A 144,179-nucleotide genomic window follows, 5' to 3' on the forward strand; every position below is an offset into this window, starting at 1 on the left:
CCGCGCTATCAGTACGCATGCAGAGTGTCCGTATAGCAAGTTTTCATTGCCTTTAATGGCAATCTTGTGTGAAAGGAGGTGGAACAAAGCCCGGAGGAACAAAACCAAGCATGCCAGCCTGCGGGGCATCTCAATCTCCACGCACCACCACCCCATCAGAAGGAATTCACCAAACACATGGCGCTTGGCTCGTCAGCGTGGAAGTAACCTCCTGCGCTCCCACTCGATCAGCGTCAGCCTCGTATGTGTGATACTCCATCACACTCATCAGCAAAGTACTACCACCTTCAAAGGCATTAATTCCATTATCATGAACAAGCATCAAAGTTTTCATTATAAAAGAATGGGTAAGTGCCCTGTTCTCCTCATTGTTATTCGAGTGGGCATTGAGAGTGGTTCTGTTACCAAGTTCAGCTTAAGTCGGGCAAGTCACGAGGGGTTGGCTATGGAAGCTGGAGGTAGTCGCTGCGCTGCTGCAAACCGAGACCTTCAGGAAGCCAGGGGCGGCTACGAGACTAGGACTGCAACCAAAATAAAACGCAAGATGGCAGATTTGGAAGCTCAGGTTAAGCATGAGGAGAATGGCAGAACGGAGATGGAGATTGCTGCTGAGGTCGATTGGCTGACGGACCCCGGCACACCCACGAAGAGGGCTACTCAATTCGTGAGGACCCAGGCGGAGAGCTGGCGTACTAAAACCCTGATAGCAAAGGCGCTGGCGTCCATTGAAAAGGAAAAGCAACATATCGTCACAGAGGTAAATCTTACTGAAGCACAAATGGCTAAGATCATAGACTACAACAGCGTTCTGGACAGCAAAATCACCTCTGTGAAGGAGGCAGTCAACACCCACAACCGGATGCTTATGTTGCTCATCCGGCTTCTAAAAGACTCCATCAACACAGCTCCTGCAGCTCAGCCAGCCACCTCGGCTGCGAACCAGCCTGATTCCCTGGAAGCGATGCAGGCGAAGGTTGATCGCCACGTCAAGGAGATAGGCATGGATACCATCGCCCAGATGGGAAAACATCACTAAGGACATACTGGTGGCTCTCCCCGGACCTCTCACTGTCTCGGTTTTTGTTGTCATTTCTCTCTGCTGTCTCGGCTTTAATGTATGTCTGCTGTTACTTCTCTTGTTGTTACCTCTCTTGTTCAGTTTCGGTAATTTCAGTGTTACAGTAATGTTCGGCTCTGTTCCTCGCCACCCTGCGTGGTGGGCGTTCTTTTGGTCCATATGTATAACTTCCTCTGAGCAGGCGATTAGCCTTGGAGTATTGTACATCCCTGCTCGCACTGCTCCGGCAGTTTTTTGTATTATACTTGTTATATAATATAATCTTCTCACTTACACAAAAAAAAAAAAGATTACAGCAATGTCGATAGAAATTACATTAATGATGATGATGGGGATGATAAAAATGACAATGACGATGATAATGGTGGTGATGATGATCATCATCGATCATCTCTTAAAAATAGAGTTGTTATTTCTCTTACGTATATCAATGTGTCCTAAACAACCCTTTTCTAGCACTGATCACATTTTTGGGTTGATGATATTTCTTACAACATCTACAATTATGAACAATTGCAAACAATGTCCATAATGATGATGATGATGGCATGAATGGTGATTATGATGATAATGTAATGATGGCAATAACAATGACAAGGATGTGATGACGATGACAATGATTATGATAATGAGAATGACCTTACAATCTTATGGATTCGTGAACAATTACTAGTTTCAATACCATCTTCTGGATACGTATTACTATCATACTTTTTAGATTTTCTGTCTCTCTTGAGGTATCTTACTATAATGGTGTTGTCAACACTAGAAAGATATCTTGTTGTAATGGTGGTTCTAATGTTAGCACTAGCAAAGTTTTTGTTAAATTTTGGTTAAAAAAAACTGATTTATGCAATTATTTTGACAATTTATGTAAAAAAGTAAATAACATCCAATTATTTTGACTGTAGTCCCATTGATTATCATGAATTCACCAGTCTGAAGACCATCTTCTACATACATATTATTATTAAACTTTTTGCATTATATCCCTCTTATATCTTGTTTTAATGGCAGTATTAGCACTAGAAAAATATCTTGTTGTAATGGTGATGTTAGTATTAGCACCAAAAAAATCACTAAATATAATTCCCTAAGTCCTATATATAAGAAAAATCAAAAGAAAGAAAAATAATGCCCAATGAATGTTAACTCATGTATTCACACCCTCTTTGGAAAACATATGAATATATACACTCCTAGTCACACTTGATCACATGTTTGTGATGGTTAAATCATGAAGTCCTCTTTTCCCCTTTCATTTTCACTTCATCATTTAAGCACCTAATTGAGGATCTAGGGAATTTTTCTTGCCTAAGGGTTTCATGTCTACTCTTGGTTTACTTATGTCACACTACGGTCAATCATGTGACGGAGTGAAATACTTAAGTTTGTGGAGTTATTAGAACAGTGTATTAAGTTAGTCACCACACACACATGTATTACATGTCATTGATCCACATGTGTGGGTTGGAGACTCATTGCTTGAGAACTTTAATGGATACTACTTTAGGGCCTTGATGGTATATCTTACAAAATTGCTTGGTAAACATTGTGATTCATCCTTTCTTTTCCTCGAGACACTTGATAATATTGAAGTCACTCCCAATAATCCACGGAGATGGGGAGTATAAATTACTTGTGCTGGAAATAGAATTGAGAAATAGAGGTTTTCCATTTGCGATATTGGAGTCATAGACATTGGATACATTGGAGTCTATGATTTGGATATTGGAGTCTATGATTTGGATATTGGAGTCATAGACATTGGATATTATTGGAGTCATAATGCGAAAATAGGTAAACATATTGGTAACCTTGATGTCTTGATCATTCCAAATAATAACCATTCCACCCAAGTATATCTAATCATCAATCACTACTATTTTGAAATTCCTCCCCCATTTTCTAATTATATGAGGTAGAACCTCACTTAATATTTTTATTTCTTATATCAACATTATTGATGGGTGCTTTGCATACCATTTTTCTTTTATGAGTATTTGTTTTCCTTTACTATTGAGGTCCCTCATGTTCCATGAGACTATTTTCATGGATAATTTACACCGAAAGGAAGTATAATGTGACTAAAAAAAACATGTTCCAAGATTTATGTTATTGGACAATGTCACTTCATGACTCCTATATTTCCTTAACCTGGGACTGAATGGTGAACTTGATAGCCTTAAGGGAAATTAACTAATGAAAATCTCAAAAAGAGGTGACTTTTGACTTTATCACATATAAGTTAATATACTAAAAAAAATATCCATAAAAATTTCATCAATCAATGAATCTTTAAAAAAAATATCCAAAACAATTTCATCAAGCAATGAAGCATTACATTATAAATTACAATCTATAAACCTTTTGGGAACTTTTTGCTAAACCATGTTCAAAACCAACATATTTAATATTAATATTTAACAATAATATGGAAAATAACACATTTTCATAAATTAAATAACATGTTATCAATCCTAAGATATAGACTATGTTTAGATATAGACTATGATATAGACTATGTTTAGATTACATCATATATCAGAGATGATGATGATTAGGATGGCGATGGCATTGGTGATGATTATGTGGATGATATTATCAGGATGATCAGGATGATGATCATGGAAATGATCATGAGTATGAGCTTGACTATGATTTTCGTGGTGCTAGCTAGCCATGCGTTATTTTTTATATTTAGTTGGATGTCTTAATATGGTAATCGTACATTTGAATTTTAGTTTATTTGAATAATGATGATGATACTATCGGCACTATCTTGTTACCTTATGAATATGTTGAAAATTGTTTACAATTTTTTTATGAAGAATTATCATGTATGACGAGATTCCTATTTTTTTATGGATGTTGTGAATTTACCTTAGCATAATGATATCTATGAAACATTTTTAGTTGGTAATCTTACATTGACTTTTAGTTGATTTCATTAAATATGATTATGATATTATCATTTTTATCTTGTTATTTTATGTATATATTGAAAATTATCAACATTATTTTGATGGAGAATTATTATGTATGATGATATTACTATCTTTTGATGGATGTTGTGATTTACCTTAGAATAATGGTGTTCATGAAATATTTTGATATGATAATCACACATTTCAATCTTAGTTGATTTGATTAAAGATGATGAGGATATTATTAGTATTACCTTGTTACTTTATATATGTGTTGAAGCCTATCAATGCTTTTTTATGGAGAATGATTATGTATGATGATATTACTATTTTTGGATGTAATGTTGTGAATTTACCTTGGAATAATGATATCTACGATAAATGTTGATTTAGTAGTAATATATGTATATTGAAAATTGTCAATGATTTTTTGATGGAGAATTGTTTTATATGAGGATACTGCTATATTTTTTATGAATGTTGTCAATTACCCTTAAATTTGTTTACAAATAATAAGTTATGAATTTGAATTGTGATATATTCTTAAATGTGTTATACATGAAAATACCTCCTCATCATCTTGGAGGAGAATACTATGCTGTTGGTTGAAATACCCCTTTCTCCTAAACTATATAAGCCTATAATATAAGTTATGTACGATGAGGACCACGATATCCTAGTCTATAACAAGTTGTCCCCTTCATCTAACTTTTGTTATCAAAATTCTCACATTAGAGGAATTTTCAACTCAAAAAATAACCACTTAAGAAAAAATTAAGAAACTAATAAAATAATGCCATGTAGACAATTTTTTAATATATCATTTTTATTATTCTTTTACCAAAATTACCCAAATAAATGTCACATTTATCAAAATAATTGTATATGTATTTTATATTTAAATTAATATATTAGCACAAGATTTAATAAAATTTAAATTACCCAAATAAATGTCACTTTTATCACCATCTACATGTATTTTATATTGAAATTAATTTATTAACACAAGATTTAAGAAAATTTAAATTTCAAAGGAAAATTTAAAACATAAATTTAAGTTAAATTTAAATTTAAGTTACTCAAATAAATGCACTTTTTTCAAAATAACCATATGTTTATATTTTATATTTAAATTAATTTATCAATAGAAGATTTAATAAAATTTAAATTAAGAAATTAAATTTAAAATTTAAATTAAATTTAGGATTTATGATTTTATATTTAAATTTATTTATTTAACACACCATGATTTACTCTTCATTAAAAATATTCTCGATATTCTAATTTGTATAGATTAAGATATTAATTTAATTTTTAATATTTAATATAGGTTTGGGTCACTTGGGCACTATTCACAGTTAAATTAGGTAAGTTATATTATTAAAAAAAAATCCATTGCCTAGTCACACTTGTATGTCTTTTAAATTTTAAAGGATTTTGATTGGATTACACATTATGACATGGAAATTCAAAGTTAACATTTTAAAATGAAAATTCCTCTAATGCGAGGAAAAAAGCTCGAGTTAACTAGAATTTGACACTCTTGTTCACTTTTGGAAACTCATATGGTGGAATGTAATCTCTTTATCCTCATCTTTAGCTTTTTCCTAAAAAATAAAAGCATACAAAAGTGGGAAAGAGCCATAAAGCATGGGGAAGCTTTTTCCTAAGCACAAAAGCTTCTAAAAAGTGGAAAATGCCATTTTTATATGAGGAAACATTATTCATCCAAAAGCTTTTGCCAAAATTGAATTAATGAGGAATTTGGGAAATCTTCATAGCCTTCACTTTCCTATATATTGGAGGCTTGGCCGTTAAGGAAATGATGGGAGTTCATGTATTGTCACGCTGCTGAGATTTATCCTGAAAGGGAGAGTTTTGGAGCTAGGAATTGGGGGAGGTATTGTTGCAACTGCATCTAATGGTTGTAACTTTCCTCCAACTCCTTTATTAATATAGATTAGTTGTTCTTCCTTCCATATGCTACTATTCATTCTTTACTTATCCTATTTAACTAATGAATGTATGGGATTTTGGTTTTTATTTATTTATTCAGTAATATTTATATGTTTATGATAGTTTCAATTATCAAGATATTACGTTGTGAAGTTTTCTTTGTTCTCTCTCTTGTGTGTAGGACTAAGATTTGGAGCTATCTAGGAGCGCTTCCCAGCTACACTAAAAACTCCAACAAGACCTGCATGCGAGGACTCACATGAAATCATTCTTCTTTTCTTAATCTGTACTCTAAATATTGATCTACTAAGAATCCTGAGCCTTAGAACAACCTTTCTCTTAATCAATCTATCTTAGGTTTTTGGGATAAACTGAGAGGGTTTTATGTTCATCTAACTGTGCATTAAATCCTACAGCAAAATGATATTTAGAAACTGTAATATATTTCACTATGTAATAAAATTAGTAAAATGGAAGTAAAAGTAAAACTCTAAACAAGAAGCCAGACGTGGATGTAACCATCGATGCAAAATTGGGAGTAGAATTGGATGTTAAACTAGCCATCAAAACAAGATGAAAACAATGAGACAAAAAGAGATTTAAAGTAGAATTAAAAAAAGGTGCAAAACTAGACACAAAGAAGGGAACAAAATAGGGCATACAAAAATATACCAAATTGGGTGCAAACAAGGATGTAAAAATGGACACCAAAATGAGGATGCATAGAATGGTGTAAAATTAGGATGCAAAATTGGGTGCAAAAAGGATGTAAGAAAAGACACAAAACAAGAAGCAAAATGGGACTAAAAAAGGGTGAAACTAAGGATGCCAAAAATGATGCATAACTAGATGAAAATTCAAACTAAAATCTAGGTGCAAAATGAGATGCAAATGTGGACACAAAATGTGGCAGAAAAAATGATGCAAATTTGGATGCCAAAAAAGGCTGCAAAATTAGACACCAAAAAGGATGCAAAATTGGACATAAAAAATTGTGAAAAATTAGACACAAAAGTAGAAAAAATGGTGCGAAAATGGGCATAAAAATGGCTAAAATTTGAATGCAACATTGGATGCAAAATGAGGTGCAAAAAATGATTCAAAACTTGGTGCAAAACAAATGCAAAAAATAACGAAAAAAATGGCTCAAAATTGAACGTAACATTAGACACAAAATGGGATTCAAAGGTGGACACAACACATGGTCCAACATAGGGTAAAAATTTAGATGCTCAAAAGGATGAAAAATTGGATGCAAGAAATGTTGTTAAAAATGATGCTAAATTGGATGCAACAAATGATGCAAAATTAGGTGCAAAAAAGGATGCAAAAAAGGGAGACAAATGAAACGAAAAAGTGGATGAAAAAAATGGTGCAAAAATGGATGAAAATTTTGGCACTAAATCAGATTCAACATATGGTGTAAAATTAGATGCAAAAAATGGTGTAAAAAAAGGCAGAAAAACTGATGCAAAAACAGATGTAAAAATAAGTACAAAATTAGAAGCCAAAAATGGCATAAGACTAGATGCAAAAAATGGCACAAACTCGATGCAAAAAAAGGCACTAAATCAAATGCAAAAGATGGTGTAAAACTCGATGCAAATTACGACACAAAAATAGAAGCAAAGAATGGCACAAAATATGGAGCAAAAAATGATGCAAAAATAGATGCAAAAAATGGCACAAAACTAGAAGCAAAAACTGTTGTAAAACCAAATGCAAATCTTGGTGCAAAATATGATGCAAAAAAAGATGCAAAATTTGGTGTAGAAAAAAGATGCAAAATTTGGCGCAAAAAAGGACACTTTAAAAATTGTACAATAGAGCCAGATTTAGCGCCAGGCTGCTCATCCCAATGGAGAGAATAATACGCTAAAATCTGGTGCTAAATCTGGCGTAAATTGCCTGTTTTGTTGTAGTGTGCCTTCATTTTCATGTGCAGATTGTTTGGTTGTTCATCCCTCTTACTGCATATTATGCTACTTTGGTTTTACCCATCGATACCTTTAAATTCAAAGTTTGAGAGTAGATTTTATGTTTGCATTGGAAATTTCACTTTACTTAGCCCCGACATTCTAGCCCCTCACTTTAGGTTAGGCCAAGTTGCATTTATTAAGCTTGCATTGCATGTTTCTTTTACATGTTTTGTTTTGAATTTTGTTTCTTTTGTTGTATTTGTCTCCACTCTTCAATAAGACTCTACATGAAGGTTGTTGGTTGGATCTAAGGTAGTGTACCAAGCTTTGAAAAAGTAAATTGTAGTGACGTGAAAATCTTGGCTAACCTGCAACTTTTCTTCTTTGCTTGGGTATGAAAATCATTCAAATTATTGATGTCTAGAAAGAAAATACGATTCATTCCAGACAGAGAGCCTGTATTTCCAATAGAACCTCTATTCTAAGTCGGCCTTGTTTTGAACTGTATTTTCGCTTGTTGACTCAATCGAGTAAGAGAAGGGAAGGAGAAAATTTTATACGAGCATGTTAACTTTGGTTATCTTCCAAATCCTTTAAACAAGTAACTAACTCTCTTAAAAGTAAATAAGATGGGTTCCCTCTTCCACCTTCAAAATAAATAAGTTCCTTTTCACTTCTTTTAGTAACGAAATAAAGAGGTGAATAAGAGAAATGCTCCCTGCACAGAGAGGTAAAGCAAGCAACTTCATCAGGGTACTGAACAAGGATGCTAATAGCGAAGCAATGCTTGTGATTCCTTGAGGTGACTCCACCAAGGTACTAAAAAATCTCATTGGCAGCGGAGCGAAACCAAGGAATGTGCTTTAACTCTGAACATCAAAATCTCATAATACTTATTATCCTTTCACTAATCGAAATAGTTGAGTTACGACATGTCTTTTAAATGTGTTATAAGCCGAGATAAGAATGGAAGGGACTATATCTTTAACCGAGATTAGTGGCAAAGATGATTTTATCCATATGATGAATCAATACTTCCTAAAGCACTGAGATTGTATATGAAATATTGAATCCCAAACAGAGAAGTTGAAGTTCTTCCAGTGTGTCACCAAGTGTTGTTGTTACGACAACAACCCTCAAAAATTTTGTCTCATTCAATTTTGGAGCCTACTTATGTTTTCATGAGTTGTCCCTTCACGTTATCTTATGTCATCTTGTCATATTTTCATCCTTTAACATCTCTAAGTATTACCTTTTCTCCTAGTTCAAAGTTATCCAAGTGTCGCTTTCTTATCTCTTAGAATCTAGCTTGTCGCCTTTATAAAAGATAAGAAAAGACTTATATTTCTCTATGACCTAGCTAACCTTCCTCACTTGACATGCATACCTCACAAAAGCATGAAATCTCATCGTTCTCTCCCAATAAAAGTGCACTTCCCAAATTTAATGATCACACATGCACTGTAAGTGAAAACTACACTCTCTTGGGCAATTGCACACTTCCAGTTCTTATCTTGAGCACAATTCCTACTCACGGTAAGTGTGCACTCATTTTCAACAGCAAGTGTGCACTCTTTGCTTCAACAGGTGCACTCTCCTTATCACTAGCAAGTGTGCACTATCTATGTTTTACACATGTACACTGCTTGCTTCCATGTAGAGCGCACTCCTAGAAAATAGGGATATTCTCCCACTTCACTCACCTAACCCAGTGATCAAGTAACAAGTGGCAAGCATGTGTTGAAACCCTAATCTTAACTTGCATGTAGTTGTCCTTTATAAGGATCCCAACTCATTGTTCATTATCACAATCACTATTCACTTTGAGATGAGTGCATTTTCTAATTGCAAGGAGTCTTTCCTCACTCTTGGTCACAAGTGCATCAATCCTTGGGGAGTTTTGTGAAGTGTTGTTTCTGTTTGTTTTTGTCGTTTTTAGTGTCGCTTTTACTTTCTTTATTGGAATTTTGATTTTCGTTTTACATATTAATTGTTGTTTGTTTTTCTGTTCTTGCTCCTACAAGTGTCTTCTTGTTGTTGCATGTGGAATTTCTACTAACTCTTTGCATTCCATGTCCTTTCACCCTCTAGCCATGATTGTGAGAGGATATACGAACACTTGCAGCTTGTTTCTCTCACTTTTTTTGTGCTCTTTACTTGTTACTAATCATCACATAGACATTTTTTAGATTATCCTTCTCTCAATGTGCATTGTGCACTTGTAGGAAACAAGCATCCACTCCTTACTCATTGTAACTACAACTTGCGCCCATCTAAGAAGAAGCATCTCTCCTATAGCGCATTTTGCATTTCCAATCCATAGTGAGGCATCCCTTACGCACTACAAGTGCGACTTGCACCCTTCTTGAGCCTCCCTAGCGCATTGCGCACTTCCAAACAATAGTGTGCCCCCCATACCTCTTGCGGATGTGACCTACGCACAAGAGAAATATCTCTCCCTCACAAGTGTGCACTGCATAGTTCTAAGCTCCAATCTTGAATCCATTGTGCACTATGATCCTAACTTGCACACCACTTGGCTCTCCCTCCTTGCATTGGCGCAATGCGTACATCCAATGGCTAGTGAAGCCACCCTGTCTCATGTTAGGCCCCTATACTACCAGTGTAACCCCTTATTGTTATTAATACAACCCCCTTATTATATTTTTGTACCCATGTAGTCCCCATATTGTTACTATTGTGCCCCATAGAAGCCCACTATTGTTATTATTATGCCCTTACATTATTATTGTTATGTCGGCTCTAATTATATTATGACCCCTTAGACTCCAATATATAGAAAGGAGGTCTTGTCATTTGTATCATCCAATAATTGTTCATTTGTGTAATGTAAAGGAGATTTCCCCCTCGAAGAGGCTTATTTCTAAGGCGTTGATCTATCTTTTCTATCTTTTTGTGAGCTGGATTCATAACATTTGGTATCAAAGGTTTGGATTCTAGGGTTTCGTTGCTCCAAGCAGGTCATCGTGGCATTTGCACTATAGATTTTTTTTTGCGACGTTTCAGACGCTACAAAAAAAACCCATTTGGGCCAAAATCGTTCTGAATCTCGGGTCCAAATTTCAGAGTATTTTGCGCTATATTTGCGGAGATATGATCTGAGGAAATTGGCCTTTTTGCAGACTCCCGAATTACATTCCAAATAGGTGACCTAGGGAAAATCCTCATAGATTTTGTTTTGAGCATCAGAATAAAATTTCATAAGAAGTTACAGAAATAGGACAGACTGTAGTTTCCTGTATATATTTTTTAGATCCGAAGGTCAAAACAGTGACACGTGGCACTTCATACAAGTTTGTTCTTCTGAAAAGGTATATAATCAAGTCATCTTGGGAGATTGTGCATAACTCTTTCTTAGAGAATCTAAATTTGATCATATTGGTGGCATTGGAAAGAGGAAGTAGACGGCTACTGCAGGTTGTGATTTCATAACTGGAAGATCTTAAATTACAGAGTTACAGTCGTTTCAAGATCGAGCTCCTGAAATCAATAAAAAACGAGATGAGGAAGTTTGATGGCAAGGATCTGGTAAACTGGACACTACAGATGGAGAAATATTTTGGTCTACATGGTGTACCACTGTTACAAAAGGTATGTATTGCATCTAATTATTTAGAGTCGAATCAATTTTTATGGTATAAAGGGATTTTTTCTCGTAAACCACTTGTCACGTGGTATATTTTCACGAAGGAAATGATAGCACATTATGAGGATACAAAGAGAAACACCTTCTTTAGCCAATTGATAAATATCAAACAGAAGTGTTCAATGACAGAGCACATTGAGGACTTTTAAAAATTAAATATAAGGGAAAATGATATTCCAGAGAAGCAGAGGATTGATGTCTCCATAGGGACTTTAAAGGATAACATTCAACTTGAGGTTCATCTTTGGGAACCTGATTCATTGGAGAATGCATTCAGGTTGGAAAGAAAATTGGAAAGCAAAATTATGGTAACAAGGAATTCTACCCCTCACAACTATAAACATGGAAGCATTGTTTCTCCTAGCCTTCCACAACCTACAAGGGTGACACCACAACAATTGAAAGAAAAAGAGAAAAAGGGCTTTGTTACAATTGTGATAACAAATGCACTAAAGGTCATAAGTGTGCTGAGAAGAAATTATTTTACATAGATTATGAAGAGGAGGAAGAAAATGATCAAGAAACATCAAAAGAAGAGGATATACACCAGGAACCAACCCCGAAGAAATAAGAAATGAATCCGACCATATCTTGTAAAGCGTTGGCAAGAATTTCCACCTTTCAAACTCTCAAGATAGAAAGACATATCAAGAAGAAAAAGGTTCAAGAAGTGAAAGATCACATTGAGAAAGAAGAAATGAATCCAACCATATATTGTAATGCATTGGCTGGAATTACTACTCCTCAAACTATCAAGATAAAAGGACATATCAAGAAGAAAAATGTTCAAGAAGTGAAAGATCACATCGAGCATCAAGAAATGAATCCGACCATATCGTGTAAAGCATTGGAAGAAATTACCACACCTCAAACCCTAAAGATAGAAGGACATATCAAGAAGAAAAAGGTTCAAGTAGTGAAATATCACATCGAGCATCAACAACAAGTTCTCCAACTTTTAAAGGATAACACCACTTTGATGTAGAATCGAATGAAACAATAGATAGATCAACATCACAGTGAAAAATCTTTTGATGTAGGTGATCTGGTATTTTTAGGGCTACATCTCAAGCAAGCTATTTATGAGAAGGAAATGTTGGCAATACTACATGCACTTAAGAAATGGCGACCTTACCCAATGGGAAGACACTTCAAGGTAAAAATGGATCATGATAGTCTTAAATACTTTTTAGAACAAATATTATCTTTAGAAGAACAGAAAAAATGGGTCACAAATATGTGGGGTTATGACTTTGACATCATCTATAAAAAAGGGAAGAAAAATTTTGTTGCAGATGCACTCTCAAGAAAGGATGAGGATGTGGAAGCATTGTTTTCTGTTATTTCTATTATCCAACCAGATTGGATAAACGAAGCAAGGGATGAATGGAAGAAGGACGAAGAAGTGTGGCCACTCATTCAAAAGTTGCAGAAGATCCCAATTCAAACAATATTGCCAGAACTTGAAGAGGAAGGAAAAATCATATTGGAACCTGGAACAATCACAGAAACAAGAACCTGAAAACTACGAAATCGATCAATTTCAGAGTATCTCATCAAGTGGAAGAACTTACCTGTTGAATATTCCACATGGGAGGACAATAATTTTATACAGAAGCATCAAGAACTACTCAAGCATTGAGGACAACACTTTTTGAAGGAGAGGGGCATGTTAGGCCCCTATACTACTAGTGTAACCCCTTATTGTTATTAGTACAAAACCCTTATTATATTGTTATACCCATGTAGTCCCCATATTGTTACTATTGTGCCCCATGGAAGCACACTATTGTTATTATTGTGCCCTTACATTATTATTGTTATGTCGGCTCTGATTATATTATGACCCTTTAGACTCAAATATATGTAGAAATTTTGAATAATATGACACATATTGACAGAGATTATCCTAATTATACACTTATAAGTGGAACATGCATAATACATAACCTCCTCTACGTTTATCATCAATTTATAGAAGCAGAAACATTCACAGGCGTACATAGAAGCATCAATCACACATATCAACACAGTATTTTCCCGCGGAAAGCATCTCGCTAAAAACCCCAACTATCTGTATATTATAGTGATTGAATCATGTAACAATACATAGTACAATACTCCTCACAAGTACTCAGTACTATCTCCACATGCTACACACAATACAGCTCAGATCTGATCTCCAAATCTCCCCCGCTACTTGCCTGCCTCCACAGCTCAATACCTGCTCAAGAATGAATAAGAATGGTTTACCAAACTCATATTTAACCTCCAAAGAATCACTCACACTAGGAAAGACGTGAGCAGAGGCTATAATACTTGGTATTGGCCAATTCATTGGCATACTCAATCCCTTTGATTGTGCAAATCATCATGCACAACTATAGTCACAACTGATAGCAATCTGATCCTCTAACACCTGTCCCTGCTGAACTGAACATGCACTGACATGCAACTGAGTTAACTGATGTATTCTATAGTTTCATTATGAGTTAATAATTAGTTTAACAACTCATCATTAGTCTATTTTCAGTTAGACTAATTACAACTAGTTTAACCAAGTCAAACTGAACACAACTCCATCAACTCCACAATCAACTCCACCAAACTCAACTGATTGAGTTCTAACTGAAGTCATGCATGCAACAACTCAACTGACCCACAAAGAAAGCGTACTTCCTTCTGACAGCTGCATGTGCCACCTCTGTAGCTCAAACTGAAGTGCTCCAAGAGAATAAGATCAAGTTTATAGTCCAAATATTATTATGAGACAATAATATTTGACTTTTCTATTTTGGACAGCCAGTCTAAAAATAGACTTTGATCACTCCTGCTGTGATCACTCCTGCTGTGATCACTCCTACTGTGATCATCCCTGCTGTGGTCACTCCTGTTGTGATCATCCCTGTTGTGGTCACTCCTGCTATGATCATCCCTGCTAGGATCCAAAAATAGAACTTGCGCCATAATTTTCCTGCGGGCCCACTTAGTGAAGGTGACTCTTTTCACTAAGCTCCATCATCTTGTTGCATTCTCAACAAGCATTTCTTGTTGCACACATTTCAACAATATATAGAAAGGAGGTCTTGTCATTTGTATCATCCAAGAATTGTTCATTTGTGTAATGTAAAGGAGGTTGCCCCTCGAAGAAGATTATTTCTAAGGCGTTGATCTATCTTTTCTATCATTTTGTGAGCTGGATTCATAACATCTCACTTCTCTAAGATTGTGCCCCCAACTTGCATAATCCTTTCCTATTCATTATCTTTTGCATAGTTTGCATGTGATAGGTAGGAGATTTCAGGCACTACTCTATGTCCACCATGAGAGATCTTCAACTTGCAGGTGCTGCAGATACAGAACACAATAGCCTTTCATCTTCTGCAGAGACAATGCCTCCCACCACTCGACAGGGTCCATCAAGAGAAACTTCAAAAAACAATACTGAATAGGTAGTAGAATGTTCCAAACCAAGTGTACCAATCTTATCAGATACATAATGCTTCATCAATAAATCTATCAAAGTATCATGGGTGGATATAAAAGATGCATTTTATTCAAAAGGAATTCCTAGAGAACCTAGAGGACAGGCAGGTATACATTAACATAAAGAGGTCCAGAATTCATAAAGTAGCATGCAGATTTCCAGTGCTACCTTGTTTAGAAGCTATTGGATGGATTTTACAACAAAGGGATAGCAAGAATCTAATTCTCAACAGTGTAAGTGGAAAGGAGATTGTCACCTACCATCCACATGATATACATTCCTATTATAATCTGGTAACCCATGGACAGTACTTGAACTCACAATTCTATGCAACTTGGGCTAACTTGAACACCAAGGAGGTTATCAAGTCATGGTGGCAAGAGCCTACAAAGTTTCACCAAAATCCAAGTGCAGTTTATAAGATTAAATCCTTGAGAAAATTCTATCAATACCTTATGGCAATGTGTTGCATATTGTATGGGCGAAAGAACACAAAATATTTTGAAGAAATATGGATCTATTTACTCAGCATGATTGTTTCTAGAGGTAGGATCTTTAGTTGGGTTGACACCCTTTCTCAACCACTGCGGACCAATGTACAAGATGCAAAGAAAGCTTTAGAAGCCAATCAGTGACCAAAATTTTATATGTTTGTCTATCTGTTGGATGGAATATGCACTCACTATGCATTCGAAAGATTGAAATGGAACTAGACCCGTAAAGAGAAATTTCTCATTCATCTCCATCGCAAACTAATGTCAAAAGTCATTTTCCGAGGAGTCTATAAGAAACTAGCTGAGCACTTCTTCGCAGTATTATATCATATGCACTTCTTCGTGGTATTATATCAGATGATATTTGAGGTGGAACAACCCTGCATGATAGATCAGGTGAAAGAGGCACTTAGTGTGATTGCAAATTGCTTTGCACATACATCAGAGTTTTCGGGTGCTACACTCCCCCCCACCATATTTTGCCAAGGTATGTGACCAACAAGGTGGTTGTGTAGGAAGTTGCTTACCAACTGAATACAAGTTTGTTTGCACAGCTCCAAAGGAAGAATAAGTCTCCCTAGCCCTCTTTATCTTTACAAATTGGATCATATGAGCTCAAAATCCTTAAGGCAATTGAAGCTGACATTAAAGAACTTAAATTCCTTCATTTTGGAGAAATGAGCTTTCACAAATACAACCCCAATCATTTTTGAAAACAAAACTATACAAAGTTGCATTACACTTGATCATATGTATCCATGACATTTCCATAATATGAGAAGATAAAAAAATTGGTACAATACATTAAGGTAGAATCGGCCAAGTGATGAGGTAGGCCATTCTCATGTTACACATGTATCGGATACATATATGAAAGAGACTCAACAAGAAGTGGCCACCCCATATAATACCGTATCACCGAAGAAGGGGCCAAAGCATGCTCCAGTAGCGGAGAGAAATAGAAATTTTAAGGAATATCCTCTTTGCAAAGGTGCAATAAAGGCAGAGCAATAAATAAAGAAAAGGGAGGAAGAAAGGAGAAGGCAAGAAGAAGAAAAGCAGCAAGAGGAAGAACGCAAAAAGGAGGAAGAGTGTAAACAAAAGGAGGAACAAGAGAAGAAGAAGCAGGATGAATTTCTTAAGAAGAAATAAGAGTTAAAGAAGAGAAAAGAAGAGGAGTTGCAAAAGAAACAACAAGAAGAAGACCTAAAGAAGCAGAGAGCAGAGGAAGAGGAATAGCGAAAGCGGTTGGAAGAAGAGGAGATGAAGAATAAATAGGAAGAAGAAGTTGCATAGAGAATGGAAGAAGAGCTTATGGGTCGTGACATAGATGTAGATCTAGAAGAGGAGGAAGATATCGAACCTATTGCAGATGAGCCAAACATTATTCAGTACCTCCTCTCACTGATGGCCATCTCCCATTCAATGAGATGGGAATTGTTCCTTCACCTGATGACAGGGTCATGGATATATCAAACTTTACCTTCAACTGGCTGAAAAAGAGGATTGTACAGGAGAGGGGAAGGTACTATCCCGATGACCTTGTTCACCCTGTTACCATAGACACAGAAAGTATTATAGCATCCAACACCAAGAAGAATCCTCAAGTAGTTATTGCACCAAATGTGGCCTTTGCGACAACAGCATAGGATAATATAGAATATCTTTTGAGTCAGAATGAAAAACTACAAAAGGATTTCACTGCCATAAAATAGCAAGTTGATCATTTTGTTGCAAAGAATCATAAGTTGTCCTCTACTAGTACCAGCATGGAAGAACTGCGGTCAACCATACTTGAAGAACTGAAACCAATGGAAGATACTATGAAGTAGCTTTAAAATGAGATGGTCATCTTACATGAATTGATGGCACCCAAGCCCCAAGGGTTAGCTCAGTTGGTCAAAAATCAGTGCCTCGCCATCGAGAGGTCACAGGGTTCATTCTGCCCGAAGCCCTTGGGGTCAGGCCTTGTTAGTAGGCCGTGGGGCGTCAGCCCAGATTTGCCGTGGACGTAGCGCCACCCGTTGACCAAGGTGTCTGTGAACTACACTCATTAAAAAAAAAATTGATGGCGCCCCTAGTTGAAATCCAGAAAATATCTCAATAAATCCTGAAGGATTTGAAGGTTGCATGCACAGTTGTGGATCTAATGTAGGATTGGGGCACCAAGTATATAAATATTCTTGAATTATTGGTCAATAAGGATAAATTAGCAGTCAATATGGAAGGAGAAAATTTGAGGCTACACACTCAGAATTATAACCAACTTGGTGAGAAAGTGACCAACACTATAGTCGCTTATGTCTGATTGCACAACAGTTTAGAGTCACTAGCATGAAATCATAAAATACCTTCTGTGGGCCCACTTGGAGAAATAAGGAATAAATATGTCATCATACGAGAGTTGCAAGAGCTTATTGAACAGATCAAACAAGCAGCAAATCAATCTTGGCAATGACCAAATTGTGACTGAGCCAGCCAAAGTTCATGAGGCTATCTATGTCATGTAGTATACAAACAAACTCCAAATGCATACTATTAGATGCATTGGAGGTGAATGATATATAAAAAATAATCAAGTCTGTAATTAGTAATTAATTAGGCAAAGGGCGTGATCAAATATCATGCCCATTGACCAAGAGGCACCCAAGGCAGTATTTAAGCCAGGCCTCCCACATATGTTATCATCTTTCAATTTATCAATAATATATGTATTTATTCAAAGTGATTCGCTCCATTTGGTACCAAAGCAAGTTCGCTACTCGAGACTTTGTTGTTGCTCGATCCGCTGCCATCGTTTTCCTTTCGTTTCCCTTGTCCATGTACTCTCTTATCCGTCATGTTCATGTCTATCCGCTGGCTCCGAACGCTACTCGTTGCGTAGACCCCCCACCTCACCATATCGCTCGTAACTTTTCGTTGTTTCCTTATTTGTTCCCCGAACATGATTATCTTCAATCACTGCCTCTATTGTCTCCCGACCGTGTCCCAACCTCATTCGACCATCATTCTCCCTGTCATATTTGTCGTTCCATTGTGCTCCCCGTCATATCTTCCTTGTCATATCTATGTTACTTCCGACCAACCTGTCCCCTCTCGACCAACATGCCTTTCCAAACCTGACTATATATAGTTATAAATTTTAATTTATTAACCTATCTAAACCATATATATGCATTTTATTATATAGTTTGTTATATAATTTTATTATATAGTTTTTATAACTAATTAATTAAATCAATTAAAAAAAATAGGATCAAGTTAAGAAAAATGGTTAAGCTGGATAAATATACACCACCACATACCTGAGCAATGACTTCGTCAATGTCGATGGCCGATTTCAATAAAATATTGATAGATCTTGTGACTAAGGTGATCGGACAAGGCGAACAAATTAAGACGCTCTAGGATACATCAAAGAGAATAGAGAGTCAACTCGAGCATAACCATAACGAAATTAAAAAGGATCATGCAATCCTTTCATATACGGTGAATTGAAATCATGATCAAGCAATGGTGATGTTGACCTGTACTTGTGACAAACTGAAGACTACACCCGATCAAATACCCCAGGATAATGAAGCTACTCAACATCTCAATTTCATGGATACATCAAACTCATCAGACTCACATGAGAAACTTAAGTCTCCAAAAGCATCATCCATGTCCCATCAACAAAATAGTAACGCGAATTTTCAAATTATGCAGCGCTGGAATCAATACTCAAATATGCAGCTCGCAAATCAATACCCCTTCTTCACTCCACCAGTTGCTACATGTTAACGAAGAGAAAAGCTTGAGCTCTCCAAATTTGACAGTAACGAGAAGTGAAACATTGCGTGGTTCAATAAAGCAGAAGAATATTTCTAGATTTACGGTATTGACAATGATGATGAAAAGATCACGCATGCATCGATGCAAATGGAAGACCAAGCATATAATTGGTATATGTGGTGGAAAAAACGGCACTTGCTATCATTTGGAGGAAATTCAAAAATGCATTCTTTAAAAGGTTCCAAGGTGTCAAGGAAGAAGATTTCTTCTCGGCACTCACCAGACTACAGCAAAAAGGATATGTGGACAAATATGCTCAAGAATGGAAAAATTTAGCTACACGAGGACCAGAGTTATCAGGAACTCATTGAGCTTGAGCTTCATGACATCACTTCTATAGAAGTAGCAAGATAGAAGGAAAAAGTTGTTGAAAAGAAGCACGAAAAGATTCAATGGCCAAAAGTTGAAAGATTGTATTCGAGATGAATATTTTCCCAAGCTGTGGACACAGATAACACAAAATATGTTCCACCACATCTTTGTGAAGGAGAAAAAACTAACTTGGAAATGAAAAGAATGAAAGAGGGAAAGTGCAAACGTTGTGGAGAAAAATGGGACCCTAAACATAGGTGTGCTAAAGAAAAAGAAACCAAGAACATGTATAAATGTGAAGCAATTAATGATTCAGACAGTGAAGAATCAGACATAGAAGAAATCGAAGATTCTCCAGAATTTATCCAGAATCAGATAACAAAAATATTTTGCAAGTGTCATTATTGGCCATGACAGGTATATCGCAGCCCCGAGCATTAAAGTTAAAAGGACATATCAAGAAGAGCAACGTAATGGTTCTGATCAATACCAGTAGCACCCACAAATTTTTGGACTCAACTATGGTGAAAAGACTCAACATTTTCACATTTCCCATGCCCAACATGAAGGTTATGGTAGTTGACAGTAAGAAACTTGAAAAATTAGGGAAATGCCATAAAGTCAAATTACATGTTCAAGACTATAATCTAGAATCTTTGTTCTACGATGTACCATTAGGAGGAGTGGATGTGGTCCTAGGTGTCTAATGGCTTCAAACCATAGGCACTTACTCTGCCAACCATCAAAATAAATTTATAAAATTTAAATGGGAAGGGCATAAATACAAGCTATATGGGTTCCAAGCCGCTGAGAATCAAATTGTATCATCATCCCAAATGATGAAAATGATTCAGAAGGGAACACCAACGTATTTAGTGCAGTGCCATCAATTAGAAATGCTAACTTCAAAAATGATTAATGAATAGTCAATTGAAGTTCAAGAACTAATTAAAAAGCATGAGAAGGTGTTCCAAGAACTTCCAATGAAGTTGCCTCCTAAAAGAGAAATCGAGCATACAATCGAAGTCAAATCAGGATCAAATCCCATCAACATCAAACCATATCGATATCCACATCATCAAAAAACTCAAATTGAAAGATTAGTCCAGGATATTTTAAAATGTGTCATTATCACAAAAAGTAGAAGTTTGTATGATGCTCCGATTGTATTAGTTCGAAAGAAAGATGGATCGTTCAGATTATGCGTTGATTATTGAGGACTAAACAAAATAACAATTAAAAACAAGTTTCCAATCCCTTTTATCGATGAAATGTTGGATGAACTGTTGGAAATAAACTGAGAGGGGGGCTGAATCAGTATTATCAGATCAAGATTTTTTCTTTTTCATAATCAGATTTATATACGCCACTTCATAGAGGGGAACTAGCATGTACACGCAACTGTCTTTAGGGCAACCAGCGTTTATGCAGTAAACTTATGATTCAGTTAATTCATCATATGTTGATCTTTAATCAGCGCATCAGTATTTCATCAATCATTAAACAGTAACCATGTGCAATATAAACATAATAAACCATCACACATAAGCGACACACATGAACACCAAGATTTAAGGTGGAAACCCAATATGGGTGAAAACCACCTGTTTTTGTCGTCTTGGTCTTCTTTTAATAATAAGAAAATCTATTTACAATCGTGTATTGGTGCAAACTCATACCAGTATGTAGGCTTCTACCTACAGATGGTTACAACCTTCTCTCGTTCTCCAGCTTCTACTGGAAGGGAGCTACAACACCCTAGCTCTTGTACTAGCCAATATGTTTACTAGTACGAAGGTCCCAGCGTACAAAAAACTCCACTCTTCCACCAGGGACCACGTTTCATGAATTTTCAAACTAGATGCTCCTGGGACATATCAAAACATATGAAGACCTTGACTCATCAATAACCCATCAGAATTTTAGAAACTCAAACTTCATCAACCAACATGCAATTAATCTGAAACAATCAGATCATTGTCATCAGAACACTGTGTTGAACCCAAAAACTTGCATCAACATTCAGAACCAACTAAAACCTCAAAAATTCATGTGTCAGACTGTGTACGCTACTTCAATGAAGAAAACCTGTGTGTATATGCTACTTCCTTCAGCCCAACCTGCATATACCTCTAAATATTTTGAATCATAATATCTTTGAATCACAAACTGTACCAACCAGCGGTACACTGAACATCTACTATCAACTTACAGAACTTTACACAGGCAGGGAACAGAAAACACTTCTTCTCACTTATACAATCAATCAAATATCAACCTCCTTATGCATTCAGATTTACATTCAAATCTAAGAAAACTTCATTGATAGACAACAGTAAAATAGCAGCAGCAATAAATCAGCAACACTGATCTGATAGATCAGTCATCTCTGAACATCAAGTCTTTATTTTGTATACGCTACTTTACATAACAGAACCTGTGTGTATGCGCTCTTTGGACGAGACAAACCTGCGTACAGATCTACAAATATTGACTTAGAACTTTGCTACAATTCCAGACTTCAGGCAAACCAGATTATGATAGATAACGAATAAAACAGGTGCAAAATATCAGATCTAGCCTCAACCAATATCAGATCATTCAAGAATAAGTCATTTCAGGGCTCATGATCCTGATCCAATATTGAACTCAAGGTGCACATAAATATTTCAGATCTAGTCTCAAACATAACCCTGCAACATAAAATATACTTCAAATAAAAGTATTCCTTAGAATCTTATTCTCTTGCACACTAGCCTTATGATCCTCTCTTCTTTATATAGTTTTTTACCTTTCACAATACCATGGACTGAATCCACTTAGAACCAATACCTTGGATCAAATACCACGGACCGAATACCTCAGACTAAATAGCTAGGTTCAATACTATGGTCCAAAGATACCTTGGACCAAATACCTCGGACCAAAACCATGGTTTTCAACATGTATGCGCTTAGCCTTTTACGGGAGTGCGTGTGTACATTATACACTTTTCGTGTTCTGAATACCTGCGTGTATATGTTGCTTGGACTAAGTGAACCTGCATCTCTTAAATTGCTCTTACATCATCTTCTTCCTTCAACTTCTTTATTCTGATCAATAGTCCTTAGTTCCATCTTCCTGGTCCTCTGTACCATTGCCCTATTGCCTCTAAATATTCTTGTTAGCCTCTTATCAAGACTGAGTTGACCTGTAGAGTTGCCATCAAGGACAATACTTGTATCATAATGCCAACATGAACTACTTGGAGCTAAATACTTTTCAAAATTGGACTTAAGGTCAGGGTAGTACCAAATCATAATAAGGTTGGAAGACATAGCAAAAATTGTGTTCCGAACACATGAAGGTCATTATGAGTTTAAAGTAATTCCTTTTGGTTTAACCAATGCACCAGCAACCTTCCAAGCTACTATGAACGAGCTATTTCGCACGTATCTAAGTAAGTTTGTGTTAGTGTTCTTTGATGACATTCTAGTTTATAGTAAAACATGGAAGGAGCACCTACAAGAGCATTAGAAGAGCATTAGTTCTATGCCAAGAAGTCCAAATGCACTTTTGAGAAAGAAGTAGAGTATCTCGAACATATAATATCCAAGGAAGGGGTAAAAGTAGATCCTAATAAGATCAAGGTTATAAAGGAATGGCCCAAACCAGTTATTATCTCCAAGCTAAGAGGATTCTTAGGATTGACCCGGTATTATTGAAGATTTATTAAAAACTATTCCCATATAATTGCACCCCTAACGAACCTTCTAAATAAAACTTATAATGGAATGATGAAGTAGAAGTGTTCTGAAGACTTGAAGGAAGTTATGTCTAATGCCCTTGTATTGGAAACTCCATACTTCTCAAAACCGTTTGTAATTGAGTGTGTTGCTTCAGGTTTTGGCATAGGAGCAATACTAATGCAAGATGGTCACCCAATCGTGTTTGAAAGTAGGAAGCTCAATAAGTAAGAACATCTCAAGTCTCGATACAACAAGGAAATGCTTGTTATTATGCACGCATTAGCCAAGTGGAGACAATATCTCTTAGGAAGTAAGTTCTTAATACGAACAGATCATAATAGTCTTCAACATCTCCTCCAACAGAAAACGCTATCTACAGAACAAAAAAAATAGATCGAAAAAATCATTGCCTTCGACATGGATATATTACATAAGAAAGGGAAAGATAACGTAATAGTTGATGCTCTGTCCATGAAAGATGAAGAATCGTCCTTACTTGCAGCTTCAGTTGTTGTTCCCAACTTGATGAATGAGATTCGAAGTGAATATCCAAAAGATCCAAAAACAAGTGCTATAATTGATAACCTTCCTCAAAATTCCAAATTTGAATGGAAAAACGATATTCTATGGTACAAGGGAAGAATTTATCTGAGTTCAAATTCCAATTTAAAGCCAAGGTTCTCAAAAAGTCACATGAATCATTGTCGGTCAGACAGGTAGAATTATTTAAAACCTACTATAATGCACGCCAATCATTTTTTTGGAAGGGAATGAATAATGATATTCAAACATATGTAGCAGAATGTGATACATGCCAAAGGAATAAAAATGAAAATATTGACACCTGGACTACTTCATCCTTTAAATATCTTGAATCAAAAATGGGAGGAAATATCAATGGACTTTGTCGAAGGTTTACCTATATCTGATGGTAAGGATAAAACTATTGTAGTAGTCGATGAACTCACCAAGTATGCTCACTTTATTGGAATGAGGAAATCATACTCGGAAAAACAAATCACTGAGATATTTTGCAAAAAATGTTTACAAATTACATGGATTTCCCAATGTCATTGTGAGCGATAGAGATGCCAAATTCAAGAGTAATTTTTGGAAGAAATTTTTCAAACATATAGGAACCTACCTCAACATGAGTTCAACGTATCATCCTCAAACAGATGGCCAAATAGAGGTTGTCAATAAAATTTTATAAGCCTACCTATGTTGTTATGCCACAGACAAACAAAATAAGTGGGCTTGGTGGTTACATCTCGGTGAATGGTGATACAATTCTACTCACCATGTGTCAGCGAAAATTACTCCATTCAAGTTATGTACTATTACGAACCTCTGAAATGGAAGGAATTTTCTATCATCGAGACGAAACTTCCAGCTATTAAAGACTAGTTAGAAGAAACCCAAAAAGTCGTCCAAACTCTAAAAGAAAATCTAAATAATGCAAGAAATCGTATGAAGCAGCAAGGTGACTGAAACAAAATAGAGATAGAATTTGGAGTTAGAGAATGGGTATTTGTTAAAATTCAGCGTTATAAGCAGTTGTCCTTAAAACAAAAAGGAAAAAACAAATTGGCATCAAGATTTTATGGACTGTACCAGATCAACAAAAAGATCAGCCAAGTATCATATAGTTTAAGCCTTCCTGATAAAAGTCGTGTTCACAACATTTCCCATGTATCCTTCCTTGAAAAGTCACTTGGCAAACATCAATCAGCACAAACAACACTTCTGACTTTAGATGACGAAGGAAGGGTCATTCTGGAACCAGAAGGTATTATCTCCATCAAGGAAAAAATTGTGATCACGAATAATTAAACAATACATGATCAAGCGGAAGGACTTACTAGAGAAAGAAGTTTCTTGGGAGATAGAAGTGTTTCATCAACAGCACCTATCATTACGTATGCTTTGAGGACAAAGCATCTTTTCAAGAGGAAGGCAATGTTATATAAAAATTAATCTATAAAAATTAATCAAGTCAGTAATTAGTAATTAATTAGGCAAAGGGCGTGATCAAAGATCATGCCCATTCACCAAGAGGCACCCAAGACCGTATTTAAGCCAAGAGCCTCCCACATTTGTAATCATCTTTCAATTTATCAATAATATATGTATTTATTCAGAGTGATTCACTCCAGTGAAAATGAAATACAATGCAGTTCTACCATCAAGAGTCAAAGATATTGCAGCAGATTTCAAAGTGTGGCACTCATACATTACAAATGAACTCCACTCTCAAGCTAGTGATTTTTTTTTTCTTCCTACATGAGGAATTTTGTCTTATATAGCCACCATTTTTTAATGTAATTTGTCTTTAATGAGAATAAGAAATTCAAATGTAAAGGAAGTCCAAGAGACACTTGTGGAATGTGAAGGGTCATATAGAAGTTCATAGGTTATAGGAAAGTGAAGGATCGTGAAGAAGCTCAATGGTCACTTTGATTTGTTGTAAATAAGGCCTGATAGCCCAAGAAAGGAGGATTTTTTGGAGAAATAGCCTTGGCTTAATAAGGGAGAAGATCAATCTTTGGAGAAGAAAGTGGTAGCTTCATGTTCCACTATTAGGGTTATTGTTTCATCATTGTAACAGTGTACTTGGATCTTTCATTTAATCATAAAAGTCTCTTAGAGCCAACAGTCTTTCATGCATATATCGTGAATGTTGTAAGATTATTTGCTAAATGTTTTTGGTATATGTTTATGTTATGCATATTAAAGAAGATGAACTATTTCCATGGAAAATTTTAGTGGCTAATATTCATAGATGGACTAATTTTCTTGATTTCCCCATAAAAAAGATTCGCCAATTTCCATTTTTTATAAAAATGATTCGCCCAAATTTTACAATATAAAATTATTTTACCTTAAAAATCACCAACATTATATAGAGAGTATATATAAAATCATTACAAATTTGAATAATTTTACAAACACATCAATAAATATTTTATAGTTTTGCATATTAGGGACTAGTGAGATTCGCCAATGTTTTTAAACTTCAAGATATTTTTTCATCCTTAAAAATATTTTGTTAGCTTTAGACATGAATCTTGTTGAATGGACGTTGTTATGTGTCTTCACAATTGTCGTTATCTTGTGAACTATTTTGCAAGTTAATTAATGATTATTCTTCTATTGCTCTCATGTATCTCTCTTAGGATAGTACTACTACTTTTCTATTAGAGGTTCACCTTTCATTTCTCTCTCGTGAAAGTTCTCTTTACACTTTACAATCAATGTCTCACAAAGCTTATATATGTGTTGTCCTCAAAGTTATGTGCATGATCTCTTGTGTGTTTTGCAGCCAAGGCATACCTCCAAGATCTTTTGCAATGCTGGTCGGGCCTAATATCGGGATGGGGCTCCTATTCCAAATGGTGTGAGGTATAATTGGGACTTCATATCGGGGAGACCCCTGTATGTTGGCAATTTCCAGCATCGTTAACAGGGCTTTTATGTGTCATCCTACTAGACTATTTCCCTATCCAACTCTACAACAAAATTCATTATAATGATTGATCTTTTGATCAAGTTTGGCTCTATAGTGTTTTTGGCATGGCCTTGGCTAACACACACAAGGTCTCAATGTAACCCTCACCTCTACCTTGGTTTGGCTCACTTGCTTCAACCACAACCATTGAGTTACTACTATAAGGCTCTCTATCATTATGTTTTTCATTCAACATTGCTTTTTTAAATACCCCAACCCCTCCAAGAATCAAACTTTTTTTCTTATTTCTCTTTGCACATATTCTGCCATGATTCGGTGGCAATTCATGACTTGATTCTCATCATTTCCATCATGTCAAAAATATGGCATTGTGCACAAGCTCAATGGGTTGCATTGTCATCACCAACTCCCTCTAGCTCTTTAGTGTTTGTCCATCTATCCAAGCTCATTATTCCAAAATTTGCATGGTTCCTACAAGTCGTTAATCACCAAAAATCACAATGTTGGTGGAATCTTGACACAAATCCTTATCAATGTATTTTTCTATGTTGGTGTCATGATAACATGGCATTTGCATACTTTACACATAGTAATGATGTACTATTATGCCTTGCTAACAAGACACCTACATGTTGTACATCTGTAGTGGAGTAGAGGCAATTTGGTGATGGTACCCTATTGGCCTTTGCCCTTAACTCCCATTAAGGTGTGGGAATGCAGGGGTGTGGGGTGTCAGAAGTTCACCTTCTCCCCCAATGTGCTCCACATAAGCCTTTGCATGTGGTCATTCTACATAAATCACATCTTATGAAATATGTGAGGGCTGTAAGGATGTAAAGGTGTTGGGGTTGTTAAGACCCACTCACACACTACCTCCTTGCATAAAGGTCTTATTGCATGTAGGATACAAAGGATGTGAGGCTACGTTGGAAGCCTTGGGTAACCATCCCTCTGCACATAAAGGCCTCTCACATGACAATGCCTTTGCATGACATAATGCACATGCAAGATAAGGAAAGAATGTTAGGGCCATTACAAACAACTCCACTTAACAATCAACCCCAATGCCACATTAAAAAAAAATGAAGGCAAATGATTTTCTCTGCATTTTCTTTACTCAAAGTTTTCCTTCAGCTTTGTCCATTCTTCAATCCAAAATTATGGATAGAGAAAGAACAAACTTGGGACGTCTTAGTGTGACAATTTCATTTTCACTGCCATCACACAAATGGTCTTTTAGGACATCTTAGTGTGACATTTCCATTTTCACTACCATTACCCATATGATCGCAATGGTAGGGACAAAAGTTGGAATTTTAGCACCCATTTCATTCCAACCTCCAGTGTCAACCAGATATTTACCACAATGGGAAAGAGTCTAACCTTGTAAACGGATCCTCTCTATACTACCTTCCCAACTTAAGATCCAATGCCCACCCTTCTTAAGGAATTTATTTCCATCAAACAACTACCAAGCACCTTATAGACTTCTTACTACCACTAACTTCCCTATAGGCTTTTATTTCTCTAAAACACCTACCTCTACCTACTTAAGGCATTTCTTCCCCTCCAACACCTACTTTATTTCTTGAAAGTCATTATGTTTCTCCTCCATTTCTACTACCTTTTGAAGGTCATTTCTTTCCCTTAAACACCTACCTATGCTACCTTCATAAGACCTTTCCTCACCTTGATACACAACAAACCAATAACAAGACCCTAACCTTCTCAAGACCTTTCTTCCCCTCAAACACCTACCCAGTTAGGGATCATATCCACGAAATGGAATGGCCTTGAGTTTTAGCATATGTTGTATAATTGTAATATGGGTCTTTTTTTGCTCCAATATGTACAATGGAGGGATGAACATCCTAATCACTTTGACTATGATCATTAACACTTTAACAAGTTTATGATCTTTTTACCATGCACCATACAACAATGTTTGGCCATGACCTAGATGAGCCTACTTGAACCTCATGATATAATCGCTTCAGATGGAAGGTTTCCAGCTTTTGATTGGATAAACCTACAGAGTCTATAGTCGGTTGAGATATACATGCATGCATTGTACAGAAATTCAATAAAATGGTAGGTGCCAAGTATTTGACACATCATTTGTTCAAGAAATAATTTCAAAAGGAAAAATAGACTAGCACTAACATATGATTCTTGGGGAAAACATTTATTCATACCTTTAACTAAGCCACAACTAAATCAAGATTGTGACAACTCATCACATAAAAAAGGGAAGAACCTAGAGTAAACAAGATAAAAGAAGCTAATCCTAGGTTTTCCAATGTTTCAATGCATCAAATCAGATGTCCATTAACAGTTGATTCTGTTAAGTCATATAGGTGGAGGAATGCTTATCAACATCTATTGATTATAAGCAGTTTTCCATGGGGATGCATCCCCCAAGGTGGGGGGGTATGCCCCCCACATTTCCCACGCTCCATGGATAGGGGGATGCCTAGGGAAATGTTTCCTCACATTCCCCCAAGGGGGAAACTTGGGGAAATGTTCCTGGACGTGAGGGATATGTTTCCCCAAAAGTGGCATGCCTGAGCACCCCAGATGCCTAAGTACTCCCCCCATGATTTGTCTAACAACCCATTGAGATAGAAGAAAAAAAAAAAGAGGGATAGAACTTTAAAGAGTCTAGAGCTTTGGTAATTAATGGCAATTACACCGATAGGCATGGTCTATTTCAGAATAGGGCATCTAAAATTTCCATTCTTTAAAATTTAAAAATTATGGAATGGTCTAGATTTAACAATGTGAAACTATTTTTCATTGTATATGCAATCCAACAGAGAAAATCAATGGTTTCCAAAAAAATTTTCCTTTTCCTACCTCCACTACTATTCTGGCATTACAAATTCTCAATATTACAAATGGCACATAAATATTTTGGTGACTATTGGTATTTATTAGCCATTTAATTTACATGACTATGCTAATATTAAATCTTTAGAGTGAAAGTGACATTACCATTAATTCATTCAAGATGCTTGAAAGTGGTTCGACCTCACCAAACTTCATATGGAGAGAGTATAATTTCATATCCCATTTAGAATTCAGCAGACTTGACAGTTTTCAATATTTCAGTATCAGTTGGATTACAGCATTTCCACTATATTGCACAATGATGAATTTGTATTGTTGGGATTTAATAATTATTATCTTTATAATTTATAATTTTAGAGAGGAGGACCCCAACATCCCCCATCCCCTGAATTTTCCTAAAATTTGGGGTTGCTCCCACAAATCCCCACACACTCCTCCGTCCCAAAAATCTTGCTCATGCCGCTCACACACTACCCTGTCCCAAAAATCTTGCTCATGCAAGCATGGTGTATCAAGTGCTTGTGAACAAAGGCAAGTCTGAAAGTCTTTGAAAGCTTTGACAAAATAAATATTTTCCAATCATGACATTCTAGCCGAAAAGATCATCTCTTTTTTTACATAAATGTAACATTTCCAGAATGGGGAAAGGTGTGTTCAATGCATGGCTATAAGAGGAATGCCCTTGTGAAAACGGATAAAAAATTCTGCATTTGATACGATTTTTTTTCCAATTATAAACCATGAGAATATGAACTCAATTCAGTTAGGAAAGCTGAGAAAAATATATTTGTTAGTAACAGAGAAAATTCCGCATTTGATACGATTTTTTTTTAACCATGAGAATCTGAACTCAATTCAGTGAGTAAAGCTGAGAAAAATATATTTGTTATTAACAGAGATCATCTGATCAACTAAATTGACACAAAGAAGCCAAGAAAAATAGCATATGTAGCACCGGAACCCATCCTCGCCAATGGGGAACCAATACATAAGGAACATGGGGATTTGTACAAAATGTCCTAATTTTTGCTAGAACAACGTTGGGAACGTTCTCATTGTTCCTGACCACTCCATGGTGTTTTTTAAGAAGGTTCCTCTAATGTTTCGACCTGTCTAGGAATGATAGGTGTTCCTTGACACAAGACGGGACATTTGGATGTTCCTTGACTCATGACAGAACATTTGGATGTTACCAGCCTATCAAGGAAAGCCCATACATTCATCCACAGGCTGCAGAGCCTCAGACATCACGCAGCCTGCTAGACCCCAAATACACACTAAAACGGACCTGTAACAAGCCTGTTTCAGTGCCTAGTCAATCAAATATGGACCCAAATGGGTTAAATTTTTTATATTCTTAGGTAGTGTTTATTTTGGGAATTTTTAAATCCTTTCTTTTTGTCGTTCCCTGTAAATTTTCGGTGACCTTCTAGCCGTACCAGACACCCACATTTCCATGTTCTTCCGGTCCCGAAGACTCATAACAAATATGAGTACAAGGATCATCTCTGGTACTTTGATGTTCCAAGCATGGCCCTTGAAATTTTAAAAATCAATCTATAAAGCAGACGAGGATTGAAAGTTTCTACGGATAGCAATTGGAAACGTCTCAAACAGTTCTATGAAAACCGTGTATAAGATCAACTTAGCAACACGAACACCAAGTAAAGTTAAATGTTGTACACTTCAAAAAGATTCCTCCAGACCCTTGCATTCAATGGTAAGATGATAAAAATTATTTGATGGTTTTCCTTCAGATCAATACCTGATATGGTGAGATGGTAAAACTTATTTCAAGCTATGGCCGTGATAGTATTACTCAATTTAGAGCACAGAGAAAAGCAAGACCTTATTTTAAGTTGAACTTTATTAGAACGACTGAAGGAAAGCAGAAGTTAGAACGAAGCCATCAAGTTGTATCACACCCAAAAATGACTAACAAACTTCCCTAAGGGCCATTGTGCACAGAAACTTTATCTCCATATAAACACTTCGAAATAGATTAAAGAGCTGTTAAATGCTTCATGTTAATATTTGATTTCTGTGGAAACGGAAAAGGCACAAGTTGCAATCAAAATTAATTTGATTTTCTGTTCGAGCCGGTTACTCAGCAAAAGATTATATTTAATATAACAAGTAATGAGAAATGAGCCTCAAGCTATTGCAAGTTTTTTCATAGTGAAAGATTTTCTTAGAACCTAGTTGTGCCTGCAAAATAAAAATGCATTGAACCCCTAATATGTTTGAAGTCAAACAATCTCAAATGAACCATCACATTGAAACAGCCCACAAGTGGGCTTACAGTACTTCTTTTACGATGTGACGTTTAACTTCACCAATCAGGAATGATACAGTGGGCAACATATTATTTCTTTATAAAATCAAGGTAGCGCCAGGCCTCATATTAAGAGATGTCATTTGTAAAGCAGACAATGCCAATATCATCCTGAAGCCTTAATTTTCACTGTTTATGAGCCAAGAATACAATCTGCATATGGAAATACTTAAAAGATATCCACCCAATTGAAATACAACAATAATGTACATAGAAGCAATGCTCTCTTACCACTGTACATCAAGTGTCAATGGACTACAAGGAATAAGTACAGATGGAAGGCTAGTAAATGTCACATTAGACATCAAGGCACTCCGTGAGTATGTTTCAACCTTAACAGATGGCTTCAGCCTTTTGATGAGTATCGGTTTCAGTTTCTTCCCCTCCACTCTTGCCAAGACCTCAAAATGAAGCCTCTGCACAGTGGGCCTCGTCCTCCATGCAGGCCATAAATCTGAATCAAAACTGTCATTGCTAAGCTTTTTCTCCAACTCTAACTGAATTCGTACAAACATGGATGCTGTCGCACTGGCTCTAATGATTCTAAAAGAGCCTTCCCTGTAAGCTCGATTACCAAGATATTTTATCAGCAATTTCTCCAGAAACAACAATTTCAGATCTGAACTATACAGAGAAGGCAGAGGCCACATTTGCTGATCAGTTAGTTTGCCAATTCGAGATGGTAAATTGCTTTCTGTTATATTTGTGAACAGTTCTAAAGCACCTGGAGCAAAAAATTTTGCTTCCACGCTACTTTCAGCTGTCTCCTGATTCCCCAATGCATCCACAACCATCAATGTTGGCCCAACAATGCGTAATACCACTAAACGTCTGCCTTCTAACTGCATTGCATGTCTCAAAGATAAAGAAAGAGCCCAAAGGTTGCCTCCAGGGCCACTGACAGGAACACTTGTGTTCAGTGATGATGGGAAATCCACTGGCTCGACAAGACTTACTTCTTGAGCTCCCTCAACAGTCACAACTACACCCACAGCCAAAATTAAGTGTTTGAAACCTCCAATATTGTCATTACCCTGTAAACACAGATTCATATAGTTGAGAAGAAAACACAAAACAAAAGGATCGTTACACTTAAAAGTAAATCAAAAATTGAAAGATAAGAGAGAGTAAAAAACTGACGTTGAACTCGTAGTAGTTTGATCATTCTATGTGGCCTCCTTGATATTTTCTCCCATTTTCCTAATATGTTTTTATGTTTTACTTCTAACATACAATTTAATTTTTATCAAGGGGAAAAAGAAATAATAACTTAGCCATTCATATTCATCACCTTATTCACTTTGTGAAACTGGGTGCGTTTTATTCTATGGAAGTGGATTACTTCATTATTGCTATGATTTAATTTTGTTTCATTTTGACCATAGAATGTCAAAACCCACCATCAACTTTAAAAATCTTCACCCAATATTTGCCAATTTACCCTAGTTCTAAACAAAATGCACTTTAATTCTAGAACACAAGACAGCAAATACAGTTCTATATGGAAAAGATCTTCCCATCCCACTTCTTCCTTTTGAAAGATAACTGTTGACGATAGTAGCATCAGACAAGTACTTCCACAGGTCTAAGTATCAAGACTTGTGGAAGTCATACAAAGAACCCTTTAGCCTTAACAAATTACTCTAGTTAAATGCAAAGGTTATTTGTGTTAGTGAATTAGATGGATCTCAAGTTTCAACCATTGATCTCAAGTGAAGTTGAGATCTAATCTCAACCATCAATCACTTTGAAGATTAGGGTTGTGTATTCGATCAATAACTCAAACTTACAAAAAGAAGGCTAGGTCAAGGGAAAAGATGCATCAATTGAGCACAAGACAATAAGATAGTAAGGATCTCAGTGATTGAGTGGAGAAAGACATTCATCCAAGTGTGCAGATTACAGAAAGTATTTTGAACAAGAGAGTGATAAAGGAATTTTGCTCTCAGCGTTCAAAAGAGAGTGATAAAGGACTTTCACTCTCAAGAATTCAATACAAAGGAGGAGAGTGCAGTAGATTTACAGACAAAGGAGAAAAACCCAGCAGCCAAAAAAATGAGGAGAAAATTCTAGGCATCCGTACAGCAAGATAGGTCAGGTGGCAGGCTGTACAGGCAGTAGTATCTTTGCAAAAGAGCTGCAGAGCCATACAGCACACATGTGGGCCATACAGCAAGGCCGTTTTGCTGTACAGCACACGTGAATTTGTAGACACAGCAGGGAGCAAATTGGGGGCCATACAGGTTGTACAGACAGTGCAGCAGGGGTCTTTTCAGCTGGTAAAATTGCCAGGTTTGCTATGGCTTGTATTTTCTCAATGGGCAAGCCCTTGTATGTTGAATAATTTAATTAATGATATAGCAGATTTGAAGGGAAGAATTTGTGTGGGAATATATATGAGATTGGCTGTTTTGCTTCTGCTGTTTATATTGTAATTACCTGTTAAAAATTCAAGCAGTGTTTTTATTCAGTGGGTCTACAGTAAATTAATTTACAGCATGAGAATTTACTAGATTATAAATTGCCAATTGCTGGGGTTGGTAAAATTCAACAATAGTCACATCATAGTTTTCACGATTTTATTTTGGGCGAAACACAATCCAATAGCCATAAAAGGATATCATCTTTTTTAACAATCCTACTAATTCTCCATTAGTTTCTTGTCATGACCTTGGCCAGTCAGTTCTACCCAACGTTATCAGAACCGGACTGGTCATTGAACCAGTCGACCCCCCTCGACAGGTAACCAGTCAGAACAGGATCGGTCATTGAACTGGTAGACCCCCCTGGACAGGTAACCAGTCAGAACCGGACCGGAACCAATAAAAAAACTGTCAACCAAAAACACACAAAATATTCAAATTTTAAAGAAAAACACATTTATGCATGTGCTTTCATATGAATCCAAACCATTTATACACAAACAAACAAAAGTTATCCTTTATAGAGGATACAAGGGTGCACACAACCAAAATACCACCGAGTACAATCCATTTGTGAACCGAAATACATCAAAAAGCAAAACCTATATGGCCTCTAGAATCCAACAAAAATCATGCTATGACAAGTACCTACATATCAACAAAATCTTAGCCTATATTGGGATCTTTGTCATCAATATCACCCTCTAAGCATTAAAATAAGATAAAAAATCCTTAGCATATCAATTCAAGATTTTGTGTGATGGGTACATTTTTAGTAGGATCATGATAGAGGAGTTCAATAGTCAATGCCACCAACATCAAGATACATATAAGGATTGGTGCTCTTGATTAAATGCTAGTTCAATACCCTCATACATAACAAAATCCAATGGAAAACACTACAATCCCCCCAATCCTAACCTTCAAAACACTGTCAAGTCTGCCGGATTTTGAGTGAGATCTAAAATTCTACTTTCTCCATATGAAATCCAATGGGGACGGAACCACTCTCAAACATCCTAGAGTCATTTCATGGTAATTTTAAAAATTTAAGCAAAAATGACGTCACTTTTACTTTAAGAATTTAACATTATCATGAATTGCATAGCAATATTAGGGCCATAGGCTTGACTATTAGGCACTTAGGCTAAGGAAAAAACTAAAAGAAAAAAGCAAAACAGGCCCCACTTGCTGCATTCTACATGGATTTACTGAACCAGGTAGTTCAGTGAAAATGGACAGTTTGTACCAAACTAGCCAAAACCGGTTCAAGTCACCGATGCAAACAAGTTTTTGCCTCAAAAAGGTCGGACCAGACAGTTCAGACTAGCTCAGTACGCTCCTGATAACACTAGCTCTACCTACAAGCCTCGAACAGTTAAAAAACCCAACATAAAAAATTTCACCCAAAAATCATAGGTCTTCAATCTGGAACACATGTTGATTTGTGGTAGCATCAAATGTGCTCTAGCCATGAAAATTGGTGGAGAGGCTAAGGCACATAAGATCTCCAAGACCCAAAAATGGTTTGGGAAAATTCCACCCGGTTGAAGAGATATTAAAATAATTAACATTTTTAATGGGGTTCCTACGTCTAAACTTAGGAAAATTAAAATATTAATGGGTATTAATATAAAATTAGGTGAGAATGTTCTAAATGACATGGATCAAGCCAATCTATCTTAGCCGTTGATTAGAGACTTAATCTCGGTTGTTGAAGACTCAACAAGAAAAGCATAAGAGGAGGCTTGAGGGTCAGTGGGAGATACACCAAAATAGATCAGTTAGTTCAATTTTCTAGAGCGGGGTTGCTGAGATAATTCGAACAAGTGATCTGTTGCAGCGAGGGGCAGTGAGTACATAGCAGAGAGGCAGAGATAGTGCCAGAAGGTCAGCGCAGTGACCAAAGAGGTTGATGCAGAGGCAGCTAGAGCTACGTAGAGACAGCAGGAGCCACGCAGAGGCAGCGAGAGACTGCGCAAACGCTAAGGGACCTGCGTGGGTGACGCAGAGGGCCAGAGAGATGATGCAAAGAGTCAAAAGGTTGACGCTGAGGGTTCAAAAGCTACGTTGAGGCTAGTAGGGCTAACACAGAGCCTAGGAGAAGCGCCAGAAGGATTTTCGTGGGGGTAGACTAGAGCTGAGAGACTGAATATCTGTCTCTGAGAATAGGTATTACTGTCATGTAACAATCTCTATTGGGTGAGCCATTTTTGGCACCCTAGTTGTACTCAAGAATCTGCATAATAACAAAACCCTCATAACTGTGCACCGGTTCTCTCGCATTGGGATTTTCCGAGGACAATTGTCCAAAAATAATGGTGTCCCTTGTGTGTTTGTCTCAGTATTTCAGTTGTTGATTTGTATGAGTTAAGGCTACATTTGTGTTTATTTCAGTGTTTATATTTATAAATAACTTATTAATGGAATAAACCAAATAATGCAGTAGCGATTTCTAACTTGTCAAACTTAGAAATTTCATCATGGTACCAGAGGGTTGCAGATCACAGGAGAACTGAAGGCATCAGCGATATCGAAAAATTGCAATAGTAGCAGCTGTCCCAAGAGACAGAGTCGCTTCGACGCAGAAGGCAGCGTTGAAGAATTGACGCAGAGGGTTTGCGTCATCATTTCAAGCCAGAGAGAGGGCCAACGTAGAGGTAAAGAAAGGCAGAAGAGGCTCACGAAGAGCCACGTCATCCTACTCAGCGAGATAGGATTGACACAGTTGACCAGAGGAGCGATTCAGCGTTTGCTGAGATTGCGTAGAGCTAGAAGGCTCAGTTTCTTTGGGAAGTTGGTGGGGTGTTCTTTTTGTCGAAGCAGAACAATACTTAACGAGACAAAACCAAGGTAGAGGGAGTCGCTACCTTGACGGATTTCTAGCCAAGAAATCCAAATCCGAGCTACAGTTGCAAAGAGGATTGGAGAGGAGCGGTTCGACATTTGGCGAGCAGATTTCTAGCAGGGAAATCAGGACTTAGAGGGAGATTTCCAAGAGGGAAGTCGAAACTCAAAGGGAGTCCAGAAGAGGAGTGGAAATGGCAATAAACGCACTGAGGGATCAGGACAGGTTGGACAGGGCTTCTAACTTTGTCATTTGGAAGGCCAGGATCCTGGCAGTCCTGGATAGACATCGCATCAAGGGCTTTGCCTTGAGAACTATGGCTATCCCAATCGACCCAGCTGATAATGAGAAGTATGAGGATGCAATGGCAAGGGCAAAGTGCATAATTCTTGACGGGGTCAAGGATCATGTAGTACCACATATTGCTGAAAAGAACACAGCAAAGGAGATGTGGCATACATTAACGACCTTGTATCAGGGCACTTCCGTGCAGCGGAAGATGCTATTGGAGAATCAACTGTGGACATATCAGATGCAGAAGGCTGAGCAGATAGATCCATTCCTACTTAGATTGCAGGAGATTCGTGACCAACTTACTTCCATAAGGGCCACGCCGGATCACGAGTTCATGGTGAGGACAACCCTGAATGCAGTCTCTGAGGAGTGGGAGACATTTGTCCAAGGCAATTTGGGGAAGAGTTACTCTTCCAGGATGGGAAGAGATGTGGGCAGCTCTTCGCCAAGGAGAGATCAGACAGTTGACCAAGGCGAGGAGTAGTGGCAAGGGAAGTCGAATCAAGAAAGAGGAGGATGCAACTCTAGCATCTGCGGGACAGGAGGGGAAGAAGAAGAAGAAGGATATCTCCAAGGTGAAATGCCTCCATTGTGGGGAGCTGGGCCATTATGCATCCCAGTGTCCCAGGAAGAAGAACAAGGGAGAGGCTTCTAACTCCCAGGCAGCTCCAGCGAAGGCGGAAAAAGACGTTGAGGCTGATGACGATTGTGCCATGAGTGCTCATGCACCTCTAGAGAAGAGTTGGGGAGACATCGAGTTGTAGTCAGGAGGACTACATACTAGGGGCAAGATCCTTGAGGTACCCAAACTCTTAGATCATATCCAGCTATGAGAGCCCTTAACGATAGTAGCAGGATGACAGATGTCGGGTAGAAGCAAGATGCGATGGAGCAACAAGGCGGTGCTAGAGTGCAGAGGTCTGTAGCAGCGCAGTGGGGGTTGCCGCAGTGTAAGAGGCACAGAGGTGTTTGCAGTAGCACAGTGGCAGCAAAGGGAGCACAGGATAGCAGCAAAGGCATCTTCAGCATCAGGAGGCTTTCGGACTGACAAGGATGTCAAAATTTGGGTAGATCAGTTACTTACTTCTCGGTAACTAAGTTGCAGTGCAGCAATTAGCAATGGCAGTGCTAGGGGAAGCATGGGCAACATGCTGAGAGGGAGCTGCAGTACAGATGTAGCAGTGGCGGTGGCAGTGTCATGGGCAACAGTACAGGGAATAGCAGTGCAGATGATGTGAGGCAACAAACCGAGCATCATCACAGGTACCGGTGCGAAAGAATCAGTGTGATATTTAGTGGTGGAGCATTACTAGAGCACATTCCTCGCTAAGAGGGAGTGTTGATTTGTGGTAGCATCGGATGTGCTCTAGCCATGAAAATTGGTGAAGAGACTAAGGCACATAAGATCTCCAAGACTCATAAATAGTTTTGGGAAATTCCACCCAATTGGAGAGATATTAAAATAATTAATATTTTTAATGGAGTTCCTAAATCTAAACTTGGGAAAATTAAAATATTAATGGATATTAATATAAAACTAGGTGAGAATGTTCTAAATGACATGGATCAAGCCAAATCTAATCTTAGACGTTGATTAGAGACTTAATCTCGATCGTTGAAGACTCAACAGGAAAAGTACAAGAGGAGGCTTAAGGGTCAGTTGGAGATGCACCAAAATTGATCAGTCAATTTGATTTTCTTGAGCGGGGCTCGCTGAGAAAATTCGAACAAGTGATTTGTTGCAATGAGGGGTAGTGCATACATAGCAGAGAGGCAAAGGTATTGCCAGAGTGTCAACGCAGTGACCAAAGAGGTTGATGCAAAGGCACCTAGAGCTATGCAGACGCTGCAGGAGCCACGCATAGGCAGCTAGAGACTGCATAGAGGCTGAGGGACCTGCATGGGTGACATAGAGGGCCAAAGAGCTGACACAGAGAGTCAGAAGGCTGACGCAGAGGGTTCAGGAGCTACGCTGAGGCTAGCAGGGCTGACGCAGAGCATAGGAGAAGCGTCGGAAGGATTTTCGTGGGGGCAAACTAGAGATGAGAGGCTAAATATCTGTCTCCAAGAAGAGGTATTACTATCGTGTAACAATCTCTGTTGGGTGAGCCATTTCTGGCACCCTAGTTGTACTCAAGAATCTACATAATAACAAAACCCTCAGAACTGCTGCACCGTTTTTCCCATATTGGGTTTTTCCGGGGACGATTGTCCAGATAATGGTGTCCCTTGTGTGTTTGTCTCAGTATTTCAGTTGCTGATCTGTATATGAGTTAAGGCTGCATTTGTGTTTATTTCAGTATTTATATTTATAAATAACTTGTTAATGGAATAAACAAGTAGGAAAAATAAACCAGATAATGCAGTAGGGATTTCTAACATGTCAGACTTAGAAATTTCAACAACACAAACACACTGAAAGAAATTTAGCCAATAAACAACAAAGCCTGATAACCTGTAACAGTAGCATTGAGCTTCTTCGAAAGAGTGAAACATGAGGAGTTGTTTCCAAAGGCAACAATCCCTCTTATTGGCTCCCAAACATCTGTCATGCTTGTTCAGCTAGTTTTTATAACATAAGCAAATGCAGGCTGAGAAGAAAAATCTCAGCCCATGGTCCACTGCAACCACAGGCTTTGAAAAGAAGAAAAAGCAGCTCATGATCTACTACCAGATTTGCCTCAAGATGTTTACTTTTTGAGTGAAATGCACATGCAGAAGAACCATGCAGTCACCTACCTTCAAAGTTCACACAGCCACCCACAGACTGTCCAATGCCAAATGCAACCTTTAAAGACTACTGCAATTGTTGTGGTTACAAGAATCAATCTGCATGAAGGCAAAATGCACCCAAAACAACAGAACTTCAAGGAACAATGCACAAGGTGAACAGTTTTACAAGTTAGTTTTCTGATGTTTGGTGAAATTAAACCAGATAGGAATTTCTCTTGAAGTCCACTCCTCGGTAGTTCATCTCTTTCTTTGATCTCTGACAAAAGACATCTGCATTTGGATGCCTATCTTTTTTTTAAAGTTGTGAAAAGGTGAGACCATGTGGATGATCAAGTGCTTAACCAAAGGGGTTAATCAATTGGAAAAGGGATAAATGCCGGAATTCTGACCATGCTCGTGTTTCAATTAAGTCTCCTATAGGCATTATCCTAACAGATCAAAAGAATTGAACTAATTGGGACTCAGGAGTCCTTGTTGTTGAGTTTTATAGACTCTTCTATATTGATAATTACTTCAAATGATTTAAATCTTTTTCACATTCTTTATCCATTATTCCATCATTAAATAATTACACAGAAGACATCAACAACATGATATTTATGACAGTAGGATCATGAAGAGACAGCCACACAAAGAACACAAGAGTTTACCCTGGGAAAACCCACTTGGGAGAAAAAACCCAGCAACCTTTTCCTTATAGAAATCATCAAGTTCAACAGAGATACATCAGTCAAATACAAGGTCAAACAGACCAACAATTTAGCTAGGTCAAACCCGGTCCAACTCCATCCTAGTCTGGTGAAATTAAACCAGATAGGAATTTCTCTTGACTCCATCCTAGTCTGGTGAAATTAAACCAGATAGGAATTTCTCTTGAAGTCCACTCCTCGGTAGTTCATCTCTTTCTTTGATCTCTGACAAAAGACATCTGCATTTGGATGCCTATCCTTTTTTAAAAGTTGTGAAAAGGTGAGAGCATGTGGATGATCAAGTGCTTAACCAAAGGGGTTAATCAATTGGAAAAGGGATAAAAGCCCGAATTCTGACCATGCTCGTGTTTCAATTAAGTCTCCTATAGGCATTATCCTAACCGATCAAAAGAAATGAACTAATTGGGGCTCAGGAGTCCTTGTTGTTGAGTTTTATCGAGTCTTCTATATTGATAATTACTTCAAATGATTTAAATCTTTTTCACATTCTTATCCATTATTCCATCATTAAGTAATTACACAGAAGACATCAACAATATAATATTTATGACAGTAGGATCATGAAGAGACAGCCACACAAAGAACACAAGAGTTTACCCTGGGAAAACCCACATGGGAGAAAAAACCCAGCAACCTTTTCCTTACAGAAATCATCAAGTTCAACAGAGATACATCAATCAAATACAAGGTCAAACAGACCAACAATTTAGCTAGGTCAAACCTGGTCCAACTCCATCCTAGTCAAGTCATTTGCCCACAGAATTTGTGTCTGATTAGGTCTGCTTGGAATTCTGTCTCCTGCATTCCACCAAACTCGGTCCCTCCACAGAGATTAGGTCTTGTCACAAAGATTTCATTCTAGCACAGAGAATTTGTCCGGCACAGAGAGCTACCACAAAGATTCAATCCTGCACTATAGATAGAGAAATTCATCCTTCACCAAGCCTTGGTTTTCACCCTCCTTTCTTGTCTCCTTCGCATGGCTCAACAGAAGATATTATATCTTGATGATCAGATCTGAATTGATGGTTTAGAAGAGGTCGAATGCCTCATATATATAGAGATCCAATAACAGGCCAAATGGGTGTCTTCTTGACAGAGCTGACTTGAACACTTGAAAGGGCCGACTTGACTTCTTTTGGAGCCAAAAAATCTATTTCTAAAAATTCAAAATTTCTTCTTTTGAAAGGAGCATCAAGAACATGCTTGACAATATTTTTCTTTTCATCCAAGCATGAATAACATCCTTTATAAATTTATTACAAATACATCAGGAGTACAAATATTAATTATGAATGTTGCTTAGTTTCACTTTGGTTGTGTTTCGGCCCTCGTGGATAAGCTTGGTGAACAAGTGGCTCTGGAAGCCCATTCCCATTTCACTCTGATAACAAGGCAGTTGGAAGAGCTGTGCAAGGATATGGAGCGACTCCAGCTACCAGTGGCCAATCTGACAACCAAACTGGACAATTTGAGTTTAAAAGTGGAATATATTTAAATAACAGTGGAAACAGCAACTCTGGGTATTCTTAAAGAGGTGTTTGGAATCCCAAAAAACTCTCCTCCCGATGTGCAGGCTGCTCCTCAGCTCAACAAACCCCTGGAACAGACTACGGCCACGACGCTCACACTGCAGATGGAAGCAGAAAAGGATGGAAAAGATGGAAGCCCCCAAGCCAAAAAGGAAGACAACGATTAGCCGAAACTGTTTGTTTTTTAATGTTTTGTAAGTTTGCCGAATATAATCGAGTCTTCTGGAAGCTCTATAAAATAAATGTTGTTAGAACTATTGCTAGGAAAAGGCAAGGTAGAAATAGGTTGTTTTCTGAACAATTTTGGAATATTTATGAAAAAGAAAAATCTCTGAATGCAAGTGTAGTGCCCTGTTTTCCTATATATATATATATATTATGAAGACCGACTATGGCTACAAAATTCAACACATGTACCTACTATTGGAATTAGTTTGTAAGACAAATTTGTAAATGGGCACATGGTTGTAAGCCCTAAACAGGCATGCATATCCCATATAATTTTTGTTTGCATTCATTTGCAACCATTAAAGGCGTTTGTTATGGTCACACAAAGTCTAGTATAGATTTGTGTGTCTTAAAAGTCTGATTGAAAAAATCGGGTTCTTGTGACATTAATTTTAGCCAAATGCCAGCATTCAATTAACAAACAAAATTACTACCAAAAGACCAGTAAATGGTTATGGATACTTCCATAAGAAAGTATGTGGTTTCTGCACAGGGTAGAGTAAATAGTAAATACTAGTTAAAAGTCATGTGCTAACTTATGACTAGTTTCCCATAAAAAAATTTAATCTATAAAATAGGACCCGCGTTGATGCTTTGAAGTCTTTAAAGACAAGTTTGTAGATACCATGAGCATTCCTTCACATAGCTATCAAGTACTATCAACAGTTGGAGCAATCCTATCACATTTATCTTCTAGGCAAGAAATAGAAAGCAATTTTTTCTTCAAATCTGGCACATAGAGTATATTATTGAGATGAATACTTCCACCGGTCTCTAGCTCCAACGAAGTAGATCCAATCCCTTTCACCGGGTAGCTCGTCTTGTCTCCAAGTTCGACTGAATGAGAAGAGGTTCCTTTTTATGAAGTCTGGAGTTGAATACATTCACCTATCATATGTCTAGAAGCTCCACTATTGATAGCCCATACATTATCATCCTTAAAAGTACTTATGAGAGTGGAGAAGAAACTTCCATCCATCACTTCTTTTGCTAGCTTGGAGATGTATGTATCCTTTGATAGTTACAAGGAGACTACCAAGAGTCTTGAGACTTTTTTTCATAAAGCTTGCCATAGAGAAGAAAGAATAGATGACTGCTTCTAGATTGCTCTTCAACAAAAGTGCCAATAAAGATGTGATCTTCCAAATTCCTTCCTTCACCTTAGCTCTGATACCATGTTGGGAAATCAAAGTATTTGGAGTTGACTTTCCTTACTTGATAATTACTTGTGATATTAATCACAAAGATACAAAGTACACAAGATATAGGCTCCAAGCCATGGCAAAACCCCTCCAAGGGGAAACCCCAGAAAGAATACTTCTATTCTAATAGAATCAAATCAAAATGACACTTTCAAGACCCAAAGACCAAAAGCCAAGATTTCTCCCAAGGACCAAGTCAGCCCTCCAACAAGATCTCTTCCAAACAGGTCAAAGTCCACAAGAGTCAACGAAGATCAAACTATCAAAATTCTGGTCCAAACAAGATTTTATCCCTCTACTTCAGGTCTGAAATTCGAACCTGCAACTTCGGCCCCTAGCAACTGCTAAAACCCTAGATTTTCTTGCATGTGTGAGCAGAAATAGTCAAAATCCTGGTGTCCTTCCTTCGCTCAGTCTTTCTTCTTGTCCTTCACTCTTGTTTTCCTTCTTATCTTGGTGCAGATTGAACTTGTTCAGTGTGTCTCCAAATGAGTCGAAGCTTCATACAATATATACACTCTTCAAGAGGTCGAATAGGCCAACTTCTCCTTCGCAAGGCGGACTTGGTCTTGGAGGACAAATTGACTTTCTAGACTCAAAAATAATGATTTTCTTTTGTTACAACAAGTCCAAATAGGACTACAATACATGACAAAAATTCTTCTTGACTCAACAAGCCCTAGAAGCATGAAGAACATGCTTTGACCTAGACTTTGAGCATGAAACCCATGCTTGAATAAATAAAAATTATTTTTCTCTTTTTATATAAAATATACAATGTCATGATTACAAAAGTCATTATGAAGACCGAATCTAGTTACATTCTCCAACACTCCCTCTTAACTAGGGAGGTATTCATAATCCCATCATATGGTACAAGGATTCTCAAATTGAAGTGTTCTCATGAGAGTCAGATTGATAAGCCATCTTTTCAGCATCAATATTACAACCAACATAGTCAACATAGTAAGGCCTTAACCGACAAGTTCTAGTTATATCAAAGCATAATGCTGGGAGGCTTTACGTGAGACACCACACTACCTCTTAAGGCACATACCCCATCCAGATGTTCACTAGGTATGTCCTTTTAGGACTATTCTTATCTTGGATTCCCAATCCTCAAAGAATATCGGTCCTCTTCAACTACTCTTATCTTAGATGCCCTACCTCATCCTCAAAGAGTATCGGTCTATGAGACTACTTCTATCTTGGATTCCTAATCCTCAAGAAGTACTAGTCTCATATGCTTATCCAATCCTCTAGACCCCATTCTCCCTTCATGGCCTTCACTTAGACGTACGGTTGTTAGTCCTAGCCTAGTGCATGACACATGAATAAGAGAATATAATGTCCATCATCACTCCCTCTCAATCAAGGAGGAGATATCCACCAAACCAAGCTTGCTTCTTAAGTACTCAAGCTTCTTGTTTGGAAGTGCCTTTGTCAGAATATCAACTACCTATTCATCTGTAGAAATATAATGTAGCTTCACGACCCCATCTCGTACCAAGCTTCTAATATAGTGGTACTTATTGTTAATATGCTTTGTCCTAGCATGAAACATTGGGTCCTCGATCAACCTTATGCAACTTTGGTTGTCACAATGTATAATTGTAGGGCTCAATGGTCCTTCAAATAAATCTAATAGCAACTTTCTAAGCCAAACAGCCTCTCTACAAACTTCACTTGTAGCAATGTACTTGGCTTCAGCACTACTCAAAGCAACAGTATCTTGCTCATACTGAAACATCCACCAATAGTGCTTCTACCATCTATATTACTGCCACCCCAATCTGAATTTGTATATCCCAATAAGTGAATCTTATTACTAGCATATCTAAGGCGGTGATGCAATGTCCCATAAAGATATCTTAGAATGTGTTTGGTTGTTATCCAATGGTCATGCTTTGGCTCCATCTGAAATTGACTGAGGACATTTACTGCAAAACAAATGTCAGGTCTAGTATTCACAAGATACATTAAGGAGCCAATCAACTATCTATAGCATGTAGGATCTACCGGACTAGATTTTTAACTCCTCAACTTCTTTAGATTAGTAATCATAGGAGTTGTCATTGGCTTACTATCCATCATGCCAAATTTTTGTAATATCTTGATCACATATTTTCCTTGACCAAGATATATTTCACCAGGTTTCTGCCAAACCTCTAGTCCCAAATAATAGTGCATAAGTCCAAGATCCTTCATATCAAATTCGACTGCCAACTGCCTCTTGCATTCTTGTATCTGATTCTCCACACCTGTGACAAGTAAGTCATCCACATATAAAAGTATGATCATAGGTTCATCCTTGACCACTTTGATGTAGAGGTTAGGATTTGCAAAACTCTTGACAAAACCAAGTCTCAATAGGTATGCATCCATCCTGGCATACCATGTTCTAGGTGCTTTTTTCAAGCCATATAGAGCCTTCTTCAATCTACAAACGTGTGTCTCCCTCTTATGGACTTCGAATCCCTGAGGTTGCTCAATATAAACCTCTTCATCAATGGTCCCATTCAAAAAAGTTGTTTTAACATCCATTTGATGAATGTTCCATCCCATAGTGGCAGCCAAAGAGACAAGCGATCTAATAGTTGTATATCTTGTTGTAGGAGCAAAGGTTTCTTCATAATCAATTCCTTTTGTGAAAAGCCTCTTGCCACAAATATAGCTTTATACTTATCAATGCTCCCATCCATTGCATGTTTGATCTTGTATATCCATTTGGAAGTGACAACAGATTTGTCAATTGGTCTAGGAACAATTTCCTAAATAACATTCTTCATAATCGACTAGTATTCTTCTTGCATTGTGTTGTTCCTCTTAGATGATAATGGTCAACTGATCATGCTAGAGCATCTAAGATATTTGTTTTGGGGGTTTTGGTTTTGGTTTTTATGGAGGACCAATACATAGAACAAACTGTAAGAATGATGTATTAACTCTTTTAGATTGTACTAATAGATAATCAAAGGGTTGTTATTTAACTTCACACAATGATTTGAATTTTTAAGGTGTGTAGAAAGAATAGTAAGGAGGTATGATTAATTTAGATTTCAGACAGAAAGATAAATTATCATAAGTGGGAAAACCTTTGTCCAATGTTCAAAAGTTAAACAAACTATGCTTAAAATTACATAAGACGCTGACAATTTTATGATTTAGAGGGAGCATTTCAGACAGACAATCCAATATCTCAATCTCTTTATGATAATAACTTCATAAGGAATTTCAAAAATAAGTGTAACACATTTATTCTCACCTGATATCTCTGTAAAACTTAAACATATGCAAAATAAACATAATGAATTGAAACACAATGAAAACTTACAGAAGAAAACGAGATTGTATGACACCAAATTCAGAATCCTTTGCTTTATTATCGATGATCTAGAAAAAGCTTGTACATCAATGCTTTACAATATTGCTTATGAAAAGGTACCACACTTTAATAACTCATGGAAGAGAGTTATTTATACAAGTTTAAACAAAATATCCTAAACTGATTACAAAATAGCTTGAAAGAAGATAGGAAAAGAAAAATTGTTGCATGATGTGTCCCTATTAAATAAGAAGTTGTTGATGATTGTTCCTTCAAAATATATTGATGCTATCTTCTTGTTGGAATGAAAAGTTAATCAATTGTTTCACCCAATTGATCCCACCTTTTATCACTAGGTATCTCGAGATTTACCATCCTTCGAAATATCTCATCAACTTCGGTATATCTCTCAAAATTTGGTTTAGTGAGGAAAAGGTGTCCAAATTCATATTTGATGGTGAGGTTAGAGCTCAACGCTTCCACAAACTCTTTGCCAGCAATCTATCTTTTTATCCTTGTAAATTGACTAATGTCCATTGTCTGCTGCAATAGTAAATAGTCTCTCACAGTAATCCTCCAATTTTACTAGCTGATCATTCGATGACACTATCTCTCGTAACCCTTTCTTATGCAACATACTGAATTTGGAATGAAACCTTCTAACTATAGTGTTCAAAGCTTCACATTTTGTTTTCAGCTGAGTTAACAGATTCTTCTTCACTAGGACTTTCTTAATTTCCAAAATAGTAGTTGTCCTATCTGGAATGTTCATCTCTTGTAACTGCTGCCTAGTTTTAGAGTTTAATACCCTGATCATCCCTGATGCTTCTTTGGGTTTTGTGCCCAATGCTGCCTTTTGGGTCTCTATCTCTACCCTGCATTTGGTTAGAGTGGCTAATATCTAACCAAATGTCTTCTTTTGCTTGGGCCAAAGTGTCTGCCATTAGAGTCTTGCTTTCTAACTGTTTAACCTTGAGCTCTAACCTATGTGACTTTTGCATTTCCTCTACATACAAGGTATCATTTTTTACCTTCTGTGACTCTAGGGTTTGGAACTTCTGGAGTAACTTCTCATTTTGTTGTTTTTGTGCTTGTAGCTCTTGTGATAACCTTGTTGTTTCACCTGTTGTTGAAGATGAAGCAATGTCAGTAGGAGATGAGCTTAAATCTACACCTGTCATTGGAATTGCTGTCACTAAGGTCACAGCAAGTTGTGCTGCCTCTTTTTCCTTGAGTAGTTATTCTATCTGCTCCTCCATTTTCTTGATTTGTATGTTTTGCTCAATAATGAGCTTTAACATTTCCTCCCTGTGTTGTTCATTTTCTGCCATTTCTTTGGTCTATGGATCCTCAATTGAAGGCAGCTTCAACTGTTTCTTCAAGGCTGTAATCTCTACATTCTTCTTTTGCAGTATTTCTTCAATTGCTTTACAGTCCTGGGGATCATATCCAATCTTGATAATGATATCTTCTAAAGACTTTAATTTGTTATCTTTAGACAAGGATGACAGCTTTTCAATCTTAAGTTGTGACTATACATTGGACAAAGCAATTCTGAGCTTGGAAAGAGACATGGCAGTTGTAGTCATTGTTGAAAATAACATCTCACCTGATTGCCTATGTAAATCCATTTGATCAATGGGATGTATCTGGTTCACATCAAATGAGAAGATGGTCTTCTTGTAGTCTGTTGTGGATTTGGGAAATGGAATTTGAGCCTGCAAAAATTCCATTTGCATCCTTCCTCTTTCACTGTCAAAGGCAGAGAGAAGTCTATGTTGGGAAGTGGATGTTTGTTTCCAAAACTGACTGTAAACTTGAGATTTAAGACTTTCATTCTTTTGCTTGATTTCCAAAAATGTTGAGAAGATATTTGCATCTCCTGCTGAGCTGGTCTCAGTTGACTGAATAATCTCCATAGGTTCAGTTGAAGGAGTTGAAGAAGTAGAAGGAGGCTTGGGATCAGTGGTCCCTGCTGATGAAACATCTTCCAATTCTCCAAGATCAATTATCTCTGGTGGCTTGCTTCCTGATGACATTGATAGTCCGATTTTCAACTTCTTTTGTAAGATATAGTACTCTTTACCTGGTTTTGTAGCTGACTGAGTTTCCTCTCTGGCTCTTTTATGTTGAGTACTCTATGTAGCTAGAGTCTTTGTCTGTGGAGTTGATATAACCTGTTCATCAGCTTCTGTGAGAGTACCTTCAGACCATTGCTCCTGGTTCATAAATTTTTCCAATTCTGGCCTGGGAGTATGGTTGTAAGGTGTTGCCTTCAACTGCACTCTGAGAGCTGAAATGATCCCAAAAGGATCATAAGACCAAGTAAAGCTTGGCTAGAGGTTCATGTTCTTTAGTAATCTGTTTGCCTCTGTACCTGCAGACCTAGTGTTACAAATGAAATTTCCTACCTTGGCTTTGAGTTTAAACTGTGATTTCTTCTTACCTGAGACAAAATGGACTTCATCCATATTTATCATCTACCTGATGTATTCCAGTGAGAATATTCTCATTGGCACATACTTAGGCAGTTTGTATGGAGCCAACTCACTGCCATAGATCCTAATCTCAGTGTAATTCTGGTATAGGTACCAGTCACCAGTCTTGGTCTGCTCTGATAGGTGCAATGTCTTTTTAATTTCTTCTCCAATTCTGGGCTCTGCCTGACTGTTGAGTAGTTGAAGAACTGGATGTATAAAAGAATCAATGAACTGAGAGAATGTAAAGTTAGATGATCCTGCTCTTACTAACTTTGTCCAGTGAATCACTGATTGATTCACTCCCTGCTCATCTTGTCTGTTCAGCTGAATGGGCAATAGATCTCCCTATTGAAACAAAATTAAATGGATTATGACTGAATTGTACCTGAAAACTCCTTGAGTGGTCAAATTCATAAATTGTTCATGTATATTATCAGCCAAAAAGTGGCTATAATTATACATGAAGGTAGGTTGATATTCTTTGCTAAAAATGGAAAAGAATCCAAGGATGGATTCATCAACAGATTGGTCATTTTCATAACCTAGGAGGTATGATAACAGAGAGATAATGTGTCTAGTAGCTTCAGGGAACATGGAAGATGAATATGGTGGATTTCTCTTAGGTAATTCGACATCTTCTAGTAGGAAAAGTTCAAAGATAAGGGCTCTCTGTGGGAAGGTAAGTTTATTGTAGAGGTCCATGAGAGCTGCAGGTGAGAAATGGTTGAGGGAATCAGATGGAGGTATCATTAACATTTGATTTATGCTCTGAGCAGTAATGGTGATCAGGATTTTTCCATCCTGAGTCATCACAGTTCTTTGCACAGGGTCATACCTAGCTTGACACCAAGAGATTAAATCAGGAAAGTGATGGGTCTTAGGAAAAGAATATAATGGCAGAAGTGTCTCCTAGAAGCGAATGGGGTCCTCTTTATCAGCATATTTCAGTTTTAACCATGAATGTAATTCATAAAAATTGAATTCACATTCACAGTCATTGATATTAAAAAGGGAATCTACAAGGGGCATATGATCCAGATCAAGGGACACTGTGGAGGGATTCCCTTCTTCAGCAATCTTCTATATCTTTGCTTTAGGAGCCATCCTGCTGCAGGGGAAATTCAGAAGCTGTTTTAATCAAAAATGGATAACAATGGCGAAAATACACAGAATGACAAATGGTGTTGTTGATTTATGGATGGAAGTGAAAAGTGGCAAAGATTGGAGCCATGGAGCATTTATAGGTTCAATTGGGCTCAATTGACTGTTTAGATCTAGTCGTAGGCAATCAATTTGCAGAAGGATGCAAATTAATGCTTAATGGATGTTTAAACGGTTAATTAGGTACAGGAACGGCTTTGGAGTGTATAGCAACGGTATTATAACATGGCGGGAGGTGAATGGGTGAATGAAAACGAATCAGTGACATGGAGGTTCGTGATTGGACGGGAGATAACAGATGCATATGGCACGAGAAGAAGTCAACGATCGAATGGAAAGAAACCGGCAATGGGGGGGGCATAATGGTTTGTGGTTTCGAGCTTTGGGGGTCCGAAACAACATTGTGGAAGCGCCACTTCACAAAAAACGGCAGCCATGAAAACTGCTTTTCGGACCCCCCCCTCGCGTTAACGGGAAACAGCCAAAGGGGGGGCGAAAGACTTCCTCCACCATTGATCCGGACGGAGTGAACACTCCTCGTTGAAAAGCGCCCATTGGTTATCAGCGCCTAATGTGTCATTTTGTCGCTTCCTCCAATATGACAAAAGTGTATGATGTGACTTATTTATAAGGTCATCAAGCTTTATCACAACAATTAAATCATAATTAAGGAACTTAAGCATGATTAATTAAAAGAACATTTTCAAAGGTGCATTTTGAGCTAGCAACCTTAATTTTATTTTCTAAAGCAAATATTTTTCTTTTGTTGCTTATCTAACATTTTCATTTTGTCTTCCTTTTTTAGAGCAACTATCCTATCATTTTATTTGATATGGACTTGTAATAATAATGATTCCTAACATTTTTACATTCCAAGTTGTTTTGGGTCCATATCCTAACTTATCATTTTTTGTATGGCATTTTGATTTTTTCATCTAATAGCTAACTTATCAAAAACAAGGATGTTACTACACATTGCATTCCTCCATTCTTGATGTTCAGTTGCATCTTCATAGGAGGAGGGTTCAGCCTCAATGAGCTTAGTCATATAAGTTGCAAAACCAGAATACCTTTTAGGTCTCTTACCTTCTCTAAAAGTTCCCTTAGTTGTTGCATGTCCCTCTGCGTCTTGTACAGTTTGTTGAGAAATCAATAGGGCTTAGATTTAAATGATTCCTCGTTAAATTGATAATTGCTTGTGCTCTATTTTAATTTTCTTTATAATTAGCTTCTTCTCTTATTATTAAGGTGTTCTTATCATCAAACGGTTGCCAAAACATGAAGATCAATAAAACAAGTGGACATAGGATGTAGGCTCCTAGCCAAGGCCAAAACCTCTCTTAGAGAGGAAAACCACACAAAAAAATCTCCTCTTCTTATATAATCTTCAAATGACGAATTCCAAGACCCTTAGACTCAAGACCAAAACCCTTCCAACAACAAGTCAGCCTTCTTGAGGATGTGCTTCTCTTCACCAAGTCAAACCCAGTCAAATGTCTTCCCACTGCACAACTTCGACCCCCAACAACAAATTTCGGCCCTCACTACAAGTCTGCAATTTTCGGCCCGCTGCAACAAGCTGTAACTTCACACGTGTGGATGAATTAGGGATTTTGAGGTTTCCTCCTTCCTTTGCTTGGGCTACCTCTTCTTCAAAGGCCTTGTATGAGATCAAAATTGACTTTCTTTTCTCAGATTTCAACCCTTCTTTTCTTCTTGAGAAACTTTTGTGACCTTGTCGCTACAAAAACCCTATCATCTTTCGCACATGTGAGAGATAGAGAGAAAAATTGAAATTTTTGTCTTCCTTCTTCCTTCTAGACCTTCGCTTGCCTTCTTGCTTCTTGTTCTTGCTTCCTTGATTGAATGAGTGAGTGAGTTCCAAAGGAGGTCAAATGATCTCTTATATATAGGCTTTCCAGAAGGATGAATAGCCATAATTAGGTTGATTTCTTCACTGCCAAGCCAACTTGGTCTTAGAGGGGGACTTTAACACTTTTGACTCAAAATAAATTATTTTGACGTGTTACAAAATGCCCAATGAGGTGTTTTACATATGACAATGACTCTATTGACTTCGTTACTCTATGACAAACCCTAGAAGCACACAATGGATGCTTTGACCTAAAAATAAATTACCTTGAGCATGAAACCCATACTATAAAATAACAATAATAATTTTATTTTCTCTTTTACATCAAATACATAAAATCAAGAGTACATAAGACATTATGAAGACCGAATCTAGTTACATATTTCAACACTCCTGCTTAACTAGGGAGGTATTCATAATTCATAGATGGTACATGGACATTCTCATACTGATGAATTCTCATAAGAAGAGTCGAATTGGTAAGCCATCTTATAAGCTATCTTTTTAGCTTATATCAATGCATCTCATCATATCAACCAACATTGTCATATAGCAAGGCCTTGACTAACAGCTCTATCTCTCCACTAGATTAGAGCACAATGCTTGAGAGACAATGACTTATAGACACCTTCATCATTGTCTCTCAAGGCACATACCCCATCCAGATGTTCACATGGTGTGTCCTTTTAGGACCATTCCTATCTCGGATTTACATATCCTCAAGGAATTTCCTCTTCGACTACTCTTACCTATTGGATGCCCTACCTCATCCTCAAAGAGTATCAAAATTCAAATGCTTACCTAATCCTCCATTCTTTCTTCATAATGTGAAGACAAGAATGATGTGTCTATCTCTCCCTCTCAACTAGGAAGGAGATATCAACCAGTCCAAGCTTGTTTCTCAAATACACAAGCTTCTTATTAGGAAGAGATTTTGTCAAAATATCAGCAACCTGCTCATCGGTGGAGATATACTATACTTGTATCACCCCATCTTACACCAATTTTCATATGTAATGATACTATGTGCTTTGTCTTTGCATGGAATATGAGGTCTTCAAACAACCTTATGCAACTTGTGTTGTCACAATGTATAATTGTAGGGTCCAATAGTCCTTTGAATAAATTAGACAGCAGCTTCATTAACCAAACAGCTTCTCTACCAACCTCATATGCTTCAATGTATTCAGCTTCAGCACTACTTTATGCAACTGATTCTTGCATTCTACTCATATATGAGATCATAGAGGATCCCAAGCTAAAACATCCTCTGATAGTGCTTCTTCCATTTGTCTCACTGCCTCCCCAATCTAAATCGGTATATCCCATTAGATGGATATTGTTCTTTCCATCATACTTCAAGAAGTAATGTATTGTCCCTCGCAGATATCTCAATATATGTTTGGTTGCTATCCAATGGTCATGTCTAGGCTCCATTTGAAACTCACTGAGAATATTCACTGCAAAGCAAATATCTAGATGTGTGTTCACAAGATACATCAGAGAGCCAACCAATTGTCTATAACTTGTAGGATCCACAAGGCTTGATTTTGAACTTCTTAACTTCTTCAAATTTGTGACCATGGGAGTTGTCATCGATTTGTTATCCATCATGCCAAACCTTTGTAGCATCTTAATTACATACCTTCCTTCACCTAGATATATTTTGCCATGTTTCTGCCAAACTTCCAACCCTAAGTAATAGTGCATAAGTCCTAGATCCTTCATATCAAATTTTGCAGCCAATTGTTTCTTACATTCTTGAATACGACTTTCCAAACCTGTTATGAGAAGGTCATCCACATAAAGAAGAATGATCACTGGTTCATCCTTCACTACATTAATATAAAGATTTGGATCAACATAACTCCTTGAAAAACCAATCCTTAGTAGATATGTATCCATCCTAGCATACCAAACCCTTGGGGCTTGTTGAAGGCCATAAAGTGCCTTCTTCAACCTACAGACATGTGTTTCTTTACCATGTACTTTGAATCCCAAGGGTGGTTCAATATATACTTCTTCATCAAAGGTGCCATTCACAAAAGTTGTATTGACATCCATTTGATGGATGTTCCATCCCATAGTTGTTGCCAAAGAAATTAATGATCTTATCATTGTGTATCTTGTTGTAGGATCAAATGTCTCTTCATAGTCAATGCCTTCTTGTGAGAGAAACCCCTAGCCACAAACCTTGCTTTGTACTTGTCAATGCTTCCATCTGTTGCATGCTTAATCTTGTAGAGCCATTTGGAAGTTACAACAGATTTATCATTCGGCCTAGGAACAATTTCCCAAACTCCATTTTTCATTATAGACTGATATTCTTCTTTCATGGCATCTTTCCATTCTTGATGTTTGACAACTTCTTCAAAAGAGGATGGTTATGCTTCAATCAATTTTGTCATATAGGCTGCATACCCTGAATATCTTTTAGGCTTTTTACTTTCCTTGAATGTTCCTTTAGTTGCAACATGTCCTTCTACTTCTTAAAGAGTTGATGTTAACCAAGTGGGTCTCTTACGAGTTTCAGGGATTATGACTTGCTGCACAGGTTCACTGGAACCTTCTTCTTCATGATTCGAAATAGTATCTTCTTCTTCCCTTGGACATTCTTCAAATATAGGTAGTTCTTCGTCATCAGAATCAATAGGGAGATCTTTAGACTTCTTGTAGGCAATGTTTTTTAATCAAAAATTACATCTCTGCTTACTTCAATTTAGTGAGCTTCCTCGATGAAGATTCTATATGCCTTTAATGAGGTACTATAGCCAACAAATATGCCCTTCATGCTTGTAGGATCCAATTTCTTCCTTTTATCTTTTAGAATGTGAATGTAGACATGGCAGCGAATTATTCGAAGATGATCTACCTAGGCTTTCTTCCGGTAAACGCTTCTTCAGGAGTCATGTTGTCAAGTATTTAATGAGGACGTCAATTTTGAATATAGACTATTGTCTTGGATGCTTCACCCCACAAGAATTGAGGTAAGTCTTGATCATGTGACATAGCTCTAAAGCATTCTTCAATTGCACGATTCTTTCTTTCTACTACTCCTTTTTGTTCAAGATTGTATGGAACTATCAGCGCCCACTTATTTCCAACCTCTTTACAGAGAGCAATGATCTTTTTTTATGTGTATTCCCCTCCATTATCATATTTTAGCACTTTTATCTTTCTTTCTGTAAGATTCTCCACTTCTGCCTTGAATTCTTGAAATTTATCAAATACTTGATCCTTGGACTTAAGAAGATAAATCCAAGTTTTTCTTGAGTGATCATCAATGGAAGTTACATAGTACAGATGACCTCCAAGAAATTTTGTAGCCATACGACCACAAACATCAGAGTGAATGAGATCCAAAATTTCCTTAGATCTTGTAGTACTGCTCCCAAAAGGTCTCTTAACATTTTTGCCTAATACACATCCCTTACAAATTCTTGCATGCTCTTCCTTTAGTTCAAGGATGCCATTCACCATAGAATAAGGATGGTAAGATTTTGTAATGAAGGTGTCCAAACCTTCTATGCCAAAGTTCACATGGATTGATTTCAAGGTGAGCTAAGGCTTGAGAGAGAGGTGTAAGTAATCTATGAAGCCTTCCCTCATGAATCCCAATGATTTTTGCATTAATAATACTAGAGCCCTTACCCCATACCATAACTTTTTCATCTACAAAAGAAATTTTATCTCCTTTATCTTCTAGACAAGAAATAGAAAGTATTTTTTCTTCAAACATGGAACATATAAGATGTTGTTGAAATGTTTGTGCCCTCCATCTTCTAGCTGCAACATGGTTGATCCAATTCCTCTAATTGCATAATTCTTCTTGTCTCCAAGCTTAACTGAATGAGAAGATATTCCTTTTGATAGGGTCTTTGTCCATGTCCACTTGTCATATATCTAGAAGCTCCACTATCAAATACCCATATGTTGTCATCTTCAAAGGTACCTGTAAGTGTTGAGAATAATACTTTGTTCTTTGTAGTGAAAGTCTTGGTCATATAGTTCTTGATAGATAATAAGATATCCCTAAATACTTTAATGCCTTGCTTGAGATGACTTGTCATCATAGAAAATTGCTTCAGTGAGAACTTCAATGACTTCTTTAAGGATGTAGTTATCTTCATTATGCCCTCTATCAACCTTAGCTCTGATACCTGTTGAGAAATCAATAGGTCTTAGTAGGGCTTAGATTTAAATGATTTCTCTTTAACTTGATAACTATTTGTCATCTATTTTGCTTTTCTTTATAATTAGCTTCTTCTTCTCTTATTATTAAGGTGTTCTTATCATCCAACAACTACCAAAACATGAAGATCAATTGAACAAGTAGACACATGAAGTAGGTTGGCTAGCCAAGGCCAAAACCTCTCCTAGAGAGGAAAACCCACAAATAATCTCTTCTCTTGTTATAGAATCTTCAAATGATGAATTCCAAGACCCTTAGACTCAAGACCCTTCCAAGACCAAGTCGACCTTCTTGAGGATGTGCTTCTCTTCCAACTGCACAACTTCGACCCCCAGCAACAAATTTCGGCCCTCACTGCAGGTCTGCAATTTTCAGCCCCCTGCAACAAGCTGCAACTTCGCACGTGTATATGAATTAGGGCTTTTTAGGCTTCCCCTTCCTTCGCTTGGGATGCTTCTTCTTCAAAGGCTTTTATGAGATCAAATTGACTTTCTTTTCTCAGATTTCAACCCTTCTTTTCTTCTTGAGAAACTTCGACCTTATAGCAGCAAAAACCCTAGCCTCTTTCACATGTGTGAGAGATAGAGAGAGAAAAATCGAATTTTTTGTCTTCCTTCTTCCTTCTAGACCTTCGCTTGCCTTCTAGCTTCTTGTTCTTGCTTCCTTGATCGAATGAGTGAGTGAGTTCCAAAGGAGGTCGAATGATCTCTTATATATAGGCTTTCAAGGAGGGTGAATGGCCCTAATTAGGCCGACTTCTTCACTGCTAGACCGACTTGGTCTTGGAGGGGTGATCTGACACTTTTGACTCAAAATAGATTATATTGACATGTTACAAGATGCCCAATGGAGTGTTTTACATATGACAATGACTCTATTGACTTCTTTAGTCTATGGAAAACCCTAGAAGCACATAATGGGTGCTTTGACCTAAAAATAAATTGACCTTGAGCATGAAACCTATGCTATAAAATAACAATAATAATTTTCTTTTCTCTTTTACATCAAATACATTATGAAGACCGAACCTAGCTACATATTTCAATAGAGTTGTCTTCAACCAAGCAGGGCTTTTACGAGTTTCTGGAATAATAACATGTTGCACAGGTTCACTAGGTCCTTCAACATCTTCATGAATAGATGTATGATCTTGAACATTGTCATCCTTGAGATTTCCTCAAAAATGGGTACCTCTTCTTCATCAAAATCAACCAAGATATCTTTGGATCTTTTGTAAGCTACATTTTCATCAAAGATGACATCTCTGCTTACTTCAATACGACGATCCTCTTTAATGTAGATTATGTATGCTTTTGATGAAGCACTATAACCAACAAAGATTCCTTTTGTACTTGTAGGATCCAATTTCTTCCTCTTGTCCTTTGGAATGTGCATGTAAACTAGACATCCAAATATTCGAAGATGGTCCACATTAGGCTTCTTTCCTGTAAATGCTTCTTCTGGAGTCACATAATTGAAAATTTTATGACTTCGATTTTGCAAGTAGACAGTTGTTACAGATGCTTCTCCCCATAAAAATTTAGAGAGATCTTGGTCATGAAGCATGGCTCTAACACATTCTTCGATTGATTTGTTCTTCCTTTCAACCACACCATTTTGTTCAGGGTTATAAGGAACAATTAGCTCCCTCTTTATTCCTGCTTCCTTGCAAAATGCTATAAGCTCTTTGGAGGTATACTCTCCACCATTATCAGACCTTAGGGTCTTTATCTTCCTTTCTATCAGATTTTCTACTTCATTCTTGAATTCTTGAAACTTCTCAAATACATCATCTTTATTCTTGAGGAGGTATATCCATGTTTTCCTAGAGTAATCATCAATGAATGTCACATAGTATTGATGACCTTGAAGAGATTTTATTGCCATAGGTCCACACACATCAGAGTGTATGAGATCTAAGATTTTCTTAGATCTTGTATCACTTCTTGCAAAGGATTTCTTCACATTCTTGCCTAGAGCACACCCCTTATAGATTCCTTTATGTTCTTCCTTCAATTCAAGGATGTCAGTGACCATTTGATTCAGAGATGGCAATATTTTATAGTGAAGGTGTCCATACCTTCTATGTCATAACTCAAAAGGGCTAACATCTAAGTGTACTAGAGCTTGAGGAAGAGGTGTAAGAAGCCTTTAAAACGTCCCCTCACAAATCCAAATTATCTTAGCATGTTCAATACTAGAGCCCTTTCCCCAAACCAAAACTTTGCCATCAACAAAAACAATCCTATCACCTTTCTCTTCTAAACAAGAAATAGAAAGCAAATTCATCTTCAACCTGGAAAAGAGCATATTATTGAGATGAATACTTCCACTGGTCTCTAGCTCCAACGAAGTAGATCCAATCCATTTCACATGGTAGATTTTCTTGTCTCCACTTTCGATTGAATGAGAAGAGGTTCCTTTTGATAAAGTCTAGAGTTGACTGCATTCGCCTATCATATGTCTAGAAGCTCCACTATCAATAACCCATACATTATCATCCTTAAAAGTACCTGTGAGAGCGGAGAAGAAACTTCCATCCATCACTTCTTTTGCTAGCTTGGATATGTACTTCAAGATGTATCCTTTGATAGTTACAAGGAGACTCCAAAGAGTCTTGAGACCTTTCTTCATAAAGCTTGCCATTGAGAAGAAAGAGTAGATGATTGCTTCTAGATTGCTCTTCAACAAAAGTGCCAACAAAGATGTGATCTTCCAACTTCCTTCCTTCACCTTAGCTCTGATACCATGTTGGAAAATCAAAGTATTTGTAGATTAGAGTTGACTTTCCTTACTTGATAATTACTTGTGATATTAGTTGGCCTTTTATTACTTTTATTTCTTCTTCATCAAGCAATTACCAAAACAATGAAGATCACAAAGATACAAAGTACACAAGATATAGGCTCCAAGCCAAGGCAAAATCCCTCCAAGGGAAAACCCAGAAAGAATACTTCTCTTCTTATAGAATCAAATCAAAATGAGACCTCCAAGACCCAAAGACCAAAGCCAAGATTCCTCCCAAGCACCAAGTCAACCCTCCAACAAGATCTCTTCCAAACAAGTCAAAGTCCACAAGAGGCAACGAAGGTCAAACTGTCAAGATTCTGCTCCAAACAAGATTTTGACCCTCTACTTCAGGTCTGAAATTCAGACCTGCAACTTCGGCCCCCAGCAAATGCAAAAACCATAGATTTTCTTGCACGTGTGAGCAGAAATAGTCAAAAATTCGATCACCTTCCTTCGCTTAGTCTTTCTTCTTGTCTTCTTGTCCTTCACTTTTGTTTTCCTTCTTATCTTGGTGCAGATCAAACTTGTGTGTGTCTCCAAATGAGTCGAAGTCTCATGCTATATATACACTCTTCAAGAGGTCGAATAAACCTCTTCTATGTTGACTTCTCCTTCGCAAGGCTGACTTGGTCTTGGAGGACAAATTGACTTTCTAGATTCAAAAATAATGTTTTCTTTTGTTACAACAAGTCCAAATACGACTATAATGCATGACAAAAATTCTTATTTGGCTCAACAAGCCCTAGAAGCATGAAGAACATGCTTTGATCTAGACTTTGAACATGAAACCCATGCTTGAATAAATAATTTTTTTTCTTTTTTATATAAAATATACAATGTCATGATTACAAAAATCATTATAAAGACCGAATCTAGTTACATTCTCCAACAACTTCAAGCCTGTGATCTTCCCTTTTCCTCTTCAGATCCTTTACAGACACTTCTTTCTTTCATCCATCACACCCTTGATTTTGAAAGACAACAACCCACAAAAAGCTTGCAATACAATAGACTCCACCCATAGTTATCAGAGTCAACTGATTCAGACAACTTTGACACAGAACTAGTCTGATCCACACCAACAAGTTTAGCTATGAACCGGTCCAACAGGCTGGTTCAGTTTCAAACTGTACAGTTTTGCATGGCCTTGGCCCTTGACCGACATGGCAATACCCCCCCTAAAAAATACAATAAGAGGAAACAATAACACCCTAAACACGACACCACTCTGTCATCCAATCATCAAAGAAGCCTAACTTTTTTGTCTTCTTGTCAACCTCCTTCGACCAGTGCAGTTGGCCTCCTTTTGAATTGTGTGTAACTTTTAATATGAATTGTGAAAGTTCATGAAGTGACTTAAATTAACATTAAAAGTGAATTTGGGACACCCGTTCCCCAAAATGTTTGGTCATTAAATCAGACTATCAGACCATCAGACCTCACATGAAGAAAATGGAAATTGGGGTGTTTTCAACTTTTGGCATGATTGATAGTTTCTTCAGCATATATATAAAACAAGACCATATACCCCTTCCTCCTACACCCCTCAACCCGAGAATTGTGGGATTTGGAGGATGAATTTGAAACCTAGAAGGGGATATACGTTGCTCAATGGTGCCAAATGATTGACGCCCATATGTTGAACAATGGTGCCCGCTGATTTAAAACATCAATTGCAAGTAGTTGTTAAAGCCATTCACCAATAGAAAGAGAAACTCAGAGTCCTGAATTTTGTTAATTTTGTATAATGATCCAGATTTCATTTTAGCCATGTGCTCATTTGATTATAGTATGATGATTTCTGGACTCTATAGGCCATTTAGAGCCTCAAGGGTTATGCATGTTCTCTAAAAACTTTAATTTTATGTATCTTCTAACTCATCTCTCTGTAACTTTGTTGTCATCGCCCTTACATGCAATTGAGGACCTCTCTATATAAAGCGCCCCACCCCCCTTCCCCCATTTTGAATTGGAATATTATCACAAATTAAGGAAATATCACTGCATATTGTATGTCTGAAAATTCTCCAGGAGGCCAAGCAAATTTCTTCCAGACGCAGAGTCAGCCAGGACGTCATTTTTCTAGCAGTTTCGGGCTTAGCAAGTTGGGGTTTGCGCAAGCACTACGCAAAGGTTGTACGACTGGCTAGATTTGCTAGTTGTCGGAGCAAGATCAGGCATGGTGTTAAGGTATTTGCCTCATAGATATTTCAGCCAAATTATTTTTTTGTTTGGATTTCCAGTTGGGCATCCATAGATTGTACTCAAAATTTCATTGTTGCTTAATAATATAAAACCCTCAGTTGTTGCACTGGTTTCCCAAGTTGGGTTTTTCCAGGGACATTTGTCCAAATATAAGTGTGTCAAATTTTTATGTGTGCGCTAGAATATTTCTCGGTTTCCAACGCTATTATTTTCTGCAATTTTATTTGTGAAGGTTGCAGTGTGATTTATTCAATATTTGTCGTAGCAAATAAAATGTTAATTATTTAACAATTAGAATAATTAATTCCAACTGCTGCAATAGGATTTCAGTGTTGAAATTTTCACATGATATCAGAGCGAGATTGATCAGGCAAGAAGCTCAAAAGCGGTAGGTAGAAATTGTCCAGATTCAGAGGGAGTCTCGCAGCACAATTTCCAGGTTTGTAGAAATGCTAGCTTAGCAGAACGAACTGTTGGACAAAGGGTTCAATTTTTCCAATGCAGGTGGCAAGAAAAAATTGCAAAGCCTAGTAGCAGTTCCAGCAGGCATAGAAAACCCAAAAAGCAGTTCCAGGGAGGCAGATCAGATTTTCAATAAGCAGATTCCTTGCTTGGATGCAAAAGGGTTTTGCAGCAGCAGAATCAGCGTCGAGTGGAAGAGAAAGAGTGCACACACAAAGGGGAATTTCTCTTAGAGGGTTTCTCGTTTAGAAATCCAAATTTCCAGTTGTAGTCGGCAATAGCTGCAAGTAGATTTCCTCACTCCATAAGGGAGTGTGAATTGCAGAGCATGTAGCCAAGTAGGAGAGGAGGAGATTCCTGTTTATTTTTTCCAACTTTTGAGTTTCGCAGATTTTGTAACTTTGCATAGATGGCCATACGAGATTGCTAGAGGAGGTCGTGCAAGTTAGCCAGAATGCAAATCTAGGCAGCAGGTCGACTTTCAGTTGCCAAAGATAGGTACCTGAGGAAGTATGAGTTATCCAGTGCAAGTTGCAAAGTGAAGAAAGGTCCCTGTAGGTGACAAGGCTCAAAAGGAGGTAGTAAGGCACCAGATCCAGGTGAACGAGGAGTATGAGACTCCAGTGTGACAGCTAGGCAAGGTCCAATGCAGTTGCAACAAGGAGATCAGTCAGATCAATTCCGATTTGTTGCAGCGAGACTATTAACTTTGCTACAGGTTCCGACAATATCATAGTAGCAGGTTCAGTGTCAGCAAGTGTAGTTAGTTATTTAGATGACAACTGCATAGCTAGTTGCAATCAGTACCCAGGAGACAGTTGCAGTGACACAGGCAGTGTGAAATTGAATTGCCCAGTTGCAGTACGCAGGTACAGTTCCATCCAAAAGATTCCCATCACAAAGCTATGCAGTCCAGTTTCCAGTACAAGAGGACAGTGCAAGTTACTAAGAGGGAGCAAAGAGATTTCCCATAGGGAGATCAAGACTCAGAGGGAGTCTAGTTTCAGAGGGAGCATCCCTATGGAAGCTAGTACTTCAGGATCTGGAGAGATCAAACTCATCATTGCAGTAGTTGCAGCAGCAATGCGGAAGCATCAACAAAGCAGTAGTAGCAACATGATTAGATCAGATTTATCCATGTTTGCAACGATACCTCTAGGAGAGAGATGGGGCGATATGGAGCTATAGTCCCAGAGCAATGCAGAATTTGGGCGAGGTCCATTGAGGTGTCCTCAAGGATCATTACCTTGCTATAGGGGCCCATTCTATTCAGTAGCAGGATGGATCAATGTCAGTTGATGCACTTAGATTCCAAAGTGACAGTTGCAGACTAGTAGTAGTCAGGTGTTGAAAAGCGCAATGCAGTGTTGGCAATAGTGTAGAGTGGCACAGTGCAGAGTCAGCAACAGCGCAGATTCTTCAGTGGACAGTGCAGTGGCTAGTAGCAATCAGCACTCAAGAGACAGATGCAGTAGACACAATTGATTCAGTATTTATGATGCTTCTCAGTTGCAGTTTTTGCAATTGCAGCAACAACAGATGAGAGGGAGTTGCAGTGCAGATGTAGAGTTGGCAGCAATATGGCAGTGCCAACGACAGCACAGATGCAACATCAGAATTGGGCAGTGGTTGGCGGGCAGTAGCCAAACATCAGGAGCGTATACAGAGGGTGATACAGAGACAAGGTGTTGTAGCAGTGGTGCAACACTAGAACACCTTCCTCGCTAAGAGGGAGTGTTAGTTTTTGTAGCATCAAAAGTGTCCTAGTCTCGAAACTTTGTGGAGAGGTTAAAACACAAGAGTTCTCCATAACTCATAAATTGTTTCTGGAAATTCGACTTTGAAGTGTCTCAATTAGATTATTAAGCCTATTTTTAATTATTTCCTAACTCTAAACTTAGGGAAAGCGGTTAATTAATCAAAATTAGTTGAGATAAGGTGTGAATCATCTAGAAACTCACACAAATCGACCTTGATATGATCTTAGCCCCTTGATTAAGTTTTAATCTTGGTCGTTGGAGTCCCAACAGAATATTATAGGAAGTTGATGGATAGATGGAGAACACACACACAGACAGATCGATTTCCTTGGAGAGTTTGATTTTCCAGAGGCAGCAACCAGAAAAGTTCAAGCTAGAGAAGGAAGCAGAGGCAGAGAGGGGCAGGGACAGTGAGTCCGAAGGAAAGCTTTTCCAAATCCAGAGAGTCAACAGTAGAAGGGTCGTATTTCCCAATGGAGTTGCACAGAAGCAGCGCAAAAGGCTTCAGAGGGAGATTGATTTTGCTGAAAGAGAGAGAAATTCAACAATTATCAGTGCGGAAATTCTCCAAGAGGCCAAGCGAATTTCTCCCAGAGGCAAAGTTAGCCAAGACGTCATTTTTCTTGTAGTTCTGAGCTTCGTGAGTTGCAGTCCGCGCAAGTACTGCACAAGAGTTGTACGACTGGCTAGATTTGTCAGTTGTCGGAGCAGGATCAGGCGTGGTGTTCAGGTATTTGCATCACAGATATTTTGGCCAGATTATTTTGTTGTTTGGATTGCCAGTTGGGCATCCATAGATTGTACTCAAAATTTCACTACTGCTTAATAATATAAAACGATCAATTGTTGCACCGATTTTCCCAAGTTGGGTTTTTCCAAGGATATTTGTCCAAACATAAGTGTGTCAAATTTAATGTGCGCTAGAATATTTCTCAGTTTCCAGCGCTATTATTTTCCACAGTTTTAATTGTGAAGGTTGCATTGTAATTTATTCTATATTTGTCATAGCAAATAAATTGTTAATTAATTAACAATTAGAAGTATTAATTCCAGTTGTTGCAATAGGATTTCAAACTTGAAATTTTCACAGACCTTGTGAGCCTTGCTCTACTAGGACTTCATAAGTCATGGGAGAATTTCTAAGATGCAGTCAAAAGCAAAGAGAATATTCCCAGCTGGGAAAGGTTGTGGTCAAACTGCATCCAAGAAGAAACTCGGAGAGGGATGAGAGTTGGAAGATCAATGAAGACAAAGGATGGGGAGAACTTTTCCCTCACAGACAAAGGTAGCAAAGCCAAGGACAAGGAGGGCTAAGGAAACGTCGAGTCGAGTTGGAAGGGCGAGAAGAAGAAGAAAGATCTAAGCAAGATCAAGTGCTTCCATTGCCACCAGTTCAAGCACTATGCCACTAAGTGTCCTAACTGAAAAAAGGGGTCTAGTGAGGATCATGTGGTTGCATCAACTTAGATAGATGTGTTTTCTTCTCAGTTCGAGAAAGACTTCTCATTGATAGCTTGCATGGCAAGCTCAGTAGATAGCAACATATGGTACATTGATTCTGGAGCATCCTTCCACATAACAAGGAATAAGGAATATTTCAGCCAGTTGAAGGAGAAGGACATGCAGTTTCACATTAAGCTAGGAGATAATGGCAAGTACTTGACTAGGGGAGTAGGTACTGTCAGTTTTGAGAGGGAATCTAGTAGCTCTCTCCATCTTAGTGATGTCCTCTATGTTCTAGGCCTTAAGAAGAACCTTGTTTCAGTGGCTACACTAGAGGACAAGGGTTATGATGTCATCTTCAACAAAGGTAAGGCTTACCTCAAGCACTTAGCTTCTGGATCAATGAAGCAAATTGGTGTGAGGATGAAGAATTTCTACAGGTTGCAGGTTGAGACATGCACAGCCTTGAGTAGCAAGGCAGGAAGTGCACAAAGCAAAGATGTGGGGGAACTTTGGCACAGACGCATGGGACACTTGCATCATGGGGCGTTGAAGATCCTTCAGCAAATAGCCACGGGACTACCATAGTGCGCTTTTGACTAGCATGATGCATGCAAGGGGTGCACACTTGGCAAGTATGCCAAGTCATATTTTCAGGGCTGAGACAGCAAAGCCAAAGGGATATTGGAGTTGGTACATTCAAACATATGTGGGCCATTCTTCTCCATCTCTCATGAGACACAGGCACTATGTCACTTTCATAGATGACTATTCCCGGAAAACATGGATCTTCTTTATGAGGATGAAGGAGGTCTTCTCCAAGTTCATGGATTTTAAGGCCTTGGTAGAAAACCAAACCAAAACGAAGATCAAAGCATTGAGGAGTCACAATGGTGGGTGATATGTCTCCAATGCTTTCAAGGTTGTGTGTGCCAAGGAGGGCATTAGGAGAGAGCTTATAGTACCCCATGACCCTCGGCAGAGTGCAGTGGTTGAGAGGAAGAACCGCAGCATAGTTGGCGTAGCCAAGGCCATGTTGCATGACTAGGGGCTACCCATGTTCTTGTGGGCAAAGGCGTGCAACACTAGTGTTTCTGTAGAACAGGAGTCCACACAAAATGCTTGGATGAGTTACACTGGAGGAGGCTTTCACAGGCAAGAAGCTTGATGTTTCTCACTTTTGCATCTTTGGGACAAAAGTTTACTGCCATGTGTCCAAAGAGAGCAGGAAGAAGCTGGAGCCCACAACTGAAAAGGGAATTTTCATGGGTTACAGTGAGACATCTCAAGCATACAAGGTGTATATACCATCACTCAAGAAGATAATTATAAGGCGGGACGTGAGGTTTGAAGAGGACAGTGCTCTAACAGAATCCTTAAAGCAATAGCAGGTTAGAGTACCTAAGGAGGAGCTACTCACTCCCAAGTAAGAGCCTCAGCCAGTATCATAGATTGAGTCTCAGCCAAGTGGCAAGCGAGTCGCACAACAAGATGACCAAGAGTCATTGTAGGATGAGGAGGGCAGTCCAGGATGAGTGGAGGCAGCCACTCAGTCAGTGACTCCCAGCACAAGTACGAAGAGAACCAAGTGGGCCAAGAGGTAGGCAAGGAAAGCAACCACAGAGGTACACCAGATATATGGCACTTGTGACTGAGTTGTTGGACACGGAGCCTTCTTGTTATGAGGAGGCAACCTCTCAACCGGTTTGGCAAGATGTCGTGGTGGAGGAATATTCATCCATCATGAAGAACGATGTTTGGGAGATTATGCCATGGCCAAATGGAAAATCAGTAGTACGCTCACACTAGGTGTACATGGTGAAACATGGAGCATATGGGAGTGTGGAGAAGTATAAGGCCAAGTTTGCGACCAAGGGTTTCTCACAGGTTGAGTTCATCGCATATGATGAGACTTTTGTTGTAGTGGCATGTTATTCATTAATCAAAATGATTTTGGCACTTACAGCTCAAATGGGGTGTAAGATGCACCAGATGGACCTGAAGACAACATTCCTAAATGGAGTGATTAAGGAAGAGATTTATATGGAGCAGTCAAAGGGCTTTGAGACTTTCAGCAAAGACACTCATGTTTGTTTGTTGAAGAGAGCTCTTTACATGCTCAAGTAGGCACCAAAAGCATGGTACACTCGCATTGGTAGTTACCTTCAGGGATTGGGCTTCACTAAGAGTGAGGTGGATGCCAACTTGTACTACTACTACATCACGGTTTGAGGACTTCATTCTAGTGCTCTATGTTGACAATCTTATCTTGACTGGAGTAGACAGCTTGATTCAAGATTGTAATGCAGATCTTGCAAGGGATTTTGAGATGAAGGATATAGGGCTTATGCACTATTTCCTCGAGCTAGAGCTATGGCAGGGTGATGGGGAAATCTTCTTGGTGTCGGGGAAGTACACTACAGAGATCCTCATGAGATTTCATATGTAGGATTGCAGGCCTATGACCACACCTCTAGTCACAAACTGGAGGAAGGTGTGTTGGAAATACTAAGAGGGGGGTGAATCAGTATTTCTTTTACAATTATTACTTTACCATTTTTAGATCACTTATAAACAGAACACAAAGTGAACAACATAGAATAAATAATTTTATTAATTAGAAATGACGAGGACTCCAATCCTCTTCTTTACAATAAATCAAGTACAATAATGCTTAAGGCTCCAACCTTAGACGAAGACACCAATCTTCAATCAACCACGCTGCTATAGACACCTTCATACAGGTCGGGTCACACATGTGGAGATATTTATGTTTTAATGAGATATTTATGTTTTAATGAAAGCTACAAGGTCAGCTTGTGACCTTGCTTGTAGTTTTCCCATTATTTTATTGTTTGAGGGCTTGTAGGCTAATGAAGCGAACAAAGTTTGTATACTTGGAGGAATGCTCTGATACCACTAAAGTGACAAAACTTAGTTGTTTGTGCTTTTAAAATGTAAAATACACAATGTATTGTGAGTAATATTTTTATTAATAAGATGAATGTACAAGAGTGATTGAATGTTACAATGAGGGGCTGCTTATATACCTAGGTAGGTGCCCCTTCATGATTGGACATCTCTTTTTAGACATGCCTTTCTATTTAAACTAATGAGTATTTACAATATAACAATGATTATTTATTATTTATTATTTATTTGCATTTATTTAATTTTATCTAAATTATATTCATAACATTGCCCCTCTCTTCAAAGAGCTTTGTCCTCAAAGCTTTAATTGTTGAAATTTCTTCACGGGCTTATGTCATTTCGGCATGTTGATTTCCTTCCTTGCAAATCATTTTCTTTTTTTTTCTTTTTTTAACTAAATAATTTTTATTTTTTTAATAATTATAACCTTATAAATATAATTATAATTATTAATTATATAACAATTATAATTATTATATAATTATAATTTATAACTATTATATCATTTATATAATTATATTATTTTTTTAAACCTATAATCAATTAACCAGCCGTTACATATTTAATTGGTCGATATATATGATAATCGAGTCAAGGAATGCAACTCGGAACAATCAACGGTTGACTAGGATAACATTAGGGTGGAGAGGCGTGACCATTGAAAATACGACTAGTCGGGGACATGTTGACAGGATGTCTATTACAACGTTTGGTGTCTGAATAACTCAACTTTGTAGAGTTATTAAACAACAACAACATTGTTGCTCGATTAGTTGTAACTATCACTTATGTTGGCGTGTGTCCGCTTCAAACCAACCTACAATATCACACATGCCCAAAAGATATATCAACTTAAGTTTCTGATATTTATTTTGTGTAGAACAAAACTTTTCGAAAACCTCTACACATTTAGAAATTTTGTTGCTCGGCCAAAGTCCAGGAGGCAACACTTTAACATTGAAATCAATTTTGAGATGGATATTTGGGTTATTATTAAGGTAGGCCTTAAAACTTATTTTGGTCCTCCCTTGCTCAGCTTAACTCTTTTGGCATGCCCTCCATATTTGATGTATATTCTTCACCACATTGTTGCTTTAGCTTCAATAATGTACTTCGTTTGTTATCTTCATTTGCACTCGTATCAAACAGAAGTCTGCGAGTTAGTTGCTCACTATAAATTTTAGGCATTAGAAATTTATTGTCCGCACACACCAAAATTTTCACCACCATTTCGAGAGTACCCTCTATATCATCATGGCTTAAATTTTTAGCCCCACCCTTCTGAAGGAGATTATGGCAATATGCAACCAACAAGTATGACTGCTTCTGCTTCCTGCAACATTGGATGTTGCAGGTTGACCAAAGTGCATTATGTAAAACCTCATTGAAACGCTCATTGTTCTGAAATACATTCTTCACAAATTTTGAGTATTTGTCTTGCAATTCAATAATTTTCTGAACAAATGTCAATTGTTCTTCCTGAACACCTATGTTGTCTCTTTCCTGTGAATCTTGGCTTAAGGTTTTCTTTTGATGTTTAACTAATGTTGCCACTCCTCTAATTATGTGTGCACCAAAGCTATTTGCTATGAGTTCCAAAGCTTTAGGTATTTCACAGAACAGCCTGTACATCCTGGAAAGATCATCTACCTTCTCTTCAACAAGGCATGGCAACCTGAACACTCTTTTTGCAGAACTTTGATCCCATACTCAGTGGAAAGGAGTGCATGTTTTACATTACTCAATAAACTCTGCAATGATATTCGCAATTATAATCCGAGAATGGGTACAAAAATAACGGGGCAATGACTTCCATCTCCTGTTTCAAACATTGCTCTGCCTTATGCATATAAATTGGACAAGAATACTCTACAGACCACGATGCAGCCTTTCTAGAATAGTAAGCTGCAGCAGCTTCCAAAATCATTTCTTCATAACCATAGTTTTCCAGCCAATAGTTTGTTGGGCTATCCATTTCAACCAATCTCCACAATGCAATGAACGCTGACAGGACAGGTGAGTAAGAGAAAAACACGATGGTTGGAAAGAACACACAAAGATGACCGGAAAATGTTGCTCAACTTAATATCTCTGTGCATAACACATTTTCTATGGCAAGGGTCCACAGCTTTGATTATCTATCTGAAAATGGTTGCAGCTTCTGCTTCGACATATACATAATTTCCCTTCTTAGCAATTAGCTGTGACAGATCTCCTCCCTGGCAAAACTCCATAATCAGATGAAAAATTTGTTTGTCTTCAAATCCAGCCACAGGCTTCACACTGTCGGGGCTCTTCTTGTAGGTAATATATCAAATATGTTTCGTTTAAAAATTCCTCTTTATATTTTGAAGTAGCTCTTCCAGCACAATGTTTGTCCAATGTCTTTGCAGTAACATTTTCTCAATCCTACGTATTTTACAAGTATCTCAAGTAACTTTTCTGACCTACTCTTTGCTTTAGATGAGCCATTTTTTTTAGGGGACTTATGGATGGTTGTCTAATGTTTGCGGTGGTGACAATATGAGCATTTATCTGAACATCTGTGTCAAGAATTTCTGCCAGAGAAGATTGGATTTGTGAGGATTCATTAATCGACCCCCGAGGTATACGAAAGATTGTTTCGTCGGGTCTAGTTTCCAAAGGAGTTGGTGGGTTCTTAGACATCTGTATTACATTAATTTCACCAACTGTACCAAAAACTTTCTTCAAATTTCCTTCATCAACTCCATAGCCATCTTCATAATTATCATAATCCAGGCCATCTTCATCTTTAAAATCATCTTCAACTATCATATACCCACTTTGATTATCATTCTCATTCATGTCACCCTGAGGAGATCTTAATTCAACTTGTTCAACATCATTTCCTTGGTTAAAGCATTATTTATCGTTATTCTATCTCATGTCAATGTTCTCTTTTATTAGACATGTTGCATATGTTTCAAGATGTTTTGTTGATCCTGAAAGTGATCTTTTTATTTGTTTTAGTTGTTGTAATTCTTCTCCAATTTCCTTTAACAATTTAGATTTATGATATTCAATTAATTCCGTGATTTTCAAGACCTAAACTTAATGGCAGATTGTGCAGCGGATAACATCCAGAGGATCGGATGCTCTGATACCACGGAAGCGAATGAAGTTTGTATACTAAAGGGAATGCTCTGATATCACTGAAACAACAAATCTTAGAGTTGTTTGTGCTTTTAAAATGTAAAATACACAATGCATTGCAAGTAATGTTTTTATTAATAAGATGAATGTACAAGAGTGATTGAATGTTACAATGAGGGCCGGCTTATATACCTAGGCAGGTGCCCCTTCATGACTAGACATGTCTTGTTAGACATGTCTATCTATTTAAACTAATGACTATTTAAAATATAACTACAATTATTTACTATTTATTATTTATTTGCATTTATTTAATTTTATCTAAATTATATTCATAACATTCACATAGGGGCCAATCCCTAGATTATGATTTTAGAGGCTCTCTACACTTGTCATGGCACATGAGGAGCCCAACACAAGCCCTACAAGGGCAATCCACTTGCATGAAATCATCATTTTGCTCACTTCGAGTCACACATGTGGAGATATTTATGTTTTAATGAAAGCTACAAGGTCGACTTGTGACCTTGCTTGTAGTTTGCCCATTATTTTATTGTTTGAGGGCTTGTAGGCTAAAATAGGCCTTAGTTAGTAACATATAAATTAGAGATCACTTCATTGTGATCTCTCATCATCACACATTGGAATTTTAGCCTCCTTATAGGAACTCACACTTGCTCTTTTGTGGATAAACCGGATGTCTTCGATGCATTTTGATATTTGGCGCTGATTTTTGGATATTCTTTGGAGCTATTCTTTGGTCTAATGGATGGAAATCATTCATGTTATCTTGCAAGTATTCTTAACTGTTGAATATCTATTTCTTAATGTCTAGTGTATGGAATAATGTATTTTAGGTCATGCTAAATTGTGCCCTAATTTATTGAAGATTAGTTTTTGAATGTTATCTAGATGAATGTTGCATGCATTACTCATACATAACATGTGTTGAATTGTTCTAATGAAGAACTCCTAGTAGCTCTCCCATAAGATTCCATTTTTCCATTGAGTGGGTAAATGTTTGAAATTTGATTGCTAGGGCATTAAGTTTCGGCATCCTTAGCAACAAATTTGGCTAATCGTTTTCATCCTTGAATCTATATTCCCAAAGGATAAGGCACGAATCCATATACTTGGTGATCACTCTCAAATCTTATCCATATTTTCTTTCTCCCAATTCAGCCCTTTCAAGGCTTAGCTTGGTGTGAATCCCTAGGCAAGAGAAATTTTGGTGGTTGAAGAGCCTAAACATCAAGAATATAGTCTTTACCACTAAATCTATCATTTTGGTGGGCATCCACTCCAATTTAATCCATAATTCTTTTTCCCTAGTTGTTTGCCTAAGAGGGAAACCCTAATTCTCCTTCCTTCAACTTAAGGGCTTCTTTGAAGGTTTTATGAACCTTAGCATATATAATATACATTGTAAGAAACCTTTTCTCCAAACCTTGACCTTTGGTTGCTCCAACACTCATCAAATCTATCGAACCCCAGATCTTATGCCCTTATTTCTAGATCTTTTCATAGAAAGTGAATTGCTTCCTTGTGAAGCCTTGAACCTAAGTTGTGTCTTTCTTGAAGAGCTCCTAGCAAGATCACTTAACACATTGACCATAGAACATCTATTATAAGTGACATCTTTCCTACCGGGACTCCTCCCATTGATGAAAGCCCGTAAAGAGCAAGGGGATTTTGGTTGTGGTGACAGTGGGCCATTACCCCATTGTTGTCACATTGTCTAGTTTATAACTTGTAGGGTTTCCCTCTCCAAGGCCTGCTAGATTTTGCAGTGTTAATTTTTGTAGCATCGCCAAATTGGCCTCCTAAATCAACCCAATAAAATAGTAAATATGGAAAATAAAAATTATTGTTTTTGGCCTTCATATAGGCCCCAAGAGTCAAGTCAGCCCACCTTGTGAATGGGTGTGACCGTTGGTCAGAACCAATCTAGTTTAACCACTATAAATAGATCATTTGTAATGAACAGAATTTTTATACTAGTTAAGTAATCAAAAATAATTGAAATATAAAGTCATCCATCGACGATAAGGATATATATATATATATTTTATGTATGAATGAAAATATGATATGAGATGAGATTGTTACAAATGAGGGCCCGCTTATATAACTAGGAAGGTGCCACTTCATGAATAGTCATGTCTTTAGAGGCATGCCTCTTTTATACTAATCACTAATTAATCATTATTATGATTGTTATTATTGTTATATTTATTTTATTTTTATATAAATTATATTCATAAGCATTGTCTCCCTCTTCAAAAAAGCTTTGTCCTCAAATTTTATTGCTAAAAAAGCATGTCATATGTTTCTTTGTTTTGTAATGTATTCAGGACTTTCAAAAATCTTCGAGTTTTCATCTTTGATGATACAAGGTGATAAGATCCTCTGAGTGATAAATAAAATTGTCAAACTGAGAAGGGATCTGACCATCCTAAATCAATCTTTTGTGGAGCTTTGCAATTACTTGATAGTTGAGATAAATTGTTATCGTAAGACTAGATTGTGTTGACATCATTTTTCTTCGGAACATAAGCTTCTTGTTTCTATTCTGAGTGATACAAATACGCAGACTGATTGAGATGTTTTCTCTTGTGGTTCAGATGTGATTTGACTTTCCCTTATCATGTGTGTCGCAATTTCCTGATTTACTTCAAGTACTGATGTTGTTGAATTGGTTACAAAATCTTCACTTGGAATTTTCATCGCCTAAATGGCAACATCTATATATGTTTTTACCTCAACTGGTTTGTCATCTTCTTGAGTTGTGATATTCACTGGATTGGTATTCGTTCCTTTTTCTACAATTTGGACTTTTACGTCTGAAGACTTCAATATTTCTTTCGTGATCTAAGTCACATGACACAAAAACACAAAGGACACATAAATACGAGTATTTGACACAAGACACAACAACCCCAGAAACAGGAGATGAGGGACACATATTATACACACACACACATATATATATTAAAAATATATACTTAAATATAGTGCCTAATCCATATTTTTTCGAAATTACAATACTTGTAGAGATGAATCATGATGATATCATTTAGTATTTAGTAGGAAGATATGCATTCATCTAGAAGAAAACATATCTTTTGGTTGACAAGCTCTAACAATTAGTAGCTTATTATTCCCATAGTCAACTATCAATAATCTACTCTCTTGACCTATTGCCTTATAAACAACTATTAATAATCTACTCTCTTTTATTTGTTGCTGTATGATGACATCATGTTGGTTGAGATTATTTTCGTTGTTCTTTTCATATATCAATTTGCTTGTTTTTCTAAAAACGATAATAATGGGACACTAAACAATGCTCCCAATTTTACAAGTAGCAAAATCTAGAAAAATACTATCGTCTCCCTATTTCAGGTAAGAGAGTGAAAACAATTTCGTGAAATGAGTATATAGAAGTACATCAATAGCATAATGGATAGATAGTTGAATGGTGAATTTGTTAGATACAAGTAGATTCATCACATGATGTATGGTGATTCTTTTGAAATTGATCTCTTGGTTTCTTCTTATGCAGCGATTTAAAATTAGAGATTCAATTTTCATGAGGATATACAAATCACAAACAGGTAATATTCTAAACAATTATCACTCATGTGGAGTCCAAATGGATCTTCCATAGAGTCACTATGGAGAAACCACTGATTTATCCCACTTCTTAATTTTTGAAGAACTCAAGAGTGCTTTACATCTACAAACACATATGTAGATACGCATTCAGACATATACTTATGCATATGTATTCAGATGTGAACACAAAATTTATATGTATGCTACAATATAAGTAAAACAAAGACAAATGATGACATCGACAAAATCATGTACATTGAACCTTTATATTAAAATAACTTATAAAAAATAATAAAGTAAATACAAAACCGTATCAAATTCTATTACAAAATAATGATCCAAGACATGACATCGAACAACTCAGTGAGGTTGGAAAGTAAGAGTATGACATGGACTTGACAAGAAGTCGGCAAAAATATGGTCGATCTCATTATCATTCGGTGGAATTCCTCACATTGCACAGCAAATTTGATTTCTGCGACGAACAATGACAAAAAAAAACCCACAAATAAACCATGTCACGGTTTTAAATGTCACTTTACTTGAGACACATGTCCTAAGAGCCAAAAATCTTAGGGCACATTTTTGCCACGTCCAAAACACGTGACTTGATTGACGGAGACAAAAAATGTTTACGACGCGTTTTAAGGCACGTTCGTGTCCACCAGGTGAAAATATAGAACAGGGGACCCTGAGGGGTATGTCCTGTGACTTAAGTTCATGATAAGTTCTTATAATTTATTTTTCAGTGATTTCTTATCATTTTTAAGTTTCTTAATCTAAGTAAGCAAATTTTGGTTATGATTTTTTAAACGTGAAAGTTCTTCAGCGTCCAATTCAACCTCATTTTGACGCTCAAGTTTCTCATTTTTTAAATCTCTAATTTGTTCTACTAACTTTTGATTATGGATTTTTAAGCGCAAATTTTCTTCTTTCTCTAATAGACCCTTGTTGAGTTTTTCTTGGAACATTCCTTGCTCTAATTTGTGTTTCGCAATTTTACATTTTCTGACTTGTGCAAGTAGTTTCTGACTATGATCCTTCAAACCTAAATCTTCTTCGTTTTTGTTGGATATGACTTATTCAAGCTCCTTTTGCTTGTTCGATATTGTTTTTTGATTATCTTGAAGCATTAGTTTCGATAAATCCTTAAAGTCTTCTAATGAACGCATTATCAATTATGACTTCATTGTCATGTCTCAGAATGTGGTCATTTTTTCCACACAAGGAAACATCAAAATGTTTTTCTCTATGTTTAACATGAATACCTAATTCTTTAAAACAAGGTCGACCAAGGACTATGTTAATCTCTTTGTTAAACATAGTTACGACACTGAATTGTGGTATGTACTCATAATGATCGACTGTCACTTGTAAATCATTAATTTCATACCAAAAAAATCTATTTTTTCACCTATATTTGGCTCCGAAATTAATAGTTAATTCGCCAGATTGACATTTATGTAATTTTCCTCGTCACTTGTGTTGATAACGATATTAATCATTTTCCCTTGGATACTCCCTTTTAATGCAGTTAATTTGTGATCTGTAGTTGAAAGACCCTTATAGGAAAATCTTCATTTCAAGATTAGAATTCGTTCTTTTTTCTTCAATGATTGACTTTATTTTGTGTTCTTCAATAGTTTTGTCAATGATACTTTGACCAAGGAGTTTATATATTCTTTGTATGAAAGACCCACTTCTTCAATATATTTTTAATATATAATTTGCGATAAATAATACCTTAATTTCAAAAATTCTTCAATAACCTTTGTTTTTATTACTTTTTCTCTTTTTAGTTTCTTTTATAGTTCCACTAAATTAATACTTTAGTAAAATTTCAAAAATAACTCTTTTAATATTCCACTAACTCGCAATTAAAGTACTTTGTGAGTGTTGATTTATAATATTTCCCTTGTACTTTTGCTTTGAATTTTATATAAGGACTTAAATGACTTTGGAAATTTTTATAATTCTTTTCAATCGGGCTATACTCAATTTTTATGACATTACCATGTATAGTTTAATATTATATTACTCAATAATAATATTATTATATTATATTAAATATAATAATAAACCTTATATTAGTCACCTTTTTAATAAGCTTTCTATCCTTTTGTACTATATATGAAGAATCGTGACTATACTAGAACGAAATAGTGGTATGGCTTTGAGAAATGAGAAGTCGACAGTTAGAAGGGCAATCTATTAGCTTCAATGGTGACAAAAGTGTTAAAATTGGCAACTAGGGCCAAGCTGATATTTTTCTTGGATCCCTCTCATCGAGAAGTGTAGGATTGATCTAAAGATCATCCGACTCCAATAAGTATTCATAGAGTTATGAATTTATTTGTGTTATAAGACAATTCGTCAAGGTCGGCTAGCAACCAAATAAACCCCACATGTGCTCAACGTTTTAGTATAAAAGGAGATGACTTGAGAGTCATTTCTCACACACTTCTCTCTTGATTTCTCTCCACTCACTTTGGGTTTTAGTGGAAGAGAAATCTAGGAGAGGAAGCCCTAGACGTTGAAGGAAAGAAGCCTAAGCATGGAGACCATAACGCAGTCTTAGCACCCTGGCCTATGACAGTTCTACACACAACCTAGAGGACGCGGTCATGAAGGGATGCCCTAATCATACAATGTCCTAAACATACCAAGGGTGCCCTAGACACGGGCCTAATGCCACTGAAAAAGGAGTATTGTTTTAAGGGTTAAAACAAGGCACCGAGCTACTGGAGGTCGAGGTTACTTGCTGGGTAGGCCGAGTTGGAGACCTCTATTACAAATTTGTTTGGGCACTGTTTTGTGGATAGGATACTTGTATGGTGTTGGCCATAAGCTACAGAAGTACTGTGTGCTAGACCGTAGGCCATAACATCACAATTAGGGCCTGCGTAGGGTGAATTGAGGGCTCAAATATGCTCTGAACAGCAGCGTGCTAGGGGAGATGTCTCATGAAGGTGTCACACAGTTTTCCTGAGGGTTGTTCAAGGACTTGTGTGAGGAGTTTAGGGCTTCCCTAGTGCCCTAACCAGAACAGCCATGAATAGCTGTATACAAACATATTTGGAGCAACATTTGTATGGTGTGTTGGCAGCTTGACACATGGGACAGCAAGGTCACTTGGTGGAGAAAGCAACAGTACAACAAGCAATGACATGGTGCAGCAAGGCTACAAAGGGACAGCAACAATAGCATAGTGTTGCAAACTCATTAGGACAGCAGCAAGGTATAGCATGCCAAATGGGACAGCTAGGCAATGGTGCTTGTTGGAGCATAGCAAATGGGATAGCAGTATGCCACATGGGACATCAGTGGCTAGCATGGTGCAGCGATGGCACATGGGACAGTTGTGGCAGCATGGTGCAATAATGACACGTGGGACAGCAGTGGCAACATAAGGTGCAGTAGTATGATGTGTGCAACATGGTTATGAGGTCTAGCATAGTGATGATGAGGGCAGCATGGTGCAGCATGATGATGAGGAGCAGCACAATGATAGGTGTAGCATGGTGATGGAGCCACCTGGGAGAATCAGTTGAAGCAGCTTGTCTTCAACTGAGTCCAACCACCTCATGTATCATCTACTTAGAGATGATCTACGCTCTTATTTAGATAAGTCAAAGTGTTGACTTCTATTGTATATGTATTATCTCTATCTCTCTCTCTCTGCTGAAATATTGAAGAACATATAAGAAGAATTGATCAAGGGTTTCCCCACATTGGGGTTTGTCCCTGGCTAGCACCACATCTTGTGTCCTCTTGTCTTGGCTCGTCTTCTGCGATCTATGTTTATGTTCTATCTGCAATTTACTTTAATGTTGATGTGATTGCTAATCTAGAAAAGATAGTGAGCTAACTGTGCAAATTGAAATAAATTGCTCTAAGCATAGAACATACCTAAAATTTAACATGGTATCAGAGGTGAGGTGAAGACAAAGCCCAAGCAAGAGTGAAAGAGCAATCACCGAAGACAGTTTGGAAACGACAATAGGATCAGTGGATTCCTCATCCCTCTTCAAATTCACCAAGGGTGAAGTCGAAGCAGAGAACATTATGGCACAGCGGAAGCTTCTGATGACCTAAAGATCACTTCAATGGGAAGTCTGGATCTAAAGGTGGATGGAAAGGCAGATGCCTTGGGTGTAATAAGTTCGGCCATTATGCGAAGGAGTGCCTGAGGTAGGGACACATCACTTGATGATGATAACAATCATTCCAGGGACATCTTCGATGATCAAAGGAATGACAGGTAATACAGGTCAGCAAGAAGACAGCCGACTCTTCAAAGAAAGCAAGGAACCCTAAGTATGAAGAATCAAATGTTGTTTCTGATAAGATAAAGAAGCGTTATCTTGTATTGGCCCTCTCCTTCAGACTCTTTGGGAATCTAGCTTATTGATTGTAGTGCTTCAAGGCACTTCAACAGATAGAAGGGTGCTCTCTCTAATTTGGTAGAGATGGAAACAATCATGGGATTATACTTGGAGTCGATGCCACCTATCCCGGAAAGGTGTAGGGAATGTTACCCCTCAATTGAATGAGGGTAACTTGATTCATTTACAGAATCTCTATTATGTACCTAATCTCAAGAAGAACCTAGTATCCATTTCGGAAATGGAAGTCAAAGGTTTCAGGGTGGCATTCATTAATGGAAAGGTACGTGTTTGAAAATAGAATTTTCAAAGATGCTTTTACTCATGGGTTCAGGGTTGGCAATTTGTATCAAGTTGCAGGATGGTCCATTAGGGATCATGTCAATTGACATATCTCATCTATAGCACCGGAGGTCTACTTATTATAGGACCCTACCCGATGTGAGTCAGATGGTGACTGGGATGCCTGAATTCAAAAAGAGCATGAAGGTACATGTCTGAGATGTACCAAAGGGAAATCTTACAAGGGGACCATTCCGCTCATGTAGCAGGTTCACAGGTCTGGAACAACCCGAGGGGTTTGAGATTCATGATCGGGAATCTCATGTAAGCAGGTGGAAGAAAGCCCTCTATGGCTTGAAGCAAAACACCCCAGGCATAGTATGAGAGGATTGATAGCTTATTGATAGCTATTTGATGAAGCTGAGATTCACTAGGAGTGAAGCCGATCCAAACCTTTGCTTGAAGGTTGTGGATGATAGACCTCTCATATCGGCACCTTCTGAGGACGACCTCTTTCTGACAAGTGCAGACCCTCTCAGTTACAAAAATAAGAGGGAGTTGGATTCCAGATTTAGAATGGTGAACTGCAAGCCCGTGACTACCTCGATGGAGCTTAACTTTCAGAAGTTATGTGGTGGTGATACCGGACCTAATTTGGGAAATGCCTCTGACTTTCATAAACTCATTCGCATTGAAGTTCTTGGTGAACTTTTGTCCAGATATATGTTTTTCATTTAGCATGTTGGGCTCATACTTGGTTAAGCCTCACTGGATTGGTGCCAAGAATTTTCTGAGATATCTTCAGGGCACAATCTCTCATGGATTGAGATACACTGCCAGAAATGTGAAGCTGCATGCTTATTCAAATGTTGACTGGGCAGGCCGTGTGGAGGATCGCAAGAGCACTTATGAGTGTTGGTTCTCTTTGGGTTCTGCTACGATATCCTGGACGAGCAGGAAGTAGAAGACAGTTGCTTTGAGCACCGCTGAGACCGAATACATAGCTACAAGTATGACCTCGTGTGAAGCTACCTGGTTGTGGAAGCTCTTCAGTGAGCTGTTTGTACACATGATGGATACCACCGTGATCTTCTGTGTCAACCGGGGGCGGGATTCGATTGTTGAGGAATCCCATATTCTATAATTGCTCCAGCATATAGACATCAGATACTACCTTATCTAGGATATGGTACGTCGATGAGCAAGGAGGCTCCATCACATTGACATTGATGTACAGGTCGCAAACATTCCGTCTAAGCCCCAGGAAAGGTCAAATTTGTAACTTTCCCGAATGACTTGGAGTCGTTGAGAGACCCTCTTATGAGGGTCCTGCATGATGCATGCATTGAACTCTAGGAGCTCCGGGGGGCTTGAGGTACTTCTTGGAGCAACAAGCGACCATAGGGCAACTCACCCTCCCTTAATGGTGTGTTGTGTACAAGGTGAATGGTTCAACCTTCCCCTATGATACCCCATGGCAACTTACAGACAAGATGAGTGGTTCTCCTGTCAAGGCATCCTACCCATGCAGTCTAGGACTCATGGGAAGTACCTCTCATCTTACCAATGAGTAGGGAAATGGGGTTAGGGACCATAGTGGTACTATCGATGGACACATCGTTGTATCTACCGTACTCCCTATGCTAGGATGACCTCCATTGATCTGGGATCAATGAAACTAATCTGGTATCAGTATGAGGTTTGACACTCTCTTGTGATATTGATATGGGATCAATGAAACTGACTTCGGGTTAGTAAGAGTGACATAACTCACACTCTTTTGGAACTAATCTGGGATCAGTAAGAGTGGTATGACACACTCTCTTCATATGGAACTGACTTTGGGTCAGTAGAGAATGGTATGAGACATTCTCGATCAATTCCTCTTCTTCATGGCTCAGCAGAGCAGTGCAGGGCACTGATGGCGAGATAGTACAGTCGGACAAATGGATTAGCAGATGGAGTTCTCCCTAGTTGAGAGGGAGTGTTAAAATTGGCAACTAGGGCCAAACTCCATGTGGGTCATCTTATTTATGGCAGCTAATATTTTTCTTGGATCCCTCTCATTGAGAGGTGTAGGATTGATCTAAAGTTCATCCGATCCTGATAAGTATTCATAGAGTTATGAATTTATTTGTGTTATAAGACAATTCTTCAAGGTCGGCCAGCAACCAAATAAACCCCACATGGGCTCAACGTTTTAGTATAAAAGGAGATGACTTGAGAGTCATTTCTCACACACTTCTCTCTTGATTTCTCTCCACTCGCTTTGGGTTTTAGTGGAAGAGAAATCTAGGAGAGGAAGCCCTAGACGTTGAAGGAAAGAAGCCTAAGCATGGAGGCCATAACGCAGTCTTAGCACCCTAGCCTATGACATCTCTACGCACAACCTAGAGGACGCAGTGATGAAGGGATGCCCTAATCCTCCACGTTGTCCTAGCAATAGTCAAGATAAAGATATATGTTGTCCTAAACATAACAATGGTGCCCTAGCCACAGGCATATGGTGCCCTAGACGCAGGCCTAATGCGGTTGAAAAAGGAGGATTGTTTTAAGGGCTAAAACAAGGCATCGAGCTGCTGGAAGGAGGCCAAGGTTATTTGCTAGGTAGGCCGAGTTGGAGACCTCTATTACAAATCTGTTTGGGCACTGTTTTGTGGACAGGATACTTGTATGGTGTTGGTCGTAAGCTACAGAAGTACTATGTGCTAGGCCGCAGGACATAGCATCACAGTTAGGGATTGTGTAGGGTGAACTGAGTGCTCAAATATGCCCTGAACAACAGCATGCTAGGGGAGATGTCTCATGAAGGTGTGTCGTAGTTTTCCTGAGGGTTGTTCAAGCACTATGTGAGGATTTTAGGGTTGCCCTAGTGCCCTAACCAAAACAGCCACAGACAATTGTATACAAACATATTTGGAGCAGCATTTGTATGGTGTGTTGGCAACGTGACACATGGGACAGCAAGGTCACTTGGTGGAGAAAGCAATAGGACAACGATCAATGACATGGTGCAGCAAGGCTACAATGGGACAGCAACAATAGCATAGTTTTGGAAACTCAATTTATAATCAAATCAATTTGGATCTCAAGAGTTATTAGTCATATGTTTACAAGTGTGAAAGAGAAGAAGAAGTCTAAGGTTGGCCACAAAATTCTGGACTTAAGTTTGACCCGTTGACCAGCATTGACTTTGGCATTTTCTAGGCTGCCTTGACTTGGAATATGACTGGTTATTGAACCAAATAGTATGGGCATCTTTGACCAAAGGTTGACCAAATTTCTAAGCAAAAATCTAGACATTGACCAAACCTATTTGACCAATGCTGACCACAGGTCAACTATGGCAGTTTGACCAAATTTTTTGAGGAAGTTGAAGCAGCCGAAATTCAGCCTGTTGACCGGATTTGACTAAGCTAAATATAAATCGGATATTCTCTCTCATTTGACCAAGTTTGACTAGTATTAAATCAGATATTCTCTCTCATTTGACCAAGGCTTGATTCGGAACGCCTTAGTCTTTTCAAGTTTGTCATCGAGATTGGCATTGGTTTGCAATTCATCATTTCAAACTTCTTCAACATCTTGATCACATATTTTCCTTGACCTAGATAGCTCTCATCAAGTGCTTGCCAAACTTCCAGTCTTAAATAGTAGTGCATCAACCCTAGATCCTTCATGTCAAATTCTGTTGCTAGATGCTTCTTAAATTCTTCAATTAGACCTTCCACACTGTCAAGAGAAGATCATCCACATACAAAAGAATGATTACCGGCTCTCCCCTCACAACCTTAATATAAAGGTTCAGATCAACAAACTATTTTTGAAGCCTAATTTTTGTAGGTATGCATCCATCCTAGCATACCATGCCCTTAGTGCTTGCTTGAGGCCATATAATGCCTTCTTCAATCTAAAAACATATGGCTTTCTATCATTAACTTCAAATCCCAATGGTTGCTCTATATAGACTTCCTCATCAATTATGCCATTCAGGAATGTAGTCTTGACATCCATTTGGTGGATGTTCCATCCCATTGATGTTGCCAAAGAAACCAACGAATGAATAGTTGTATACCTTGTTGTTGGAGCAAATGTGTCTTCATAGTCGACGCCTCCCTGTTGAGAGAAGCCCCTAGCCACAAATCTTGCCTTATATTTATCAATACTTCCATTTGTTGCACGTTTGATCTTGTAGAGCCACTTGGAAGTTACCACAGATTTGTCTTCAAGTCTAGGTATGATCTCCCAACTCTATTCTTCATTATTGACTGATATTCTTCATTCATGGCATCCTTCCATTCTTGGTGATTGACAGCCTCCTCAAAAGTGGATGGCTCTGCTTCTATTAGTTTTGTCATGTAGGTTGCATACCCAGAATACCGTTTGGGCTTCTTGTTTTCCCTGAATGTACCTTTAGCTGCTCCATGACCTTCTGCATCTAGTAGTGTAGACTTCAACCAGATAGGTCTTTTTCTAATTTCGGGGATTACCACATGTTGTAGAGGTTCATAGGGACCTTCATCTTCATGGTTTGATTCTTCTTCTTCCCTAGTAACTTCTTCTTAGAATACCAAAAATTCTTCATCATCAAAGTCCATAGGGAGATCCTTTGATTTCTTGAATGCAATAATTTCATCAAATATCACATCTCGACTGACTTCTATTTGGTGTCCTTCCTTTATGTAGATCCTATAGGCCTTAGAAGAGTTGTTGTAGCCAACAAATGTTCCCTTCATGCCTGATGGATCCAATTTCTTTCTCTTGTCCTTAGGTATATGAATATAGACAGGACAACCAAAAATTCAGAGATGATCCACGGTTGGTTTCTTCCCAGTGAACACTTCTTCGGGAGTCTTGTTATCTAGTGACCTGTGGGGACTTCGATTTTGTATGTATACAGTTGTCTTTGTAGCTTCACCTCACAGAAACTTCAGTAAATCTTGATCATGTAGCATAGCTTTTTTACACATTCTTCAATGGATCGATTCTTTCGTTCTGCAACTCCATTTTGTGTAGGATTATATGGGACTATCCGCTCCCTCTTAATCCCAGACACCTTACAAAAGGTTGTGATTTCCTTGGATGTGTATTCTCCTCCATTATCAGATCTTAATATCTTGATTCTTCTTTCTGTAAGGTTCTCTACTTCAGCTTTGAATTTTTGAAATTTGGTAAATACTTCATCCTTTGATTTCATTAAGTAAACCCAAGTTTTCCTTGAATGGTCATCTATAAATGTGACATATTATAGATGACCTCTAATTGATTTAGGAGTCATAGGACCACAAATATCGGAATGAATAAGATCCAAGATTTCTTTTGACCTTGAAGCACTGCTTCCAAATGGTCTCTTGGTGTTCTTACCGAATTCACATCCCTTGCATACTCCTTTGTGATCTTCTTTCAGTTCGAGGATTCCATCTACTATTGAATTAAGGGTTAAAAGGATTTTGAAATGGAGATGACCGAATCTTCTATGCCAAAGTTCACATGGGCTGATTTCAATGTGAACTAAAGCTTGAGCAAGGGGAGTTAGCAACCTGTAAAGTCTTCCTTCACGAATCCCAATCATTCTAGCACTTTCTATGCTTGAGTTTTTACCCCATACTACAACATTTCCATCAATGAAAGCCACTCTATCACCTTGATCTTCTAGACTTGAAATAGAAAGTAAATTCTGATGCAAACATGGAACAAATAGGATGTTGTTGAGATCAATATTTTCTCCATTTTCCAGCTATAGCAAGGTTGATCCAATTCCTCTCACAGGGTAGCTCTTATTATTACCAAGCTTTATGGAGTAAGAGGACTTTCCTTTTCACAATGTTTTTAGTTGCTTGTGATGACCAGGCATGTGTCTTAATGCTCCACTATGGATCACCCAAATGCTCTCATCTTGAAATGTTCCAATGAGTGCTGAGAAGAGTCCTTCGTCCTTTGTCTTGATCACTTCCTTCTTTGAAGTACATAGGAGATTCCATACTTCTTTGATACCCTTCTTGACATGACTTGCCATGTTGACTTGGTCTTGAAGGGTATTTTGACACTTTTAAGGACAAAAATAATTTTCTTTACAAGTTACAATGTGCCCGCTGGGGTCTTCAACTTATAACAATGACTCTTTTGACTTCTTGACCTAGGACAAACCCTAGAAGCACTCAATGGGTGCTTGATCTATAAAATAAAAGACCTTGAGCATAAAACCCATGCTCCAAAAAATAATAAAAATAATTTTTCTTTCATTTTACAATATACAAGAATCAAAAGTACATTTCATATTTATGAAGATGGAACCTAGTTACACATTTTTTAACACTTAGAAGAAAAGTTGGCTGGGATTTCCCTAAGGTTGGGTTTTCCTAGGGTAATCTTGTGTCTCTTTTTAAAAAGACAAGAGACACAAGACAAACAGTATCAAAGCATGCTTTTTAAAAATGGTATCATGGCTATCAATCTAATCTCCTTGCCTTTTGAGAGTGCTGCATCTTTGGTGTAATAGTCTTTTGTTCCTTTTAGGTTTTGAAGGCATCCATAGGAGGTTCTTCTACATTTTGGAGAGGGTTCATCTCATAAAGCTTTGGCAAAGCTTCAAGGTTTCGACACCAAATTTTACAATGCTTCAAGGGTTTTCGACTCTTTATATTGCATCATCACTTTATGGTCAATGGTTTCTCTTTCTTTTGGTTTAGCATAACTTCCACTGAAAAAAATGCATTGCCTTCAACAGAGATTGAAGAACCAGAGTTTAAAATTTCACACAATTTGGCATTTCTATGTGGCTGAAATTGTATCCTGAAGCCAAACTGAGAAAATATGGACAAACCATGGCTAAGATTGAGGCTGATGCTATGATTGGATTCTACACAAAAATTGTTTGGCATCCCTATTTTGCATTTTCCAGCCACAATTGTTTTGGCCTTCAAATTTCAGTTTAATGTTTCTTACTATTTTTTGAAATTTCCATTTTCAGAAAATGTATATTTCTAGAAACCTTGTTTTCAGAAACTTTTATTTCCAAAAAGTTCAAAAATATTTGTGGGAGTGTACCTATTTTGCATTTTTGCAGCCTCAATCATTTTGCCTTCAAATTTCAGTCTAATATTTCATACTATTTTTGGAAATTTACATTTTCAGAAATTTATATTTCCAGATTCTAGAAACTTTCTGTTTCCAGAAATTTTTGTTTTCAATATATCTGTTTTCAAAAATTTATATTTCTGGAAAACTTTTTTGGGCAATAAACTTCGAAGGGCTAATCACCATTGAGATTATGATATTATCTAATAACAACAGCAGTAACACAGCACTAGAATGCTAGACAGAGAAAGCACAACAGCAGTTTGAGAAAAGCAGCCATAACCATAAGTGTACCAGAGAGAGATTACACCATAAACAAAGCACTGTAATATCCAAGAGAACACAATATAGATAAGTTGCCCTTAGATTTATGATTAAACATGAATTACTTTAATGAATAATATAAATGACTGGCACAGTTTTAGAATAAACACCATCCAAGAGGTAAGGGCACAAGCCCCAAGGAAGCTTGATTAGGTCAGGCTTAGCCTAAAATAACCAAAAAGCACAATAACATAGTGTTACACAAAGCTAGGCACATGGCCATAATAAATACAATAAGATCGACTTGTGGCCTATAGTAAAGATTAAGCCAATAACTTTGTCATATGATACCATAGATTCTTAGTGAAAATGGGATTCGGCAGATGTTCAAATAATTATGCAGAACTCTTGGCCATTCGCAATCTAATGCATTTCTCTTTGGATCATCAGTATACAAATCTCAATATTTTCGGGGACTCAATGACTGTTGTAAATTGGATCAATAATGCTACTATATGTCATACTCACACACTCAGCAATATATTATATGATGCACATACTCTCAAGGCAGCATTTAATCATTTCTCCTGTCTCCACATATACAGGGAACATAACAGCGAGGCTGACAAATTATCCAAGGAGGCCGCGATACTACCCAGAGGAGAATGGCTAATAGTGGAGCTGCAGGGGTCTGAAGAATACAGATATTACCACAGGCCGTACATAGATCAGAGAGAACAGCGGGACAACAGTCCCGGTATCCGGCAGTAATATAGTTTATTGTCATTGTTGATAACTGTTCATAGATATGGATATCATATTTTTGCAAACAGATCCTGCGTGATCTTGAATAGGCAATTAGCCAGACTTATATGTGACTTAACTCTTTCTTTTGTTTATACTCATGATAGAACACCCTGCGTGGTGGATTTTGTATGAACAATACAGCATATGCAACCTGCATCTACAATATGTAATTTTCTTAATATAATGAAAATTACGGATTTTTCCAGTGGAAAAAAACTTTGTCATATGATGTCTGCTTGAGGTGAAGAGGCATAAGGCAAACATTTGAATAATACAAGTGATGGGCAGCATACTTAGAGTATATGCACCATCCAAGAGATAGAGTGCAAAACCCAAGTAAGTTTGACTAGGTTAGCTTTAGCCTAAAATAGCAAAAAATGGAAAATAAAAACGTTACAAAAAGATAGGCACGTTGCCATAAAAAATACAATAAGATCAGTTCATGGACTCTACTGAAGACAAAACCAATAAGTTTAACAATAACTTTGTCATCCAATGTCTAATTGAGGTGATTTTTCTTTATCAGTTTTTTGGGTTTCCTCGCAGTGAATTTAGAAGTTGTAAACGTATTGAATTGGATGGTTCTAAATATTAAATTTGAAAAAGAAAGATGATTAATGTGCTCAAGGGCAAAATTTGTAGCAGTTAGTCAATGGTGACATCTAAAGGCCTACAAATGCTAAAGAATTAGTCATTTTGGAAGAACTGCTTGAAAAAGCCAAAGGCCTTACTTTACACAAATATGCACTATTTCCTTGGGTTGGAGGTATGTCAAGGTGATGGGGAAATCTTCTTGGGGTAGGGAAAGTACACTACAGAGATTCTCAAGAGGTTTCGTATGCAAGATTGCAAGCCCATGACCACGCCTCTAGTCACAAACTGGAGAAAGGTGGACGCTAGTAGAGCAGAGCGAGTAGATGCCATGTTGTATAGGCAGCTCATTGGGTCATTGATGTACTTAGTTAACACACAGCCTAACATATGTTTTGCAGTGAACCAGTTGAGCCAGTTCATGATGAAGCCTACCAGAGTTCACTGGGTTGCTACCAAGCATGCCTTGAGGTATCTCAAAGGCATGGTAGATTATAGGTTATGGTACAGATAGGTTGATGGAGTGAGGCTTGAGGGCTTCACAAATGCAGATTGGGCAAGGAACTCCACAGATCGAAAGAGTACTTTGAGTTGCATCTTCAACATTGGGTCAGCAGTGGTTTGCTGGAAACAAGAAGCAAAGATCAGTTGCTCTCAGTTCAGCAAAAGCTGAATACATGGTTGTCTGCTTGGTAGCATGTGAAGCCTCAAGATGAGGAAGTTGCTTGTGGATCTTTTCAGGCAGGGGTTGGAGCCCACTATGATTTACTATGACAATCAGAGTTGAATTAAGCTCTCTGAGAATCCACTATGATTTACTATGACAATCAGAGTTGAATTAAGCTCTCTGAGAATCCAGTTTTTCATGACCACTCCAAGCAAATCGAGATCAAATACCACCATCTCAGGGACTATGTGCAGAAAGGGATAGTGAAGCTACTGTACATTTCCATGGATAAGCAAGTTGCAGATATCTTGACGAAGGCCTTAGTCAAAGGAAAGTTTGTGTTTATCAAAGATAAGTTGGGAGTTGTACAAAATCCCTTCTTTGCTAAGAGGGAGTGTTGAAAATGTAGCGAAGGAAGGTCTTCTATCTTGTGCCCTAAAGACCTCAAATTGTCTCTCTAGCATGAATGTGAATTCATGAGATAGACTTCAGTATGATGAGTTGATTTTTAGTTCGCTGGAATGGTCATCAATAGATTGCATGCGTAGTGTTGGAGCTTTAGTTTGTTGGAGTCTTCTTCAGTTAGACTACAGAATGAGGGGGCAGAGACAAGTCCAGTTAGGATGAATTAAGACTGCAGAGACAAGTTCAGTTAGGATGAGTTAAGACTTTAGAGACAAGTGAAGAGAGGACGAGTTAAGTCCTCAGTTAACTCGGTTCACAACTAGAGGAAATCAAGAAGCAACTCAAGCTAGTTAACTGAGAGCTAGTCCAAGTGTATTAGGACTTGCTCTAGTAAACTGGAAAAATGAACTTGTTGCACTTGTGTGAACAAAAATTCGAACTTGGCCTCCTTGCATGAATCAAAGATCTATTAAGGCAAGAGAACGAACACACAGATTGATGATTCTTTATCGTTGGCAAAGCACATTGGTTGAGTGAAGATAAGAATTCGAAGAGCAGAAGCCAAGCCTAGATTCAGCTGGAAACAATTGTGTATGCAAGCTAAGATCAAAAGGCAGGGCCGGGAGCATCTTCTCAACGCCGAGAGTAGTGATCCAGGAGTAGGACAGAAGCAACTATGGAGCCGAGATTAACTTCTCAAAGGTTGTTTGTTGGTTGCAGTAGTAGCATATTGAATTTGTAAAAGATCTATTTGCTCAAAAAACAATCAATAAAAATACCACATCAAAGAAAGCAGGTTTTCCCATTTGGGTTTCCTGAGTAAAACACTGGTGTCAAATTTACCTGTGTGCATGTGTTTTTATCTCAAGTATTTTCCATTGCATGTTGAATGTTAAGAAACTTTGTATCTTGGTGAAAGTTAAACTTGGTTTCAGTTTTCAATTGATTTGATTTTTTAGTAAATTCATCTGTGTAGTTGCAGAGTTTCAAGAAAATTAATATGCTTCCCCTGCACATTGTAGGAAGTTTACCACTATAAATCCTAGTGCTCTAGTATCTTGTATTTTCTTCTCTTATCATTGATTAGACATTTATTGATTGAGGTTGTATGTGTTGGAAATTGTAACTAGGTTCAATCTTCATAACGACCTATTTTGTAATCATGACATTTATATTCTTTATAAAGAAAGAAAAAAAATATGTATTTTATTTTGGAGTATGGGTTTCATACTTAAGTCTAAGTCAAAGCATGTTCTTTGTGCTTCTAGGTCTTTCTAGGACAACGAAGAAATTATGTCATGTGTCATAGTCCCATTTGGACTCACTATAACAAAAAAATACATATATTTTGTCAAGAAAAAGCCATGTATTTCTCCAAGACCAAGTTGGTTTAAAAGGAAGGCTATTCGACCCCTCAAGGAGGCTATGAATACAAGGAGATCAACCTCATTTGTGACACTCATCCAAGACAAATTCAATCTACAATAGCGAAGGAGACGAAGAGCTAGAAGGACGAGGAAAGGAAGGAAGAATTAAAGTTTCTTGGGCTAAATCTCTTTGTCCACACATGCGAAGTTAGGGTTTCTGTGAAGTCGTAGTTGCAGAAGGTCAAGATTGTAGGGCTGAAATTCTGGGAAGAAGTTGCAATAGGTCGAAGTTTGGAAGTTGCCTTGAAGAAGACTTTGCAGAGGGGCTGACTTGGTGCTTGGGAGACTATTGGGCCTTGCTCTTTGGGTCTTGGAAGTCTCTTTGTAAGAAAATTCTATAAGAAGAGAAGCATTTTTTGGGTTTTACCCTAGCTTGGAGCCTATATCTTATGTACTCGGTCTTCTTGTGATCTTCATTGTTTTGGTAATTGATTGATGAAAAAAATCTAATAAAGTAATAAAAGACCAACACACATCACAAGTAATTATCAAGTTAAGGAAAATCTCTATAATCTCTAAAGTCTCATGATTTTCCAAGAGTGCTTTCTTTCCTCCCATGATCTAAGAGCATTTTTTTCTAACATGGGATGCAACCATGTTTTTCTAGCAAGTCCCACATCCAATTATCAAGTTACATATACACTATTAAACCCTAAAATATTTTCTTCTTTCTTCCTTTACCACATACTTGTTCCATGCAATACCATTGGAACTTGGGTTCCCTTTTAATCTAGTTGTGATTGTAATTTGTAACCAATCTCAAGATGATGTTTATTCACCCATTCCAATTCAACTGAAAGAATAGAATTAACTATTAAGAGACTTGAGTTTGATTCATAATTTCAATTTTGCTCACAAATCAAAAATTTTGTCCGCTTCAACTCAAATCAATCTATGTATTGTTACATTTCTTTCTTTTACAAAAGGATAACCCAGATCACTTCATGAGACTATCTACAATTTTAACATAAGGCTATCACCAAAAATAAGAGATGGAAAACAAATCAAGCAATGGCAATGAACCAAAAAATGGGATCCATAACGTTTTAAGGTAAGAAATAGATCCCTCACACTACTCATGTAGGAGATAAGTTTGTGAATCCAAACCCATTCAAGACTTAAAGGTAGTTCACCATATATAATGTATTTATGTTAAGAATCAAATTATGTTCACATTAGAGAATTGGGTCTAGCTTGAGTGGTAGAGACATGTTATCCTCCCACCCAAATCGTAATATACCTAACCATCTAATTAAGCTGGCATCAACATTTTTACATGGAATTGATCGGCAAAGAAAACTCAGCGATAGAACATACAATGCCCACAACAAATTAATCCAATACCCATGACTCATGAGTATGCGCAGCCATATCAACATATAAAACATGTTTTCTGCTTATACATTAAATAATAACAGTTGATACATGGAAATTATAGCAGTATGTATAATCAACCCTTCACCAAAAGGGTAATAACATATCCTTTATGATTCTGGCCTCTTCTCGAGTACCCTTAAGGCCATTTACTATGAAAATTCCTAGGTCTAACAATCTCAAGAATCCTACTGCAACCAACTAAATCTACTTCACCTATATTGTAAATAACATTACAAGCTTATTTCAGATTTCTTCTTGAAACATTGAAGTAAATTACTAAAGCAGCCTACACCAAATTAATTATGATTCTGAAACACGGAAACTAAGCAAAGGAAAATAGAAACACATAGGACACTGTTATTTTTGGACAAATGTCCCCGGAAAAACCCAATGCGGGAAAACCGGTGCAACAGCTCTAAGCGTTTATTATTATTAAGCAGTAGCAAATTCTGAATACAGGGTTATTCAGTTACAAAGAGAAATACTGGCAGAAAGACTTGTGAGGTTACCTCACACTATCACTGGAATCCTGGTTGATCCAGCCCCAAATTAACTGTATGTCGTCTTTTCTTGTTGCCTCTGCGCAGTGTCTGCATCAACCCAGCGTCAAGCTCTCTGGGTGTTGCATCACTTCTCTAGTTGGTCGATCTACTGCCCAGGAGATCCGATTTCTGCCTCCCGATCTCACACCTTGGCTCCCAGCTTCTAAAAATCGAACTCCTCTACAAATTTTGGACTCCTCTCTGGCATCTACGCTGCCTCTGCATGGCTCTGCATCAACCCCTCTGGCTCAGCGCTGCCACTACTGGATTACCTTCTGCCTCTCTTTGTTGATGATTCTCCGGCTGAGAAAAATCACTCTCTCTGGAAGCTATCCTTGTCCCTTTGCTGCAAGAAATCTCCTCAATCAATTTTCCTCCTGAGAACTTCTCACTTTAGAAAATCGATTTTCTCAATCTCTCTGTGTGTTTTCCAAATGACCCTCAAGCCCCTTCTTATATCTTCCTGTTGGACAACCAATGGCATAGGCATAAATTAAATCATAATCAAAGGCTCAGATCGTTTTGGCTTGATCTGTGGCTTTTTCTAGAAGTTTCACCCCTGATTAGATTAGTACCCATTAATATTTTAATTTTCCTAAGTTTAGACTTAAGAACCCCATTAAAAATATTAATTATTTTAATAATTAGGGTTCTTTGGAATACATGTGCCCAAGTCTCCCTGCAAAATTTGAGGCGTAAATCACATCCAATGCTACCCCAAATCAACATTCCCTCTTAGCGAGGAATGTGCTCTAGCAATACATTGCTACTGCATACTGCTCTGACTCTGAAGCATCGTCCTCTACGCTGCTTATGTCTGACATGTTGTCCACCAATTACTGCGTTGCTGCTGCTACTTTATTGTTGCCTTTGACAATGTCACTGCCAATGGTACATCTGTATTGCAGCTCCCTCTCAAATGTTGCATCTACTATGTTGCTAGCACTGCCACTGCTAACACTGCATCCATACTGCAAATCAATCGCTGAGAGAAGCAACTGAAAACACTTAAAAACTGGACAAGTATCCAGTGGATACACCTCGATACTGAAATATTGACTGCTGCTAGTCCCGCGCTGTCTTCTAAAGCCATTATGTTGTTGAAGCTCTGCACTATGCCTCCTCACATTGTTGCCTCTCTGCTCTGTGTTGCTCACATTCTGGCGCAACTAACTATTGCACTTGTCGAATCAACACTCCATGGCACCAACTAAAAACTCCTCCATCCCGCTACCACTGATCATGGGCTCCCGTAGAAAGGCGATGATCCAAGAGGTGGGCTCCTCAAGGGATCCTGCCCATCAGTAGCTCTATTGAACTACAGTTCTATATCAGCCCACCTCCCTCCTGGAGGTATCTTGGTTGTCATGGCGAACTCATCCTCCTATTCAATCTTTGCGGCTGCAACCTTAGGATCGTGCTTCTCATCCTTGTCCTTTTTCTTCAAAGGACACTGGGATGCATAGTGGCCCATCTTGCCACATCTGAAACATTTCACCTTGGAGACGTCCTTCTTTCGTCTCTGTTGCCCCTGCTGTCCCTTTGATGCAAGGGTTGCGTTATCCTCCTCCTCTACTTTGGGCTTCGACCCACTGCTGTTGCTGCTCCCATCAAGTTTGACCTTGAGCAGGTCTCTCCTCAGCTCTTCTTGTTTTAGAGCTGCCCACATCTCGTCCCAATTTGGCAATGCTACTCTTCCCAAGATACTCTAGACGAAGACTTGCATTCATCCGAGACGGAATTTAGAGCCAATCTAACTAACTCTGAATCCTAAGGTGTATGTCTCGCAGCTGACAGCTCATCACGGGTCTCCTTCAGTTTCATGAAGAATGGATCCACGCGTTCTCCCTTCTGCATCTGCGCAGATCTCAACTTTTGTTCCAAGTACATCTTCCGCTGCTCGAAAGATCCCTGATACAAAGTGGCCAAGGCATCCCACATCTCCTTAGCAGTTGCTCTACTAGCAACGTGGCACACCACGTGATCCTTGACTCCATCCAGGATCATCCTTTTGGCTTTTGACATCTCAGCCTTGTACTTCTTTAGCGGATCTGCATCTGCAAGTTCAGCTACCACATTATCAGCATACGTCTTGAGGGCATGCTCATATAGAAGGAAATACATTCTAGCCTTCTAGATGACGTAGTTGGACGCTCCGTCCAACTTGTCCTGATCTCTCAAGCCACTGGTTGCCGTATCCTCCGAAAAAAAGTCGAACAACTCCCTCTTTCACCCTACTGCGTATCTCCTAGGCTACCTTACGCACTCCCTGATGGAGCTGGTAAGTTGTTGCTCCTCTGCTGTCCAATAACTGAGAAATATTGATCTCCTCGGCAAGAAATCACTGCGTCCCTTCAACTTTGCATAGCTCCCTCTGCCTCAGCAAATTCTCGATCTGGCAGTCTTACCTCTTTGTCGGCTCACCCAGAGAGAGACACCCATGAAAATACAACCCTCCTAGCTAGAACTGTGCAATCCCTTAGGGGATTCAAACAGCTGCTTGCTGCAGCAAGTTGTCCCTTGCTTCAATGCTAGATCTGCTCTTCCTTGTTTCACATAAATAGCTTTGACACCATGTGAAAATTCCTAGGTCTAACAAATCAGGAATCCTACTATAACCAACTGAAACTACTTCACCTAGATTGTAAATAACATTACAAGCTTATTTCAGATTTCTTCTTGAAACATTGAAGTAAATAACTGAAGCAGCCTACACCAAATTAATTATGATTCTAAAACATAGAAACTGAGCAAAGGAAAATAGAAACACATAGGACATCGTTATTTTTGGACAAATGTCCCCAGAAAAACCCAATGCGGGAAAACTGGTGCAGCAACTCTGAGGGTTTATTATTATTAATCAGTAGCAAACTCTGAATACATCTCTGAAAACCTCACAGGGTTATTCAATTACAGAGAGAAATACTAGCAGAAATACTTGTGAGGTTACCTCACACTATCACTGGAAATCCTGGTTGATCTAGCCCCAAACTGACTACCCCCCAACTTTTCTTGCTGCCTCTATGTTGCCTCTGTGCAGTGTCTACATCAGCCCAGCGTCAAGCTCTCTGGGTGTTGCGCCACTTCTCTGGTTGGTTGATTTGTTGCCCACGAGATTCGATTTTTGCCTCCCGGCTTCAAAAAATCGAATTCCTTTGCAAATTTCAGACTCCTCATTGGCGTTTGCATCGCTCTGTGTCAACCCCTCTGGCTCAGCACTGCCACTACTAGATTACCTTATGCCTCTCTCTGCTGATGATTCTCCAGCTAATAAAAATCACTCTCTCCGGAAGCTATTCCTGGCCCCTCTGCAGCAAGAAATCTCCTCAATCGATTTTCCTCTTGAGAACTTCTCACTTCAGAAAATTGATTTTCTCGATCTCTCTGTGTGTTTTCCAAATGACCCTCAAGCCCCTTCTTATATCTTCCTGTTGGACAACCAACGGCCTAGATTAAATCATAATGAAAGACTCAGATCATTTTGGCTTGATCCCTCGCTTTTTCTAGAAGTTTCACCCCTGATTAGATTAATACCTTTTAATATTTTAATTTTCCTAAGTTTAGACTTAGGAACCCCATTAAAAATATTATCTATTTTAATAAAATCACTTCTGGGTGGAATTTCCCAAAACACCTTCTAGGTTCTTTGGAATACATATGCCCAAGCCTCCCTGCAAAATTTGAGGCTTAGAGCACAACATCCAATGCTACCCCAAATCAACATTTACAACAAGCTAACATAAAATTAAATTACATAAGAGAAACAGAATTATGCTCTCTCAATCACAAAATATGGCTATAACAGCCTCAAATCTGCATACCAATATATACCAGAGAACCAGGAATGCCCTCCCAAGCCAAAGCTAACTTCCAACCTTTTATCTTCAAGAATATAAGTACATATACAGTAGCAACAACAGAAGTGAACTTCAGCACATCAATAATAAAATCAATAATACTTAAACTCTCTGTTGCAATTAATCTCTCTAAAAAAGATGCCACCCTCAATCTAAGGTTATTAATCCACAAGTGCACAGATCTTTCTATGGCTAGCTCTAATTTCTCTTATAATAGTCCATTTCCCAGGTTCACAGTCAATATCTACACTTACAACAATCCCAATCCACAGCCCTCTTCCTAATCAGCCTCCACAACCCAAGGAATGGGATCCTCTTCTTTGCTCAACAGTCCCTCAAGCTATCCCACTTCCCTCCAAGGCTCCTACATATGCTAGCTAGGAAATCTCACTATTGGGATTCCAAGGATTATCAGTTGAAGCAAATTTCTCAATGACAACAGTTAACAGCCACAATTCTCACATGATTGAGGCTTCTCATCAATTTGAATGTGGTATACCCATGGCAGTTCAAATAAGGATAAGTCCCTCAATTCCTCAACCGAATGGTAGTTCACAGGGTGACTTGAGCTTCTAATAGTTCAACTCTCTGATAATTCAAAAAAGACGCAACATTCGAACTCTCCTCTTCAACCTTCAATCCCTAACAAGAGTTTGCTTGCATGGCAAAAAGTAATACTTTCAGTTGCATGGCAGGAAGGGGCCACATAACCATACAGAGGACCATGTACATGTGCTTCCCCCCACCCAAGACTTGATTAAACAGCAATTAGCCAATAGCCAAGGGACACAATTAAGTTTTACACATACACTGGGTTAAATCAATATTATTTAAACCACACCAGTAACATGTGTGTGTGAATCCAGACCATTATACACAAATATGTAAAGTTTCTCATGTACATAGAACGTAAGGATGCATGTAACCAAAATATCACCAAGAGCAATCCATAAATTAAAATACATCAACAAAGAGGCTCTAAATGGCCTCTACAATTCAAAAATAAGCATAGTACTAATTAATAACTATAGTCTAGACTCTAGACAACAATATAATCATACGAGAGAATCATCACTAGACTCAAAAATGGGATTATGGTTTGCTTCCTTGGCCTTGAAAGTATACGAGAGAATCATCACTAGACTCAAAAATGGGATTATGGTTTGCTTCCTTGGCCTTGAAAGTGCTCATTCAACAACAATGTTTAGATCCTCTAGCTACGGAAGTGGGTCCAAGTCCATCCGAGATAGGCCTTTAGTGTCAAATACAGCTAATTGGGTTTCCACAACCCTGACAAGAGATCAATATCATCCAAGGCTATGCTACTTGATTCAAGGTCTTGTTCAAGGACTGGTTGCACCTCAATATAGTTTCACTTTATTTATTTATTTATTTATTTCAAATTGAGTTTAAAGCAGTCCCCATTGTCTGTTATATCGTTTGGTACAGAACTGGCGATTTCCAGATTGAATCCTTCAACCAAACTAATATGGCCCCAGAACAGGTCCGGTGTTGATAGCGTTGAATTAAATCCCTTCTAAGGCCCTTTCCTTAGCCTACTTCAGCCCCCTTGTCTTTCCCATCTTGTGGAGTCATAGCTCCCCTTCTTTTATTCTTCTCTTCTACAACCAGTGATGTACTTTTTATTTACATTCAATTTGAGTTCCAAATTATATTTGCCAACTATAGCTATTCATCATGGAGATACAACACTGGACCAGGGATCAAAACCTGGGCATTAGAAAGGTTCAAATCCTACTTGTGACATGTTCTCTCTTCATGAACTAATTAATATTATTAATTGGGGCTGGCAAGATACCAGCAATCTCATTCTTGCCTATGGACTAGAGGGTGGATGCATAATAGCTTGGGGAAAAGAAATTGTGTTCGCATCATAATGTTTAGGTATTCATTTTTTTTTCGTTTTTCATACAATGCTATAATGTTTCTGGTAACATTCTCGTAACACAGATATGACTCATGAGGACTATATAAATTGTTGTATAAATCAACTTCTGACCTATGAGCCCAAAACGGTTCATCAATCAAGCAGTCGGTACACTATAAGTATATAGTATACACAAATTGTCCACAAGTTCTAGTTGTTCCCCAAAAGCTTGGAACGTTCGGCAACCGAGCAAAAGCAACTTCCCTTTATCTATTGAGCTAACAATGGGACATTTATCCAGAATTCGAGAATCGCAAAGCATATGTGATGATAGCCGGGCCCAGTGTCAAGTAATACAGTTTTAAAGAAATACATATGTAACTATTGTTTTGAAATTGGCAAATTCTTCTATGCTTTTCAATTTTTTTAATAAAAAAAGGTTTCCTGGTTCTACCAATCGTATGCAGAAGATGTCAATGGGAAACAATATGCACCCAGCAACCATGCATTTACTACTTTATATGTTGGGATACATACCGTCCAATCTAAAAATGCTTTGGCTCCGACAGTATATATCCCAATATAGAAAAACAGTAAATGCACTACTGCTGTGCATATTGATAGCTGATGCCAAGAACATGCTATGTTTTCCTTGAATGTGATAATTCCACGAGCTGAGTTGGAAGAATACACCGTGACCGCACTTGAGGAGGGTGAACTGGCCCGCAAGAGCCAAACCACGAATCGACCTGACCGCGCACACAAATTGGCCCACGAAGGGCAACTCTTAACCATATACTCTATGGGACGTTGTAACCCCATGGGTAGCTTTAAATGCTACCGGCCACACCGTTGACCATTAACCACAGTGGAAAAAATATGATAATCGCTATTTGCAGTTTTGATATTCAAAGATCTGGTCACAGTCTCAGACAAACAAGACCGAATCTGGTTTACATCCCCACTATAGAATTGCTCAACACTTAAAATTCTCATTAAGATAATTAAATCAAAACGCATTGAAGCCTTTATATTCGCAAAAGAATCGGCATAAATCTAGAACTACGATTATATCATCTGGCCTAAATTTAGAGGCAATTACCATAACCTGATTTAGATGTCGTCAGTAAGCGACTAGAGACAACTAAGGGTCACCTGGAACAAATCTTGAAATAAATGAAGGCCGCATTATTATTATTATTTTCCAAGACAAAATTCAGACCATACGCACTGAAACCATAATAGGAGTTTCCGCTAAATTAAGTGGAACCGTTCTTTTGAGACATACCGGCATAACCAACTGTAAGTTATCAGCTTCCTCGATCCACACCTCCAGCGGCCCCTCCATCTGAAACGGCAGAAGCACCGCCTTCGCCGTCAAATTAGCGGACTCCATCAAATCGCCAAATGAATTCCTCTTCCCATCAACTCCTGTCTCCTTTGCCTCCGAATATCTCGAAGAAGTTAATTCCTCGACAAATCTGGCAGGGAAAACTTTCTCGCCCACTTGCACGTCTAGGTCGTAGCTCTGCGCCTTGCCAACTTTAGCCCCCGCAATGTCTATGTTGGACACCGCCACTTCCTCCGAATTCCAGTCTTGCGTTGCGGATATCACCTGGATAACTTCCTGTAAAATCCCCTCATTAAATTCTGTGCTCGAATTTGCCCCCAAATAAATATATTAATCAAACTTTGCAACATACATACCGAGAGCGAATTCAGAAAAGGGGCCGGGATTTGATCCGCTGTCGAATTGCTGGAGGCTGCGTGTGAAATCGGTGCGATTAGCACTGCAAACCAAATGAAAATCCATGTACGGAACATCGTTACCTTTTTCTTCTTTCCTGCTTCACAACAATAAGGGAATAAAGAGGCATGGACAGAGGTCGTGCCTTCGAAACCCAGCCCAGAGAATACCAGGAGGAGTCGGAGAATGAAACTTATTGAATTATTATTTGGCCAGATGTTCGTTGTACCGACATTTTCAAGTCGAATATCTTGGTCTACATGGCTTCCCGAGATTCACTACAATCACGCCGAGATTTTAAATTTACAGTGAAATGAGCGTAGGGCTTTGTGATATTTATTTAAACATTTGTCATGCGGTATAGATTGGTGGCAAAGTACATTGCACTCGGTCAAGAATCTAAGAAAGCCATAAGAAAATTAAAGAATTTAAGATACACAGAAGTAGCATCACAATTCAATAAAGTCAAGAAGTCAACCCAACGTATTTTGCGGTGTGGTGGAATGATAAAGGGGCCTTCAAACCCTTCGAAATTAAAATGATATTAAATTAGGCATTTGTATAATTAAGTATTTTTTAATTATATTATATTAAGGGATAGGGAATTGTTTTAAGATTTAAAGTATAATGTTGCGTAATGTAATATTATTTTTGGATATGAATGCTGTGAATTTCTATAAAATATTTAATATTTTGGATGGTAATTTTATTGGTTATTAATTTAGATTTATTTTAATTTTAGATTTGAGAAAGATTAAATATTTTTGTATTTTAAGATATTTTTATTTCAAAATATTTGAGATGGATTTAAATTGGTTTAATTTTCTTTTTTAAATACGCTATATTCCATATGAGTAATTGGATTCCCATAAACATTGAGTCAAAAACCACCAACAATTTGACCAAGTCAAGTTTATCTTAACTATTTAACAAAAATTAATAATAAAAAAAATAATAAAGTAAAATTTTTATTTTAACATAGTTTTATTTTATTTTGATGAAGTCATGACATTAATCTTTTTATTTAATTTTATTTTTGTTTTTATGTATTTTGACTCAGTGAAAATGTTACAACATTTCTTGCATAGCTAGAAAGCAACTAGGGATTTGGGAAGTTGTATAATAAAGTTGTAAATTTTCACAATTGTATATAATGCAATAGGAAATATCTAATGTTTTGGTGGTCACTTCATTTATCGCTAGGGATTTTGGAAAGTTGTGTAATGAAGTTAATGTAGTGAGAAGAGAATGCTTGAGTATGATAATAAACAAACAAGAATATTAGTCATTGAAAGAAAGGGAAAAATAGTTGTTGAAAAATAGCAAAAAAATAAATAAAATAAGTAAATAAAATGTGAAAAAAAAGGAGGAAATAATAGAGAAAATATGATAATACAAAAGGAAATATTAAAAATGTGAAAAAAAAAAAAAAAATATATATATATATATATATATAAGAGATGAAAAATTAATTAAAAATGAAAACAAAAGAAAAACAAATTAGATAAAATAATTAATTAAATTAAATTAAATTGAGATTAGAGTTAGAAAGAAAAAAATGGAGAGATAAGAGAAATGAAGGGATGAATTAAAAGAAAGATGAAAAAATCACTCAAAGGAAAAAAGAAGGCATAAACTATAATAATAGTGAAAGATAAAGGAAAGGGCAAGTAAAGAGGTAAAAAAAACATAGACAAAGGAGGCAAGGGAGGCCAGGGTGGCAAGGGTTATTGCGTGAGGTGAGGTGATGTATTATTGGTTTCCAAAACTCATTGGGTTTATAGTCATCTTCTCTATTGAAGTTATTGGGGTGCTTTTCAATTTCAACAACTTATAAATAATGCAAGTGGAATAATGAGAGGTAATGGTAAGAACTTTGATTTTGTCAAAACATATGAGGAGTTTCAAGTTATAACGATAGCAAACTTTGTAGTATGATTATGGTTGTGTTGGCTATGTGTTATTTGAGGTAGGCTTTGAAATAACTACTTTAATCAAAACAAAGTTCTTGGCATTACTTATCATTATTCTTGAAGCTATCAAAATTGAAAAGCATCCCAATAACTTCAATTAAAAATGTGGCTATAAACTCAGTGAGTCTTGGAAATTTCACTGCCTTGGGCAATAACCCTTGTCTCCTTTGTCTGAGGGTTTCTTACCTCTTCACTTGAATCTTTCACTATTGTTATAGTTTTATCTCTTGTTTTCTATTTTCCCACCTTCTTCTTATATTTTCCTTTATTAATTTCTTATTTGCAAAGTCGTTCAGTAGAAATCGCATAAGAGAAATAATTAGCTTTGTGGACATTAAAATAATTTCTTTCTTTCTTTCATAGGAGAAATTTTTGACTGACACGTTTCGAACCAACAAGTTTGGTTCATCATGAGGACCAGATGAAGAGGCAAACCAAGGCTTAAATAGAGAACAATGTAGAGACCAAAATTCAAGTAACGACTATATTTGAACAATAATATTTAAATTATGATATTTATTAACGGCTATATTAAACAACTAATTTTTGAAAAATAATATTTAAATTATGATATTAGTTTATTAATTTATTAAAACAAATATTAATAAGTAACGACTATATTAGACAGCCAGTTTTTGAAAAACAATATTTAAATTAATTTATTAAAATCAAATATTAAAAAAAAAATAACAAAATCAAAAAGTCAAAGTCAAACTCCAAACAAGAAGGGAAGTAAAAAATTACAAAAATGAGTCAAGACCCTAATCGAGACAAAATCATTTAATAAATAAAAATTATTAATAAAAATAAAATAAACTAAATTAAAAATAATTAATGGAAAATAAATAAAGTAAAACAAAAATATACACAAGTCAAAAGAAATATATATATATATATATATACACACGCACACACACAGAAAAGTAATCAATAAATAAAATAGGGTCAACGATAAAATATGGGGTTGAGGCCCATTAAACAAATAACAAAATTACTAAATGGAGTTAAGAACGAATAGGATGATAAAATACTTAGGAAAACACTGAGGATCAAGAAAATAAATGCTAATGAAGAATAAATCAACAACAAATACTATAAAAAGGACACCAATACATACATAGATAAACAAACAAACAAAATAAATCCCAAAAATAAACCTAAAAAACTAGGAGGACAGGACAGGGACCCAACTTCTACTAATATTTCAACCATCGTCTCTATTCTCTTATGTGATTTCTACCGAAAGACTTTGCTTAATTCATTATGGATCACAGAAGCCTAAATACAGAGACTAATTTTCTTGTTTATTTATTACCTTGCCCATGCACTCTCTTCTCACTTCATTATACAACTTTTTAAGCCCCTTATTATAGGCGGATTTACCACATGAAATGTTGGATGTTTCCTGGAAATTTACATAGTTCGTAACCAAAAATAATATTACATTGTTTTAAGACAAAAAAATAAATAAATAAATAAATAAAATAAAATAGTCTAGATTTACTTAATATCCAACCCTAAGATCTCCATAAATTATTCTTAACCAAACCATCAAAAGGGTTCCTCAACACATGCCTCAGCCAACCAAAGATATTCAGGGAGTTGCCTTACTAAAGCAATCATAGATCCAAAGTTTGAGGTGCACTCCAATTGTATTGGGGAGTACATTCAATACATGAGAGATATCGTCTTAATTGGCAAATTCCTTGGCATCTAACCTTCACAAAAATTCCCTCTCGTACTGGATTTACCAAACAAGGAAGCCTAAGGGACATATCAAGTTGGAATTAAGAGAAAAAGGCTTCTTCACCGTTATTTTTGCCATCATAGAAGATCATAGTAGAGTATTTAAAAACAACCCATTTTTATTTAACTTTGCAGGAATAAATCTCAAGTTTTGGATGGAAATATTTGTCTTGAACAAAGAGGATTTCATAGTAGCCCCAGTCTAGATCGAAATGTACAATCAAGGAATTTTGGGACAAAGAGATATTAGGGGGAATTGGCAACACCATGGGACACTTCATTAAGGTTTCGGAGGCTACAAAATAAGCCAGGTATATCTCATATCCTTGTATCTGTGTCTACATAAAAAATCTAAGAACCCCTTTCTGAGTTGATTAATATCCACTATGAAGACAATCTCTTGAAGAAAACTCAGGACTATGAACACATAGTGTTCCATTGTAGAAGATGTCATAAATATGGGGATATTTACATAAATTCTTCCCTTCTCACACTTGAGATTACTTCAAATATCACCCAAGCCATTGATCAAGACGACTTCTCAAAACTAGTAAACCATTGTCGAGGACCCAAGCCCCCACTACCCATAGCTAAACTCTGGAAAAACCCCTTGTCACAAGAAACAACTTTGATCCACTTACAAATATTTAACCCTCATCTCCTTCAACAAATTCCCCTCCTCTGGAGATAAGCATGTCGAATTCAAACACTCCCAAAGACTCTATCGAGGTTCCTCGAGCCCAATCTTTAATCCCCTTGAACCATGAATCTTAAGAATTGCTAAAGACTAAGACCAAATTTGTTTCCATCATTGGGCCAAATGAGGAAATAGATTTGGACACTCTAAACCTTCCCAACATTGCTAGAGCATGGAAAGACAAGGATCCAAGTTTGATCATGTAGCATCAAGTCAAAATATTAAGCAAAGCCATTCTCAAATCAAGGCAATGAGCTCAAAATGTGCTAATAGGCCAAACAAATGCTAGTCCACTAAGGATTCAAGTACAACCTCTGAAAGAAATAGCAAAGACGCATAAGAATGAGAAGAAGAAGGGTGGAAAGAGTAACCAACAAATCTTGGAGGAATTAGTAAACATTCTTATCAACTCAAGCATAATCAAGCTGATCTCGAAGGTTTACCCCTCCTCCAGCTCCTTTCTTCCATGAACATCATCTCTTGGAACATTAGGGGGCTCAATTGTAAGGGCATGCAAAGGCTTCATAAAGATAAATGGATCTTGAAGTATCCAAACTTTTTCATGATTAAGGGAAACCAAAACTTCTTGTAAATATATCATCAAAATGACAAACAGATGGGGTAAGGCTGCCAATCAGTAGCTCTAGATTCCCAAGGTCAATATGGAGGTTTTGTTTAATCATTTGGAACTCTTAAGAAGTGTTTATTCTCAACATATTTGCTTCTTTTAGAATTCTAACCATCAAATTTCAGCTTATCGAGTCATCAGAGCTCTGTTTCCTCTTAAATGTTTACGACCCCTTTTGCATAAATAGAATTCTCACTTCCTTAATTTGATTAGATAGTCCAGTATTATTCTCTCCTCAGTGCCCTGGATCTTGGGAGGATATTTCAATATGATAAAATCACTTGAGGAAAATAAGGTTAACACCAAAAAACTTGAAGCAGAACCCGATCTATTTCAGGACGTCATGGCCTCCTCCCATTTGGTAGATCTCAACACCATCAATGGAACATGCACTTGGAACAATCGTATAGGGGGCACTCAGCAAATAGCTTCAAAGCTAGATCAATTCCTCATCTCAAACAATATCATGGCCACATACATATTCCTAGAAGCCTTTATCCTCCCTAATCATTTCTTAGATCGCTAGTCGATCAAACTAGATATTGAAATCAAATCTCATCCGAGAAATAGATCTTTTCGCTGAGAAATATTTTGGCTCCAACATTTGGATTTCTAAACCACCATCAAATATTGATGGGACAAAGTAGCTAACCTTGAAGGCTTGACCATGTATTGTCTCCATAGAATATTGAAACACATCAAAAAATAGCTCAAAGCATGGAACAAGGAGAAATTTGGTAATGTCTTGCATGACAAGCAGAAGCTTAAAGCTCAAATGGAGTGCATTTAGTAGGAATACATTTAGTAGGGCAGATAAGCTGATCTAATAAAGGAGTAAGCTCACACTCTTACAGAGATCGAAACACACTGAAAGTAGGAAGAAATTATCTAGCAAAAAAAAATTCAAATCATATATATAAAGGAGGGGGAAAGAAATACAATTTTTTTCACAACTCGATGCTCCAACATCATCATCGCAATCACATCTCCTCTCTAAAAAATAAAGATAGAGTCAAAGTCTAGGACCATGAGAATATGACACAAGAGTGAATAAGATGTTAGAAGGATCTCTTAACCAATCACATTCCAAGCAAATCGCAATCCATCTAAAAGATAACGCAAGACATCCCTCATATAGTCTCCAAAGAATAGAATGAAGCTCTGTTACTAGAAATCTCCCTCAATGAAGTGGAGGAGGTTGTTAATTCCATGCCCCACAATAAAGCCCTTGGTTCAAATGGCTTCACAACAAACTTATTCTAGGTTTTTTGGTCAGCAATTGGTCAGGACATATGATAAGTTGTAGAGGAATTGAGGAAGTTGAAAAATATCTTGAAAGCTCTGGATGTAACTTTCTTCACCTTACTTCCAAAAAAAGGACAAAGTGGAGAACCCAAGTAGCTTTCGACCCATCACTCTTTGCAATGTCATCTACAAAGTGATCACCAAAATAATTGTCAATCACCTTAAGTCTCTCCTCCCTCAATGTCTTGTCAAAACAATCTAGATATTTGGATTCACTCCTTAAAATCCTCTAAAAATCCTAGCATGTTGCTCAAACTTGAACTATCCAAAAACTTCACCAAACTTAACTAGAATTATCTCTTCAATGTTCTCCTCACTTTTGGCTTCATCCAGGAATGGGTATGTTGTATCAAAAACCTCATCTCTTAAGCCTTCTTTTCCATACTACTAAATGGTTCACCCATTAATCCTTTCATAGGCTCCTGGGGCGTAAGACAAGGAGATTTGTTAGACCTGATTCTCTTCATGCTAGTGGCGAAGGGTCTAGGTAGAGCTTTTAAAGTGGAAATTTTCGAGAAAAAGATCAAAGGATTGGATCTCTTTGGAGAAGATATCCTATTGACACACCAATAGTTCATGGACGATACCATGGGCATGGGGGTCCCAACCATTCAAGAGGCCAAAGGATTATTGCAAGCTTTGGAGGACTTCTCATTTGCCTTAGGTATGGAAATCAACAAAGAAAAAGCTCAAGTGTTCTTCTTTAATACACCATTTACTATGTAGAACCATATTGCAAGGGTACTTGGTTTTTAGATCAACAAATTTTCCTCAAAATATTTGGGAGCTCCATCTATGGACAACTCACTCAAGCTTAGCTCGTGGGAGAATCTTATAAGTAAAGTCAACAACAAGCTAGCTATATAGACCTTTCACTCACTCAATCTAGTAGGACATTTAGTCCTCCTCAAATTAGTGTTACAAGTTTTTGTTTTCCACGATCTTGGTGTCTAGGATAGAATCTTAAATCACTGACACTACCAAACCAAAGATCACAACAAAACTACTTTGCCCAATGGAATATAAACAACAGTAAATTTACTAGTGCACAAAATATAGACAACTTTTTGAAATTTTCAACCCAACTTCGTTATTTTAATCAAACTGAATAATAAAATACTCTAGGACTCTCGTACTAGGGATAATGGCCCTCATACATCCACTAGTACAAGAATACAAAATTGGCTCTTGGTGTCAATCCATTGACAACCAATTTTCCCTCAACAAGATAATATGACCATCTGGTTGTCGCATGCTCTCTTAGCTCCTCGTGGTCGTACATTGTACTTGCCTAGTCTTTCGACTCTCGATCTACAGCACTACCTCTATCAATGATCCAAGTCCATCTGGCCACTAAACCTTGGCTATCCAATATGCTCACTAGTTTTGCCTAATTCCATCAAGGGCACAACACATCAAGACTCCTGTCTAGTTGTTCACAAATCTGTTTGTGAACAACTCTCAATCTTCCCACTGTTGCTCCTCTACTACTCAGGGACTTCAACCCATTATGGTCTTCCTGCGCTGCTCCAAAGAAGACCAACACAGGGCATGAAGAGCTGCCACCTATCACTACAAGATGTCCATCTCCCACAATGAACACAGGCTAGGAGGACTTCCCATCATCTGTTGTAGAATTCCTTCTCCACACACAAGTCTATGGCTTCTCAACTACTCCTCTGGCTGATCAAACCTTGAGCTCAACAATTGCCACTCTTGCAACCACCTAATTCCATGAAGATGGTGCACACCAGGCTCCTTCCTGGACCCTATCACGTTGTCCTCAACAGACCATAAATGCCCAATCCATGTCCACACTTGTTCCACTCTCATGCTACCCTCCAATAGACCACAAGTGACCAATCCAAATGTCCTCTTCTAGGACTACATCCACCTCATGAGCTGATGTGTCACTACTACTAGGCATTCAATCTGGTTAGGTCTAATATCATTCCAAATCATCCCTAGATCCTTGCCTCTATACCTCCTCTACAGTTGTGGTTTTCTTCTCATTGTATGTTGCTCCCTTTGGTTCCACCTAGGGACAAGTCTAAGGTGGTTTTGGATCCTCTAAACAACCACTACACCTTTTTCCCTCTCTGCAATGATACCAAGGATCTATTGCCTACCATACTGACACAAAACCACACCAACCCAAATTTGTCCTACATTAGGACTTCATCAAACTATCATTTTTTAGGACTGATCCACTAGCAAAAAAACACCTAAATCACATACCTTCTGGGACAGTTTCTCTGCTATTGGAACTCGGTCTTATTAGGGCATATTTGTAATCCACAATAGCCTGCCAATTTTGCTACAAAAGCTACCTCTACAGCTGCGACACTCCTTATACTAGGCTCCCCTTGTCCTCTGTAACACCCTCCTCCCACATCCACCCAAGTAACCATGTTAACCGGGGTAAACATGAGACGAGAGACTACTATGATCAAATTCGACCTACTAGGTAACTGTTGTAGCAGCTACAACCACCCTCCAAAATTTTGGTCTACACCCAATTTCGGAGCCTCCCTTGAGACTTTCACTTGATAATTACACACACTCGGATTCACTCCATGAGCTCGTGTAAGTCTTCGCACCCACCTTGCTTGTTCATTTCACCCAAGTTTTTGCATGTTGATGTCAAAGTCATGCTTGCGACCATGTTTTGGTCATGCTCAAAGTCTTCGCTTCGTGTGTACATGTTGTGTTCGCTATGAAAACATCTATTGCACTCACACACAGAGTCACATACATTGTCGCGCAAGCGTCGTCACAGTCAGCCAACGATCAATCACAAATGTTTCACTTGTCGCTCACACCATCGGTCAGTCATGTTGAGCATGTGTGTTTGGATGGTTTGTATCCTCTCGTCGTCGAGTCATGTAAGTGTGTGTTTGCAGGATCACATATGCATCTTTCACTCATTCACACACTTAGTCATTTTGTTGAAGTTCTGACGACCGGACTCCCCTCTGACAGTCGGACCATCACCCCGCCATCGACTCGATCGACTGTCACCCAGAACATCGCAAAAGCACCAAGAAAGCCATTTCAAGCTACGCTACCTGCAAGCAAATCAATCAGCCTTCATGCTGGTCAACCGGAGAGTTTGACTCGGAAGCCACCCCGGGACTGACTCCCCTAAAAAATTGCGCAGAGGCTGCAGACCTTGCCCACTCCGCTGACTGGGAAAATTGCGCAGATAGGCCAGACAAACACCAGCGCCCATCCCTGTCTCCCTCAGAAAATTGTGCATTTTTTTCCAGACATACTTCCTGATAGTCGACCAGTTGCTCACTAAGAAAATTGCAGTCTGCTCAACTCAGAAATTGCGCAAAGGTGATCAACAGACCAGCCTCCAAACATCAATCCAAATTTTTCGCCAACAGCTCCCGACAGCCAACAGATAGTTCCCCGCAGGAATTGCGCAGTTTTGGCTGCCAAGCTCAAGCAGCTGACTACCAGTTCCCCTCGGAAATTACGTAGCTTTTGTTTCCAGTGACCCAACAGCTGACTGCCAGTTCCCCTCAGGAATTGCGCAGTTTTTGCTGCCAGTTCCCTCCAGGAATTGCGCAATTTTGGCTGCCAAGCTCTTGGTGCTTGCTCGTTCCTAAAATTGCGCAGATTTTGTCTGCCCAGCCTTCCCATAGCCCAGACTATTCCTCTCAAAAGCTACGTAGTTTTTTCCTCCTGCTGAGCCAGACCCCACGGACAGTCACTGTCAATCCGGATTTCCCATCTTCATCACCCAGTGACTTGCAATTTTCATCAGCAGTGCCCGAAACCTCCATCCCGCCTCACAACCTTGTTACCTCTTCCAGTCACCTGCATCCGAAATGATCATGCATCATGGTAGACTAGGAGGTTTTGGATTTGATGTCGTCTCGTCATGAGTGACTGCAGATACAGGTACACAAACGAACATGGCGCAACGACAGATGGGATGAACGAAGGGAGCACATGCAGAAGGACAGTTTCACCAACAGACGAACAGATGATGCAAGCAAAGAGATGTGCTCACGAATGGATGATCATGCAAAGATGTGTTCGCGGACGGATGAACGAGCAAACATGCAAGATGTCCTCATGGATAGACAGACGGACAAACATGCACCTTTCGCGAATAGACGAATCTATCAAGCTTACCAACATACAAGCAAGGAGTAATGTGTGAATGCAACATCAAGCAAACCAATGACCATCGAAGACTCCGTGCACTTTTCCATGCGGAGGTGAAGCTGGGACACACCATAAGGACATCCATCACTCATCAGCACTGTAGCTCGACATGTACACCAACAGTAGCACGAATGTACCAGCACTGTCATGTCGAGTCATGTCATGAGTCATGTCGTCCACATCTCTACTGTGGGCCATACTATCAATCAATGTAATGTAACGTGGAAGTCTAAGAGACCCACTTGTTGTATGAAGAGTCATGTAAAGTCAAAAAGTCATGGAAGTCAAACAGTCATGAGGGTATTCGAACAACCACAAGGGTCAGTTTCACCCTTGGCTATAAATACCCCCTCATTTGTACATGCAAAGGACTTTTTCACCTCAACTCCTCCCACATAGCCTTGAGATTCTGTAATCTTTTCTTTGAGGAGTAAGTAGTGGCTCCAGCGCCCCGCCCACGGGGTTAATGATGTATGGTGTAACGATGTGTCTTGGAACTTTCGCTTAATTCAGAAGCCTGCTAATAGGCCAACACATTTTCACACATGTATTGTAATTGTTGTAAGACTAATCTTGAACACTTGTAATGCATGTTTCTTTAATCCGTGTTTAACACTTGAACTCATTTGCTTGTTGTAATACATATCTATTAATGAGAATGTGTTGTATATGTTGTTAACGTTGTCTCGCCCGTGTTGGTTACCTCCCCGGACATCAAACAAACCTTTCACATAAAACTTTCTATAACAACCATTGCACTTGCGCGGACTCATCCGTTGAGTGTTGTACGTGTTATCTTCCCTTGTGTGTTGTGACTGTTGCATTCGTGTGGATTGTTCCTCTGGAAGTTGTGCACGTCCTGTTGTGTTGTGTGTTCCTAGCAGAGTTGGGGCTTCCTCTCAACTGACTTAGGACTCACTCCCACCCTCTCCCTCTACATTGAAAGAACCATTGACACAAGTGACACTAGAAATCACCAAGCACGCAAACCTCACTTCTCGAAGACAAAGCAGACCACTCTCCTATGCTAACAAGTAAGAGTTGAGGCAAATCTTTAAGATAATGGCAACTAGACCATCATACCAGATGGGACTCCCACACCAAACAATGTGAGGTATAGTTGTGACTTCACACCGGGGTGATCCCCTGAATGTTGGCGGGTCCAGCATTGTCAACATTTCTGGCACTAGAAGGAGGGCAGCCAGTTGTATATGGATGAACAATCTCTCACACTCACTCATCAACCATCTGGTCAAGGCAGTAACTTGCACTCCCTCTCACCTATGTGCGACTCTGTAGTTGGTTACTTCTCACCTCCGAGGACTGAATACCAAATTCCATATCATCGACTTCACTTCATCCGTCCCATCACCTGCCAATTTGCGAAAGCTGTTGAATTGATCCCAGGCATACAACATCTTCCATACGCATCAAGGAAGCCAAAAGCCACTCCCACAGGGGTTGTTGTATCATCAGTGGAAGAAGCAGTTCTTGCCACACTTGAAGGTATGGAAGAATCTATTAAAGATGAAGAGGAACCTTTGGTCTTCCGACAAGGGGAACAAGACACCCTTGTGATCTTGGGATCAGACTCCGGTACAGGAGGCGGAGGCGGAGATGAACCAACAAACTTAGAGTTGGAACCATCAGATTTTGAAGGAGAGGAGTAGGAAGAAGAAGAAGAGATGGTTGACCAAAATCTAGAACGGATGACTCAGGGACCATTAGCTCTCTCGGGTGTCTTGCACAAGATGCTGAAGCGAGCAGAGAGAATGAACATCAAGTTTAACCCTGACATCACGGTGAAGGTAGAAGATCACTTGGACAAATTCTACCTACAACTACAGACCCTTGAGGTATGGTATGATGACATAGCATGTAGATTGTTTCCATGTACCTTGGATGGTCGCGTAGCTGCATGGTATCACAGCCTTTCACCAAACTCCATATAGAATTGGGGTGCATTCAAACACATGTTCCTTGAAAATTTTGCTGATGACAAGACCCCAACCATGCTACTCAAAGAATTGGGAAGCCTGAAGATGGAGGGAAAAGAAAAGGTAAAAGATTTCAATAAGAGGTTTACACGCATATTGAACAAATTTGCAACAGACACCAAACCTCATGACTCCATCACTATCGATTACTACACGTCTTCATTGCCGACCAACATTGCATAGTTTGTCAAGCGCATTGTGAAACCAACTCTATTTGAAAACTGCGAAGAGGCTATTGCTGTTGAGAAAGACCTACACGCGATTGGAGTCATCAAGGATGATGAACCAGCAAAGGACTCCAGAGACACGAACATAAAGTCCCAAGAAATGGCGAGCAAGGGTAGAGACAAGGAAGAAAATGACATTGAAAACCTCACTCGCCTCATCAAGAACTTGACAATAGAAGTGTGTGAGCTTAAACAATGGAAAAAAGACACATCCACAAGCAACCATCTGCCCAGATAGAGACATGGAAGCATCTCATCGGGAAGCAACCAGTTCGCTCAAAAAATTGTGCAGAGCTATATGTTCCAGGTCGAACAGTGCGCAGATCCTAAGTTATGTTCATTCCACAAAGAACATCACCCCGAGAATTTTTGTTTAGACTGGAAGCGAGTCGTGAACTCTGTATGCAGTCATACATTCAATCCAGAAAATAGTATGCAAGAGCAGCCAAAAGACACTGATAATGACAAAGAGATTGCAGTTGACAAAGCATCAATTTCTGGGCATGTGGTGAGCGCATATCAGTGCTCGCAATCAATGTCGAAGACAAACACCGAGAAGCAACCCCAATAGCAAAATGACTGTTAGAATCTCAAGAGTAAAGGGGCTCCCCTTACACTCGGGGAAGCACAAGAAAATACGATACTACTGATGAGGAAGGTTGATCCACCGACCACCCCAAAGCAGAAGACACAAAACAAGTCTGGGAAGATAGTGGCAGACAAGAGTACGTCCATGAGTAGCAAACTGAAAAACACTCCGTCGGACAACACGAACATCTGTTCTACCTCGGACACCTCGGTGAGTCTACCACCTCTGGACTACAACATTGTAGATGACATGAAGAAAAATTGAGCGAACATCAGTTTTTTCGAGTTAGCTAAGATCTAGAGTCAGTGAGACATCATGTTGCGCACATTGGGACATACAGTAATGGACAGTGTAGCCTCTACCAGCAAGGGAGCAAGCACACCTCCCGGATCACTTTCTACTGTGCTCAACACACTCCGGATGGAAGAAGCAAACTCAGGTTTCCCTCCATTCCTGCTATCATTTGAATTTTTTAAATGCAATGTTCACAACTGCTTGGTTGATTTCGGCGTGGCAGCCAACATCATGCCACTCTCCATTGCAAAAAAGATCAATACACAATGGAGCGAGACATCCGCGCGACTTATCTAGCTTGATCGAACATCAGTACCAGCCATTGGTGAACTGCTAGACATGATCATCCGACTATCTCATGACGGTCGAGTCCACCAATGCATCAACATAGTTGTTGTGGACATACCGGAAGCATATGGTCTACTACTCAATAGAGACTGGTCCAACAAGCTGGATGGATATTTTGCTATAGACTAGTCCCACATGTGGCTTCCATACAAGGGAAAATGCAACCAAATCCGGGTATTGTCCGAGAGGTATATGAAGCACAATGTCACTCCCCTTAATGGCGAGAATGAACCATTGGCCTTCACAGAACTCATGTTTGGCAACTGCCTCCTGAAAACAACATTGGGGTGTTATCCTGCACGACAAACTCCAACCCCACCAGACACAGTCAAAACTCCTTCCTTGCCCAACTGATGGAAATGAAACATGTATATAACATTGTAACATGATTAATAGTAGCAATAGTAATAGCAGTAGCAACAGTACAAGTGCATCCAATGGTCTGTGTACATACGAGTTATGGACCATGTATTTTGACAAGTCAAAGACACAGGACGACTCAGGGGCTGGGTGCATCCTGGTCTATCCAAATAATAGAAAACACATGATTTCAAGTCGCTTGGAGTTCGAGTGCACAAACAACGTTGTTGAGTACGAAGCACTCATGTGGGGGTTACAAAAACCCATTAGCCTCAACATGGTCACACTCAAAGTGGTAGGTGATTCAAAAACAGTAGTACGATAGATACTACACTTCATGAACAACGTTGATTTTTTCAAGGACACAACAGTCAATGAAGATGAGCACGAGAAACCCATGAAAATTACAACTGATGGCAAGAAAAGCTACCTCATCCCCAAGGGTGTGATTTCTCTCAACAAGCTCTACGGCTTACAGAACGCTGTCAACGGCCCAAAAATAGCAGAACCCACAGGTCCACCACTACGAATGAATAGAGCAACCTAGAAACCAATCATGATCTGAAGATAGTCAGTCTCGGTGCAAACTGCACACCATAGCAACGACAAGCCTTTGTCCTCTTGATCAAATAGTACCGAGATGTGTCTACATGGGTATATGATGACCTGAGTACACACAACATGCGAATGATCCAACACGGGATTCCAAGCAAAGGAGGAGCCAAACCATTGCCGCAAAATCTGGGTAAAACACATATGTCGCTTGAACTTCTTATACATAAAGAATTAACTAACTTGTTGGATGTTTGGATTACTTACAAAGTTTTTCGCCATACATGGGTTTCTAATTTAAGTTATGTACATAAGAAATCCGGGGAAACCTGCTTGTGCATTGATTTCAGAAACTTGAACCATTCCCAGAATAAAAACAACTACCCTGTGCCATCATCAGAGCCTATGTTGCATGTAGCATCTAAAGCAGTAGTGCTGTTTTCACCTAAAGGTCTTTCGGGATACCACCAGGTTCCGATAGCGGAACTCGATAATCTTATATTGGTCCATGAGAAGCTTGGCCCACACACATACCATCTGCAATCACTTGACAGGAGGGTTGACAACCTTCCTGTCAATGGCCAAGATCTCGAGCATCACTTTCAGTAAGTCGAGTCGCGCCCTGTGCCATGTACAAAGTCTTCTTGCTACTTGTTGTTTTCATTTTGTTTGCCTTGCTTACTACCTTTGTTTTATTTGGTTTGTTATACTTACTATTTTTGTTTACGTTTGTTTTGTTTGCTTGATATCTTACTATTTTTGTTTCCGGAAATAAGTGCTTCCAACTACTACGTTCTGGCTTTTGAATAGGGTATGTGGCTGCGATTTGAAGAAACTTGTGACACTATAGCACTTGGCCAGTCTTGTGTCCATCTTCTATGTGTTTGGTTATAACCTTCATCCAATGAAGTCTTGACGGAAAATACGAGCCATCTGCAAGGGAAGTTTTGGTCCAACCATGAACCTGTGTCCACATTGGGAAGCCCCATGCCTACACTCAACCTTCTGCTCTGTGTGTTCAAGCTCATTCAACTAGTAGAAAAGGAGAAGAGGAAAATCTAAACAAGCAAACCTATGTCATAGGTCTTACATGCTTCTCTGAAGGAACAACCTCTTATTCTCTCAATAAGTCGGGATCCCTCTTCTGCCCCGAAAATAAAAAAGTGCCTATGCACAGTGCCCTTGAAAAAATACAAAGGTGAAAGAAGAGAAAGGCTTCCTGCACAAATAGGTGAAGCATGCAACTCCATCGGGGTACTGACCAGGCTCGCTGGCAGTGGAGCAATGTGTGTGTTCCTACGTGACTTCGTCGGGGTACTGTCTAGGTCTACTGGCAGCGAAGAAACATGAGAGATGAAAACTTATACTCTGAAAATCTTCAACTTGCAAGCCAAACTACTCTTCACGAATTCAAAACACTGTGATCAAGCTGAACTTTTGATTGTGTTTGACTGAGTTGGCAAAAGGTGAACCATGTATGTCCATGGGGTAAGTGGGGAAGCTGAAGTAACCCGCACAATGATTCAATACTCCTTGAAAGACCAAGGCCCTATGCTATCAATGAACCAAAATACAGAAGCTGGAGTTCTACTAGTTTGTCGCCAAGTGTTGTAGCGACTACAACCACCCTCCAAAATTTTAGCCTGCACCCAATTTCGAAGCCTCCCTTGAGAGTTTCACTTGATAACTACAAACACTCGGATTCACTCTGTGAGCTCATGTGAGTCTTCGCACCCACCTTGCTTGTTCATTTCACCCAAATTTTTTCATGTTGATGTCAAAGTCATGCTTGCGACCATGTTTTGATCATGATCAAAGTCTTCACTTTGTGTGTACATGTTGTGTTCGCTATGAAAACACCTGTTGCACCCACACACGTAGTCACATACATTGTCACGCAAGCATCATCACAATCAACCAACGATCAATCACAAATGTCGGGCTTATCGCTCACATGTCGGTTAGTCATGTTGAGCATGTGTGTCTAGATGGTTTGAATCATCTCGTTGTCGAGTCATGTAAGTGTGTGTTTGCAGGATCACATATGCATCTTTCACTTGTTCACACACTTAGTCATTTCGCTGAAGTTCTGACGATCGGACTCCGCTCTGACAGGCAGACCATCACCTCGCCATATACTTGATCAACTGTCACCCAGAACAACGCAGAAGCACCAAGCTAGCCATTTCAATCTATGTTGCCCGCAAGCAAATCAATCAGCCTTCATGTTGGTCAACCAGAGAGTTTGACCCAGAAGCCACCTCAAGACTGACTCCCCTAAAAAATTGCGCAAAGGCTACAGACCTTGCCCACTTCGTTGACTGGGAAAATTACGCAGACAGGCCGGACAAACACCTAGTGCCCATCCCTATCTCCCTCAAAAAATTGTGCAGTTTTTCCAGCCAGACCTCTTAATAGTGGACTGATTGCTTACTAAGAAAATTGCACAGTTTTCATGAGCAAGTCCTCTTTTGCCCAACAGTCGCTCAGCTCAAAAACTGCATAGAGGTAATCAGCAGACCAGCCTCCCAGCATCAACGTAGTTTTTCCCGCCAACAACTCTCGACAGTCAACTGACAGTTCCCCTAAGGAATTGCGTAGTTTTAGCTGCCAAGCTCAAGCAGCTGACTGCTAGTCCCCTCAGGAATTGCACAGTTTTTTCTTCTAGTGATCCGACAGCTGACTGTGAGTTCCCCTTAGGAATTGCGCAGTTTTTACTGCAAGTGTCCCGACGGCCACTACCAGTTCCCTCGAGGAATTGTGCGGTTTTGATTGCCAAGCTCCTGGTGCCTGCTTGTTTCGGGAATTGCGCAGATTTTTCCTACCCAACCTTCCCACAACTCGAACTGTTCCTCTAAAAAATTGCACATTTTGTCCTCCAACTAATCTAGACCTCGCGGACAATCACTGTCAATCTGGATTTCCCATCTTCATCACCCAGTGACTCTTGCACAGTTTTCATCAGCATTGCTCGAAGCCTCCATCCCACCTCGCAACCTTATCACCTCTTCCGGTCACCTACATCCGAAATAATCATGCATCATGGTAGACTATGAGGTTTTTAGATTTGATGTCATCTCGTCATGAGTGACTGCAGATGCAGGTGCACAAACAAACATGGCGCGACGATGAATGGGATGAAGAACGGGAGCACATGCAGAAGGATAGGTTCACCAACAGACGAACAGACAATGCAAGAAAAGAGATGTGTTCATGAACGGATGATCATGCAAAGATGTTCCCAGACGGATAGACGAGAAAACATGCAAGATGTGCTCACGGACGGACGAACATGCACCTTTCGCGAACAGACGAACTTGTCAAGCTTACCAACATATAAGCAAGGATCAATGTGTGAATGTGACATTAAGTGAACCAATGACCATCAAAGACTCCACGCACTTTGCCATGCGGAGGTGATGCTGGGACACACCATGAGGACATCCACTACCCAGCAGCACTATAGCTCAACATGCACACCAACAACAACACGAATGTACTAGCACTGTCATGTCAAGTCATGTCATGAATCATGTCGTCCACATATCTACTATGGGCGATACTGTCAACCAATGGAATATAATGTGGAAGTCCAAGAGACCCACTTGTTGTCTGAAGAGTCATGTAAAGTCAAAAAGTCATGGAAGTCAAATAGTCATGAGGGTAGTAGAACAACCACAAGGGTCAGTTTCACCCTTGGCTACAAATACCCGCTCATTTGTACGAGCAAATGACTTTTTCACCTCAACTCCTCCCACATAGCCTTGAGAGTCTATAATATTTTCTTTGAGGAGTAAGTAGTGGCTCCAACGCCTCGCCCACGGGGTTAGTGATGTATGGTGTAACGATGTGTCTTTGAATTTTTGCTTAATTCATAAGCCTGCTAACAGGCTAGAATGTTTCACACATGTATTGTAACTGTTATAAGACTAATCTTGAACACTTGTAATGCATGTGTGCTTTAACCTATGTTTAACACTTGAACTCATTCACTTGTTGTAATACATAACTATTACTGAAAATGTGTTGTATATGTTGTTAACACTGCCTTGTCCATGTTGGTTACCTCCCCAGACATCAAACATACATTTCACATAAAACTTGCTATAACAACCATTGCACTCGTCAGACTCATCTGCTGAGTGTTGTACATGTTATCTTCTCTTGTGTGTTGTGACTGTCGCATCCATGTGGACTGTTCCTTTGGAAGTTCTGCACGTCCTGTTGTGTTGTGTGTTCCTAATAGAGTTGGGGCTTCCTTGCAACCGACTTGGGACTCACTCCCACCCTCTCCCTCTACAGTTAAATAACCATTGACATAAGTGACACTAGCAATCACCAGATACATGAACCTCACTTCTCAAAGACAAAGCATACCACTCTCCTATGGTTACAAGCAAGAGTTGAGGCAAATCTTTAAGATAATGGCAACCGGGCCATCATACCGAATGGGACTCCTACACCAAACGGTGTCAGGTCTAGTTGGGACTTCATACCGGGGTGATCCCTTGAATGTTGGTGGGTCCAACACCGTCAATAGTAACCTTAAGGAAGTGGAATCGACGAAACATCACCCACAATCATCAACATAACCCTTAGAAGACAAGTCAACAACTCAGACAACCTGTTCCTGGGTCCCACTGTTGTTTTGGACCTCTTAGAACATAGTCACTCTCATGATATGGGCAAGAGGGTGACCAGAGACATAAAGTCACTTTCATATGCCTTCCTACCAACTACTGTGGACCAAACTTGCCATTTTTGTGCCAGCTACCGCATGAATTAAGCCATTTTTTCAAGCCCAGAGCCCAGGCCACTGCCCAGAATGGAATGAAAGCCCAAAATCAAGTAAAGTATAGGGATATAATGCTGCAAAAGTAAATAGTTGATCAAGACCTTAACGAGACCCCTACTAGCCATGACAGGAATTTCGTAAAACATATCATAGACATATAACCTACAGGTGTAAACAACATAATTAAGTGTAGGGATCTCATAGTTATTTGAGAATCGCCATGAACCATTGTTTCCTCATGTCTTTTGTTGCCTTATCACTTATTAGGCATAGATACAATATGCATTCAAATACAAGTAAAAACATGTTGAGAGCCAAACATAGATGTTGCCATAAAATGTACATATAACCAGCATAATAGGAACATACATACAATAAACATATCATCCATCAAAATCTATATATATACCAGTACATTTACACATGAAAATCAATGGAATGAATTTCTCATTAATCAATGCAATGAACCAACCGGAGATGGGACTACCATGTTCCACCCGACCATAGATTGGTTGATCCAAGTCTCTCTTCAGCCAATCACCCCTGTGCCATATTCCAAGCATGAATGTGGGACTCATAGAACACATCAAAAACACCAATCAATGTTGATTCCACCAGAGTTCTCCGCCTACACTGTGAGGAATTTAAGTGCCTCCTAGTCTCTCAGGCTTTACCGTGCATCCGCAGTCCGATCCAGGGATCACTAGCTCCTACACCAAGACATACTCTCCAGGCTTTATCGTGCATTTGATCCCAAAATCACTAGGCCCAACAGAGAGAAAATCCACCTCTTGTCTTTACTGTATATCCTGTCATTCACCGACAAGGATTCCTAAGCCCACCGAGGCACACAATCTGGATTTACCGCAACCCACAGTCCAGTTCATGGGTTACTAGGCCAGTGGCTTCGTGCATCATTAGTCTAGTTCAGGGACCACTACACCATGTGTTTGTCAATTCGTAGATCCACCCCACCCAGCTTTGAATCCAATCCGGTCATCCCACATAAACCAAATGAGAGAAACCATCTCATCAAAGCTATCAAGAAATGGCAAGGCTAGCCTAAAAATATGGTCACACCTGGAAAAACCCATGCCATGGTAGAAAAGAAACATATGCAATCCCATGCATGCCAAACCTAGCAAGGAAAATACACATGCAAGTCGATACATGCAATGAAGCCTGTTGTAGCTACTTGATCCCGCCTTTCCCTACTTGATCTTTGCTTCCTCTTATCTTCTTTGCCTTTCTTGCTCAAATGTCAAAGTGCTCCAAGAAAACTCTAAGTGTAAAAAAGTATGAGAGAGAGAGAATAATGAAATAGATCCAAAGCTAAATTGAGAAAAGGTTACCCACTGGTCCTTAGAAGCCTTTTTATGAATGAGGCCTCTATTTTCTTCATTTTCCATTATTTTCCTCCTAACATGAAACCTGTGATCTTTCACCTCCTTTTTCTCCTAATTTCCATTATTTTAATAAATAATTGTGCCAAAAATGCCATTTTGACTTTCTAAAGCCTTATCCATTGCCTTTGTCAATTTCCTTAGACATAAACAACCAAATGAACACACCCTATGATGTCTTGCCCAACATTCAACTTGGAATAAGTGTCCCATTCATTCGTGGTTATTGTTTTTAACTTTTATTACATGAAATTTTCACCCAGGCTGTTACAAAACCCTCCCCCTTGGGGGACACTGTCCTTGGTGTTCAATCACATATATACCTCAGAAACCTGCTTAAAGAAGACATATTTCTCATGGAGCTTTATAACACATCTCGATGCAGTATTTACAATGAAAGATATGCTCAACAGAAAAGAACATGATGGCAACATGACAACATACCGCATAGTGGAGCTTTATATCACAGTTCATTACAATATTTACAATGATCATCTTGTTGCGTGCCAATACACATGACACCATAACATCATGATAACGCCACCACATGATAGCATAATAACATGATAACATAACCATAATGACATGATACCCATACTGCATAGTGGAGCTTTATAACACAACTCATTACAATATTTACATCCATACACAGGTGTACATCTAGTGACACCACCATAAATAAATATACCAAAACATATGCCAAATCATATACCAAAAAATATATCAAACATATACTTACATCATATCTAAGCATATATTAAAACATCATATAGCATATATCAACCATCATAAAGCATATATCGATCACCAAAGAGCATATAATAAACCAACATAAAGAAAAAACTAAACCATCATAAAGTATATACCAAGCCATCATAAGAAAATACTAAACCACCATAAAGCAACTACCAAACCACCATAAACAACTACCAACCACCATAAGCAATCACCAAACCACCATATCAAAGCTGCGTTGCCTCAACCGACAAACAAGGAAGGATACATGGCCCACATCTAATCCGCCATCTCCCATGTAGCTTCATTGGGCCTAATGCGCTTCCATTGCACTTTATCTTGCTCGATTGCTCGGTTTTAGAGCATGAGCCCTTTTTCTGCAATATACACTAAGGCTCTCACTGGTTCCACCTGCAATACAGACCATTCAATCACATGATCAACATATTTAACATACTTCTTAAGCAATGAGACATGGAAAACATCATGGAATTTCACTATCGGAGGTAGTGCAAGTCGATAGGCTACTGGCCCAATCATTTCAATAATGCTGAGAGGTCCACAAAATCCTGGTGCCATCTTGGCACATGAGCCAATCCGCAAGGAGCTCTTCTTCAGTTTGATGCGCAAGTACACCGGTTCCCCAACCTAGAACGCCTTGAACAACCTATTCCTCTCTGCATAACTCTTCTTCCTATCTTGTGCTTCCTTTAGATTCTTCTTGATCACCTGCATCTTTTGTTCCATGTCTGCCAACATATCTGGTCCAATTAATACTCTGCTAACCGGGTCACTCCAACTGATAGGAGTGTTACAACTCCGCCCATACATTGGCTCAAAAGGACTCATCCTCAGTGACTCCTGAGAAATGTTTTTGTATGGAAACTCAACCAAAGGGAGATACTCTTCCCACTTCCATTGTTGATGAATCACATACATCCTCAACATGTCTTCCAATATCTTGTTGACCCTCTTTATCTGTCCATCTGTCTGCGGATGATAAGTTGTGCTGAAGGCCAACTTTGTGCCCAAACCTGCAAATAACTCCTTCTAAAACTTGGAAGTGAACTTCACATCCCTGTCTGACACAATATTATTCGGAACACCATGTAGTCTAACCACATCTCGGATGAACACCTGTGCCACATCGCTAGCTAAGCACGTAGACTTCACCAGAACGAAGTGTGCAACCTTGGTTAACCTATCCACAATGACCATGATGGAATCATGTTGCTTCACTGCCTTCGGCATCCCTGTAATGAAATCCATGGAAATGACCTCCCATTTCCATTCTGGAATTGCAATCGGCTGTAGCATTCCACGTGGATGTTTACAATCTGCTTTCACTCGCTGACAATTAAAGCATCTAGCCACAAACTCTACTACATCCCTCTTCAAATTTGGCCAATAATAATATCTCTTCACCATTGTTAGTGTCTTCTGATAACTCGGGTGACCTGAATATGGTTTCGCATGAAACTCCCTCAAGATCACCTTCTTGAGTTCATTGTTATTTGGTACATATATCATGTCTCAGAACCTCACCAATCCATTTGGTGTAAGATGATAGTCCATGCCCTGTGCACCTGCACCTGTACTGTCACCTGTACCTGTACATGTACATGTACCTGTGCCTATACCATGATCTGTACCTTGCTGCAACCTATGCACAAACTCGATATACCTGACATATTATTGTCATGCCTACAAGATCTTATCCCGTAAGTTCGTCCCATAGGAGCTCATAGTTGCCAAGTGATGTACCTGTATCCATCTACTGAGAACATCTGCCACCATGTTCTCTTTACCCTTGATGTACCTGATCTCGAAGTCAAACTTGTTGATCGTGGCCAACCATCTAGCCTGCCTGGCATTCAGATTCGGCTGGTCAAACAAATATCTCAACCTAATGTGATCACTCATAAGCACAAACCGCCTGCCAAGAAGATAGTGCCTCCACATCTTCAATGCATGTATAATCGTTGCTAACTCAAGATCATGTGTCAGGTAGTTCTTCTCGTGCTCGTTTAGTTTCCGGGACTCATAACATACCAAATGTCCATCCTGCACAAGGACTCCACCAAGCCCTCTCTTGCAAGCATCTGTGCATACGACAAACTCTTTGTCTGGATCTGCAATTTGTAGTACTGGTGCATGCGTCAACAACTGCTTAAGCTTCTCAAAGCTAGCCTCGCACTCCTTTGTCCATTCAAACTTCTTACCTTTCCTCTACAATGATGTAATGGGATAAAAAATCTGTGGGAAGTTCCTGATGAACCTCCTATAATAGCCTGCTAGACCCGTGAAAGATCTTACCTCATCCACATTCTTAGGAGCTACCCACTCCATGATGTCCCTTATCTTCTCTGGATCTACTGCAATGCCTTCCTTGGAGACAACATGTCCCAATTAGTGCACCTCAATCTGTAAGAAACTACACTTGCTAAGCTTAGCATATAGCTAATGCTCCCTCAACATTCTCAATATTGTTTCTAAATGCTCGGCATGCTCTTCCTCATTTTTAGAATATACCAGTATATCATCAATGAAAACAATAACAAACTTATACAAATATGGACGCAACACATTATTCATCAAACACATGAATGTAGTTGGAGCATTAGTTAAGCCAAATGGAACAACAACAAACTCATAATGCCCATACATGGTCCTGAATGTAGTCTTGTAAATTTCCTTCTCTTTGATGCGTACCTGATGGTATCTAGATCTCAAGCCAATCTTTGAGAACATCGTTGCTTCCTTTAGCTGATCTAACAAGTCATCAATCCTCGACAAAGGATATATGTTCTTGATAGTCACTTTGTTCAATTGCCTGTAATCAATGCATAATCTAAGAGTACCATCTTTCTTCCTCACAAAAAAGACTATTGCACCCCAAGGCGATACACTTGGCCTAATGTATCCCTTGTCCAACACTCCAACTAACCAGTGCCCTCACCTCTATGCTGTTGCTACTACTTTTATAACCCATGACCCTGTCTAGCTGCGTTAAATCTCTTTTGTGGCTCCACATTTTCTTTCCCATTTGCATGTTGAGGCCTTGTCCTCTTAGGCTACCATTTACATCTACCTTTGTCTTTTCCCTTCCAACCATGACAAGATTCATTCTTACGCTTTGATTTCTCATAACAATGCTTCAGTTTCCCAATAACTTCCTCAAGTGACCGAGGCTCATCAGACTCAATCTGATCTCTAAATGCTAATGGCAAATCATTGACAAATCTATGAACTTTAGCCTTCTCATCAGTAAGATAAACTTGGTCGTGTACTCTTCGTCTGTCATTGATCCCATCTTTAACTCATAGAATTCTTTAGCCTTACTGTCGTAGTACCTTTATGACAAGTACTTCTTCCTAAAAAGCCTCTTGAGTTCTCGCCAACTCAAGTCATCTGTCCTAATGTCTCTAACTCGCTTAACATCTTCCCACCAGATGTATGCTTTACCTTTCAAGCTAAAGATAGCTATTTGGGCCTTCATGTTATCTGTGTACTCATGCAACTTAAAGAATTTCTTCATACCAAGAATCCAATCCTCTGTATTTTTCGACATCTTTACATCTCCATCAAAAGTAGGTGGTTTTGCTTTCTTGAATTCATCTGGTAAGTATCCCCTATCATTCCTCTTGTAAGGATGATAATGACGATGATCATGATGTCTATCAGAACCTGAACTAGAATAATACTTGTAATCATCGCCCCTCCTTTCCGGAGTGTCCAAAAACCTGCCATCTCTCACTATGTCAGATATATTCGGCCTATGTCTACCAGGATATCTACTACCATATGCCCCATTAGTCCCATCCTCATGTGCATGGCTGATCTGAAACGATCCCTATCACACCAATTCTGACAAACACTGAAGAAGTATAACATTAACCTTTGCTTGCTTCTCTTGTGCCTGTATGATTCGACCATTATCTGCCTTACAACTCCTTATCTCTTCCTTCAAGCTTCTCAATGTATCGACCAAATCAGAAGTATGCCACACTCCATGTTGCTCATTTGATGCATAGGGAGATTCTACCTAATCTACCACCTTGATAGCCATTTGATATATTTCTTCCTGCAATGGATAATATGTCAGATAAACCAAATCACAATAAATCAACGTACCTTAGTATAACTCGGTGAGGATACCTTGTCTCTGTGTGATACATGTATAACATAATCATAACAACATATCAACATATGCAAGTAAATGTATCAACACATAAACATCATTCTAATTAGGATCTGGTCATCAATGCAAGGCCATATAAAAAAATGCATGCTATGAATTCATGCATGACAACAACCGTCACTCCATTATACACATTGCTACATGCAACCAACAATATGCATAAGCAATGCCTAGCCAACTACAAATACGCATAAATGTATGTAATTGAACATAATCGATCAGTTCTTGCAATCAACCTACAAGACTGATACATGTAATAATTGAACATAATCGATCAGTTCTTGCAATCAACCTACAAGACTGATACATGTAATAATTGAACATAATCGATAAGTTCTTGCAATCGACCTACAAGATTGATACATGTAATAATTGAACATAATCAATCAGTTCTTGCAATCAACCTACAAGACTGATACATGTAATCAAAATATTCAAAATGTAACCTAACATACAAGGATGTAAGTAGGTGACGTGAAATCAACATGTAAGTGACAAATAACCATATACAATCAATCACATACTCATGACAAATACAGTCCACAAAATCAACATCAATTTCTCCATGATAACCATAGTAAAACCATAATCCAACTTCAAGTAATTGCAACAAATATATAAGTGTAAGAGACACACATGCAACTGACATGCATGCATGACTAACACATTCAACCCATCCAGTCCGAGAGTTGAACCATGCTCTGATACCACTCTGATACCACTTTGTAACACCCTCCTCCCACATCCACCCAAGTAACCATGCTAACCAAGGTAAACATGAGATGACATGCTACTATGATCAGATTTGACCTCCTAGGTAACCTTAAGGAAGTGGAATCAACATAACATCACACACAATCATCCAACATTATCAACAGAACCCTCAAAAGACAAGTCAACCACTCAGAAAACTTGTTCCTAGGTCCCACGTCTGTTTTAGACCTCTTAGGCCATAGTTGCTCTCATTTTATGGGCAAGAGGGAGACCAAAGACCTAAAATTGCTCTCATATGCCTGCCTTCTAGCGATTGTGGACCAAACTTGCCAGTTTTGTGTCAGCGACCCCGAGAATTAAACCACTTTTTCAGGCCCAAAGCCCAGGCCACTGTGTAGAAAAACCAGTAGATTCACAAGCTCATGTAATCTACTAAAACAAGAGACAAGAATCTACTTCTACTCTTTACAGCGACACATAACACAATAAATATCTAGGGAAAGCCACAGCTCAAAACCCCACTATCTGTTTTGTATTAATCCAGAAAATCAAGATGAAATTACAATGCTTGTTCTCTCTAGAACAATCCCAACACTCAGCAAATTCAATCTCCAGCTCATAAGCAATCTCGAGGCCAAAACTTAGCCTCTTCACAAGCTCTCCAAGTCTCTATTCCAATGTGTAATTCCTATGGAGAATAGCTTGTATTTAAAGGGAAATAAAGCCTTTAAAAATAGCGTAATCCCTCAAGGATCAATTCCTGATTGCATACACTGTCACTGCAGCTCAGAAAAAATCTAAAACAAATAGTACATTGTTCTTGCACTCTAGTCTCAACTGGGTCTTTCTCAGAATCAACATGCATGAGTTTCTGGTGGTGGAATCTTTAGTTAACTAGAGTAGCACTAATTAGGTCACTAGTGTCCCAACTGACTGTTTACTCACTATTAGTTCCTGAAACTGATTGGAACTAATTTAACTGGACTTAACTCCATAAATTGAGTTAACTAATTACAACTCATTCATAACTCATCCTGAACTCCTATAAGTTAGGGAGAACATATACATGTCTTCTAAAAGACTTCCAATTCGAATTTCCTAAATTAATTAAGTTAATTAAAATTAATTAATTATTTTCAAATTTCTATGAGAAAATAATTATATTTTAATTCAAGGACAAATTAAACTGGAATTTCTTGTTTCCATTTCTCAACACTCCCTCTCAATAAGAAAGGGATTATCCACTACCTCGATCCTATCTATGTGAAACTCGAATTTACATCTCGGCAATGCCTTTGTTGATGCCAACATCTTGCTCCTCCATGCGAATTTAATCTAACAACGTGATCTACCTCAATACACAATCTCTGAGATGATGACACCGGATATCTATATGCTTGGACCGATCATGAAAAACTGGATTTTCAGAGAGTTTGATACAACTCTGATTATCACAATAAATCATTGTCGGATCCATATGCTAACCAAACAAACCAACCAGGATCTTCCTCATCTAGATAGCCTCACATGTTGCTTGACTTGCAGCCATGTACTCTGCCTTTGCCAAACTAAGTGTAACTGATCTCTGTTTCTTGTTGTACCAAGAAACTGCAGCTGACCCAATACTAAAGATCCCTCCTGATGTGCTCTTCCTGTTAGATGGACTCCCCGCCCAATCTACATCAGTGAAGCCTTGAAGCTTCACTCCCTTTGTCCGTTTGTACCACAACCCAAACTGAGTAGTGCCTATGAGGTATCTTAATACATGTTTTGCCGCCTTCCAATACAGCTTGGTAGGCCTAACCATCACTTGACTAAGTTAGTTAACTACATAACACATATTTGGTTGTGTGTTCGCCAAATACATGAGTGAACCCACAAGATGCCTGTAAACAGTAGCTTCCACTACTTCTCCTGAAGTAGCATCCTCCTTCCTCTCTAGCTAGAGGAGTCTCCATGGGTTTACTGCTCTCCATGTGGAATCTCATGAGTATCTCATTGCATGCTTGCCTCGAGAAACGAACAACTCCCCATCTCCCTGCCATACCTCCATGCCAAGAAAGTAATGCATGAGCCCCATGTCCTTCATCTCAAACTCTCTTGCAAGATCCTCCTTGCAAGATTTGATGAGCTTCTCATCACCTGTTAATATGAGATCATCTACGTAAAGTACAATGATCAATAACTTACCTTCCACCACTATGTGATATAGGTTCGCATCTACTTCACTCTTTGTGAAGCCCAACCCAGTGAAGTAGCTATCTATCCTAGTGTACCAAGCACAGGGTGCTTGCTTCAACCCATACAATGCTCTCTTGATTCGGCACACATGTGACTCACGGTCCAAGGTTTCAAAACCTTCGGGCTACTCTAGGTACACCTCTTCCTCAATCATGCCATTGAGGAAGGTAGTCTTCACGTCCATCTGATGGATACTCCAACCCATCTGTGCAGATAGTGCCAAAATAGATCTGATTGACAAGTACCTTGAAACAGGAGCAAAGGTCTCATCATAGTCAATCCCCTCTACCTGTGAAAATCCACGGGCCACAAATTTGGCCTTATGCTTCTCAACATTACCATCTACAACTTTCTTTACCTTGTAAAGCCAACGGGAGCTCACAACTGATTTGTCCTCTGGTCTTAGGACCACATCCCAAACACTGTTTCGAACTATGGAGTCGTATTCCTCCACCATCGCATCAACCCAAACTAGTTGTTGCACTGCTTCCTAAAAGGAAGATGGCTTTGTCACAACACATGCACCCATAAGTGCCATGTATCCAGTGTACCTCTCTAGTGACCTCCTATGTCTGCGTTGAGAAGAGGGTGCTCCTACATTCTCTCGTGCATCATCCAACAATCTGTCAACCTCTCTAGTGTGCTTTCCTCCCTCTAGAAGACTCTGCCTGAGTGGATGTCTCCACTCCCAGAACCTCTGCATGTGGCTGCTCCACATCAATCTGAGGCTCCTCAACCTTAGGAACTAAAAGTTCCTCCTCCGCATGTAGCTCAAGCTCCATCTCAAGGGATACTTGCACGGCCTTCTCCTCATCAAACTTGACATCCCTGCGAACCACTGTCATCCGACTGGTTTGCATGTATACCAAATACTCTATCAGTGTATCCCAAAAAGATCCCCAACTTTGATGTTGGCTCAAGCTTCTTCCATGAATCTTTGGTACATGGAAATAAACCAAATACCAAAAAATCCTGAAGTGACGAACATTTGGCCTCTTACCAGAATAAGCTTCCTCTGGTGTTTTACTCTCAAGTATCCGATGTGGGATACGGTTATGAACATAAACCACTGTGTTGCATGCCTCAACCCACAAGTGTAATGGTAGGCCTTGATCATGCAACATCGCCCTTGCTGCCCCTACTATGCTCATGTTCTTCCTCTCGATAACCCCATTCTATTGAGGGTTATGAGGTGTCATCAAATCTAGTTTAATCCCTTCAGTTGCACAAAAGTTCTTAAACTCATTGGATACATATTCTCCACCGTTATCACTCCGTAGAGATGTAACCTTCTTTCCTGACTCTTTCTCGACCAATGCTTTGAATTCACAAAACTTTGTGAATGTATGATCCTTTCTCTGCATGAAAAATATCAAGCATTTACAAGAATAGTCATCTACAAATATAACATAATACCTGCGTTTAGCGGTAGATAGTGTCGAGAATGGTCCACACACATCTGAATGGGCTCTCTCCAAAATAGACTCTGCTCGATTGTCTCTATCTCCAAAGGAAGACTTGGTGCATTTTCCCAAAGTACAACCCTTGCATGTATCAACTTGCTCAAGCATACCTTTGGGAAGACCGCAGAGATTTGATGCAATATCTTTAAAGCCCCATGATGCAAGTGGCCCAATTGCCTGTGCCACAACTCGTTGACGTCTCGGCTCAACATCTTTTCTGCTTTTGAACTCAAAGCATCATAATTCTCTACCTCTATCTTATAGAGATTCTGAACTCGCATCCCTATCCTCTTTACTTGACCCATGGCTTTGTGTCGAAGGAACACCTTTCCTTTCGAAAATATCACATCATAGCCTCTATCCTCAAGCATGGCAATGGATAACAAGTTCTTCATCAGTCCGGGTACATGCATAACAATATTCAAGGTGAGTGGAGCCACATGCTCCCTCTGAAAAGTAATATTCCCCACACCATTAAAATTATACTTACCATCATCACCCATCTCGATATGCATCTTGAGATCTTTCTCCTCCAATTCACTGAATAACTCTCTATCACTAGTAATGTGGAAAGAAGTTCCACTGTCTAAGTACTAAACACTTCCCATCATTGAAGGCACCATGCATGCAATGAAGGAAAAGTCCAATTCGAATTGGGAGGCCAAAGCCCCACCCACCTCTCCATTTGAGAACTTCTCCTTGGACTTCTTCAATGGACAATTTGTAGCAAAGTGACCCATCTTGTGACAATGAAAGCATTTAACTTTCGTCATGTCCTTCTTCTTACCTCCATGATAAGAATCTGATTTGGAATGAGAAATTTTACCTTTCCCCTTCCTTGCCTTAATCGCTAAGGCACAATTCTCTTCATCATCAGTCTTTGATGAAGAGTCATCCCCGATGTTCCTCCTGATCTCATCCTGCATCAAATCTGTCCATATTCGTTCCCAATCTAGCAGCTTCTCCTGACCATTGACAAAGTCTTGATAACTATGCCAACTTGGGAGTCCAAGAAGAGCAAGGTTCACCATATCATCCTTGGCAATTGTGATTCTAACACTTCCAATTTCATCCTGACATTGAGTGAAATTGGTCAAGTACTTTGGAATCGTCTCGCCTTTCTCCATCTTGATTTTATGAAGTTTATCCTTCAGTGCCAACTTCCTTTGATCACTGTTATTCTGATACAAGTCAGTCAATGTTTTCCACATGGCATGTGGAGTTTCCTTGCCATGGAGACTCGAGACAATGTGGTCCTGAACTCCCTAAAGGATTATCTGCCTTGCCTTCGCCACACACTTCTTCCATTCGGGCAAGTTTTGTGCATCCGTAGTTGCTGGCTTGGGGACTTCTTGATCAATGAATTCCTTCAAGCCATTATCTTCTAACATAGCCTCCATCATGTCCCTCTAGTCTATAAAATTCGAGCTTCCTTCCAAGGCATACTCAAGCCTCAACCCATGGAATGTCATCTGTTGATCCTAAAGAATGTATGCAAATTTGACTTTCACATGTAACCGAAAAACTCAAAACTTCGAAATCTCCTCTAGTGAGCTAATTTTAAATCAACAATATCTCCTTCATCCGAACTTCGATTCGACTGTTTTTTTTTTGAAATTTGGGTATCCTTTCCCAAGGAATCCAAATCTGCAATTTGTTTCTAAAAATTTTGCACAAAAATTTTCAGAAATTCTCTGCAAACACTCGGCCCAAAAAACAATCTTTCTCTGATACCATGTAGAAAAATGTGTAGATTCACAATCTCATGTAATCTACTAAAACACGAGACAAGAATCTACTTCTACTCTTTACAGCGAAAGCCCATAAACATCGAGCAAACAATAATCAATAGAGGAAGAGAATCAAAGGCACATAACACAATAAATATCTGGGGAAAGCCACAGCACAAAACCCCACTATCTGTTTTGTATTAATCCAGAAAATCAAGATGAAATTACAGTGCTTGTTCTCTCTAGAACAATCCCAACACTCAAAAAATTAAATCTCCAACTCATAAGCAAGATCAAGGCCAAAACTTAGCCTCTTCACAAGCTTTCCAAGTCTCTATTCCAATGTAATTCCTATGGAGAATAACATGTATTTAAAGGGAAATAAAGCCTCTAAAAATAACGCAATCCCTCAAGGATCAATTCCTGATTGCATGCACTGTCAGCGCAACTCAGAAAAATCTAAAACAAATATTACACTGCCCCAACACTCTAGTCTCAACTGGGTCTTTCTCAAAATCAACATGCATGAGTTTCTGATGGTGGAATATTCAGTTAACTAGAGTAGCACTAATTAGGTCACTAGTGTCCCAACTGGCTGTTTACTCACTATTAGTTCCTGAAACTAATTGGAACTAATTTAACTAGACTTAACTCAATAAACTGAGTTAACTAATTACAACTCATTCATAACTCATCCTGAACTCCTATAGGTTAGGGACAACATATACATGTCTTCTAAAAGACTTCCAATTCAAATTTCCTAAATTAATTAAGTTAATTAAACTTAATTAATTATTTTCAAATTTCTATGAGAAAAGAATTCTATTTTAATTCATAGTTTAATTCAAGGACAAATTAAACTGGAATTTCTTGTTGCCATTTCTCAACACATTGCCCAGAATAGAATGAAATCTCAGATTCAAGTAAAGCACACAGAAACAATGCTGCAAAAGTAAATAGTTGACCAAGACCTTAACCAAACCCCTACTAGCCTTGACAAACATTTCATCGAACATATCATAGACATGTAAACTACAGGTGTAAACAACAAAATTAAGTGTATGGATCTCATTATTATTTGATAATCGCAATGAACCACTATTTCCTCATGTCTTTTTCTGCCTTATCACTTATTAGGCCATTGATACAATATCCATTCATAAACAAGTAAAAACATGTTGAGAGCCAAACATAGATGCTGCCATAAAATGTACATATAACCAACATAATAGGAACATAAATACAATAAACATATCAACCATCAAAGTCCATATATATACCAGTACATTTACACATGAAAACCAATGGACTGAATTTCTCAGTAATCAATGCAATGAACCAACTGAAGATGGCACTACCACATTCCACCCTACCATAGATTGGCTGAGCTAAGTCTCTCTTCAACCAATCACCCCCATGCCATATTCCAAGCATTAACATGGGACTCATAGAACACACAAAAAACACCAATCAATGTGGATGCCATCGGAGTTCTCCGCCTACACAGTAAGGAATTTGAGTGCCTCCTAGTCTCCCAAGTTTTACTGTGCATCCGCAGTCCGATCTAGGGATCACTAGGCCCTACACCGAGACATACTCTCTAGGCTTTACTTTGCATTCCATCCCGGAATCACTAGGCCCAACGCAAAGAAAATCCACCTCTTGGCTTTACCGTATATCCCGCAATTCACCGGCAAGGATTCCTAGGCCCACTGAGGCACACAATCTGGCTTTACCGCAACCCACAGTCCAGTTCAGGGGTTACTAGGCCATTGGCTTCATGCATCCTCAATCCGGTTCAAGGACCACTACACCATGTGTTTATCAATTCACAGATCCAACCCACTCAACTTCGAATCCAATCTGGTCATCCCACATAAACCGAATGAGAGAACCCATCTCATCAAAGCTATGAAGAATTAGCAAGGATAGGTTGAAAATACTGTCACACCTAGCAAAACCCATGCCATGGTAGAAAAAAAACACATGCAATATCACGCATACCAAATCTAGCAAGGAAAATGCACATGCAAGTCGATATCTGCAATGAAGCCTGTTGTAGCTACTTGATCCCGCCTTTCCCTACTCGATCTTTGCTTCCTCTTGCCTTCTTTGCCTTTCTTGCTCCAATGTCAAAGTGATCCAAGAAAACTCTAAGTGTCCAGGAGTATGAGAGAGAGAGAGAATAATGAAAGAGCTCCAAAGCTAAACTGACGAAAGGTTACCCACTAATCCTCATAAGCCTTTTTATGAATGAGGCCTCTATTTTCTTCATTTTCCATTATTTTCCATAATTTTCCTCCTCACATGCAACATGTGACCTTTCACCTCCTTTTTCTCCTAATTTCCATTATTTTAATAAATAATTGTGCCGAAAATGCCATTTTTTCTTTCCAAAGCCTTAGCCATTGCCTTTGTTAATTTCCTTAGCCATAAACAACCAAATGAACACACCTTACGATGTCTTGCCCAACATTTAGCTTGGAATAAGTGTTCCATTCATCCATGGTTATTGTTTTTAACTTTTATTACATGAAATTTTCACCAGGGCTATTACATCCTCACTGGTTGCTAGGACTATTTCCAGCCATCTGTTTAGACCTGCACCCCTCTCCTAGCTGAGATCTAGGGCTTGACCTTCCTCCAGACTCTTGCATAGGTCAGTGGCTAGCAATTTTAGAGGTTTGCCCACAAATATCATGCAAAATGTAGCCCAAAATCCCTTCAAGTACTTAACCTTACATTAGATTTGAATCTGCCCAAAAACCACTGATAAATACCCTAGATGAAGTCTCCTATTCCTCCTCTTGTTGAGCTCCAAATCCCTTTTGGCCAAATCAAAGGTATATTTCTTATGTTTTGTTGCACATTGGATTGAAATGATTCATATCTCTTCTCTTTTTATAGTTTTCTCAAGGGCTCTAATGAATTCCCTTGGTGGTCTTATCCAACTATCATAAGGTGACCAAAAACACTAGGCTGACCTAAACTTTGTGATGCAAGCCCATTCATTAACTTTAAAAATTAATATCTCTCTTTAGACAACTCGGATTTTGATGATTCTTGATGCATTGGATTCATCTCATCATCTACTATCATCCTCATCCATCACATTTCACAATCTCATCACGATTTTGGCCCAAACATCGATGGATGCAAAACCCCAATCTTCGGTTTCAAGCCCACAAAGCCACTCGTGGAGCTCCTTCCTCCAAACCCTCGATCCTCAGGGCTTGGAGTACCTCCCAAGCTACAAAAAATAAACACTCCATCTTAGCAATGGAGATACTTCCAAGACTAGGAAGTAACCATCATGATATAGTGACACTAGCCCACCTAGCGTCCATCACTACAACATGTTCTGTAGAATGAACTTGACAATCTCGTGTTGAAAATAACAACAAGAAATGTTAAAAATAGCATCTAGAAATTCCAATTTAATTTGTCCTTGAATTAAATTGTGAATTAAATCGAAATTCTATTCTCATAGCAACTTGTAATAGTTAATTAAGTTAAATTGACTTAATTTACTTAGGAAATTCGAGTTGGAAGTCTATCTAGAGTCATGTAGAGTGATGCCTAAATTTTAGGGGCCCAGGTTGAGATTTTTTGAGTTGTAATAGGATAAATCAGTCTAACTGAGTTATAGTTAGTTAAACTAGTTCTAATTGTTGGAGGAACTAGTAGGGATATAATAGTGGAGTAGTGCACCAGTGCATCACCAGTACCACACCAGTTAACTGAATATTCACTCATAAATAACTCATGCATGTCAGTTCAGAGGAATACCTAGTTGAGATTAGAGTTTAGGGAATGTGTACTATCAGTTATATAATTTTCCGAGTTATACAGATGGTGCATGTAATCAGTTGAGGACCTACGTTTGGATTACACAGTTATGGAGAGGGAATTTCCACATTAAATAGAGGCTAATCCCCTTAGGGATTTCACAATGAAGTAGGGGCTTGTAAGGCTAGTAAATTGGCTAAGTGTTGGCCAGGGTTAGCTTAGGAAGCAAATAGTTAGAATGTACTAGTTCAAGAATTGTTCAGGAAGAACAAGCATTGTATTTTCTTCTCAGATTTTTTGGTTAATGCAATATAGATAGTCAGGGTTTTTAGCAATTGCTTTCCCTAGAGAAATATTGTGTTATGTGCGATTGATATTCTTCCTCTTTCTGCTTATTGTGTTCATCAATCAATTTTGGTTTCCACTGAGAAGAGTAGAGTATATTCTTGTCTTGTGTTTTAGCAAATCACATACGCTATTGAATCTATAGAAAAATTTACATCTCGATAGTGCCTCTGCTTCATCACATCTGAACCTGAAGATCCCAAACCTCCATAGGGTTGCTCCCTCTGAGGCTAGACTCCCTCTGAGCCTACATGATCTCGGATCAGTCCTCCAAGAAATCATCCTCTTGGATCAAATATGACTTGTGCAAATCCTTCAAATCTCGGATATGCAATATCACAATCTGACGAAGACTCTAGCCTGCTAATATGTACTCCATCACATGAATCCATCTCGATTAACTTGATCTCATCCAAGCGAAAGAACCCCTTGAGTTGTCCCAACCATCCATGGCAAGTCAAAGGAAGTCCATGATCAACAATCTGCCCTATAATAAACTGTTGTTCATCAGGCTCTCCACCAATCCACCAGAACTCCCAGCTAATCTTGCTACCAAACCAGTCAAGGCCACATCTCCATGTCTTTAGTTGAACTCTCTTCTCTATGATATAGATACCCACAACCCCCTCTGAGTTGCTTCGTTGTGCACACTCTAATTCACTGTCCCTCAAAGTAGCTCATATATGCTTTGAAACCATGTTGTTTTTCCATGATCTTGGTGTCTGGTATAGAATTTTAAATCACCGACGCTACCAAACCAAAGATCACAACGAAACTACTTTGCACATCAAAATATAAACAACAGTAAATCTACTAGCACACAAAATATAGACAACTTTTTGAAATTTTCAACCCAACTTCATTATATTGATCAAACTAAATAATACAATAGTACAGGGCTCCAGTATGAGGAATAATTACCCTCATACATCCATTAGTACAAGAATAGAAAACTGGGGCTTGGTGTCAATCCATTGACAACCAATCTTCCCTAAAAAATATAATTTGACCATCTGGCTGTCGCATGCTCTCTCGGCTCCTCTCAGTTGTACCATGTACCTGTCAGGTCCTTTGACTCCCGATTTGAAACACTGCCTCTATCAAATATTCAAGTCCATTTGGCCAATGAACCTCGACTATCCAATTTTCTCACTAGTTGCGCCTTAGTCCATCAAGGGCACAACACATTGAGACTCATGTCGAGTTGTTCACAAATCTATTTGTGAACAACTCTCAATCTGCCGAATGCTGCTTCATTGTTACTCAGGGACTTCAGCCCACTATGGTCTTCCTACGTTGCTCTAATGAAGACCAACATAGGGCATGAAAGGTTGTCACTTATCACTGCAAGATGTCCATCTCCCATAATGAACACGGGCTAGGAGGACTTCCCATCATCTGTTGTAGAATTCCTTCTCCATAGACAAGTCTAGTGCTGCTAAACTACTCCTCTATCTGATCAAACCTTGAGCTCAACAACTGCCACTCTCGCAACCACCTAAGTCCAGAAAATGGTGAAAACTAGGCTCTAACTTGGAAACTATCATGTTGTCCTCCAACAGACCATAAATTCCCAATCGACGTCCACAGTTGGTCCACTCTCATGCTGCCCTCCAATAGAGTGTGAGTGACCAACCCAAATGTCCTCTTTTAAGACTACATCCACATCATGAGCTGACGTGTCATTGCTACTAGGTTTGCAATCTGGTTAGGGCTAATATCAATCCACTTCATCCCTAGATCCTTGCCTCTAGACTTGATCTACAACTGGGTTGTATTCTCACTGTATGTTGCTCCCTTTGCTTCCACCTAGGGATAGATCTGAGGTGGTTTTGGCTCCTCCAAACAACCATTACACCTTCTTCCCTCTCTACATTGATACCAGGGATCTGCTGCCTACCATATTGAGACAAAACCACACCAACCCATAATTGTCCTACACTAGGACCTCATAAAACTGCCCTTTTCTAGGACTGGTCCACTAGAAACAAAACACCTAAATCACATACCTTCTGGGACTATTTCTTTGCTATTGGAACTTGGGTTGGTTAGGGCATCTTTGTAGTCCACAACAACCCACCAATTCTGCTATAGAATCTCCCTCTATACCTGCGACACTCCTTCTACTAGGTTCCCCTTGTCCTCGATGGCTGCTAGGAATATTTCTAGCCTTCTGTTCAGACTTGCGGCCCCTCTCCTAGTTGAGATCCAAGGCTCGAACTTCCTCTAGACTCTTGCATATGTCAACGACTAGCAATTTCATAGGTCTGCCAACAAAGATCATGCCAAACATAACCCCTAATCCCTTCAAGTACTCGACCCTTCATCAGATTTGAATCTGCCCAAAAAAATAAAGAAATACCCTAGATGAAGTTTCCTATTCCTCCTCTTGTTGAGCTACAAATACCTGTGACCAAATCAGAGGTATATTTCTTATGTTTTATTGTACATTGGATGATCCAAATGCTTCACATCTCTTCTATTTTTATATTTTTCTTGAGGGCTCCAAAGAATACCCTTTGTGGGCTTATCCAATTGTCATAAGGTGACCAAAAACAATAGGCCGACCTAAACTTTGCGACACAAGCCCACTCATTAACTTCAAAAATTAATATCTCTCTTTAGACAACTCAGATTTTGATGATTTTCGATGTGTTGGATTCGTCTCATCATCTACTATCATCCACATATGGATCAGGAAATATGCTAAGAATGTCCCATTGCACCAACTCATTTGAACACCCTTCTCTCAAGTCATACCCTCCATTTGGAATCTAGCAAAAAAATGGATGCACCTGATACAACAACATTACTTTTGGGAAATTTGAGATGAAAAAAATGTTATGTTCTAGGAGGATTCTTTGAAACAACTCCCCAAGCTCCAAGATCAAGTGAATATAATTATTCTTCGACTCCATATGTCTTCCCAAGGATTGATTAAAGTCAAGGATTATTAGTTGGCAGTTGCTAACCCAGCGCATTCTTGGCAGCAATGGTTACCCTTAAGGGAATGGTTCCCCAAGTTCAGGGAGGAATTATAGTCCAATTTCTAGAAAAATATCCAACAAAGACTTATCCCAATATCCAACCTTGCAAACATATTCGACTAGGTATATGGTCCAAATGGCTCCGTCTCCATAAGAGAAGCATATAGCCTAAAAGCGGGATTTAGAGAAACATCAAAAGCTTCTATTCTGAGCAGTGTCTGACACAGAAATCTATGGCTGAAATTTTCAACCTTCTTGTGGATATTAGTTCAATGCAAAACCTTGGCCTAGAATAATATTGAAAAGCGCAATCACGTGGGCCCTTCATTGTGCTCCGTGTGTTTCCTTGATTTTGAAAATGTGGAACATCTTTTCAATAACTGACCCTACACTAGTCATCTTTGGAACACTCCAGAGGTAAGCTTAAAGCATTCCAATTGTGATTTGTCTAATATACACAACATTTTTTATAAGTGGAGGACTCAGGATTTCTGCAACGCCATTTTGAATAGAATATGTATCCTCCTACCAGGTCTTCTCTTGTAGGCCATATGGAAGAGAGAAATTGTCGCATCTTAAAAAACTGCTCAATCCTCCACAACTCTCTTTGGATCGTTGTCTAGAAGAATGTAAAGGAATCAACCACCATGCACCCCAGGTCCAATCAAGATTGGTAGGAGACTAGGAAAGTGACCATGTTACTCAACAACTAGCATTTGGACCCTAGAGCCTTGTCTCACTTCCTACTCTAGCCATGTCCCCCCTCTATTCCCTCCTCTTGGACTTTAAAATTGAATTTTGACAGATCCTCCAAAGGAAACCCAATAATGGCTAGCTATGGAGGCATCTTTAGACATCACTTGGGATCTCCCATTTATATTTTTTCTGGTCCCATGGGATCTCCCATTTATATTTTTCCTAGTCCCATGGGATTCGATATTTACAATGCAACAAAACCATAGGCCTTGGAGGAATGCTTACTAATCACATGGACCCAAGGTTTCTCAAAATTACTTATAGAAGGAGACTCATAACTTGTCATTAACATGACTCACAAAATTTTGAATGGAACCCCAATAAACAAAATATCTTGAAGGTGGAGACTTGAAGGTCTACTCACTTGAGTTGCTTCACTCTTTCTTCCATTCCTATCGCTATTCATACTCACATTAGAAGAACTCCAAATAAATTAGTAGATAAGATAACTAATTAGGGATGCATCACTTCAGCCTCTATAATCTCCTCCTCTTGATAATCTCTTACAAACTCTACCCTTAAGCAACAATGCTAGACAACGAATCAAAAGAACTTAAACTCCCTCGATGGAGTGATTAGATTGAGAGAGGGTGGGGGGTAGGTTGTCATTATCCACTAGGCCACATGCTTGAGGGACATGGCAACATGCCCCCATAAAGGTTTGAATATCTATATATGAAAGGCATGAGGGAGCCTTCCATTTCATTGTCTCGCGTTCAATACCACAAATCAATTCATCTGCAAGTCTGGCTATTTGATGGATTATAGCACAATTAGACATATTTTCACATTGCCTAAGGTGATCTTCCCTCCCAGCATGATAAGGTCACTATTCAAGCTAGTGGATAAATATTTCAATAACTCATAGCTTAGACATTTTATTTTGCACTACCATACGGGTGGATTTTCATTCAGTTATGTGTTTCAAACCATGTGTATGGGGTCGAGACTCCAACGATTTGCTCATGGTAGAGACACCTCATTTATCCCCCTCATGCAGACAATGTTTATACTTCTAAAGCAAGTTTAGAAATTGATATTGAGGAGCCAGTATAGGAGGTCTCGCTAGAAGTCCGTTCAGGAACTAGTCTAGGAGGTCTCGCTAGAAAAGCTAGCAAGAGGTGGTTGTTTCCTTAAGCCCTCTAGCCTCTGCCATCTTCTGCAAATTGTTGTGGGTCTCTCTCAAGCCCTAGTTGCACTTTGGAAAAATCTAGTCCAGTCGAACTCTACACTAGTAGACTCACCAAGTTGGGTCTACCATTTAACTTGCAAATAGTTTTGGCACCCAATAGCCTAGGTTCACATATACTCTTTCTATGCAAGTTCTTAATTTTCTCATAATCATTGGCTTAGTGTTAGCTAGTTTTACAGGATCAAGTGAGGGATTTGGAATCTCCAACGATTATGAATCTCTTCCCCATCTTAAGGGGTTTTTTTTTAGGCTTCATTCATTTGATATGGCTCCCCACATGCACCATATCCCTCATGAGAATATCTTTCTATCATGATTTTTTTTTTTTTAAACTTAGGGGAACCTTTGACTGCGTCCGAGCCTATTCCTCACTTAGCACAAATAGTATACCACATCAGAGCACTTGGGTTCGCTACAAGTGACCTACTACCAAGAACAAGGGGAATGAAGGCACATTCAAGTGTAAATAAGGGTGAAAAGTTATGTTGGATAGTTTTGAGAGCTTACTCCTCAACTAATCCAAGAGGAACTTGCTAAGATGGAATGAGAACTGGCTACTTAGAGACATACCTTCATGGACACATAAGTACTCACAAAAGTTGTAGAATAGGTTCTTGATGTTGGGCACACATGGGGGATTTATAATGAATACATGTACATGGTGGAAGTTTATTGGCATCTTAAGTTCCTTCTTAGCAAGGTATTGTTGGGAAAAAACAAAATAAGGGAAGACATCCTCCTCTATTTCGATCACATGCAATGACAAATGATAGCTCTAGATTGTCGATTGTGATGCACTGAGAAACAAATGGGCATTCCTCTTGATTCTAGTTGCTCTCTAGAAAGAAACAAGGAGGCCATACCTGTTGAAGCGACATATTCAGAAAATTCCTTTTAATTTGACTATTAGCCTAATGTTTTCTATGTTTCGGTCCTATATTTATTAGTATTTAAAGGGCCATGGAGGTCCTACATTTAACATATGTATTTCAGGTTTTGAATCTTTATGAAAACTCTTAGCTTCTACTCTTTTGAAAAGATTTAAATTCTAAGCATGGTCTGATTTTCCTAGTGACCAACAATGTTAGAATTCACGGGCTTAGAATGCACTCCTCGATTTTAAGGTAATACAAATAACTTATTTCACTAATAAAAAAACACACTAGATTTAATTTAAATTTGTTATATGTTAAGAGGGATCAAAATTTTCTCAATGTAATTTTTTTCTAAGTGTAAAGTTTGAGGAAAGGTTTAGACTTAAAAAAATTGATTATGTTTGACACTTTATTTAGAGTTAAGGCAAATTTAATTTGGGTGAAGAGGATGAAAGATTTGAATTGAATACAAGCTTTGTTAATGATTTGAAATGTATGTTTTGATGGGAGATTATGGATAAGCTAGTAGAAAGAAAAAGCACCATCTAACTGTTCTAAGTTTTAGATATATTTTAATAGTATTGCAATCCTATATAGTTCTAAAAAGTAGGCCTTTGCAATCATGTAAACATGTACTGGTGAAGAATCCAGGAAGTTGTGGTTTCTTTGCAATATAGTTGGCTTGATCCGAATTTATGAAGGGAACATAATGAATGCAATTTTTAAAACCAAAACAAAAAGATACAATGAAACATTAAATGGAAAATAAAAATATTGAAATTGTATAAATGCATAATCAAAGCAAACTAGCTCAAACGGTGGTAGCCTTATCTCTGAGAAGAGATGTGATCGTTATGCGCCTTCTTAAACTATGTTACAATGAGGCTCTGAGTCCTTTTTTTAATGAAGAAGTAATGAGAAACCCTAAACATCCAAAAACCAATCCCTAGGAGATGAAGTGCCAAAGGCTTATGGACCCAAATGGGGTTAATTGGAATGTCAATTTCTTGGTGTTGTAACTTTGGCATACAATCTTCGTTTGGTGTGCATTATAGCTTGTTGGAAAGGTCTATCTGAGGAGTCAACCTATTTCCCCAAAAAAACGCTTTTTAGGGCCTCAAAAGGGCTCCAGAAGTTTAGGACCTTAAAACTACCAAAAATGGAAATGTTCCAAAATAGGAAAATTATGTTGTGAGCTAGTGGAATAGGTGGGTGGCCACCGATATCCAACTAGATCATTCCTTCCCCCTAGGAAGCAATGGCCTCCATTGTGTTGAGTGCATCCATGATATGGGGAAATTTATGCTAAAGTTGGCCCCTAGTGAGACCGGAAAGGCTGGAATAATTCTTTAATTGCTC

General features: G+C 38.5%; 1 protein-coding gene across 1 annotated transcript; it reads right to left on the reverse strand.

The window, feature by feature from the left end:
- Nucleotides 1–32,041: 32,041 nt before the first annotated feature.
- LOC149261615 (protein TUNICAMYCIN INDUCED 1-like) lies at nucleotides 32,042–101,078 on the reverse strand. Its single transcript, XM_089422482.1, has 3 exons — nucleotides 100,657–101,078; nucleotides 100,238–100,576; nucleotides 32,042–33,090 (listed from the first exon to the last, which is right to left on the reverse strand). The coding sequence occupies exons 1-3, from the start codon at nucleotides 100,771–100,773 to the stop codon at nucleotides 32,284–32,286; spliced, it is 1,263 nt and encodes a 420-aa protein (XP_089278608.1). The 5' UTR covers nucleotides 100,774–101,078; the 3' UTR covers nucleotides 32,042–32,283.
- Nucleotides 101,079–144,179: the final 43,101 nt, after the last annotated feature.

Source organism: Pinus tabuliformis, chromosome 6 (genome assembly GCF_031772625.1).
Source record: "Pinus tabuliformis cultivar Carrire ecotype Pingquan chromosome 6, CPIR1, whole genome shotgun sequence".
Taxonomy (NCBI): Eukaryota; Viridiplantae; Streptophyta; class Pinopsida; order Pinales; family Pinaceae; genus Pinus; species Pinus tabuliformis.

Excerpts from the sequence above, each read along its gene's own strand:
- LOC149261615 (XM_089422482.1), bottom strand. The coding sequence starts at position 100,773 with ATGTTCCGTACATGGATTTTCATTTGGTTTGCAGTGCTAATCGCACCG. Across the intron at positions 100,577-100,656 it reads CTTTTCTGAATTCGCTCTCG|GAAGTTATCCAGGTGATATC; the intron begins GTATGTATGTTG and ends GGGATTTTACAG. Across the intron at positions 33,091-100,237 it reads ACTTACAGTTGGTTATGCCG|GGTAATGACAATATTGGAGG; the intron begins GTATGTCTCAAA and ends CTGTGTTTACAG.